Consider the following 143,435-nt stretch of genomic DNA (forward strand, 5'->3'; position numbering starts at 1 on the left):
TCGTTCGGTCCAAAACTAACGGAAAAATGTTGGAAGTGTGAAAATCGAAAGAGCTGTCTACGAGAATAAGACGAAAAATGTTGGAAGTGTGAAAATCGAACGAGGCGTCTTCGAGATATAAGAGGAAAAGCGGACGAAAACTCGGAAAATTTATTTGACTAGTTTCTCATCTAGTATGATCCAAAACTAACAGAAAAACGTTGGAAGTAAGAAAATCCAGCGAGTCTTCTAGGAGATATAAGAGGAAAAGCGGACGAAAACTCGGAAAATTTATTTGACTAGTTTCTCATCTAGTACGATCCAAAACTAACAGAAAAACGTTGGAAGTAAGAAAATCCAGCGAGTCATCTAGGAGATATAAGAGGAAAAGCGGATGAAAATATAAGTGGAAAAACAGAGGAAAACTCGGAAAATTTATTTGACTAGTTTTCCACCTGGTACGCTCCAAAATTAACAAAAACACGTTAGAAGTAAGAAAATCCATCGAGCAGTTTACGAAATATAAGAGGAAAAGCGGTGGAAAGTGAGGAAAATGTTGTTGCTAGGCCAGGGGTAAATAGTTAAACGGGGAAAGCTTTACAAGAGAAAATATCTGTGAAATCTTCAGTATATATCGGGCTGAATACTGCACCGCAAGCAAATCTGAATACTGCTCGCTAGGACTTGTTCAACTCACGTGTCCTGCATAAACCCATTTGGTTGTACGAACTCTGGGAAGTCCTCTAGATTTGATAGCAGATTAAATTTATTTGAGGTGACTGTCGAATATAATGTACTAGAAACCACTTTATTGCGTTTTAAAGATGAAATTCGAATAAATTCAGGGCATGCCTTATCATTGGATTTATGATTCCCTTNTTTTATATATATATATATAATTTTTTTCTGTTATTGATTTTTTTACATCTTTAGGTGTTGAAGATGGACAAACAGTCAGATTGCCAGTCAGCGGCAAGGAACTTTTTATCACTTTTCAAGTTGAAAAATCTGACTATTTCAGACGTGATGAAGCTGATGTACACACTGATGCTGAAATATCACTTTCCCAAGCCATTCTTGGAGGCACAATAAAAATTCAAGGAGTTTATGAAGATCATTTTATTCAAGTATGCTCTTGTTCTTGTTAGGTTATAAAAAAGTTATTTATTTGTTTATTTTCAATTTATTATTTATTTATTTATTTATTGAAAAAGAATTCGAATTCCACTCATGACACTAACTTTTTCATTTTGTCCAATAGCTTATATAAAAATGATTAATTATTTGAAAGAAGTTATTTGGTCAATCAAACCACGAAATATAATGGATTTATTTATTAAGTTTAACGAAGACAATTTGCCTTTTTACATAGTAAACATAATATACATAATGAATATAAATATCCTTTTACATAGTAGGTACAATGTTAAGAATGAAGACACAAAAATATTAATAAAACAATCATGATATGAATAAACAAATTAACCAATAATTCCAACACATGTTAATATCTCATAAAGACAAGGAATTAATATGAAATAACAATAAAGAAAACTTGCATACACAAAACAGTTAAAAATGCAGACTAGGTGTTTCTTTATTCTCTTAACTCAACATAAATGATCTCAGCCTTTGACCAAAAAATAGGTTCATATAATTGCATCTTTCATTTGCCAGGGTCTGGCTGGTCATGGGAGCAAACCTAGAATAATTAGATGTAGCAAATTTATTGTTGGTGTAGAAAATGGAGGAAAGATTACTTACAGATAAGGGAATAATTATTGTTATGTATATATTTTTTTTAGATCACACCCGGCACATCTTCACATACTAGAATTCGTCTTTCGGGCAAAGGAATTAAAAAACCAACATCAGTTGGAAGTGGAGATCACTATGTTCATATAAAAATTGCAATCCCAAAAAGGCTGTCAGAGAAACAAAAAGAATTGATACAGCACTATGCAAGCCTAGAAGAAGGGACTCCTGGTACAATTCGAGGAGTGTCCAGTAATAAATCAGATGGTAAGTCTTGAGTCTTAAGTCTTACATTAATATAATTGTAGAAAATTCAAATAAACTGATGGACAAATTTAACACACCACTCAATTTATTTAGTTGAAAATAACATTAAGTTGGTCCCAAATCCATTATCTTGCTAATAAATTACAGGTAATTAGGAGCTATAATAGTCAAAATAAACAGTAAATAATGCTTTGTTTACTTATTTATTCACTTAAGTACTGATTAATCCAGTTTGCACAAAAAATAGCATAATGCCTTTCCATTCTGCTACGCCTAAAAATCGCTTTCAGTTAATATTTTTCTTTTGTTGATTTCATTTGATATTATTCTTATTCTTAAACCTTTTTCAATGGCTCAAGTCAGGCATTTGAGTGAGTATGACAGTGTCAGAGTCATAATATTAGAAGAAGAATATAGCCACTGTGAAGTTCCAGGAAATGGGTGTAAATCACTGCAATAGGAAGGGTTCTTCGGTGCTTAAGAGAAGCAGGGCTTCACATAGAAAGCCAGGACAGGGTCAACCTAGGTCTGCAGATGAGAGAGACGATAGATTTACCCATTGTCAGGTCTACAAAACAGCAGCATTTCAGGAAATGAGATATGTAATCTGATACCATAAATCCAAAATGTTTCAATTTCCTCGAGGACTGAAAAAAGTCTAATAAAAAGCTAAATAAAAATAACCTCAGGGCCCGGTCCATTGACTGTTGGTCTCACCTATCTTCAGATGGGTGTAATTTCATATGGAGATGCTCAGTAGAAAGGTACGCTCCATTCTGTATGGTACCTCAGGTAGCATTCCACAGTAGTTCGTTGATGTGCTGGGGTGGCATTTTCTTAGATACCCGCACCAAATTGGTTATTGTGCGTCTAACTTCACAGAGGCACATAAAAGACATAATTGCAAAACATGTAGTGCCATTTGCCCCCCCCCCACATCAGTGTGAGATTCTTACTAATGCAGGATAAAGCCAAGCCCCTTAGAGCTAGTATTGTGGATGACGACCTGAATGAGGTTGGAATTGAATGTTTGGTGTGACCAGCTCGGAGACTAGATTTCAACCCAATCAACCAATTGAACACATTTGGGATCAACTTAATCGATGAGGACAATGGCAAAACTCATATCCTAACACCCTAGAAAAGTTAGAAACAATCACTTGATGATTGGGAAAGAATTCCTCAGGATTTTATCACAAATATTTTTCAAGGATGCAAAAGCGTTTAACAGACGTGATTCATGAGAGGTGGAAATAAAGGGTACAAAAAAAGATTGCTACACATTTATTTATTTATTTGTGTTCTTTACTCAATAACTTTTTTTTAGGATTAGGTAATTAACATTTTCTTTTTAAAATCTTATTTTTACAACCAAACCAATTTTGGTATGCAAAATATGAATAAACCTAGATACATTAAAATTAGAGTATAAGGGCAGTTCATTAGTTTTGTCCATCAGTGTATTTCTGAAAGTGTAATAAGAATGTTCTACCAACATATTTAAGGATGCTTTCATTGATTTCCAAATTTGTTAGACTATTGTACTGGAATGGAATTTCTACAAAATAACTACCGTCATATATTATTTTAAACATGACTGAATTTTTCGAAAGGAGGATTGGTGGAAGAGTAGGCTTAGGGGAATTAATTTTGCTGAGGCTTTCATTCATACAGAATAAAGTAGAGATAAATCTTCTATAATTAGCTTACCTTTATTTGATGGTATAATATTTTTTTTTTAATTACTTAAAAAACAACACGAATTAACATTGTAATTGTTTACATGATAAACAAGAATTTTTCAAAATTTTTATAGAGGAAAATTTTAGTGAAAAATGTCTACCCTATTTTTTAAACAATAGTAAATTTGTATTTTTATTTACAAAATACAATGCAAATTATTTATTTACAATTGATTAAAATAATAGTGCTTGAACAGGATGTACACATATAAACACCTGAAAGGGTTCGCCCCAACAAGTATTAATAATAAATAATAATAATGTTTTATCAAATTATTTGTTTGAATACAATAATAATATTTTTAAACACTTAGTATGTACTTTAGACTGTCAGGGAAGCATTAATTTCTATGTAGACTTGCTATACACCAAAAATATTAAGCAGGCAAGATAAAATAAACAATAAATTATCACTGAGATTACATGAAGAAAAGGTGGTAAATTAATATGAAAATTGGACCCCATTGGACATTTCATTTCCACAACATTTGCTTTTGTTACTGAAAAAATTACTCTTTTATTCAACATTTTCTAATAATCTTTTTTAAAGTAATTTTACACAACTTTTTATATTTGTTTTATTATTGCTGTTATATATTTTAATTCTTTTTGGAAATATGATCTTTTCCATCTACCTGCCATTGACTGTAACAAAATAAATTATCTGTTAAAGGAGAAGATAACATTTTCAAAAAGAAGAGGGGTTATTAAGTCAGTCTTATTGTTATAGCAAATAACTTGGAAATACAGACAATGGCGGGGTCAGATGAAAAGGCGAATCCAGGATTTTTAGAAAAGCTTAAAAAATCTATATTTGGCTGAAAATTAGTTGAATTTTATAAATATTCTTTTGGTGAGTATAATTGTAAAGTAATTTTATAGTAATATTATTTAGTATTTTCAACAGAAATTTTATATACTACTCAATTTTATTGTAATTTATTTTTATTTGTTTCCAGTTAAAAACAAAGGATGACAAGTATAGAAACAAAATTGTTCTCAGGGAATGTGATTAGTCTGACTTTAAATTGATGATTGTCTTAACTTTTGCGCTGGTTGAATCAAGAAAAATTCTCATTCCCAAAACAGTTGTTTGCTTTTACATTGTTGTAAAACTTAACCACATTAACATAATGTTAATATTGAAAGTCAGTACTATCTGTAATAAAATTTAAAAGATATTTTTATTTTTGTTTACAATGTGGACATTTTTGTTGAATTTGTAATTCCTATTTAAGATTATTTAGTTATCTGGAGCTAGATCAGATATTAAATTTTCTTCAAATAGTAGAAAAAGTCATTTATGTAGCATATTTACATATTACCCAATATGTCAACTTTTAGTAATAAAAAAAATGCTGTCAAGGAATTGTGTTCCCATGTTTTTTCCAGTATTGCCATTTGCAGAATGATGGTTTTTATATAATGTGTGAATTGCACTCTTTAATGGCCCCTTCTTTGTTGGCACAACAGTTAGAATGTTGACACGAGTCATCACCGTAAATCTTAGTTCAAATGTCAGTGGCCCTGAATTCTAACAAAACAACAATAGTTTTATTTCATTATTTATTCATTCAATTACTTATGTAAACAGCAGCAATTAAAGCACAATTATAAAAAATTGAAAACCTGTAGATATAATGTAATAATATAGAAATTAAAATGATTAACCTTGAAATTGAAACAGAACTAATTCAATGAGATTTTGGAGATGAATATCATAGAATAGTTAGCTGGCAGGGCTAGGACATTAATAGAAACTAGTATTATAGATAGTAAGGAGCCAATCATTAAGCAACATCACAAAAGTTAGGCTTCCCTAAATAATAATTATTTTTTCATTATCCTTTTCTCTGAAGCTGCATAGGAGTTGGTTGGGGCATTGTGTTGCTCGATCATCTGCTTCCAGAAAGGTGAGTGATCACATTAATTCCTTATTGTTTAGACACAAGTTACAATTACATCATTAGGAATTAAATTTGAATTGAGAGACAAGTTTTGACAAGAGAATAGAATGATTGACGAGCCTGAAAGCATACCTGAAATCAAAACAAGAATTGTACCATAATAAGTAATAATTACCTTGATTAATTTGTCTACAAATATCCTGTGTTATTTTTAATAGAGTTGTAGAACAGCTATGTCCTGTACAAAAACCATATTGTGGGTTTAAAAAAAAATTTAAACTACAGAAGATCATTAATAGGTCAAAATTCAGTAGTTATGTTTTGGCAAATTAATCTTTGGAATTTAAAATTGATATCTGGATGGAATCTTGCAAATACCACATTTTTTAATATTATGCCACAAGGTGGAACAAGAGTTTACACAACTTATACGTAATTGTGAGGAGGCAAATTATTTAATATCCCATATCAACACCTTACTTCATAAGAAAGTTTTCCTTCCTTTTCTCAACTTTTAAGTATACAGTTTGTGATTATGACTGCAACACAAGACATAGAATTTTTTAATATTATTTTTCTCTAAATTCTTAGTATTGGAATTATTATTTCTATTTTCTATATTTTGTAGTATGTGTTTTATGTCAATTTAGTTAACAATCATTAATTCAAGTGCCAGATTTATAAAAACAAATTTAAACTTTTACCCCAGAATAAAGTATTTTCTTCTTTCTCTTTCAAACTGAAAAATCACCTAATGAAGATACATTACGAAAACAAATAGTATGATTTGTACATTCATTTTCTACATTACATACACATTTTTTATGTTTAAATTTGGTAAAGCTAGAAGTGTCAGTTGGCTTAAATGTTAATGACACATATAGTCAATTATGTTGCGGTGTTAAGAGTTAGAATTTAAATGTACAAAACAGTTCAGTTTTTGTTTGTATAGTATTATGAAAAAATAAGTTATTATAGTGTTTTGTATATATATTTTTTTTTTGTCTTTGTATTATTTTTTAAAGAAAAGAGTTTCAACTGTATTGGGCAAGTAAAATTCTTCAAAGAAAGTTTTATTTACATCAGTTGTCGCATTATTCTAGATGGTATACAATTTTTCATTTATTATATAAATTATTTAAATATCTGCCATTATTATTAAACCTAAAAAGCTTGGGAGGGGTGAATTAAGGAAGAACTACCCTTATGAACAAACTTACCCCTTTAATAACAACCATGAGGTAACCTCCTCTTGACTAACATTTAGTAAGTTTTTTCAAACAAGTGTCTCCAGATTTCAAAATTATTATTGCATATCGTATCATGCAATGAGGCTTGTTTAGAAGCTCTTAATTTTACTAATATTTCCCTCATATTAATGTAGTGCATTTAATGACTACAATTCTCAATGACTACAATAAGAATGAGATGCTACTTACTAGCAATAAGATGTCTTCGCACAAAGTGCTGTGTTATATTCGCTTTGTTCAGTTTCATATTTCTCCTCGGAAGAATGTACCAGCTCAGGAGATATCAAATTTTCAGTTCGATGTTAAAAAAACATGAAGATGTTTCTATAAACGTTTTTACCAATCTTTCCAAGAGCAGGCATTTTACAGCTGGTATGTTCCTCCAGAACTTTGTTCCTCAGAATTTCAGTTATTGCAAATATAGATTCGGTCTTCCTAAAACTTTAGAAATAAATGAGAGTGACATCGAGTTTCCACCAGAGCTAAGGGAAGAGAGTGATTATAGAATCATATACAACATTGTGGAGCCTGCTTATAACACTACAAAGTACGACAACAATGTGACATACTGTACTCACGCTACTCCAGAGTTTTTTTATTATTTGGCCGAGATCCTTTACAGATGGGAAGGCCCAGTGAGCATTGCGACATTTGTACCGAGCACAGATGCAACTTTGATTTTATGTATATTAGACAGATTATGCTCTTGTTTGCCAGACATGGTAAGAGTATCCCTTCATTTTGTCTTTCCATCAAAATATGCACCTAAGCTTTTGTCATGCCCGCCGTCAATTGCTGACACACCAAGTTGTATTGTACCTAAGATCATTGTTAACAAAAACATTCAAACCTTCCGCTACAGTGAAGAATTGACCTACCCAGTAAATGTTGCAAGAAATGCAGCAAGAGTACAATCACTGACAAAGTATACTCTTGTTTCTGATGTTGAATTGCTTCCTAGTAGGAACCTTGTAACCAATTTCATGAAGATGGTTAATGCATTAGAGAAAAACAGCAAATTTGGATTGCAAGAATTTGTAAATAGGCTTGTGTATGTTCTACCAGTATTTGAAGTACAAAGCAATGAAATAGTTCCAGAGGTTAAGTCAAAGCTTTTGGAGCTATATTCACAAAACCAGGCCTTTTACTTTCACCGCTGGGTTTGCAGCCACTGTCAAAGATTTCCAGGTTTGCAGAGGTGGCTTCTCAAAAAGAGTAAGGTGTTGGACAACACTATTCAGGTAATGTGATCAAAAAATAAACATCAACATAAAAATGCCTGAAAACAATTTCTTACAAAATTTAATATCGCAAATTTCCCTTTGTTATTAAATTACATTAAATTATATATTTAAATTGGATTAATAAAGGGTCTTGAAATTATAACATTTTTTTAATCATAACGACAGCATTTACAATTCTAACTTTTTTTCATCCCACTCTATTATAGCCTTTCTTTGTTGTGAGAAGGGAGTTTCCTTTCCATAGATGGGAGCCAGTCTTCATTGGAACCAATTCCGAGCCATTGTATAGTGAGTTATTGACTTGGGAAGGTCAACAAGATAAGATGACGCAGGTAAAATTATTACTTTTCCTCTGGCTTATTTTCAAAATTATTAACAACTTTTTTCAGATGCATGAGATGTGCCTAATGAAATACCATTTTGTCATTCTTGACGGAGCCTTCATGGTCCACTCTCCTGGAGTCAAAAGAAAGGTTGATGTACTAAGGGACAGCTGGAGAAACTTTCAACAAAAGAAAAACAGTTTCTATTATGATCTCATTATGAAAAATATCAATGAAAAACAGAAAAAAAATTCTAGATGCAAAATTCACTGATTGGTTATTAATCTTAAGTCAGTGTAAAAGACTGAATAACTTTTCGATATAGTGATATCTCTTAAACGTATTAATTTTTTTATGCAGTACTCAGTATTATAAATTGGAGTATGCATCTCTTATATTAAATCGTTTATTATATATACGCTTAATTATAACATGCGTTTTCTGCCTTGAAATTTTATGTGATAATTTAAACAGAAAATAACAATATCTAAAAACTATTAAAATTGTAAGAATAAAGATAATACAACTTGTCCAATTAAACAATTTCATTCTAAAAGTTGTATTTGATTTTATGAGAATGAATGGGTTTATATTATAGGCCAGTTTGTTAAATGACTATTCTACAAACAATAAAGATAAGTACATATTATTGGTGTGGTTTTTGTTGCAATGAGTTCAGTTTTCTTGTTTAATCGAGAAAGTAAGCCAAGTAGTTTTTAAAGGCCAAGTTAAAAACAAAGCAAAATTAAAGGTAAGATGTGTTAATAGCAAATAAAATTCAATTTTCAAGCTTACAATGATGTGAAGTTGAAATATGCTAAAAATAAAAAAGTTAGAAGAAATTTTAAATTTCTTCCAGACTGTTGGTGGAAGTATTAATTATTAAATTCAAATATTTTTTTAAACTTTACCCCAGTGTTCTGTGATTGTTAATTATTTTAGTTTGTGTGAATAATAAGAATTTGGTTTTATTTTTGACAAATTTCAAATAAAGTACAAAAATATAAAATTAGCAGCAATGTTAATTTAATGACATCAGTGACAAGTGTGATATACTTTGTAATGTAAATTGAAATTTCTACCCTCTTCTGTTATCTTTCTGCCACTGTTGCTTTTTTAAATGCAATTAATACCTTTTTGTAATAATTACACATATTGTGAGATTTCTCGTGGTCTGTAGGGTGATGAGAGTTTAGTCTTGTCGTTAACTGTCATTTTGGATTGTAATCTCGCTAATTTCACGAAACATGACCGATTGGACCAAAATGATTGTAACGGCCAAATTAGAAATACATTATCTTCTATAATACCAATAATTTTGTAATATTCATGTTTTTAAAGTAAAATTATTTACTTAATTTTATTATAAAGTGTACATAAATAAAAGTTTTGTTAATACACCATGATTTATTATATTATTTGAAATATGCTTATTTAAACAGTAACAGTGAAATAAAAATATTGATTTCTCTAAACCAGATTATAACTGATCTAAGAATTTCATTTTTTTAATCTTTCATGAATTTATTTGTTATTAGTAGTTAAAAATAATAATTAAACTTGGGGAGGTAGTAGCCACAACATATACACAAATGTATTTTTTTAACGCAAATTAATATGCTTTTTGGGTAATTTTGATATATGTATGAAGAGATGTGTACAACCATTATTGTAACTCAAAATAACAAATTAACTCTAGTTAAACTTCTAAGAAATGAAAGTGCTATTAAAAACAATAAACACCCCAGGTAAACTTTCATTCAGGTAAAAATTTTATGAAATATCTCTCTTATCTCTTTGATTTTCAAATAATCATAATATTCATTTTTTGTAGTAATTGTTATCCTTTTTTACCATTCTGTAATATAAAGTATTGTCAACCAATAAAATTTTTAAAAATGAGATGCATTAGAACACAACTTATATTAAATTTTATAGATGCATGTATAAAGATATTGATTTGAAACATTACTCTTGTAAACAAGGTTTCATAAGCCTCAGATTAGCTAGGTTGTTTTAATCCAGTTAGAGGTCCGCCTTATTAAATTAACTATCACAAAAACTGGCAACTAAAATCTAGAGAATTTTGTCCCTTGAATGACTATTTACATTAAATAAGGATATAAGGTATGTTTTTTGTTTTAAATTTAAGATATGTTTTACGTGTATATTTATTTGGCCCTTGCCCACTATCAAGATCATTTAAACGTATATCTATAATAATAATTATGTTTTTAATGTTAGGAGGTCAGCAATGATTGAAATGGAATTAATTAAGATCATATATATCAGTGATTGTGTTCAACACTAACACTGTGCGCTTTGAAAGGAAAGTTTGAATCTTTTGTGAGCACCTATTAATGTTGGTTTGTATAACAAGTAAGAAAAACAGCACAAACGAAAAGTTGCCTAATTCAAATTCATACAGAAGTTTCATTGATAAGAATAACTTGGAGTTGAAAATGACACTAGATCAAAGAAAGGAAGAAGAAACCTTGGATACAATCTTAAGAGATGGACAGATTATGCCAAAAGAAAAACTGGAAAGATCCAAATTGGAAATACTTGACAGTCTAAGCGGAAAGGCTTCTAAGTTCCTTGAAAAAAATAAAAGCATCGCCAAACAATTTGGCAATAGACAGTCTGAAATAAAAATATACACAATAGATAAGGAAATGGCTAAGTTTAACAATACACAAATAAGTGAAGATACTTCAAATAAGTTTGAAATCTCTGGCCCACTGCAGAATATCAGGAATCAAAGCATGAGATTGAAGTCTGTCGGTTGTCAGGCAAGTCCATATCCACCTTACCGTTTATTTTTTCTTCCAGCTGATGATTGGAAGGACTCAGATTGTTGTATGGCAAGATTTTTTAGGTTTCTGCTGTGTGAAAGCACTCTTGCTTGTTTTCTCCTTGTATGGCTCATCTTAGGAGCATTAACGTTTTATTTGACTGAAAGTCCATATGAATATATTAAGGTGATCAATTTTTTTTATTTTAAACCCTAGCACTAAATAATTAATAAATAACAAATATGAATCAAATGAATGAAAAACATAAGTTTAGAAATGCTTTATTTTACCATTTTATTGTTATACCTATTATGATCATTAATGATTGTGATTTCAGATGAACGAATTTAAGATGAAAGAGAATACCATAATCATGTCATTGGCAACAGACCTGAGGAATATAAGTGATCAAGATAAAGCTGGAGCTTTAAAAGGAATAATACAAAAGTATATTCGTAAACACAAAGAGTTAATAGATGAGAGTGTGATAAATAGCTATGGAAACAATGGAATTTATTGGACTTTTGCAGGCAGCATTACTTTTTCTATTTCACTTCTGGCTACTCTAGGTCAATTAAAAATATTCATTTACATATGCATACATATGAAATTCAAATCAGTACAAAAAAGTAATATGAGTTTTATTTAGCTTGTATTCCAAAAATGGGATATAGCTATTTTAAATTAGGTAAAATATTTATTTTACCCATTACATTTCGTGGTCCGATTGACCAAAAAACTTCTTTCAATAATTAATCTTTTTATGTAAGGTATTGGTTGAAATGAAAAAGCTAGTGTCACGAGTGGGATCCGAACTCACAACCAAAAAACTTCTTTCAATTAATTAATCTTGTTTTGTAAGGTATTGGTTGAAATGAAAAAGCTAGTGTCATGAGTGGGATTCAAACCCACTTCAATTGAAGTCACGATAGCTCAAGTGGTTAGAGCAGTGGCATATTGAGCCGAAGGTTGTGGGTTCGAATCCCACTCATGACTATCTTTTTCTTTCAACCAATACCTTAATAAAAAGATTAATTAATTGAAAGTATTTAATTTACATTTTATGAATATATTATTATATGAATATATCTAGATACACACTCACCATACCCATCTCATGATCTCTAAATAAAATATTCATTACTGCTTTTCCTAATGAAAAAGAAGTGCTAATTGTCTATCACATTGTAAATTAATTATTTTTCCACACTAAATAGTAGAACTGTACACCATTGCCAAAAATTTTAAACTGTTCAACAATATAAGCAAAATATTTGTATTTTACTTGTATTTTTTAGGACTTGCAACACCTCTGCCTCTCACAACTCTGGGTAATATTGAAGCATTTATCTTCACTTTGATTGGTGTACCAATACACTTACTGCTCTTGACACATTTAGGAAGAACAATTGCTCTCAAGATACAATTTTTTTCAAAAGAGATTGAAAATAAATTTTCTCTTCTAAGAAGACGAATTGCCAATTGTGAGTTAACCATTGGATCATTCAATCATTGCAGAGATTTGACCTAAACTAGCGTATTTTTCAGTAAGAAGATTTGGAGATAACATTAAACGAGAAAAAGAATTATGGCCAGATAAAATGTTTGAAGTAGATTTTGTGCCATCAACCTGGCTTAAATTTTTCCCAATAGTTTCTACACTTTTTTACTATATTGGCGGAGCATTCTTATTTGGCCTAGCAAGAGAATTAAACTTTGCAAAGATCTTCTTCTTTCCACTTGATTTTGCACGTTGGGACCCTTCAACAAGTGGAATATCACGAGTTGGGTATGCTTGGTATTTAGAAGGGTTGGCAATTCTCACTTCAATTAATATCACCCTATGGAGAGATTCTCCATTTTCAGGTCTTACACCTGTTGGCATAAAGTATAATTTCATGACAAACTCCCTTGAGTGATATCTTTACCCTGAATCATAAATATTGTAAAAGTAATAAACAAATAAGCAAGACTGTGTATTATGATATGTTACTTATCCTATATGTTTAACTTGTATTTGCCTAAAAAGAGTTATTGGTATTATTCTCAGTCAATATGGTATGGTATGATATGGTAAAAAGGATACTAGGAAGTGGGGTTTGCACTCCCCAGGCACTGCAGCCTTCTGGCTTATTGTACCTTCCTAGTTCCTTAGTTCAGTGCAATAGACTCAATCCTTCTCCTTACAAGTATCAGGTCATTGACTGTCGCTGCTGCAATTTGATTCCCTAAGTTTTATTCCTTACGTTAGGTTAAATCTCCATTGAGCTGTTGCTTCGCATTCGGGGCTGTTTCCTCTCCTCGTTACAATGCTTTTGCCAGTCTTGGTGAGGGTTGTTTCATCATAAATTTACTATGTCTAGCACTGCTAGAGTTTATCTACTTCTCCTTTTGTTTTGTTTGGATCAATTTTGCGATGTTGGATTCTATATTTGTTTTTGTTATCCCAAGTACAGGTTCGGGGCCTATGTATGGTTTGCAGATACTCCTCTGGCCAGACTGTCTACTTTCTCGTTACCCAAAATTCCCCTGTACCCTGGCACCCAAGATATCATCAAGTTGTTGTGTTTCCCCAGGTTTTGGAGATTTTGGATGCATTCACTGACTAATTTTTATATGATTCTTTTACATGCTAATGCTTTAATGGCTGCTTGGCTATCAGATCTTATGAGGATTTTTTTGCAAGTGTAACCTCTTTTAAGATTATCCAGGGCACAAACATTGATGGCATGAATTTCTGCTTGAAAGACTGAAGTGTGCTTCCCTAATGAGTGATTGCTCATGTTTTGAGCTTGTATCCCAGCCAATAACTTCTTTGGGGGGGGGGGGGAGCTAAAAACAACTAAAAGAAAAATCAATTTTATTAATTAATTTCACATATATAATACACTTCATTTTCATTACAACATTAGGTTGAGATCTAACATAAGTAGTTCATACATGTCTATATTTCCTTTTTATTAAGTCTATGACTATAGCTGGTAAACCATGAATGGTAAGCATATTATGTGAACATATAAAAATGTATATAAAAAGTTGGAAGAAAATGTATCTAATCATCTTAAACATTGATACAAAAACACTTAGCTGTGCTGTAAACTTATCTATCTGTGAAAATTTATCAAATAAAATTATCACAAGCCTATTTTCATTAAAATAACTAATTAAATAAATACTATTAATAAAAGATGAATTACCAACATTCAGAAGACAACTTTTATTCATTTCCAACAAATGGACCAAAAAACTTAATAACTAAATAAGACTGATATTCAACTTTGGGCTAATACAAATGGTTCTAAACTTCTGTTTTGTTTTTGTTTGCAGTGGTCAATAAACACCTGAAATATAGTTTTTAAAGTTAGAAGCTTTACTAATCACCATACATCTCATTATCTATTTTGGGAAATCAACCAATATTGTTAAGGAAAACAGCTAAAATAATAATAATAATTTAGTAGTTTTACAATACTTCAGGACAATTAACTTACACAAATAGCAGGAATTCATGTATGTTAAAATATTAGAAGATAGTAACTCTGTTTATAACAATAAATAGTCAGTATGATATTTTTCTAACAAAAATTAGCAAATCGTTAAATATATCAAATGGCTGAAATTATTATTTAATTTTTCATATTAATATGTTCTAATATCAAATCAACACTTTATTTATCGTTTTGTTTTTTGGGACAGTTAACATTTACTTAACACAAATTTACTATATTTTACTTATTTGAGTGCAATTAATAATTAAAGGAAATTCTGTGTGTGACTTAAAAAATAAGTGCAAAACTCCACAAACATTGTGAAATTAAAATTAAGTAAAGTAACACTATAATTCTATTTTAATTTATTATTTTTATTTTATTTCCCATATTAAAAAAAGAAAAAATAATAACAAGTAAAATGGCGGATTTCTTAAATGGAATACAAATTTACAAATGTCCAACTTGAATTCTAATTTCTTAAACATATGTGTCAATTATATTAAAACTATAATCAGCACAATCATACTCACTGAACATTTTATTTACTTGAAATAACTTGTAAAATCTCAACTCAATATAAATAATTACATTTAATTTAGGAATACAATATATTATAAATAATTTTCAGCAAAATTATCTCCTCATGTATTATTCTAACGCAAGAGATTAATTTTGAGATTCATACTGTCACAAAATCTAATTATCCATTTTGAATTACAATTTTCAAACCAAAACAGTTTAAAGCATTTCTGAAAACATCAGTTTTATTTAACACATTTCATCAGTTTTAAATTAAGAAATGTCATCTGTGTTAAACTCATACTTTCTGTTTAACCGTTTAGGGAAAAAAAGAGCGCTATATTTAGAGTGACATTTTATAATACTTTTGAAATACAATATGAAAATCACATGATAGAATATCACAGGTGTCAAACATTCCTGCTTTTGCTAATTTAGCTTTATAAGTTGCACTGAAATTACGATTCAAATGTGTTTTTTAAAATAATAGGCAATTGAATTGCTTCGATCATACACAGGATACTATAAAATAACAGCCACAATGAAAAATTCACGATACATACCTTAAAGGACTTTTTTAAAATTAATAATGATAATAGAATCACCTATTAAAATCTTGCAATATTTGAAACATACTTTTGATTGGTCTATCACAATTTCAGATAAATTATAAATTGACAGGAAAGTCCTTATGGTAATAATTCAAAATTTTCTAAGCTCTGTTTAGGCTCAATTTGCACTATGGATCATTCTCTCCTCCCCCTTTCACTCACTCTATCTCTCTCACATTCTCTCTCTCTCTTTCTCTCCTTCCCTCCCTCTTCTATCACTCTATATTACTTTACTTTTAATGTCAGTAGAAAATATATTTATACTTCTTCATGTGCAGACTTACATATTAATTTTTGGTTATTTTTTTCCAATATTGACGCTATTTGCCAAGTATTTTTAGTTCACTTAAAAACGTTAAAAAAATAGTGTGCGCTATTATAAGAAATAAAGCTAAAAAGTGATCTACATAACTCAATTAATATTCACAATAATGATTGTAGCATTACAATAAGGAAATAAGCTAACCTTTATAGGTTACAATAAGGAGTAGTTTTTTAAATTTAAATACAGCTAATAACCACTATATTTAAAATAACTTTTAAAATCTCCATTTGCATAATGCATAAACTTTTGTTTTGCTAGAAAGCGTTTGACCATACCAGATTTCCCTCTTCATTCAATCACTTGAATTCACTTTAAACAAAAAATTTAATAATAATAATAATAAAAAATAACCAAAATATTATATGCAAAGAACCAAACCTAGAATGTTGGTTATTTTATTTTTTTAAATTTAAACATGTCATTTATTTTTCCTCGTCAGAGCTCACTATTTAGATAAATAATAATGTGGCCCGAAATGCATGAGCAATATATGCCATAAAAATAAATGGTATGTTTAGTTACAAACTATAACCAAATTCTAGATGTAAGAAATTTTTACCACCAAATTAAGTTAAAATTACTTTTAAAAAAATTGAAAAATCAAACCTTTCTAATGCACAATATTTTAACAGCCTAATTTAGTATACAGTATATCACAATAATTTAAAATGTACAATTTGCATAATTTAAAATGTAACGAATATATAAATGCAGATATGCATATTAAATGTAGAAAAATACATTTAAATGAAGGCCTGTTAAAAACATAAAAATGAATTCAAGTGAATAAATAAAACTTTTGGTATTTTAAAAATGATAAATATAAATTTATATATTATGGCATGATTTTACAAATGTCTGTTTTACTAAATTCTAATTTCCTTCAAACAGACTATAAAATTTCAAGTTACAAAGTTACAAACCAGTCTTGACAAGTGGCTCATATTGCATATTTACATCACCCTCGTCATGCTTGACATTCGCTATGTCTTCAGTGGTCTTTCCCTCCATCTCCTCCTCTCCATTGGTATCATTTCCTGTGTTCTGCTTTTTATACATGTTGTAGTAAAGGGTGTAGCACCACTTCTGTGAAGGAAAGAGCGAGCCATCCTCAAGAATCTCTTCACAATCTTCACCATGAATCTCTTGTAGACGACACTTGTATTTGTCAAGGGCTGAAGTCGGTGAATGCCCTTGTGAGAAAAGATCCATAATGGCATTTTCAACTTCTTTGCTTGGACGTCTGTGCTTTAATGACTCTGAACATGAAAGTGGGTGATTGTGGATGTGTCGCAACATAATCTCACATGGAAAGTCTTTCAGATATTTATCCTTACTCCTGAAATTAATAATGGTTGTTATTGAATTCATTATTGCAGTAAAAATTAAAAAAAGGAAGTAATTTCTGTCATGAAGAAAGGCTTAACGCATAACTACCCGCTAGATGCCCCAGACGAGGGGTCAAACCACTTAACAATATATTATTCATACTATCATCAATTAAAAAGCCCCCAAGGAACTAAGTGGTCTAAACATTTATGAATGTCACAGTAATATGTAATTAATCAACTTTATTTTTTCAAATGAGACCTAACAATTTTTGAAACAACCTCAAAACTAGAGACCAAAAACAATTAGATTGGTTGAGGATTTCTGTAGATATTTCAATTCAAAGACTGGGTTAAATATTTCATGTAATATGTAGATATTCATACTTTTAGTCATTCAAAGGTCACTGGCATCGTTACTTTACTGCTGTTCCAATATGTTTCTACCAGCTCCCAAACAGTAGCATGCTCTCAACTACCACTGCACGCTTGTTGCATCAGTGATCAGTGATCAGTGACTTGGAACAAATTCTATGGCACGCTTTGATTATTCGTTCCTTATGTTCTTGGACAGATCTGAGAGAACTGACTGTAGACCTGATTCTTGAAATATCCCCAAATAAATAGTCTAGCAGGGTTACAGCAACACCAAACATTAATTGAAAATATTTTTTGATAAAGAGTTTTGTAAATCAATCAAGGATTTTCCTCTGCCTAGGTTTGAAAATTCCACCAGTTGAGAATCCCATTATTGGTAAATGTGGTCTCATCAGTTCAAAGAGTATGATATAGTAATAGGAATTTGCTCCATTAACATTTCCATATGCTTGATAGATTAGGCAGACCAAGATGATAGGTAAATATCAATTTATAGATTCATCATTCCAGATCTCCGCAATTTCCATACATGCCAAAAAGTATTCCTTCGTTCAAAGCCAGTTTGCTGCAAGCCTTGAACAAGAAAAATCTTGCTTATGATTTAACCCATAAATTTTTAGAACTTTTTGGACACTATTTTTAGAAATCTCCAGTTCTGTCACTGTAGATATTATATAGTATATTTCTTAAAGATGAATTAGGTTTTCTTTCATAAAAATCAAGACAACTAATTCTGAAACAAAGTTCTGTTTATTGTTTGATTCAATTGGGGCCGAAAATTTTCAAAACCAGTTGTCTTGAACTTTCTTATAATACAACAAGGAAGTATTGAAATTGTCTAATCTGCCCAGGAAATTTTAGGATATACTGTCTGGAATCTTCCTGCCCCATTCTCCTGCACTCCACTACACTTCCTACATTTTCACTTTTATTGTAGAAAATTACAACATCTTAAATATTATACAAATAATTTATTTTTTTGTGAGATTCATGAGGAGTGGTCAAGACCACATCTTAAATCTTAAAAAATAATAAATCAAACTACATTTATTATGACAATAAAGAACAGTAAACAATTATATATTTATCTTTGTTTTAACAACATTGAAAGTATGAAATATGTAACCAATCTATTTGTCCTTGATGTGATTTTTTATATTAAAAATAATCCACATTTGAACAAATATAGTTGATACTCAATTATATTACTGTGAAATAAAAAAATGTTTACATGATTTATTTTAAATCTCTGGGAAAAACTACATGAAGTTACCATTTAATTTTTTTTATAACCCTTCTATTTTGAGAAAAGTGAGAGTCACATTGAAAAACAAACACTCTGAACATAGATAATTAACAATAAGAAAAATTACACTGGTTTTAATGAAACGTTAAGATCTTCTGAACATGTAAACAGTGGTAGGGATGCAAGAGATCAAAACTTACCTTTTCATGCCCTGCTGTTTGATTGTAATAGTGACTTTGGCATTACAAGCAGTATGTTTTGAATGTGGTTTCCTTGTATTGTGAGATGTAGGTCTTGTGTTGTGCAAACACCTAAATTCTTTCTGGAAATGAGAAATGTACCAAGTGCATTTAGCAGTTCCAAGAAAAATAATCTTTTACAGGAAAATACTTTGAACAGAAGCTTGGGCGTATTCTCTGGGAATGTCCTGTCGACTCGATAGTTGGTTAAACTCTTTTCGCTGAAATCTCTAAGCCAGTCATCTGCTTGAATCTTGTTCATTATGTTGAGTCTGAGTACAGCGTTAAAACCTCTTAAATACGGTTGGAAAGATATGACATGGGCTTTAAATGAGTTTGGCAGGATTTTGTAAACCTGCAAGAACAAAATAAATATATGTTAACAATATTCTAATAATAATAAAGCACAGAAAATCCTGCCAGAAGGGTAGAATAAAACAGTGCATAAGTTTGAATTATAAAATATTAAAGAGAAATCAATCAATTTAAAAAACAAAAAAGAGAGAGGGAATTTGTCAGGGTGGCAGCCAGAGAATGAGCAACTCAGCAACATCATTCGATTAAGTCTGGTATGTTTAGAAATTGTTATTTGTATTTTGTTTCTTCTAGAATGTTTTGCCGTAATAAGTCTGAAACATTGCCAAAAATAAAAACAGTCATGACCTTCTGAGTTGTTCATTATCCAATCATGCATTTGTCATCCAGTGGACAAGAAACATCAATTAAGAAAAATATTTTCTTTCAGTATGTTTCTTTCAAGCTATTATTTACAATCAGAAGTTGACAAAAGCATTAAAAAAAAGATTAAAAAGTACACTTCAAGTTGATGGTGGTTGTCAGCTTACAAGTTTGTGAATACACATTGAATTGGCGCTTGGTTACTTATTGGGTCCATCCACACCATGGGCTTTTGAATTACTCAAACATGCTTTGGCATTGAGCCATCCAGTTCCTCATGGAAGATGGTGCTATGGTAATTCAAAAACCTGTGAGTGTAAATAAGCCATGCAACAAGTACACTTAAGATTAACCCTCTATCTCTCTTTGATGAGGTTTTTGGTAGGACTAAGTTCACAATAATCATTCTTATTGAACAATAATATTTATTGATATCTTACATGAATCAAACATTTTTATTCTTTTTAAACAACATTTTGTCTTGATAGATGAACTTTATAGTTCCATTTGGGGCTGCCAACAGCAAAGGTAATGAATAGAGCGGTTCACTGTACTTGACCATTCAGTTTTCTTTCTTTATTAGTATAACAAACGATCATTCCTATAATTTCATTAGTCACAAAAAGTGAAAATGATGGTTTTTCATCTGCCCCTTCCCCCACGGTGCATTCTCTTTAGGTCCAGGCAGGTGAGTAATCACGTTAGAAGAGGTTAGTGAATATATTGAGCGTAAAGGCTTATCAGTCCAGACTGTTTCTAGTTCTTCCCTAATTCAAACTTTCTACTGTCTGTTCCTTCTCCATCAGACTTGGAGCATTCATTCTCCTCATCACAATTGAAAACATCTTCAATATCACTGTTCATAGACTTCCATCTTCCACTTCTGACACAAATTCCTCCAGGTCAGGGTCCTGACAACGAAACTCAGCTAGAATGTCAGCAGTGTGAAACTGTTATTGCTATGACATTTTGGGGTCAAAAGTACAAATAAAGTCCTTAGTAATATTAGGAATATTATTGGTGCGCTCAGGCCAGGAGCGAGAAGAACCTAGGAGCTTCTATTTCATTATTCTAGGATTCTTATTTTAAATTGAGATTTTTTTTAATACCACATGAATATTAATTACAATTAAAATTATGTATAAAATTAAGCCATATATGTTTAGCAGTCATAATTGACCATATTAATTGTTTCAATTAATTTTTTTTTAATCTAAGGTCTTGGATGAAAGGTAAAAGTCAGAGTCTCAAGCCGGATTCGAATCCACGATCTTCGGCTCAATATGCTGCTTGTGACACTAATTTTTCAACTCAGCCAAAAACCTTAGATAAAAATAATAATTAATAGGAATAATTAATATGGTCAATCATGACCACTAAGCAAATATGCGTTATTTGCTAAATTTCGTGGTAAAGTGTCAAAGATTTCTGCTATTTCAGGGGTCCCAAGGATCGCATTTGGGTCCTCTTCTTTTCTTGTTTTATTTAACGATGTTAAAACAGTTATTCATTGCTCCGAGTTTTTATTACTTGCCATTGATATTAAAATTTTCAGAATGTGAACTGCATCAGTGATTATGAACTATTACAAAAGGATTTGGATAGGTTCTCAAACTGATGTGCTATTAATAAGTTAGATCTTAATATTAAAAAACGTTGTTTTTTTTTATTTCTTTTTATAAAGATAGAAAGAGGTTTCCTTCAACCTATTTTTTAGGTGGCACTGCAGTTCACAAAGTTTCTGAAATCAACAATCATGGTGTGGTATTTGACTGTGAACTAACATTTAAGAAGCTTATTGAGAAGTGGTTTCTAAAGGAAACTGCAATATGGGCTTTATTAAAAGGAACACCTCAAACTTTACAAACTAGAAAACCGAAAATCTTTTTTGGTATTGGTAGGAATATTTTTGACCACTGCTACTCTGTTTGGTATCCTTGGAATTTGCAGATTTATTCAATCAAATTTGAAAAGGTCCAAAAAAAGATTCGTGAAAATCATGGTCTTTAAAATAGGGCTCAGATGGGAGGAAAAGGAATATGGTGTTTGGGCCCAGGAGTGCTGGGTCTTGGCCCATGAGAATCGTAGTTTGGCCCTTGGCATATGTTTTTTTATAGAAGTTGGAGAATAGGATCTATTATTGTTTGGAGTTATTAAGTAAAATAAATATCCTAGTTCCCAGTAGAAGGGTAGAAGGAGTGTTAATATGTATTATGTGTAGTGTTTAGTGACCATTAGCCAATGATTATTTGGAGATCTTTAGGTGCGGTCTGGTGTGACGTAGGTTTTAGAAAAACATTTTCTTTATCGTGCCATGTTTCAATCTTTATTGAGAACATCTTCAGGGCTTAACGTGTTTGTTTCCCATGTAGAAAGAAAACGTTTTTCTAAAACCTACGTCACACCAGACCGCACTTCACGATCTCAAAATAATAATATGTTTTATTTTGAATTTCTTTTAACTCGTTACAGACAGTGTGAGTCTCTTTTTATCGGTGGGCTTTCAATGATAATTTTGTCAGCATAGAGTTTCTAGGTTGTAAATAGGATTCCTTTAAGAAAAAATTTGTATAAACTCGTCATTTGTGGCAATAAACATTTTGTGCTTTTTCTATTAAATTTCCATTTTGTGTTATGTACCAGATTTACTTTTAACTATGCACACGGCATATGTTATACTGCTTATAGATTTTACTTGTATTTCTCACTATTCGTATATAAATGTATATATAAAATTGGGTATTTTGGGAATTTTTCCTTAATGTACTTAATAAAAACAAATAAACAACAAAGATGTCATACACCTGCCAGGTAGGGTTCCTGCCGACTTGACCACTGACAATGAATGGTCAGTTCGGAACAGGCAAAATAACCACTGGGTCTGATCTGACCCATTCCGTACTGTTTGAGGGTTAATCTACGACGGAATGAACCAAGATCCAAGATTTATATATAATATATATATATATATAAATTTTTTTTTTAAACAACAAATTTCATTGTGTTATAAATCCTAGTACGAGGAGGCCATAAATTTATTTTATTTAAAATTTATTATTTGATACCTACATTTTATAAAGATCTGAAAATATGAAATTTATTAAAAACCGAGACGAGGTGGAATTCGGGAGATTTCCCGAAACTGAATTCATTCACAATATCTCGTTTAAATGAGAAACAGAGTTCTAAAAAACTGTAAAAACACTCACGTTTGATTCGTTCCAGTCGACGTTCTCGCCCATTTTTTCTTATTGAAGGTTAAGACCGACTCGGGTTGATTTTGAGGGGCTTTTTCCAGCCGGTGGTCCTAATCCTCGGGCTTGTTTTCCTCCAAAAGACGAGACTAACACAGGGCCGATCTACTCATTTCAATTCACAACTCTAGTGGAAATTAATTCAATAACATAAACTCTCCGCTTCGCCTTCACACCGACGTCGGGCCAAGTTCGCAAGCGTACGACAGCAGACGCAGCCGAACTCACAAAAAGGCCGATTCTTCAGTCACACCAGATCAATCGCAAGGATGAAAATCATTTTCAAACGTACACACTTCCCAATCTATTATTTAGATAGTGAATCAATTATGGTGTTATTACTGAATACAGATAGAAGCTTAAATTATTGTTTACTCCCGTGATAATATAACCTTTGGTGATAACAAATTTCAAATCCTTCATATTCCATTTTTCCATTTACGTATGTTCATAAATTATACAATAACGGATAAAAATGCTAAAATTGGAAATACACTTCGGCCATTTATCAATTATCCTTTTTTTTAAACAAGGATAAAAGAAAGCAGCAAGGTTTAAAAAAAATTAGTATCTTTGAGAAAATATATCTAAAACACTACGCATAAATGGAAACAACGTTAAAATTCAAAATAATAATAGTTATGAAGGATAGATTTGTTCTTTTGAATTTTTCCACTTGACTGGGGTTTCCCTTATCATTTGATTTTTGACAGCTGTCATATCAAGGAATATCCACTATCCAGCCTTCGTCGTGTTTTCGGTTTAACTCGCTGCTCTCCCATGCCAGTTGAGACTTTGAGAGTTGCCAGTCACTTTCGAACGTGCCGTAAATCGGCCGTATTTCTGGCTGATTTTGAATTCGATCCTTCGACGTACGGCATGACTTATCGCCGACAACCCAGGACGCGATCCTCGTTGTGATTTATTGGCTTGCGAGTTTTGCCCCCTTTTTTCCTGCCGGTTTCCATCTCAATTCCTGTGAGTACGTTTCTGCCAGCATGTTCTATCACAACCAGGTGCTTATCATATTTACTACCATTGTCATTTGGCTTTACAGATTATTCGCATGCATAGATTGGAAAGGGGTTTTCTTGAACTATCGCTATTTTGTTGGATTAGGTTTAACAACTTGAAATACAGTAATCACTTAACATTCGCGTGTATTTGATTGTTTAGGCTACTTTCCTATACGAAGGAGGGTTACGTTCCATGATGCTGAAAAAACTGATATACAATCCGAAAAAAAAATCAAAATAAACGTAATAGAAGACTTAACGGTGTTTGAACATGGTTTATTGTTTTCATTGTTTGTATTTTTCGAAGTGCAAGGAAAGAAATAATTTAATTGTTTCGCCGAATAATTATTTCTTTGAGAATTTTACACAAGGATTTGAAGCGGCCTCGACATCTCTTTCACACGGAAAACAGATTTAAAGATGGGTCGAAATCCATTGCTTTTTTTTTAATGAGTTGGTCCCTCAAGATTAAAATTTTCCTGAGTTATTTTGAAGAAAAGCGTTGACCTGCATATAAAATGTAAAAATGTAGCATCTCCAAAATTTTTATTCTTTCACCAAGGGTCAGGACGGTTTTTTCCGTTTTGTGAAGAGGAGGCACTTTGCAACACAACTTCCATGAGAGAATAAAACAGATGGAGAAGAAAGTATATTGAAAACAGGCAAAAGTTTTCTGAAAACAATTAGAACCTCCAAACCATTTTTAAAGAATTATTTTCGATAGGAAATTAAATTGTTTACGCAACTGTTTTTCTTTCTGCAAATAAAGAAATCGGACTTCGGCCAATGTAAAAACTTTCCCCATTGTTTCGTCCCTTGATAGTGAAAACCGAAAATGTCAAAACCGCGTTAAGGGATTACTGTATAAAATTGAGAGCCATATTTTTCCTAATAGTTTGCAACAACTGAGGATTGGCCATACACAGACACCTACTTTTGGGCCAAAGCCTGCAAGGTGCCCCTTATGCAGAGAAAATGGCTCGATGTATCCCACATAATAGAGGTGTGTCATGCCTTAACTGCATACAGATTTAAGAATGGTTTCAAGCCCACCAGTTTCTGGGTCCTCTGTTCCGTTTTTTAAGGGACGTGGGGTTATTTTACTGTATATATTCTGTATGTTTTGTTGAATGCTTGTATTTATTAATGTGAGGGGTGATGGTGAAATATAGCGTCACCCGCCAGCAGTGTGTGTGTTTATTGACCTTATGTTTATGATCCATTGACCCTAATTTAGGGTAGATTATTAATATTGTGTGTATGTCGACAAAGGAATATCCGGTACTTCACAGATTCTTAGAATGAGTGCAATGCATGAATGTACTTTTATGTATGTATTTGTTTGTATGACTGACTTATTTTATTTTATTAAAATTAGGCTAGATTATAGTTTGCGTGCGTTTGGGGCTGAAAGGACCTATCTGTTGATTGCCCCCATTGGTAGGAAAGTGAAGATTTGGGCATCTGATCTGGCTTTAGGATACAAGGAGGAAGAACTCCCTGATGTATAGTCACTAGAGTCAGCACATCGGGGAGTGAGACAACCCTTCGGAGTGAAAGTTTAAAACAATAGTTAATTAAAGGTGATTATCTCTGATCTTATTCAGGATAGAAGAGTTTCCATTGAGGGATACATTACAGCACTTATGAAAACATTCTTCTGATTAATACTTTAAACTGAAGATTGTCAATTTTGGAATAAAAAAAGTATAATTGGGGTGAGGGTATGTCAATTCACCTTTTGTAAAGGATGGTTGGCCTTGAAGAATGCGAATGGAGGCACATACATGCAAAAAAAAAAAAATAGTGAGATGAAATAACTAACAGAGTCCCCTTGCTCGTGACGGCATGCCAGCCCTAAACATATTTCTGCTGAAGGCAGATGATGACCCCTAGCAACTACTTGCCTTTATTAATATAAATATATATATATATGTATAATAAAAGATGGTCCGTACTCAGAGGTTTATACCTCTCACACACAAGAACCATCCTTTACAAAAAGTGATACTAAAAATTACCCTGATTATTGCGACATTTACCATTTTGGCCAATTATACATAATTAAAAATAAATTACCAAGATTATATTTTTCATTAATAATATTTTATTGTTTTAGGCAATGCCTGTGCACCATAATGATGTCGGAACTAAGACAGCCATTATCTCGATATGTGTTATTTTTGCAGTTTCAATATCAGCTCTTGTTTATATATATTTTAGCTTTCCAAAATTAGACGAGTAAGTTTGAATCCACACACTTCTCACTTATAACAGTCTTAAGTGCTTTGATTTTAGGGAGGAAAAGAGATATATCAAAATTCCTTATGATATTGAAGATGCCAAGAAACTGGGAAGGGTCTTGGACCGTTATAAAGATAGATATTATTTTGAAGTACTGATTGCTGTATTTGTAACTTATATATTGTATCCTTTAAATGGCATTTTCAGAATAGCATGCTGACCTTTTTCTAAAGGTTGGGGTACGTGTAATGCAAATTGTTATATTCTTCTTTGACAATCATTTCAGTTTGCAAACTTTTGCAATTCCTGGATCGATATCGTTGTCCATCCTAGCTGGTTTTTTATTTCCTTTTCCTTTGGCTATAATCTTGGTCTGCTTCTGCTCAGCAACAGGGGCTTCACTTTGTTACCTCATCTCATTTTTTGCTGGAAGGAGACTTATATACAAGTATTTTCCTGAAAAAGCAGATAAATATTCTGCAATGGTAATTTTTCACTTTGATGTTAGAAATATAAATAAAATGTTCTGGAACTTTTATTAGTTTTTTTAAAATTTGTATGTTTATTTTATATTATTCCTTGATGCAACACGAGTATCATTGATGATGTTATTTCCAAAATTATAAACAATATTTCAAGACAGATTATTGCTGTTAATTTATGGTTTGATCGTAAAATTATATCAAAAGACTTCGTTTGAGATTAAACGTATTGAACTTAATCATTTTGAATTGCACATTCAAATAATATTGTTTGTAAAAAAAAAATGTATAATTTTGATTTTTAATAATGCTTTGAACCCCAATGTCATACACTTTTTAAACGTATCAATGGAAAGTTGTAATAGTTAACAGCAGTTAGTCAATTTTCAGGTTGAAAAACACAAAGATCATATTTTTAATTATATGATTTTTCTGAGGGTGACCCCATTCTTGCCAAATTGGTTTATCAACATAGCTGCTCCAGTAATAAATGTTCCACTGTTACCATTCTGGCTAGGAACATTCTTAGGTAAATTATAATTGTTCTCCTTTTTTTTTTTTTTTTTTTAATGTTAAATTTTTATTTCAGGTGTAGCACCACCTTCATTTGTGGCAATTCAAGCTGGTAAAACATTGAACCAGCTCTCCTCAACATCTTCTTCTTTCTCATGGACGACAGTTCTATTACTGGCTGTCTTTGCTGGCCTTTCACTGGTCCCGGTCTTCCTCAAGAACAGATTAAAGAAGAAATTTGACTAGAACGGACCCACCCTAGTGCACATCGTCAGGACTATAACCCATACTGTAATAGTCTTTATTATTGTCAACTCGTCAGCAGTGAGATTACAGCTCAAACTGCCTTCACTTGAGCAACCTGAAATACTTGTTTGACATTGTGGAATTGACACGGCTTCAATTGGATATTGACACTAGCACCTGTGTCTGGCTTACTGTACTAGGGCAAATAAATCGTTTTTCATGCACATCGAGATATGGCGTGGCAATAACTTTTAAAGAAAAATTTCTGTCTTGAGATTGTGCATTGTTAATATTTGATGCATTTTCAAATCTGTGATTTTCAGTGTGCACTTAACATGCCTTTATTAGAGATCTATACAGTCCATTGTAGTTTTCTATAAATTAATAAGGTAGTAAGTAATGAGCCAATATTCATACTGTAATCAAATAAATTTACAGATTTTTTATTTAGTTAAAAAAGTAATAATACCCCAAAAAACAAATTAAATGGAAATTACATGAATTACACTTTTTTAAATTTTCATTCAAATTCAGTGTTTTTTAAGACTGAATTGCTTGAAGAGTATTTGTACGTCATTGACAAAATATTGGAGTTCCTACATTGATAGATTAAATGCTGTGTTTAAGCCAGTATTATGTACAAAGCCATACATATATTTCACTAACCCCCCTCCCCCGTACACAAATAAGATATTTCTTTATTCGTCAGTTAACTTTTAAAAAATTTCTGTAAGTAAAATCATCTGTCCGACAGTTAATGACAGGGGAGTAATGTTTTTGTAATTGCATTTACCTCAGGATAAGTTATACTTTTTTTTTTAATTGACATATATTTCAGCAAGTGTGGACTTAGTTGCATGCAAATGTGCTTGCTTAAATAAAGTTTTTAGTACCTACATGCTAAATCAAGCTAATTTTTAATAAAGCTTGTATAACAACTTAATAACGTTTATTTTCTATTGCAAACAAAAGTACACCTAAGAAAAAATTTATAATTTGCACGACAATAATAAATTTTAATATGACTGAAGAGCTAACGTGTAAATTAGTACACCTCATTTTCACATGATTAGCACAATATTAATTGCTTTCCGAGGTGTCAGAGGTGATGCAAGCTTATCCACACACCAGTGTTTTCTGTATGAATGTAATTAATTGCTATTTTAATTTCTAAAACTTCCATAATTTTTTTTTTCTTCTTTCTAGCCTTATGTTTTAAAAGTACCATTTAGTTTTTAAATTGTGGACCTCAAACCCTGTATGACAGTGATCTTTTTCCACTTGTTATTTTTCAGAGGAGAAATCTGTCAAATGTAAATTTATAAATTTAGGCTAAATTCTACACATTGAAAACTTAACTAAAAACTTTTTCAGTCACCTTATCACTTCACTTACATTAAGTTGATATTTCTTTCAAATTGTTTCAGATTTCTAAGTGGAACCTAATTTTTCAGAGTCTGTACAGCAAGTTTAGATCTACACCTGATTCCCCAATTACTCTGTACATTAATTCTTGTTTGATGTATTTAAAACTATCAGCTCATATTCTTTTTATTAAGCTTTATTAAAATTACATTAGACTAACCAAGTCTTTATATTTACTGATGACCTTATTTGACATTCATTATTGTAAATATATTTATAAACATTGTCACTTCAATTATTAAACAGTATTATTTTTTACAGACAAGTTTACTTTTACTGCAGTTATTACTTACTTTCTGAATTTATATATATTTGTACAGATTTGATTTTCATTTTTGTAAAATAAAATACAATATTTTATTTATGATATACAAACAAATTAAAATTATGTATATTAAAACTTGTTTTCAAGGTCATGGGGCCAATATAAGTGATTGTAGGTCTGCAATTAAATGTGCCTGAATTTACAAGATTTTTCAAATATGAAGATGTTTAATGTGTTCATATCAATAAATACAAATAAAGATTTTAAAAAAAAGCAAATATACGTAACTAAATAATTTTGCTTAAAAAGTAATATTAATAATCAAAATGAATTGCAACATTTTCATAATTATTGTAAATTGGAATAGTTACACTGTAATATATAATATAAATATGTATATTTATATTATATTATGTATATATTTTATGTATATATTATGTATGTTTTATATAATAAATTACTTTTAAAATTAAGACCTGTCTTATTTTATGCTTTTACCCACTTCATCCAAGCAGGACTCTGTTTTAATAAACCTTTCTAACGCAATATAGAGTGCTAATATGGCTTTCTAATATAACGTCTCATTTTTCAAATTCTTTTCTTTAGTTCACTTAAGTCTATAAATGGTAAAAAATTGTCCATATGATCCACTTAGGGATGGAATTTCAAAAAATCCTTTCTTAGCAGCTATCCATGTAATTATGGGAATGCACTGTCAAAATTTCACTATTTAGATCCAGTGGTTTGGTCTGTGTGTTCTCTGTTAGTCATGAACTGTTTTATTTATGTAGATAGATAATTCTTTACAAGGGTACTGCAGTGGCTGAGTGGTTAAGGCGTCTGAACTGTACATAATGATGTTCCTGGGGCAAATCCCAGTCTAGACCTTGGAATTTTACAGGAGAATAAAATGTTAAAAAAGTAACATAATTTGATGGTTTCTTAAATTCCAGGTCAAATTACTCTAAATAACAAACCATGACTAGGAAAGGACCTGAATGTTCAAATGCGCTTACTTTGTAATTTTAATGAGTACTCAACTCAGAGAAGTAAGAGCCTCTTGGGGTGTAAGTGGTATTAGGTTTTAGGCGTTGACAATGCTCATCACTATAAGGTAAAGGTTCAAGGTGAGCAATGTCAACACCTAAAATCTAATACCACTGCCGGGATTCGAACCCAACATACTTTTACAAATGGGCTTTTTTTTTTTCAAGGCCACAACACTGCAAGGGTTGATATGACTGCTGGTGATGCGAACGCCCATTACTAATCCCTGCTTTGCAGTTTATGTATAATACTTTCTTTTTTTTAAATCAATCAATCTGGGAATATTCTCTAATTAGAGGTACTTTTACTTATTAGTTTTGCCTATATTTTTACTTTTTGTTACAACAAACTTAGCAGATGGTTAAGCCATTACTTTAAAAAATGTATAAATTGTATACTCAAAATAATGGTTCCTTCAGGTTTTTGAAGTTGGCATGGTGAGCCTGAAGTACAACTATAAAAGATATATTAGCTGGAAACCAATGAATTATAGAAAAACCATCCTAGGTTTCTAGAAAGTTTTGACTGAGGAATGATTAAGACAGTTAGCATTCAAAGATCTCGTCAGTGTCATAAGAAAACTTTTAAAGAGCCTATCAGATCAAGAGAAAAAGTTTCATAAGCAACTTAATTTAAAACGTGTTAAAATTAAACTCAAACAAATATGAAATATTTACCTCTAATTGTTACTTGGGTGTCTTAAACAACTGAAGTTTAAAAATTGTAGGGAAGTTTTTCGCTTACAACTTCAGTTTCTATAAAATATTTGCAACAATTATTAATTCAATAAATAGGAAATTTGTAAGGTGAAGTTTCATACCAGTATGTACATATAAATTTTAAGAAATTAATTAGGGTTGGCAAAATTTCATTAAAACTAGCTGAGGATAGCACAATCTCCCTTTTGTCAATTTTACATAATCAATAAAAAGATGAAAAAAAAAAAACTTAAAAAATTATGATTTAGTTAAACCTTAAGGGAAATTATTATTAACTAAACTTTAACCTCCCTTTTCAAGTTCAAACTCAGCATAACTGTGAAGATTTGTGTATTAAAACAACATTCATTTTTTTCATTTATTAAAACAACTAGTAAAACAAAATAGAACTGTTATATATGATGAATTTAAAAAAAAAGTTTTGATAGATACAGAATAACAAAGGAGTGTGAACAATACAAATGTAATTAATTTTTTAAAAAACTTATTCTAATTAGCACCACCAGTTTTGGATATATATATATTTTTTAATTGGCACACAATGCTTGCTGTTCATATGATGAATCATAAAACACAATTCCAATTTTAACCATTAATCTTATTTACAATGAACAATAGAAATATGCTATTGTTGCAAACAGATCAACAACAAATGAACACAAAGTATAGACTAACTTTCCTTTGGTTTTTTTTTTTTGTATGTACAGTTTTTGGAAATAAAAGACTTCTCATGATCCTCTTACTATTTATGAAATTAATGAACATTCAAAAACTTGCACATTGTTGGTGTAAACATTATTTCAACAAGCAATAAATTTCAATGCTTTTTTAAACTCTGATAATGTTATCCATTACGATTAGGTAAATGAAAGATAATTATATGAATAAGCCCAGTTAAAACAAGAGTTGCAAAATTTTAAAATTTTATTTTTACTATTTTATGAAGTATGCAGAGACTTCTCAATACAACTGCATAATTATACATATTATATACAAATAATATTTCAAAAAATCTCTTAATTTTCCAACGTCTTTTACATACACAAATAAGCAACATTTAATTGACTTAGTGAGACTAGTAAAATATTTAAGTATTAAAGTATATTTAATTTAATAAAAATTAACTCTTAAAAAAGAACTTTTATTTTATTTTATAATACACAAATATTATTTAACTACTGATAAAACTTAATTCATGAGTAAGTTGAAATAAATCAGGTATGTTCCAAAACCTCGAACAGTTGAATAAGTAACACCTATTTAATTTTTTTATGTACCTTTTTAATGAGAAACATTTCTAAAAATTACATTATTAATTTATATGAAAATATCTTTTACAGAGAGTACTAAGTTACATATGTAGAGAACAGGCAAAACAAATAAGGTCATCTATTTTCTGAAGTCATTTTACAGCCTTTTTATTGTCACATCATTGCATTCCAGTTTGTCCTTGAGACAAAATTAAATTTTTATTTATTTACCTTGTAACCCTGCTAATCTGACCTTTGAATTTTTCATGTAGGAAGAACAAATGTTCAAAAACAGCATGTACTCAATACACATAGCATAATAAAAAAGTATTGAGTTGAATATGTTTCGACATTAAGAAATAGGGCAGATAATATCACCTTAGTTATCAACACAGTCATCATAATTATTCAGTTATAAACAAGAAATGTGACCCTATATGACAATAATCTATCATGAATGTGAAAATAACGTAGAAGTCGTAGTTTCAAGTTTCATTGTAATAAATGTAGATGGATTACATTTTCATATTTTCTCAAAGAATAACATTAAAAACCTAAAATTAAATAATGTGACACATCAATGGTAATTTTCCAATTATTATGAGTGCCACCAAAAATATTTTTTACTTCTTTAACTGAATTCATTCAAAAAATTCTTAAAAAATATATACAAAACTAAGTCATGTTCATGTTACAAAGCCCAAATGTATAAAATCTTGTTCAAATGCTAACATAGATCTATACTTACATATAAAAAGCAGTTGAATAAGTATAGACAATGTGTTGCAATTGTCTTGCCTCGAAATAAATAAATAAAAATAGCATAAAGGTCTGTCATTTAACCCATTTTATTATTTTTTTAAATCAACCAATTCCTGGTCCCACCATTAGATTAGCAAGGCTTTAATTTATTTCATTTCAGTCATTTGTATATTTTTCAACAAATCTTATTCGTTAGGTGGGGATTCTCTTTCTGGAGTGGCAACTCTGATGTGTCGTCTTGCAAACGCTACAAGGCAAAAGCTAATCGAACACAGACAAAGAGAAGTAATGCCTAGCAATATATAAACAAAAGTTATCTGCCAAAAAGCAAAAAGGTAAACTGTTTTATTACAATATCTTTCCCCACTGCTGCGCTCGTAGTTAGGCTGGTACTCCTTGTACACCCAGTAAGATCCTGAAATAAAATTAAGTAGATTGACAACTAAAGTGGAAAAAGAAAACTATTAACTAAATTTTTACAGGCAAGGCTCAGATATAAGTACATAAATGGTAAGAGTAAAAATTAGAAGCATCAGTTTTAATGCCATTATTAATTGTTCCCTTACATAAAAGATCTCAAATATTTTTAAACGGTGTAATTTGACTGTTATTAACACGACCCACTTTTCCATAGGTTGTTTACACAAGGATTTGACAGTTTCATCTAGCAAAAATTTAGCCACTGTGTTTCAAAAAGTAAGTTGTCATGTGTGGTGATTAGTGACCGTATAATGTAAATGATTCATTTTATTTCATTAACAAAATTAATAATATCCACATCCCCTCACACTACTCTCTCATATCCCTAGATGTTTCATCATTGTTTACCAACATTCCCATAGACACAACACTGAACATTATTAAAGATAAATGGCCCAACATAACACCACACACAACTCTNAAAAAATATATTTTGCATTGTATAAATTCACTTTTCCACATCCTAAATGTATTTGTTAAATGTAAACAATGTTTGTAAATCCCAGGCCCTGAAGATGATCTCAATAAAGATCGAAACATTGGCACGATAAAGAAAATGTTTTTCTGAAACGTACATCACACCAGACCGCATCTCATGATTTCTGAATAAGTTGTCAATGTTATATTCAACATATTTATATTGCAGGAAAAGTCATCATGAAAAAGGATTTCCATTTTTCAGTCAAATAGGTACAAAAGAATCCATTTTAAAACATTTCCCCGAATACCCTGATAACACAAATAATGCTTTTGACCACCATTTTGAACCACCAACTGAAATTGATCTATTAACTATTCTTTTTCTTGACAATATTAACTTTTTTAACTGGGGGTATTTCAACTACAATATAACAACTATTACTTTAATGGTTTTGTAACTTTTTTTTAAATTCTTTTTTCTTCATTCTCTTTAACATTTTTTTGTTTGAACAGCTGTAGTATAAAATTATCAATATTGGATTTTGGATTTAGGCGAGTTCAACCTTTTGAAAGTAGTATAAATGGTTCTCATTTAGATTTTATTTTATTATGCAAGGTGATGTACAATTACAAAACATCAGCACCTATATAAACAGTATTGAAAATGTTTTTAAAGTACTTGATCTGTGGCCACAACTGTTAAGTCATTGTGTGACTTGTCACTGTAAGCTTCAAATTCAGGACTGTTGGATACGAACCTGACATATTTACATTTTTTTTATTTTTTTTAATAACACCGGTACCATGATTGTGTAGAGATAAACTCATAATAAAAATAAAATGTTGATCTTTCTATTTTTTTATTTTTATTTTTTTACGAGGGTTTGCAACTGCAGAGGTCATATAAACCCTCAGGGTGCCGGTGTTTTTGAAAATAAAAAAGCCCATTTGTAAGTATGTCGGGTTCGAATGCAGGGCCTCTGGATTCGAACCCAGGACCTTTACCTTACATGAGCACCCCGTGATCTTTCTATGTTTTTAATTATAATCGCAGCAGATGACGTTTTGTAATTGGTGTTGAAAGGGTTTTAGAACCTTGTACATTTTATAGTTCAATGCAAGTAAACAAATGTGCATTGTAACTGTCAATTTTCCATCAAATCACAATTATTTACGAGCAATGATAATAAATCTGTTTCATCATATGAATTTGCACATACTGAAAAAGAGCCTAGCTTGTGAATCAATCATTAGCTAGTTTTTATTGAATATAATTAAATTACTAAATTTTTCATTAAGTCTACAGGATAAAATATTTTTATTGATATATGATAATGATTACATTAAAGTAAATTGATGCTCCAAGGAATACTGAATACCATTTTGATTAAAATAATTTAAAAAAAAAACTTACCAAGAATAAACCAGGCCATTAGTGAACAGTTGAGAAGAGATTGGAGTGAAGAATTTTTTGCAAAAGCTTCATCATCTCTTGGTTGTGGGCCATATTTGAAACGGTGAAATAAATGGAAGACTGGCTTAAACAGACCAATAAGGCCTTAAAAGAATGTCTATTAATACTTTGCACACATCAATAATATACACATCCATCAAAATAAGCAGTCATCCTCTTACCTCCAATCAATAAATATAACGGAATATGTGAGTTGACAGGACAGTCATACAAATAATTGCTTCCAATAATGAACATAGCCAAAGGAATGACAATAGTGACACCGATAGCAATTGTACATCCGACTAAAAACATAAAATGTCAGTACAGAACATTTTAAAACCACTTGTTACTACTTCAACTTTTAAACAACTAAACAACTCACGGGTTCCAACCAGGAGGAGTGCCACCTTTTTAGCAAAATCAATAGTTCCTGTTGACTCTTTATGAGCTTCACGTACACGCCTGATTACAGAATCGTATGTTGGTGGAGGTGCAGCTAAAACAAAAATTAACATCAATCAACTGCTAACACAATAACTTTAACCCTCAGATGGGAGTCATTTGAGGTGAAATAAATGACACATTTGGGTCGAATCTGACCCTACCTCTTTTTGATGAGGTTTGGTTCACAATAATCATTTTTGAATAATAAAATTTACTGTCATCTTACATGAAAAAATCCTTTTTGTAGTAATAATATGTAAGCATCCAAATCAAAAATACCTATACAAAATGAAATACATTTGTAGTCTGTTGGACAAAAAAAAAAGCAAAATAATGCAAGGAGACAAAGGAATTTTTCAATGAATTAGAAAGCATGCCACATATCTATTTCTTCACCAATAAATATTATTCAATTCAAATTGTATGGGCTTAGAATTTCCCAGAAATTTTTGCAAAATTATATGAAGCAAACAAAATAGCTGAAGAAGATGAATAAATGATTTTTTTAGCTCCTTTCTTGTTTGTTTTTACCCACGATTCTTGGAAAATAATAAATTTATTTTCTAATACTAGCTTTTAAAAAACTTAATAATAATGATTATTTAGAGTCTGTGAGATGCGGTCTGGTGTGATGTAGATCTAGAAAAATATTTTCTTTATCATGCAATGTTTCAATCTTTATTGAGATCATCTTCAGGGCCTGGTATTTATAAACATTGTTAAATTATACAAATGAATGTAAGATGTGAAAATGAATTTATACAATGATGTACTCAATATAGAAATTTTATGTTTAATCAAAGTAATTGCACTCACTCAAAGTGTTTTGAGTGTGTGTTTTCTGTGTTTCTGTGTTATTGTGTCATTATTGTGTGTTGTGTTGAGATGTTAATGAGATATTAATGTTTTTTTATTTATATATGTTTGATTTTGAAGGAGTGGGGAAGGAAGTAAGGATAGAAATCCATTTTTACATGAGGAGTTGGCTTCTTTGAGGTGAAAGGGGTCGACAATAGGAAAAAAGGGGTAATGGTTTGTCATTCGGGCCTGGTTGGCTTTTCAGGATTAGTACAGACGGGATTATTAGGGAAAGGAGATACAAATTGTCGGAGAATTAAACGATGTACAAATTGTGTGATGTGTAGAGTGTAATGATTATTTTATATGTTGTATTATTTATTTTGAGTGTTATTGATATTGAATTTGATTTATGATATTAGCATAGCTGCGGCTGAGTTTACATGTGTCTGTTGTGTAATTGATGCTGTTTATCTCTGTTGATGTAGACCATTTATAAAAAGTTACGTTTATGTTTGCTTTGTTCTGTGTTTCATATTTTTGGATTGTTGAAATCAAAGTTGTATTTGTGTTCAAAATGGTGGGTAGCCAATGCCGTAGGATTTTGTTTGGGCTTTTTGCCATCATAGATATGTTGTTTTACCCTCTTATCCAGATATTGGGATGTAATTCTAATGTAAGTTGCCGGACAATTTATACAATTGATTTTTTCAATTACATCAGACTTATTTGTTACTGGTGTGTGATCTTTAATTTTAACTTTTTTATCATTTTCTCAACTTATTCTTAATTATATAATTACTCAATTAATTATACAGAATTTTTTCAAAATGAAAAATTTGTGTCACAGGCGGGATTTGAACCCATGACTTTTGGCTAAATATGCTGCTGCTCTACCACTTGAGCTACCATGAATTTGATCGCCCATGCCACAAACTTCTCATTTTGTCTCCACATTTATTCCAATTCTATATTGTGTACATCATTGCATAAATTCATTTTCACATCTTACATGTATTTGTATAATTTAAACAATGTTTATAAATCCCAGGCCCTGAAGTTGATCACAATAAAGATCGAAACGTTGGCACGATAAACAAAATGTTTTTCTAAACCTACATCACACCAAACCGCATCTCACGATCTCTAAATAATCATTAATTAACGGTCACTAAATACCACATAAAAATAATAATAGTAAAGAAAAATGAAACAAAATATGTTAGTAAGGAGAAGGCATACAGGCTGGATTAATGGCTTCTTCGTAAGTCGGAGGAGGTCCTCGTTCAGTGCCTTCCATCGTGAACTGGACCCTTTCGATCCTCGAGTCCTGGGATGCGCGGTCCAACTGAGGTGAAATTTGAGGGCAGATCCTCTGAAAGAGAAAAACAATGCCAAGTTCAGCTAGACGTGTGTCGTAGGGGATGTAAACAACAACTTGTCAGCCCGTCCGCCTGGATTGGGAAGGCGAACAAAGCCGCGTCGCCGCCTCTTACCCCGTCTTGAACATCTAGGCTGACGGCGATATCCTTGGAATACATCCCAACCCTAAAAATAGACACGCCCGTCCGATGAGCCCAATTATCGTTTATTCGGGCGAACTCGAATCTTTCATAACTGGACGTTATCAACACGAAACTAAGGAACGGAACCTCAGTGTTGACACAATTTCGACGGACCGAATCAGGAAATTTCTCTCGGGAGACGGTCGTGAATGTGGTAGACTGACAGAAACCACCTTCGATCACTCACACAAAGACAAAACAAACTGAACTTCAAACTTATACTGCAAATCTTTATTCGTCCAGACGAGAGTCAGTCGACTGGGAAGGAGAACGTTTTCTTTCTGGGCTTTCGAAACAAACGAAGGTCACGAGGGAGATCTGTCCTCACTCTGAGGTCATCCGATTAGATTTAAACATTAGAATTAGAGAAAGATAATTGAACCGTTATCCATTTTCTGGCTTAAAATGCTCTTAACTGTGTCGTTGCCAAGGCCGCTGGGCGAAATCGTCGTTCTGATCGAAATACAGAATACCAAAGCTCAAAGCGTGACAATGAAAAAATGTCCAAATAGTTTAGAAACGGTTTTGTAAAAATTTTGATCTTCGACAAATCATACATTGACGTTATAAAAATTAAGACATAGGAAGCTAACGGGATAACATTTTGTGCGTTCCTCGACGTACAGACATGTGTAAATATGCATTTAATATTTTATTTTGTATCACACTCAGCATTCAGCAATGATCTCTTAAGAAAAGGTGTTGATTAGACTGTATCCCGACGGGATGAGGAAACGTTAAGAACGAGAAAAGGTCTGAATTTATATACGAGGGAAACATACAAGGTACTAGTAATCTAGTATTAGTAGTACTCCCCCCCCCCCAGGGAATGAATTCTCAGTTCATAAAATGTCAAGAATATGCTTGTAATGAATAAGCATGTTTTTTTGAGTAATTGTATTTGTGATATAAAAAAGGTTATGTTATTCAAAATAACACCAGCTCTTACAAAGTACATTTTCCCTCTTAAAAACTGTTTAGGAAACACAATTAGACTATTGTTAAGCAGTTTGAGTGTTAGATATAGCAAGGAGGAAGTCATTAGGAGATTGAGTGTAAATCACTCAACAAATAGGAAGGGTTCATGGCCACCTGGACTTCACACTAGAAGGCCAGGACAGGGTCTCTAGGTCTACATATGAGATAGATTCATCCATCATCAGGCTCTTCAAAAACACAGCATTACAGGAAAGATAGAAATACGATAAGACAAGTCAGAATCTAAATAGATTTCCTCCAGGAGTGTAAGGAAGACGGCTCAATAAAAATAACCCCAGAACCCGGCTTGGCGACCTCTTGGCCAGGCTTCAATTCGCACAGGAATATATGAATTGGACATTGGAAGATTGACGAGAGAGGGAGGGAGAGAGGGAGGGAGAGAGGGAGGGAGAGAGAGAGAGAGAGAGAAAGAGAGAGAGAAAGAGAGAGAGAAAGAGAGANAGAGAGAGAGAGAGAGAGAGAGAGAGAGAGAGAGAGAGAGAGAGAGTGAGAGTGAGAGTGAGGAAGCGAGGATATGTACAATTCGGAGAGGATTATGGTTTTAGCCGGTGCTCCTTCCAGACCGCCGAACTTGAACCAATTGGATTTTCTTACTTTTGCCGCAGCAACACGAGCTACGTGGAAAGAATGTATGCTCCCAAGGTTCAGACATCCGTCGGTTCAACCGAGTACTTAAAATTACTTATGTATGTATATTTATTTTATTATATATTTTAGCTAAATTGATCATCGATATTTCAATAAGCTATTTTGTGATTAAAATATCGATATATTTGTTGACGCCCTATCAGGCTGATGATGTCCGAGTTCGAATTGAGTGTGACTCACTCACCCACACCCCTCGGCTCTCGTCAAAGGTCTGACGTCTGTAGACTGTACTCTGTTGTGTGTTCAGTCCTTGTCGTCGGCGCCCTAAACTTGACAACTTTTTGATTGCACTTTATCACATGACACATTGACCATAAGGTAAGTTTGAAGTTGAAACTTCAGTCAAGTTCTCAATATATTACTTAATAAAAATTTTATTGAAGATTTGGGTATTGATTACTGTAAGTTTAGACAAATCTATTTTTTAAGATAGTTCTACTTTCAGAAGTTTTAGTCAACTAGCCTGACTAAAAAACTTCTGTGAGTAGAACTATCTTTTTCAAAAACTGAATTGCCAAGCCCTCCTACTCAAATCATTGTTTAGTTTGTAATATTAATGGTCTAAATTTGGTTTATAATTTATTTGTAACTTAATTATTTTTTAAATATAATTGCACATTTACGATAAACGCAATTAATTCACAATTATTTATTTGAATTAAGAACTAATATCAAAAGTAAAAATTTGTAAAGTTTTTACCACTTAAAAATGTAAGATAAAGATTATTTGATTTTATGATAACACTTAATGGTTGGTTTTAAAATTTAAAACAATATTTTACAATTATTTATCCTTATACTTTTAAGTTAAATTATTAATTTAGTCCAAATTTAAAAAAAAGTGGTTAAACTATAGAAAGAACAATAATCAAAAGTAAACATTTGCAATGTTTTTACCACTTAAAAATGTAAGATAAAGATTATTTGATTTTATGATAACACTTAATGGTTGGTTTTAAAATTTAAAACAATATTTTACAAATATTTATCCTTATAGTTTTAAGTTAAATTACTTAATTTAGTCCAAATTAAAAAAAAAAGTTTGGTTAAACTATAGAAAGAACAACAATCACTGCCACTGCAGCTGTTCCTCATACGGGACATTTCATACTGCTAGAAAAATATTTTCAGTGGAATATTTTTACATAAAATGTGAAATAAATTGCCTTCAACTTTAAATATCGATAAAGCCTTTAGTTCCAACACAGTTTATTAGTTTATTTGGAATGTTTTTTCACTTACATTGTAAGCATTTTCAGCCTTAATCCTAATCTTATACTTACATCTTACATTATATTTCCTGTAAGGAAAATACTATAAACCAGATAATAAGAGGATGAACTCTGTTTTGTTATTCTTTTCATTAAATGTAATTATTTTATTCAATTCATTAGATGTAAAGAATAAGATAAGGATAAGGCTGATAATGCGTACAATGGTAGTGAAAAGTTGCCCAAATAAACTAATAAACAGTTAAAACTAAAGGCTTTATTGATGATTGTACCTATGATAATGGAGTTCCACCAAAAAGTATACCGAATCTAGAAAAAAATGTTAGTTTTGTCTTCTGGATTTAAATTACAAAAACTTATTCAATTCAAACTCCAAACAAATTTGAAGATGTGCAATATAAATAGATCAGTTATATTTATATTACGTGAAAAGCCCTTTTGATGACTGAAAGATTCAGTTTAATTATTCGGGTTTGATTTATTTCAGATACTGATTTGCACACATGGCTCAAGAATTGGCACATGAGATTAGTTCTCTCCAAGGAAATAATTTAAATGAGATTATACAAAAGTTTAGATTGTTGTTGATGGCAAAAAGAACGTCATTTAAGGACAATTTTAACGAACTTCTTTTATTGTTGCAAAGTGATGATAATTTACAGAAATTTTTTAGGGTCAAATTGATTGATGAATGTAATAAGCGTGATGAAGTTTTAAAATTACTAAAATGCAATGATACAGTTTTGGTTAGCCGAGCATTAAGATGTACATGGTTCTTTCAGGACCTTCAAGACCCAGAAAAATTCATAAATGAAGTCATACCATTATTGTCATTCTGTACTAGAAGAAAAGTGATAAAACTCTATTCTAAACACTTGGCCAGATCTGACGTTATAGAAAACATGTTTACCATATTGCACCAGTTGTATGATTCCAGCTTAGCATTAATCCTGTTGCCGGCCTGCAGTCAAGAGTTTGTCAACCATACGCTCCTTTCATTAAAAACTAAAGTCCCTACATCAGTTTTAAAAAAACTTTTCAACTGTTACCCTGACTCTGTCAAAAAATACTTTGAGTTTTTACTAGAAAGTATTGATAAAGAGAAAAGGGCTTTTTATTGTTTCAAAATTGATAACTATTATGTAGTACTATGTAAAGTTGCTTCTTCTGATCCAAAATATTTTATGAGGATGTATGAAAAGTATGACAATTACTTACCACATTTCTCATTGGGAAAAAAGACATCAAAAAAAGTTATTAGAGCTGACACAGATAGATTTATTACTAATTTCCACAAATATTCAAAAATTATTACCTGCAATTATGAAAATTATTTGTCAGCCAATCAGATAGAAAAGTTACAGTTACACTTATTTCCAAAGTCAATTACGCACTTTTTTTCTGATGTGGATTTTGAAATGTTTGAAGTTACAAAAAAGTTGAATAAAGGAGCAAGAGAGAGAATCCTATTAACAAATTTTAGCAAGGCATTTTCCAGGCCATTTATTTATGAAGAATTTTCAAGAGCATTGACAGTAGATATAATCCAGTATTTCCCAGAGCAAGTGAGGATGGAGTGGATTAACATGACCCTGCGCAAAACTGCAGATCCATTAGATAAAGTTGATTTGTTGTTATATCTTCCCACATCAGCTTCAATCCTCAGTCTAAAGACTATGCTAGAAAATGAGACTGAACTAAATGTCAGAATTAGCATTTTTAAAGCAATGTTGTATTCATTAGATTTTAATAATGATTTTGTAACATTACCTTCAATCTTGCGGTACTTTGTTTCAAGATTTAGAAATGAACAATTTTTAATGAGTAAGAAAGTAATAGATAGTTTGGGAAGAAATGAAAAACTGTTGTTAGAATTACAAATTGATGATTGGGACCTGATTTATGATTTGTTCAAACTTGCTAAATTAAATAATCAACATATGAAGTTAAAGCGAAGTATCACAGAAATTCAACATATACAAATTAAAAGCTTTTTTAAGAAGGGTTTTCCAATGGAAACTCATTTAAAAAAATATTTTCAATCACAAATATCATTGTTCAAAGTTTGTAACTATGAAACATGCACAAATTCTATATATGAGAAGACTTGTCTCCATTTCTTCCTGAAAGAAGTATCAAATTTAATTCATGATGAGAAGAATGTCGAGAACCATTTAAACAGCCTTGCAGTGCAGATTTGCATGTATAACCGGAGGAATAAAAAAGATCGAATTGAGATCCCAGAATGGTTGGTGGAAAAAGTGAAATCGTCATTTACTCGCAAAAAAGAATTCGATTGGAATATGTATAACTTAATGCAAAGCTGTAAAAAGGATTATGTCTTCAGGGAGAAACTTTTCCCAAAACTGTTCCCAGAAAGGATGGATACTGACATATTATTATTTATATTAAAAAAATCACCAGGTTTGATTGTACAAAATGTTGACAGTGTTTTAAAAAAAATTTTTGAAAATGCATTGAATGTCGATTCAATGAAGTTCTTTAGCCAGCTGAGAATGTATTCACCTTTTGAACTCCCTCAGAAAATTATTCATCTCTGCATCAATGCCCTTCAGAACAGTAGCGAAGATGGCGATGGCAAGGATTTTCAATACCACGCCAAACCGAATGCTATAAGGATCTTGTGCCTAATGATGCCGAGTAATTGTTTTCTTAAAATGATTGAACCATATTATCCAAAATCTATTAAAATTGAATATACAGATGAAGATGATGAGTTTTACAGAATACAACAAGAAATTGCCCAGAGTTTGAAGCTTTTGAATGACACCGCTCTGGCAGTTGTCCCAATGAAGAAATTTGCTGGAGGGGACTACCTGAAATATATTGTCGGATCAATAAATAGTATTGTATTGAAAATTCCTGAAGCGGAAATAATTCCAATGTTAAAAGAGTGGTTGGATTCCCCGGTGTCTGTAAGGAAACATTTCATTAGAGCTTTTTTGAAAATAGCGCCAAAAGCGGCAAAATGCAGTTTTGTAAAAGAACTGTTTATAAAGGAAAAAAATCTCTCCATGCGTCTTCTGCTATTTCAGCATGCCTTTCAATTCTTCTGCCAGGAACCTTGCCAAGAGACTTTCAACGCTTTCAAAGCGATTGTTGTGTGTCTTGAACCTACAGACACATCTGCTATAGAGAGAATGTTCAATGTCCAAAAAGTGGCCGATGATTTTGTTTCCACTTACATACAGATGCTGTGGGAACTAGTATCCCATAAAGAACCTGAAGTTAGAGCTACCGACCAAAACAGGGTTATTGGAATGATAGACAAAGAAATTCTACAGCTACTCAGTGAAGAATTCAGAGAAACACTTCTGCAGCAGATATTCTCCTTGGCAAATCTTGAAAATCTTCATACACTACAGTTTGTAACAAATTATATTTTATACAGTACTGACAGTGATATTCAAGCGATGAGGTTGGATAAAACAATGGTACTCTTGAAGAACCTAATCACTGTCCACTGGCATGAATACAACTTAAATAGTTATTTTGTGTTTCCTGTAAGAAAATTTGTTTCCCACTTTGTAAAAACATTGTGTGAGAGCAGTAACAAAAGAGACAAACTGTACATGGATCCCTGTTGTGTATTGAAGGATTTCAAGACACAGCTCAAAGCTATTCTGCCAGAAGAAAGTGTCATCGAAGAGTCATTGTTCATAGACTTCACTATCACTTATCACGAATATTTTGTAACCGGCGGCAAATTTTCTCCTGAATTTTTCTTTAAATTTATTAAATCCAGCCTTGAAAAATATGCTTGGATTAGTGATGCTGTGAAAATTGATATGTTGCGGAATGTACTTCCATTCAATTTATTGTCCCTAGAAGATAAACTGTTACTTTCTGAACTTTTAATCTCACAGACATCCGAACTCTGCAATTTAATAGGATTAGGCATTATACCACACCAAATAAACGATGATTCCACCATGAAATACTTTAAAAACATTATTAAACTATTAGTTGAAAACCCGAATCAAAATGTAAAAATTCAGTCTAGCTCTTTCATGTCAAAACTAGTATCGACAGTGAAGGTTTAAAGATCATTTGTTATGCTGTGTACCTCAAAAATTGTGATATGCTAGCATTATAATGGTCAAAGAAATAAAAACAAACAAAAGAAGCTGTAATATAAGAAATTTGAGCACCGGAACTGTTTAGTTACATTCATATTCTTTCTTATTTCATTTTAAAGAGCTTGCTTGCCTTTTTGAACTAGTCTTCATAAATGTATGCTTACATTCTGAATTATCTTTTCGTTTTTCTGTAGTATTTGTCTTGCACAAATGTACAAATATTGAATATTTGTATTTGATAGTAAATAGTAGTAAACATTATGTCATAGTTATCCATCGCTTGTGTCGTTAGTAATTATAGATTCTTCAATAATTCCATTTTTTTCCGGTTTGCAGTAGTTCCTTTCAATTAGTAATAAACTTGGTAATGGATTTTATTTTATTTTAACTAGTCTTATTGGTAAAACTAGTCTGTGGTAGAGGAGATATCATTTATAGTAAAATAAATCAAATATGACACTTTATTTAGTGAAGGTATTTTGGGAATTTTTTTAAATTGTGTAATTTACTTTTTTTCTTCTTGTGTATCTTCGATTTTCTCATTTCAATGTCGGCACAATCGATTATTCGAGACTTCAATTATGTCTGCTGTCTATATTCCGGAGTCCCTAGATAATAGATATCAACAGCTTTTTTTCAATGGGTAACGAGTTCACAATATTAGCTTATGACAGGGCATTTGATTTAGAATTGATCGGTTTTGAGCGTTCGCCGTTCGGTTTCAGGGGGCGAAACTGAAGATTGAAGATTGCGTTCGCGCCCACATTGGCACATGAACATCAATCCGGAAATTTTTCGTTGAAATCGTCCTCGTCAGAGGTCAACCCGTCCTAAACATTTTTAACAGGTAATTTTTACATTTTCCTTTTTTTTTCTTTCTTTCTCTTTTTATTTTTTTGCCCGTGACACTGTATACTTCGTGTCGCCACTTAGTGTAGTGTACTTTTAGCAGACGTTTCCCACAATTTGATGTCTGTTATTTACCAATTATATACAGGGTGTCTTTTTTAGATGGCCTTTCTATCAATTTCTCTTGAACCAAGACGTTATCAACTAAAAAAAAGTACGTGTTTACTACTATTTTTAGTCTTGTTTCAAATTTTACCTTTTTTGGAGAAAATTTGAAAATTTACACATGGTACCTCTGGCCTGTTCAACCTCAAAATTCAAATGTGATCCTATACAACCTGACACATCATTTTAAAGGATTTTTTTACGTCGAAAACAATGGTGTAATCGGATTTTAAATTGGTCAAAAATGACAAAGATATGGCAAAAAGTGAAAAAACGCATTTCATTTCTTTTGTTGTTAATTCCAATAATTTGCTTCTTCTATAAACATCCTTTATTGTTTACATTCTGTCATTGTTCGTTACATTCAGTATTTTTTTCAGCATTTTTCTGATCAACTGCGAGTTGATTTGTACGACTGCTTTATTGATAGTGGTGGTATTGTGCGTGTACATCCTTTATTGTTTACATTCTGTCATTGTTCGTTACATTCAGTATTTTTTTCAGCATTTTTCTGATCAACTGCGAGTTGATTTGTACGACTGCTTTATTGATAGTGGTGGTATTGTGCGTGTGCAGTCGAGTTATACTCCCAGAAATTTCCTCATCCCCCCCTAAGTAAACCACACAATTTTTATTCATGTTGCTTGCAATATTAGGAGATGCGGATCAGTTGCTGTTCCATCATCAAGAAACCGGCAGCGTAATTTCAACAAGGAGCTGAATATTTTACAGTATGTTCGTGAAAATCCAAATTCTTCTCTATGAAATGTTGGAAAGGTTTTAAGTTTTTCAAAAAATAAAATTACAGATGTACTCCAGACTTACAATTTTAAGCCGTATCATTCTCATCTTGTCCAGGGACTTCAGGACTCTGATTATGACAGGCATCTAATTCTTTGCACAAAGTCGATTTGGGAGGCTGAATAAAACATTCTTCCATATATCCTATGGACTGAAGAATCCAAGTTCACCTCTAATGGCACACTAAACCATTAGACTTTATAAACATGGGCAGAGGAAAATCCAAGAATTTCATACATTTATCATAATAATCGGGTAGTTCACAGTGTCAACATTTGGTTTGGACTTCTTGTGCCTTATTTCTACGAATATAAATTTTTTTTTTTTTTTGTGGGAGGTTTTACCAACACTATTATATGACGTTCCTCTGCAACAAAGACAAAGAATGATTCTCCAGCTTGATGGATGCCCCGCACACAATTCTTTATAGGTGAGACATTATTTGAATCGTCACTTCAGGGATAGGTGGATAGGACCTCATGGCTTGATCTTCTGTCCTCCTTGGTCACCCGATTTAACTCCAATTAACTATTTTCTGTGGGACCTTTTAAAAAAACAGTGTCTATGAAAATCATAACCCAGCAACCTCAGTTGAAGAACTGCGGCAAAGGATAGAAAATGCTTGTCAGCCTATCTCCCCTGACTAACACTCGACCGAGGTCAAATATCTAGGAATAATCTTTGATAAGAAATTAACCTGGAATCCTCACCTGGAACATATATAGCAAAAGGTAAAATATCGCTAATGACCACAAGAAGGACCTTAGGCAAATCTTGGGGATTAAAACTGAAAATGGCCTATTGGCTATACACGGCAGAAATAAGACCCAGAATAACCTATGGATCACTAATCTGGTGGAACAAAGCTCAACAAAAAGTAGCTACCCAAACATTAGGCAGCATACAAAGACTAGCAAACCTATGTATCGCAGGGGCGATGAGAACAACCCCTACAAACGCATTAGAAACTTTGCTAAACCTACCTCCGCTGGAAATATTCATACAAGGAGAGACTAGGAAAAGCTCACTTAGGCTCCAGAAACAATTAAATTGGAAAGGAACTAAACAATTCGGGCATACAACCATAATCAACAAAATCAGACACCCATTATTAGAAATGGGGACTGACCACATGATCCCGGAAACAATCTTCACAACTTCCTACAAAGTCTCAACGGACTATAAAGGAGAGGAAGAACACAGGAGAGCATCAGATACAATGATATGGTACACAGATGGCTTCAAAACAAACGAAGTAACCGGATCGGGTGTTTTCTGTACAAGCCCAAAACATGAGCAATCAAACTCATTAGGGAAGTACATTTCGGTCTTTCAATCAGAAATACATGCCATCAATACTTGTGCCATGGAAAATCTTAAAAGAGGTTACATTGACAAAAAAATCCTCATAAGATCAGATAGCCAAGCAGCTATTAAAGCGTTAGCATGTAAAAGAATCACATCAAAATTAGTCAGTGAATGCATTCAAAATCTCCAAAACCTGGGGAAACACAACAACCTGATATCTTGGGTGCCAGGGCACACGGGAATTTTGGGTAACGAGAAAGCAGACAGACTAGCCAGAGGAGGATCTGCAAGACCATACATAGGCCCCAAACCTATTCTTGGGATAACAAAAATAAATATAGAATCCTCCATTGCAGAATGGATCCAAGCAAAACAAAAGGAGAAGTGGATAAACTCTAGCAGTGCTAGACAGTAAACTTATGATGAAACTACTCTCACCTAGACTGGCAAAAACACTGCTGCAATTGGAGAGGGCCAAACTCAGATGAGTGGTAGGACTACTAACCGGTCACTGGTATCTGAGAAAACATCTACACAACATGGGTATTATACAGCGATGATCCCATTTGCAGATTATGTAATGAGGAGGAGGAAACAGCCACTCATATCATCTTCAAATGCGAAGCAACAGCTCAAGGAGGTTTAACCTAACGTATGGAAAAGACTTAGGGAATCAAATTGCAATAGCAACAGTCAAAGACCTGATACTTCTAAGAAGAAGGATTGAGTCTATTGACTGAACTAAGGAACTAGGAAGGTACAATAAGCCAGAAGGCTGCAGTGCCTGGGGAATACAAACCCCGCTTCCTAGTATCCTTTTCCACCACACCATACCAACGCTTGACCACTAGTGACCACCAAATGACTGTTTTTTTCCAAACTTTTTGCCACAATTTTGTCATTTTATGACCAATTTAACATCCGATTGCACCATTGTTTTCAACATAAAAAATTCTTTAAAATGATGTGTTAGGATGTATAGCGTCATATTTGAAATTTTGAACTGGGCCCGAGGTCCCGTGTATAATTTTTCTCCAAAAAAGATAAAAATTTGAAACTAAACTAAAAAGTATTAAACTGGTATTTTTTTGATAGTGTGATTGTTTCAAGAGAAATTAAGCTAGGCCTTCTAAAAAGGACACCCTATGTGTACAGGGTGTAACCAGAGAAGTGAAAAAAAAAAAATTGGATGATAGTTCACCCTTTTTGCAACAACTTCTAACATATTGTACCTATACTTCAGTCCCTGGCGAGTTACAATTTTTTGTTAGTTTTTCCATGAAACTTTATCTTACTTGAGAAACTACAGATTTAAACACTACTGAACTATACACCTCACAAAGTTGTGTGTTCGAATCCCACTTGTGGCCCTTGCTTTTTCATCTCAACCAAGATTAAAAGTAATTAAACTAATATGGACAATTATGGCCACTAAATACATATATGGATTTTTTCCTTTTGTACAATCCAAACCACTTCTAGCAGTTAATATTTTTATTGTATTTACTTATAAAAATGTGTTCACTTATTTTTTTTTTATTTATTTATTTATTTTTTTAAACGAGGGTTTGCAACAGCAGAGGTCATATCAACCCTCAGGGTGCTGGTGTTGTAAGTATTCGGGTTCGAATGCAGGGCCGCTGGATTCGAACCCGGGACCTTTACCTTAGAATGATGAGCGCTGTGTCAAAGACTAAACCTTGTGGCCACCGACGCCCCTCATTTAATCATATTAAAATAAGGTGAATAATAAAAAGAGTTGGTACCAATACCTTTGTCAGTATAGGCAGAACAAATAATATTGTTATTTGACGTGTTTGAATTTCTTCCATCAAATTTACTATACTCAAAAACCCTTGTCTAAACAGTTGTTCATGTCAATTCCTGGTTAATATTATTAGGATTATCTTGTGTGGCTTAAATTTATTTCTTCTTAAAATCTTCTCAAACTACTTCAATCAATTTATTTAGTTATCATTTTAATTAATACTACAAATGATGTTTACTTCTTAAATAGTTTTTGAAGGCTATTTATCCGTATTTATTTATATGTTTATTTGTTTAAGATTTTACTGTTAGTTATTTTTTATATACATTTATATTAATGGCCTTATGAACTATGCGTATTAGCCAAGGGAAATTTTTTATTTATGTTTTGTTTATAAACATTAATTCATTTAAATTGGACCAAAATTTGCATGAGGTTAAATAATTAAATGTAACATCCAGAGTGAACTGCTATTCAATGTTATTGGAGGAAATTGTTGAGAATGTTTGAAACATGTGAAACAATTAATTTACTATCAATTAAAATTATAAATAAATAAATTGGTTTTTGATAGGAGAAGTTTTTGGATTTTCGAAAAACAGTGTTTTTTAATCCTCATCCTTACCCTGTAGCAGTCTTTCTCAAAATTAGGTTGAACCAAGATCACACCCACTGTTGGGAAAATTAAGTAAAAATAAATTGTTAAATATATTAAGGATCCAACAAAATACCATGATCCTTGAAGGAAAAACAAGCTTTATTAAACATAGATAATAAAACCAAAATATAACATCTTGTACACTTATATTGTAATAAATAAAATTTAACATTAAACTAATGAATAATGACTGAAGATTGTATTTTTGTGCAGCAAAAATTTTAAAACATGCAATAAAAATCTCGAAATGCGCAAAAAAACTTTTATTTACATAACAAATTAATTCTTGTTTGTGACATTATTCATGATGTGAATTGTTTGTTTTATAATCAGCATTTTTAAAACAATAATTGAAGTTTTAAACTGTATAATGTATGCATCAAAGAATGGCTATTTAATAAATAATTTATGATACAAAAGAGAAAAGATTCTCTCTGCATCTACACTTGTTGGCATCGTATGAACACATTGTCGGCAGTCTTTGTTATCGGGTAGCCCGTAGTCTCCACTTGTGAACTTCTGTTCTAGGTAATAACTTACCAGGCATTATTCTTATTTATTTAATATTTAACGTGGATTAGCTCTGCTCCGCTACCAAAGAAATACTAAGGAATGAGAAAAAAAATGGGAAGTGAAAAATACGCCACCAGCGGAAAATAACGGATGTTAAACATAAAGCAATTTCTTGAAAAATTCTAAGCTTTGGGAGTTGAAAACATCAATAAAACACATTATAAAAAAAAGATTTTACTCACAATTCATGTATTTCCACATTGTTTTCTTGCATAAAAAAATAACTAATACAAAAACATTGGAAAAATTGCAATTTTGTACAAAATAGAATTAGCATCAAAAGAACGTCCTTTTCAAGATTTGAATTTTTGTTTTGGTTTTATTTCCTCTATGTTAAAAAATAAAAGAAGCAATTGCAGGGGAATCAGGGCTTTAGTAATGAGTAATGACTAATAGGACTTTATGTTTATTTCCATCACTCAAGGTTGTGCTTAAACTTACTTGAAATAAACTAATTGTTCATTCTCTGGCACCTTGCTTTTACCACATTCGAGTCACAGCGACCAATCTTACAGGGAGAAGGCAGAGTTGGCCTTTTAAGTTCAGACTTGGTGTCACCATGCTTGCATTTTTAAAATTCAATACCTCAGCATAAATTTAACTAACACATAGTTAAACTAAGAGACATAGATTATTATATTTAAATATTTGGGTCTGATTTACTATGTTACAGATTTGTCTTAAGCAGCCATGGAGAAGGAGTTGTTAAACGAGATACTTACCCTTCAAGGAAATAATTTGACCGATATTTTGCGAAATTTTGGATGCTTGTTGGTGAGAAAAAGAGAGATTTTAAAGAACAACTTAAATGGTGTACTCTCTCTGTTGAACAGCGATGATAATTTGCACAAGTACATAATGATAAAACTTATAAATGAATTTAAATGTCACAATGAAGTTTTAAGTGTACTGAAAAGTGGAGACAGATTTGCATTAAAACAAGTATTGAAATGTACCTGGTTCTTCGAAGACCTTCAAGATTCACAAATTCTCATGAATGACATCCTGCCTTACCTATCTTTCTGCACAAGGATGAAAGTGATTAGTCTTTATTCAAAGTATTTAAAAAAAACAGATTTGATTGAAAACTTGTTTACTGCATTGCACCAAAAATATGAATTGAGCTTGGCTTTAATCCTGTTGCCTGCTTGCAGCCAAAAATTTGTGACAGATAGACTTCCCACTTTCAAAACAAAAGTCCCGTCTTCGGTTTTTCAAGAGCTTTTGAACCATTATCCTGATTTGGCAAAGGAATACTTAGAATTTATACTTGAAAGTGTTAATAAACAAAAAAGGGCATTTCGTTATTTAAATTTTGATGATTATAATGTCCTGTTTTTAAATTTGGCATCTTCAGATCCTAAATATTTCATGAGGATATATCAACAATATAACAGACATATGCCATATTTCAATTTGGGTAGAAGGACCTCAAAAAAGATTATTAGAACAGATACAGAGGCATTTATTAACAATTTTGACAAATACTCCAAGATAATTTCTTTGGAATTTACAAGGGCTTATTTAAGTATAGATCAAATGGAAAAATTACAGTTAGCATTATTCCCTAAATCGACTACAAAATTTTTCTTAATGGGAGGAGAAAACAATTTTATAGAAGTAACCAGAAAGTTAAAAATGGAAATTAGAGCAGAAATACTTTTAAAAAATTTCAGCAAAGCTTTTTCCAGGCCATTTGTTTATGAAGAGTTCGCTCCAGCGTTATCTCAACATGTAATTGCTCACTTTCCTGAGGAAGTGAGGGTGAAATGGATTGAAGCGACTTTACCCAAAAAAGAATCTGCATATGACAAAGCTGATTTGATAGAATATCTTCCCACTTCCCGTTCAATTCCACTTCTAAAGAAATTGGCTGAAAATCAGTCTGAACTGAATGCACGCATTTATTTGTTTAATAAAATATTCAGGACTCTGAATTTCAATAATGATTTGGAGAAACTGCCTTCTATATTAGTTTATTTTGTTACAAGATTCAGAAACGAAGAGTTTCCAATGAGAGAACAAGTGTACTCTAGCTTGGTTGAGTTTAAAAGACTGTTGTTTGCATTGAAAATTGATGACTGGGAAACAGTAAATGAATTACTGAAACTTGTCAAATTAAATAAGGAACAAACACGTTTACAGCATCTCATAACTAAAACTCAACATATACAAGTTTTAAGCTACTTTAAGAAGGGTTTTCCAATGGAAACTCACTTAAAAAATTACTTTCAATCACAAATATCATTGTTCAAGGCATGTAATTATGAAATTTGCACAAATTCTATATATGAGAAGACTTGTCTGCTTTTCTTCCTGACAGAAGTATCAAATTTAACTCAGATGGATGAGAAGAGTATCGACAACCATTTAAACAGCCTTGCAGTGCAGATTTGCAAGTATAACCAGAGGAATAAAAAAGATCGAATTGAGATACCAGAATGGTTGGTGGAAAAAGTGAAATCGTCATTTACTCGCAAAAAAGAATTCGATTGGAATATGTATAACTTAATGCAAAGCTGTAAAAAGGATTATGTCTTCAGGGAGAAACTTTTCCCAAAACTGTTCCCAGAAAGGATGGATACTGACATATTATTATTTATATTAAAAAAATCACCAGGTTTGATTGTACAAAATGTTGACAGTGTTTTAAAAAATTTTTTTGAAAATGCATTGAATGTCGATTCAATGAAGTTCTTTAGCCAGCTGAGAATGTATTCACCTTTTGAACTCCCTCAGAAAATTATTCATCTCTGCATCAATGCCCTTCAGAACAGTAGCGAAGATGGCGATGGCAAGGATTTTCAATACCACGCCAAACCGAATGCTATAAGGATCTTGTGCCTAATGATGCCGAGTAATTGTTTTCTTAAAATGATTGAACCATATTATCCAAAATCTCTTAAAATTGAATATACAGATGAAGATGATGAGTTTTACAGAATACAACAAGAAATTGCCCAGAGTTTGAAGCTTTTGAATGACACCGCTCTGGCAGTTGTCCCTATGAAGAAATTTGCTGGAGGGGACTACCTGAAATATATTGTCGGATCAATAAATAGTATTGTATTGAAAATTCCTGAAGCGGAAATAATTCCAATGTTAAAAGAGTGGTTGGATTCCCCGGTGTCTGTAAGGAAACATTTCATTAGAGCTTTTTTGAAAATAGCGCNCTCTCTCTCTCTCTCTCTCTCTCTCTTTCTTTCTTTCTTTCTTTCTCTCTTTCTTTCTTTCTCTCTCTCTTTCTTTCTTTCTTTCTCTCTCTTTCTCACTCTCTCTCTCTCTCTCTCTCTCTTTCTCTCCTCTTTTTAAGTACCATATTAATGTGTAACTTAAGCATGTTCTGATACAGAACAAAATGTATGCGAAATCCGACTGGGTCTTTACTTTTTGATAATAAATCCATGTGTTGTATTTTTGCTCTCCCACCATACGATGCTGATAAGTTAAAATAATAACACATGAAGTTTAGAAGAGTAGTAATGCATGTAAGAGTGGAGAGATCCTTTCAGTGACTTTCAGGTTTCTTTCTAACCAAATTCCAGACATGGCTAGGCTAACATGGCCAAAGCAGGAAAAAAACTACCTAACTAGAGATTCATTCCCTGCAGATTCTTTGAAGAAATTACACAAATTCAAATGGGTTGACACTCTCACTACCATTTGTAGTCATTATTACTGAAACAGTATCATAGCAACATCTGTAATTATTACAAGTTTATTCTGATTCTGTGTAGAAGCTTTGCAATAGAAGGAGGGTTCAGTTAGAATAAATAATAATCGGTCTCACTTTTTAAAATATATTGGGTTAGGATTTACCCATCTGTATCAGTAGGGGTGAGCCATCTACTAAACTGTGACTGGAAATATGTGGATGTTGGATCTGAACATGGGACCTTTACCTTGAAGAGATGAACGCTATGTCAACGCCTAAACTCTTGTGGCTGTCTATACCCCTATAAACCATGTACATGGTTTTGTCAGTTCCCCTCTACCCTTGCTTCAAAATTGGATAAGTAAAATTTTGTCAAAATGAGGTAAGTGAACATAATCCAGTGTCAACTTATTTATTACAACAACTACATTGAAATGTGATCACAATAAAAAATAAAAAGATAAAAAATTTAATTTGTACAGTAGATTTAAATTTTAAAATTGCAATTCTGACTTGTACACTTCTGTCCTGAGGATGCAGAAATGTTCCTTAAACTACCATGACGTTTTTTCCAGAAAACTTCGGCCCAGGGTTCATATAACCGCATAGTTGAAATACCATTGTTTAAAATAAATAAATAAAAATAAACGTTATTTACAGTATTTTAGTTGGTCCCAATTACTAAAGTAATGATTTATAATTTTTATTTAAAGTATGGTTGAGATGAAAATTATAAATTAATTTAAATAATTAGATAAATCACTACTCATTGAGTCGCTGAGAATTGAATCTGATTATACAAAATTTGATTAAAATGCAAAAAGAGGGAACTTTAAAAAAGTTGGAGATTGAGATGATGAGTTGGTGTCGCGGAGGACCGAAGCCACAATAGCTCAAGGGGTTAGAGTGCCGGGTATAGATCCGGAAGTCATGGGTTCGAGTTTCGCTTGACATTAATTTTTTGTTTTAATTTAAATTATTAACCATCCCTAATTATTTTTGAAGTAACATATATACTTCTAATTGCTCATTGGGGGTTCCCCTTCATGATGTTTACATGGTGGGCTAAATTTGGATATCATCCTAATTACTCGGTTTTCACATGATGATGGTAAAAAAAATGGTGAAGAAAGTGTTAGTGAAGACAAGGTTGTGGTTGATTTGTATTGCCTTCCTTTTATAATATGTGATACACATTTGGGCATGGAAATAAATGCCTTTTCCAGAGTGAAAACGCAGACCAAATATGATTTATGCATTATTGGTCCATAAAAACCAAAAAAAGTACTGTTCAAGGATGGAATTGACATATTTGATCTCTCAGAGAATTTTCATGAAAGGTCATACATATTACACAGGGCGGGCGACCAGGACCCGAGGGTTTAAAAGCCAGAGTAGTCCCGTACCCCATCCCTAAAAGGTCCGGGACCTGGTCGGCTCACGAGTCCTGCATAAACCTTTTGGACCTATTCACAAACCCCAGGATTGTGGACCATTTTATCCTGGGGAGTGTTTTGGTTATGTCCTCTCCTTCGAAAGTATTAAATCTTTCCCTAGCATACCTATCGCATTCTGCGAGGTAGTGTCGGGCCGTTTCTTCTTTTGTTTCGCAGAAGCGGCAGAAGGGGTCTGGTAGAGTACCCATTATGAAGAGGTGTCTTCTCAAGGGGCAATGGCCCGTTAGGATACCTATCAGCCTCCTTATTCCCCTCCTAGAGTTAGAGAATAGCCATTTCGATTCTTTAGGTTTGATTTCCTTCAGAAACTCCTTCGATTGTCTGCATCCTGGGGACATATTCCATTCCTTTAGGAATTGTTTCATGCCCCAGCTACCTATACTCTCTTTTGCTGTGCTTAAAGAGTGGGGTAATACCGGTTGTGGTCCGACGAACTCAGTATTTGAACCTTCCTTGGCCAGGCTGTCCGCCTCCTCATTGCCATAGTGCCCCTTATGAGCAGGTATCCATACGAGGGTTACCCTATTCTCATACCTGGTGATAGTCCTATTAATGAGTTCAACGGTTTCCTCTACCAGTCTAGATGTTGATAGTTCTTTTTGTAATGATTTTAGACTGGCCTGACTGTCGGAAAAAAATTTAATATCTTTTCCCTTCTATTCATGAAAGGAGGATATTGGAATAAGTTTCATACTGGTTGGAAAGGACAGTTCTATTCACAAACTGTTTGTGACTATTCTTTGAAAATGAACCAGTGAATTGATATACTAACTCTACATCAATTTTTTCTAATAAGTTGCTGAAAAGGTACTCTACAATCCTATGAATGTTAACTGGACATTGCTCTTTATGAGTTTCATATAAATATATATTTTTACATAAAATTGAATAAATTTTATTCAAATGTAGAATAAATTTTAATAAAATATGCTGTTCTAAAAATGCATGTATCTATCCATTCTTATTCCCGACATTGAAATATAGTAAGCACGATTAAATAAGAAATAAAAAAATAAGATGCCTACCAAAAGCACCTACCTCCATATTTTTTCTAAACATATTCACGATTGTTCCTAACTAGTTACTCTAAAATTATTGTTAAAGGTAAAGAAAATTACAGGAAGACGTTTGAAAAAAAAAAAAAAAATGATCTAGACTGACAATGGAAATTTGGTTTTAAAATCATAATTCCTTCAAGTAGATTGACAGGCATGGATGAATGAGTTTTTGTTGGAGATCATATGGAAGGTGCAATTAAAACATTTACAAAATACTTACTGGCAAAGTCCTCATTGTCCAGAGATCAAAGGGCAAACTTTCCTAGGGAACGCTGGATACACCCTGCTCACCAGCCATCGACCCGCCTCTGATGATCCCAAGCTACTACCATCCCTGATCAACCAAATCAATCACACCCTCAAGAAGAATGTCTTGAATGTTGTAATTAAGTAACTAAAATAATTTTCTTGAAAATTTACTCTCGGTTTCGTAAGTCATGTATTATTAGTTGTGTTGAAAGTGTTAGTGTGTTTTCAAAAGTGGATTCAACATCATGAAGGGGGATTATTGAACACTTCATAAAATACAAATATAGACATTATTGATGAAATTGCCTGAAAAATAGCATAAATGTTGCAATGAATATCTTAAAGATGGAATAAATGTGCATACAATTAAACCAAGCATTAAAAAATCTATTGTTTTTTGAAAGATAACTGCACACATTATATATCCATTAATTAGAGGGAGGCAGCCATCTACGTGGAACTTGAAATTATTTTTCTGGTGTGCTGATTTGTGCTGAAAACATTTATTTTTCCTAAAATGTATTTCTAAATGTAACAATTAATTATTGTTTCTTACACATGGTAAATTGCAGTGGGCACAGCTAGTAGGTATGTCACAAACCGAAACATTGTCTTTATTATTATGACACCAATCTCTATAGCTAAGAATACCGCAGCAATGCATCTAAAATTTCAATTTCAGGAAAGTTAAAGGAGGATATTATAAATATAAAATCACTTACCCTATACTGCAAATTATCCCATACAAAATGGTAAGTAGAATCGTTGTAATACATAGCCAAGCTTTTATACAGATATTCTTTGGTTTGGTTTAAAATATCATTTTCTGTTGGTATCTTGAGTATTGATACGACTATATTACCCAACAATACAGCACCCACAATAGCATGCTGGAAAGAATTTTAGTTTAGTCAACTGATAAAGCTTTGACTTGTTATTTGACCTATTATTTTATTGAGCGTCTGTAACAATATTAATTGTAAAAGAATGCTAACAAATGAAAAGTTCTTAAATTTCCGTGTCACAAGCGGGATTCGAACCTATGATCTTCGTCTTGATACGCTGCTACTCTACCACTTGAGCTATCGTGACTTCGATCCCCTTGGGCACTAACTTCCCATCTCAACCCCACCTTTTGAATTTTCCCTCCTATTTGCCATTTTTATTTCAACTTAAAACCTTAATTAATTGAATGTTATTAATTGGTCAAGTGGACCACGAAAAATAGTGAATTTAAGTTCTTAAATTTATTATTCTTTTAAAAATTTAATGTTTTTTTCAACCGTAATATGTTCATAGTAAACCATTAGATGATAGTATGACTTACAAATAGCAACAAATATTTTCTTGAAGTGACTTGTAGAGTGAAAAACCCTAAGAGAGAAAATAATGTCATTGCAGCTCCATTTAACATCATGGCTGTTGAAAGCGATTGGTAGGTGTCTTTCTGAATAATGACAAATCCTTCTTCTCTTTTGTATACCAAAATCATTCCTATTAATAGAAATGATATGCTGAGGACCTGAATGGAAATAATAGTGACCATTTTGTAAATAGCAAATGCAACAAGTAGGTAATATTTAAATGAAGAATGTTTCCGGTGTTTAAAATTAGGAAAATAGATTATTTTTATTTCTATAGGTTTTACTTGCTTTTGGAAATTGTTTACAAAACCTTCAAGAACGCTGGATCAGTGTAATTACATATTAAAATTTTAAAAATATTTTTTCTATCCATTTCTTCCCCCGTGAATTAGACAAAGAGATTTTGTCAAATCACTGGTATTCAAAATGTACAATTTGACTCTTTACCCACATAAGAAAACGGTGAAGCAGAGTGCTTTTAAACTGCTGTCATAAATACATCTACTGAGTCACAAACTTGCATTATTTCACATGTCTCACTCACAGTGTTGATCCCATTCACAATTCGCAATCCATATTGCATCGATTTATAAAAATGTTCTCCTCTTATCGTCTTAAGTTCTGGAGGCTGCTTTATGTGTTCTCTTTTCATATCCATAAGTTCAGTCATTTTAACTGGAAAATTAGAAATTCAAACTTTTAGCATTTTGATAATCCTGGGTCACTCATTCTTGACTCACTTTCATCTTCTTTTCCTGATGCAGCATAATGAAAATACATTGTTTTTTCTTCTACAAACAGATTTTTATCTATTCATGTAAGTACTTGTTTTACTTTGTAAATTATTAATATATTAAAACACATGCTAATTTAATTGTTTTTCCAAATGTACTTCGAAATGTGAAAAAACCAGTTTTTGTAGTTGGAATTACTCTCTTTCTTTGCTGGTTGTATGCCAACCTCGTTCAACATTTTTGTAAGACTCGAAACAACAGATATTATTTTGTCTGAGTTTCCTTTTGATGTGTCCACTTTTATCACCACAGGATAATTGCACACTACAGTAAGGTAGATGAGAAAAGGAATCAAAATCATCTAAATATTGAATTGTTTTTCTTTAATATTAAAGTTGTATTACATTTTGAAAAAGCAGAAACATAGGAAATAGAGATACTCACGTTATTCACAATGTTCACACATGCTAAACCTGTGAAGAAACTGTTACCCTCTTTTATGTAATCTACCAACTTCTTCGAGCATCCTTGTTTGGAACATTTAAAAGATGTTGTACTTTCATTCTTTAAACAAATTATTAGTTTTATTATTTTTTAAAATTATTGATGTATTTGTATTATACTATATCAGTTTACCTTAGAGTTTCGACAGCAATGCGGAGGCAATGGTAAATTCAGAACAAGCCATTCACTGTCGTTATGTATTCCGCAGCAAAAGAACTAACATAAATGATTTTACTACAGATGGCTTTTACCATGAATGTGATGCTTTTATGTCGCTTTAAATAATGTACTATCTTTTTTAAAGGGAAAGTATGTAAGCATTTGAAATTTTGAAATTAATTTTGTATAGAATGCATTTACCACTTCGGTGAGTGTACACACACACACACACACACACACACACACACACACACACACACACACACACACACACACACAAGCTCGCACGCACGCACACACAAAACGCTATTCACTGTAAAGAGATTTGGATTTATTTAGTAGCTTTCTTATATTCATTTTATATTATATGTACATAATACAGTACATATAATATTTACATCTTTAATAAAAAAAAGTTAATAGTTATTCTTTATCTCTATGATGTCAGAATTTCAGGTACCTTTTTTTGCAATGTGTCCCATGAAACTATTGAATAATTGCTCATGGATGGACCTATAGGGATTGTCGCATTCAACCTCTCTCCTACTTTCCATTCATTTTCTATGGGTACTATAAAGACCCAGGTTAGCAACAAAGCCAGGAAAATTGCACTGAAATTGCACATCAAAAGTATCTGAAAATTTAAAACAGGACATTATTCTGGATAATTCAAGTAGTAGTAGTAGTATTATTATACTAAAAGTGTGGTTAACAAATTATACATATTTATTACTTTAATTTAATAATGATTTCACTTTGTGCTAAAATGGATTTGTACACATTGATTTTGCAATCCAGCAGATACAATGGATACCTAGCCTGATTACTTTTGATAAGCTGAATAGCAATTTTTTAATAAAAAAAAAAAAGTTTTGTAAAGTAAAGTATCTCCTCTCTGATGAACAAAACATGTTTGGATAAGTAGGGCTCTAACTGTATGTAGATAGGAATCTGTTAAACAACTGAACATGAATTTCTAAAATTGCAAATTTGTAAAAATCTGAGATGAAAAAAAAAAATACAATTAATTGAATACATGTCTTTACCACTAAACCAAATTTCTTGGCATATCGTTTATCTGAGTAGTTGATGCAAAAGAACAACATGACAGAACTAATTAGTTGTAGCAAGCCACTTATTAAGAAGAGAACACTTGGGATGATAGTCATATTATAATTACTCATTTGAAATATTGTCAGAAGAAAATACCATCTATAGCTTGTAAATACAATCCCGATCATTCCACTGCACTAAAAAAATGATAATATCTGTATGTTTAACTACGTCTATGTGTCTGTCTAAAGGTTTTAGCTTACAAATAGCATGACACAACTGGTTAATATCAAGACCTCAATCATATCCATGCATGAATCCTGTTGTCTGTATATCTGCCTCAGTATAGATGTTTTAATCAGTTGTGATAGAAATTGTTCAGATTTCACCTTTGAAGATGTCGGCCTAAAATCTTCTGTGGAATCTGTGTCCTAAAATCATTTTTACAACTGTTAATTAAGCTATCTGGAAAATAGTCAAGGATTTTGGTGAGGGTTTTTTTTTAATCAATCAACCTCAGAAAGTGCAGCTCTTTTTATTTTGTGCAACAATTGTGCAATAATCGTACAGTTGTTTTTTGTTTTATTTATTTATTTTTATTTTTGATGTTCCTTTTTATGATTAGTACTATATAATTGTAAATAATAATAAAAATAATGTTAAAACATTTCTATTTACACTTAAATTACAATTATATTATATTTGTAAATGGGATTATCATCTAATAGATCTAATTCTCATAACATTTCATTACCTGGTCTAATTGGTGGGGGAACTGGACATATAAGATGTTATAAATTAAGTTAACATAAATTTAAGAGAACAATATGTATCTGTCATCTAATATCACTTATGATTGATATCCTAAACAACTAAATAAATACTTAAATTAGGTTTAGTGTGAAAATTTAAATTGTATAGAGATTAGTTGGATATTAAAAGCTCCAAGAGAACCTACACAACTTGACAAATATAACTTTGCAAAAAGTATTAAAAAAATATTCCCTTTGCCACAAAGCAAAAGAAAAGAATATTTTTTTGAAAGAATTTATATCCATTTATTTAAAAAAAATCAACCTTAACACAAGTTTTTCTGAATTACCTAAGCGGAAAAATTGGTTTAGTTTAATTAATTTTTATTAAGTTGAAAAATAATTAAACTACATAATATTATTAATTTTAAATCATAGTTTAGAAATATATTTTCAGCTCTACTTTTTCTTTTCTTTTCTTTATAATTTGTAACCTTATCTCATTCCATTTCATCGATTTATTTACTTGTATGATTATATTACTTGTATTTCTATTTTCACATATTATAAATATCTGATAAATGTATTTAATTGAGAATGCTCAGTCCCTCAGGAGGTCAACTGACCATGAGAAAATCTTGTGATGATCTTTGTTGATGTTGTTTTGTTTTATTGCAACAATTTATGTAAAAAAAGCCGTAAATAAAAAGCTAAAATATAATAATATATGAAATTAGCAATTAAATTGTGTGATAAAAATCGTAATAATACTAACATCAAATAAATCAATATCACATTAATACAATAAAATACTTGAATATAACTTGCGATATGTGGAATATATAATATCTAATGATAGGAATATAAGGGAAGATAATGAAGGTAGCGAGTGACTAGAGTGATTTTAAAGAATTTCTGAATTGGTCAAGAAAGTTGTTAAAGAAGTTGATATTATTATTAATTTTGTTTACAAGTCTGTGTAGCCTATTGATAGGAGAATGATACAGGTAGGAAAAGAGTGAGCCAAATCGGGTTCGGTTAGTGGGGATGTGGAAATTTATTAGTTGAAGTAACTCAGGGAGTATATATTGTTGTTAAGAAGTTTATACAAGAATAGAGCCTCAAGTGTAGTTAAGTTGATATTCAAGGGAAATTAAACTTGGTTTCTGCTGCAGGATGTGAATGGGATCATCATAATAGGATATACCCATTTTGCTGCAACCTAGCCAACTAAGGAATTGGTGATAATTTAATTTATGTATTGTAGTGGGACCAGATTAAGGAGCAGTGTTATAATAGGGAACGCACAAGGGAAATGTACAGGAGGGTAGAAATGGAGGAATACTAATACAAATAATAATTTGTTTGCTCTATTGGCTCATCGGTTGATATGTTGATTAAAGAAAAGAGATTGGTCGAAGTGAATACCAAGATATTTGATCATTTTTACTCTTAATATTATTGGGCTGTCTGGAAAATAATGCAGGTTTCCATGTTTTCTTTCAATTACCCCTCTATATAGTAAACTGTTTATGTTGGATGGATTCTTTTGTAAGAATGTAAATACTTTTTATCCTCTTCCAAACAAAAATGTTGTTTTACCTCAGTAGATTATTAGTTATTTGGAAATAATTCAGTCTTTACTAATATGTCAACGCGTGATTTTCAAGTAATTTCGTTTTATGAGTATAAACTCGGTTGTAACAGTGCCCAAACGACCAGAAACATTAATGAAGTTAGGGGCGATGTGAAACGTCTTGAAGACAAAGAAGGTCGTGGAAGGATTTCTTCCCTAGATGATGATCTGCGAGCTTTGATCTTAGAAAATACCATAAATCTGTTCGAGACTTGCAGAGAATCTTTCAGTTAGCAAAACGTCGTCGCTGACCACATTAAAGGTGTAAAAGCTCGAAATTAGGGTCCTTTATACATTAAACGACCGCCAAAAAAATCATCGTTATGAAGTTTGCACACTTCTTTGCCGAAATAGAAAACGAACCTTTTCTGGATATAATTGTTACTTGTGATAAAAAGTGAAACAATAATAGTAGACGTTCTGGACAGTGGCTCGAGAAAGGAGAAGCAGCACCACATTTTCCAAAGCCGCCACTCATCAAGAAAAGATGATGACTCATTGGTGGGCATCATTTGGGCTGATTTTCTAAAATTTCTTGAATCCTGGCTAAACAATCATTGTCGAAATGTACTGCTCTCAAATTGAAGCATTGCACCAGAAATTGGCATTATCGAAGCCGTCTTTGATCAATCGGAAAAGGCCGATTCTGTTACATGACAACGCTCGGCCACATGTCTCACATGTGACAACACGAAAACTATTTAATCTTGGTCCTTGGTTATGAGGTTCTGCCTCACTCTCCTTATTATCCAGACCTCTCGCTTAGCAACTACCATTTTTCTGACACCTGGACAACGTTTTACTACATAAAAAACATTGTTGATCAAAAGACGATAGAAAATGTTTACAGAATTTGTAAATAATAAAGGCTCAAATTTATATTCAGAGGGTATAGTGAAGTTGCATCATCATTGGGAGAAGTGTGTTGAGAGTGTCAAGAGAAGAGATCATCATTAATGAAGATGTTAAATAGAAAGGGACCTAAGTGTTAAGTGACCTGGAAATTTGTTGAGCCTATAAAAGAACTTAAGTTCATTCGAAAGTATTAAAGTTAATACGATATAATCGTAAATTCAAAAGAAAAATTATTGCCAGATGCCCACATTGCTGCACTCATCTTTTTCATGTGTTTCATCTGTTTCATGTATACAGGATTGAGATTCTGTGAGAATATTGTTTAAGAAATTGCCTTCTTAAAACAGTAATATTGTCAAAGTGATAGAACGGAGTTAAATGTATATCGTATGAAAAAAAAATTCACGTACATCCGGTCATATGCTTGATTGACTACTGGTTAAATAGTTCATACATACCCTAGGAATAAACGTTTCCATTTCAACGGCAAAAGCGTAAAATTCAATTTAAATGTATTATGCGATAAAGTTAAAGACGAGCTTGCTAGAAATTAGGAAGTATATTTTAAAGACAGTTGTTCGTCAATGCCAATTGAATAGGTTCATTCAACTTTTTTTCTCACAAATGTGACGGTTGTATTGTTTATCAACTATACAAAAACCGTATAATTCCCGTACTGGGAAATCATTGATCATTTCGCGATTTCATTTTATATTTTGCCAAATCTATGTTAGAGATACTTTATTATAAACATAATTGTCTTCAGATAAAAATATATACCTATATATCTATTTTAGATGAACTACCTATGAGTAAGACAGCAGCAATTGGCGTGCGCGGGCACAAGTGTGTCTTGTGTTATTTTCTCAGGCACTCGTCGTGAGCTGTGCTCCCTTCTCTCTCTCACTCTCTCTCTCTCTCACTCTCACTCTCACTCTCACTCTCACTCTCTCTCTCACTCTCTCTCTCTCACTCTCTCTCTCTCACTCTCTCTCTCTCTCACTCTCACTCTCACTCACTCTCACTCACTCACTCTCTCACTCACTCACTCACTCACTCACTCACTCATTCTCTNTCTCTCTCTCTCTCTCTCTCTCTCTCTCTCTCTCTCTCTCTCTATCTGCGTTCAAAAACAGCAAAATGCAGAAATATTTGCAGTGAAGCAGCTTCAGCTTTTCAAGAGGGCAATTAATACTCCGAGTAATCCAGGTGATCATCTTCTTGAGTAAATGATGCGTGTTAATTAATGGCTCCTGTCAATGGTCCTTTGTCAATCATTTTCAATCTGGACCAAACCTTCCGATTGTCAATTTTGTTATAACTCAATTAAGAATCGCTCTGAACTGGACTCATGCTGAACGAGCAAGAACAGAACCTGTGGTCGATGAGCCACAAATTGGACATTTGGGTCTCGTGGATTGAACTGAGAACACCTGCCACAGCTATCAAGCAATCCTAACTCAATCCTTGCCCCATTCTGATGTAATCAATTCCAGACCTGTAGTAACCACGTTTACCAGTGCTAAAGTCCGTAGTCAAATTCGCCAGGCGAGTTTTATTCAAAAACGAATAAATCAATGATGTTAGTTTCAGTGTTTGTAACGCAGTTTACAAAACATGTATCCGGAATAATAATATCGATAATAAAACTGACCTGAAGACTTTTTTCCAAATATTGCCCTAGATCGATCGTAAGTTTTGTTAATGAAGGAAATTAAATTAATTAGAGATACACTCCGTCGTACGATTATCCGTAAACAAATGAACTTGCAAGATTTGGTTTTAAATCCCAGGTATTCTTGTGTTTTATTTTTATTGTTATCATTTTTTAATGTGTTTATTTGGAAGGTCATTGAGCCCATTTTTTTGCCTTCAGTTCATACTAAATTTCTAATTTTCACCGTTCATCATTTATTTAATGAAAGATTTTGCTTTCTAGACTGGCATTGAAACCCAAATTTTTCCCTATTAGATTGTAAGCTGTAGAAACGGGACGTAGATCTGATTGTAATTAAGAAAAGCTCCGCTATCCAATAATTATTACAATCACTGTTCATCACAAAACCCGTTTTATTGCGCCTGTTTAAACAGGTGTAAAATCTTTGAAAATAGCTTTTGAACTCACTGACTCGAAAAGCGTAATGAAGCGCCAGGAAACAAATAAATTAAATCTACCCTCGATACTTACGATTGCTCGGTGTTCCGTGGAAATGTTATTTTATTTATTGAAACACGATATCTGACGCCTCGTTGAAAATGTTAAACATAAATATTTCAGATAAGTACGAAAAATTATATGAGCAAGTACTACTTCCATAACTTTTGTCTAGTGAATTGTTTGTTTTTTACTACAAAGAAGAATTTTTCAGAAGGGTACACAACGTTAATGTGGTTTGGAAGTTGACATTAGACATGCGATCCATTACCATTTAGTGTTTGGAAACGAAAATTTATGCTAAATACGGTAGTAAATATATACATATATAATAATGTACAGCTAGAGTTTTGCCAGTTATTTATAAAATTACTGAGTATAATAAATTATTAATATAATTAGTTCAATTAATTATTCTTTTTATGCAAGGTCTTGGTTGAGATGAAAAAGTTAGTGTCATGAGCGGGATTCAATACGACGACTGAGCTATCGTGACTTCTTTTTTATCTCAACCAACCTTACATAAAACGGATAATTAATTGACATAATTAATATGGTAACATAACTAAACATAAATGGATTAATATAACTAGATTTCTGGCGGTTGGCAACTGGTGGGCACTTATCCTATTTGCTCTCAGGACTGTAGCGAATCGAGCTAATTGAAATTAATACGTTTAGTGAAGAAAAGAACACGTAGCAGTGACTTCTGATTGGATAAGAAAGAAAGGGCATGTCGCATTTTAGAGAAGGGCGTTAGAGCGGTTGCCGAGTTTGAGGTGCATGCGCTGAGGAACGTCTTCTCTTTTCGTTGGGAACACCCTCACGAGAGGCTCATTCCAGAGGTGGGCCTCCATCCGCTTGGATTGAAACAGGTGGAATAGAAAATGGACGAAGTAGAGGAGGCGAAGGAACGATTTTTGAAGATAGTCAACGAGGCGAAGAAGCTGGGTGTGGGGCGCGAAAGGTTCGCCAGGATGGTGGCGGCCCGACGTCCTCATAAACCGTCTTCGCGCATTCCGTACTTCCTCGCCTTCACTGGGATCCTCGCTTTAGTCTTCAAAGCCGAATTGTACACCACTAGTGGCATCGCAGTCGCTTGGATCTACTGGAACAAAAGGGACCCATTATCCGAAAAGGTGAACTTTCTCTTCAGTTTCGAGACTAAAACGATCCTGACAAGCGACAGAACTAGTTGACTGTTTTATTATTGTGGAGACTGAAACGACTTACACTTATAAGTTCATCAGTGGGATAATGTTTAAATTTTGGACACGGAAATTATCTTTACATAATATTGTCGTTATTAAAACATTTTCACATAGAAGAAGTTTATTTTGTAGTTTCTTAATTCGATCTTCCGCGAAAAGCGAACTTATTTCAAGAGCTCACTTTTTAATATCACCCGATTTATTAGAAGGACGAAACAAGTTGGTTAAATTTTAAACGGATTTAAACAACGTTTTGTTCGACAGATGCTTCTCTGCGGTCCGCCCTCGAATAAGCAGACGAGGATGGCCGGTGACGGTGACAATAGATGTTACGCCACTCCGTTACCTTTCTTCCAATTCAAACATAAAAATGATACATGTTATTAATTTATTCGTTCAACACCACAATCTTAAACACAAGAGGTATACAGGGTTGTCTGCTCGTCGTGATAAAAAAAATTTCGGGACAGTTCATCAAAAGTGAAGTGGAATGCCGTACACCTCATGATTTTATCACAACCCGTTCAAAAGATAGTAATTTTTAGTGTTTATTTAATAAAAACACATAAAACCTGAATTTTTCTACTCTAACTTGTTTTTTTTTGCCAACTTTTGAACCCATTTTTAGATTTTAGACCGAATTTCCTTTTAAATTAGTCCACTTTTGTTTTAAAAATTCCCAATTTACATAGAAAATTATTGCACAAACATTATGAACTTTTCGAAATGGTAATATTATGGATCAACTTCTTTTAATCGCAGCGCCCTTACATTCCTTTTTTTACGTTTTTTAAAATGTCAAATCTGCTAAAAGCTTCAACATTTTATGGGCTTTCCAACGGTCTAATCGAAACTTGGATTATTTTGATTTTTTAATGAGCAATTTCAGTTGGAAGTTGGAAAAACGTGGTCCGGGGGACCAGGACGTGTACAAGGGATTAAATGCATGGCCCAAGAGTTGATCTTGCATGTAAATTAATAATTAGCAAATGCATTCTGAAATAATTTATTAGCAAAGAAACAAACTGTACTTCAGAATAAAAATTAACACTTAAAAAAAAAAGAAAATGAATGTGACAAACATTTTAAAAAAATGTTAACCTGCTATTTTATTCGATTTTTAAAGTATCCTCTCTTTCTCAATGTCCCTGTGGTAACTTTTGTTAAAAATGTTTGCTTCACATTCTTTTTTATCAAACGTGAGAAGTTTGTTCTTTTAAAATGTGTCAACTTTATTCTGAAGAACAGTTTGTCCCAAACTATTTCAGAATGTATTTGTTACTTATTAATTTACAAGCCCGATGGGCCATGCATTTAGTGCCAGGATACGTCACTGCCCATCAAAAAATCAAACTAATTGAAGCTTCGAATAGACCATTGGAAAGTTCATAGAAGTTTGTAGCTGGTTTTACATTTTAAAAAATCATAAGAATTTGGCATATGGTTTCGGAGATAAAGCTGTACACGATTTTAGGTTTGATCCGATTGGGATAACACTCATAGGAGACCGTCTGGAATCCAACCGCAGAATCTCTGAAATTTCATAAAAATTGGTCTCGGAGTTTTGCCGGTTACAAGGAATTGACCACAGACAGACAACCAATTTGTTCAGACAGGTCTGCAACGCAAAATGAGAATGGAAATTTCGATTTTGGAGGATAACAATTTTTTCGACTTCCCGCATAAATACAAAGCCCCTACCACAGGTAGTTCGGAAGCCAAATATAAGTAAGCTTCGGTTTAAAGAAGTTGCACAAAATTACCTTTTCGAAAATTTCATATTTGTGCAGTTATTTTGTAAGTAGGCTGGCAATTTTTCCAACAATCTAAAATCTAAAAGCAAATTCGGTGCTACATTTAAAAATTGGGTCAAAAGAAGAGAAAAGTTCCGTTAAAGTAGAGAAAACGCAGGTTTTATGTAAAGAAACGTGTTAAATAAACACTAAAAAAATTATAACTTTTGAACGGATTGAGGTAAAACCAATGAACTTTACGGCATTCTACTCCATTTTAAATCTACTGTCATTGATTTTTTTGTTAACACGACGAACTGACCACCCTGTATATAATGTCGGACATTTTAAAACAATCATGATCTAGCTTAAAATAGTAGGCACATTTGTAGAACAAGAACATAATATAATGATCATTAATCATGCATATCCTTATAAATTATCTGTATGAAGAAACGACAAAAAGCGGATTTTGTATTAATTGAAAACACGTAAGGTTCTCAACAGAGGAAATACTCGCTTAATTATTAATTTACACACTGACAAAAAAGCACACAAAAATCTTAATAATACCTGAATTATTACTAACTGCAAGGTCGAATTCGAATCCTACTTAATCTTACAAAAGTATTTATGTATATTTAGTTACTTATCTTGCACCTGAAATAAGTTTCTTATTTCTTTTCTTCCTGTTTGGTCCAGTGTACTGTATGGATGCCAGATTTCATATCCAGGGCCCTCCGTCCTCCTGTCGACTGCAAGATGTGCAGGGACGTCTACGAAATCGATCGTGTCTCTAACTTAACACCGCAAGAATTCGAAGATCGGTAAGTTAAAAGTAAAAATAACTCGCCGACGTAAGAAAAAATGGTAATGACCAAAATAATACAATTTTTTTTTCTTATTGTTGGTAATTTCTAAAAAATATAGTTGATATATGATTGAAGTGGAGATAGATCGCAATATACAATTTCAAAAAACGTGATTAACTATTATGTTTGACAAACATGATACGTTTATAAAAATATTGATAAAAGATCGGCGCGTTTTTCTTCTGAGTCTTTTGTGATTTTATATATATATATATATAGTATAGTAAAAGTCTTGTAATTAAATACAGTGTATCATGTAGGGAATGAAAAATTGTAACATAAAACCACTATATTTTTCTAAACTTGAATTTCCAGTTTCAATTTTTTTTCTTTGTTTTTCCGTCGGTAGTTCCATCAGCCATGTTTTTTTCAGATGAGATAGTGGTTATGTGCAATTTATAAATCTTAAGCTTTCCTTAAACCTCTAGACCACAATTATTTAATAACTCCACTATCTCAGCGTATACTTTTGTTTTCTCTTGATATTAGTGCGTCAAAATTAAAAGGCCTCTGCAAGGCCTTATGTCCATCTACGTTTTGTAAAAATTCTCTCTATATTCTTCGTACTCCTGCAGCCAATGGGCGTTCTCTCTTACATCGCATTTTTCACAATTGGGTGTATTTCTTTTACCTATTCTGAAATGGTAGGCCCCGCAAATATAGTGACCAACCTGCTGATGGTGCTAAAGAATGCTTGCGATAGCATACCAGGAATTATTCTTCTGCACTGTTGGAAATATAAAACGATAGTGATTGCCTATTGAAGAGGACTGGTATTTTTTCTCCCATTTCTGTTGAATTTCTGTTTTAAGATTCCTTTGGATGTCGAAGGACGTCATTTTAAACCCAACAAATGGGACCCCAGGATTTAGTTTTATCTACTTTCTCGTTATCAGGGGATTCCAGCGTGCCATTTTTACCCAATACAAAGAAACTTGCTTTCCTTGAAAGGTCAAGCCATAAACCTGTTTAATTACATCCACTAAAATGTGTTCAATAGATTTGTTCATGAGCTTTAATTTGTTGAGTAATTTTCTCAAGAGTTGTTAACATCTCGGATCATGTTCATTGAAATCCAATGTATTTTTGTTTTAGTTACGCATTCAGCGGAAGACCGGTCATAATTACTGACGGAATGAGGAACTGGACAGCACCACAAGTATTCGATTTTGAGTTTTTCAAGGCTTTATATGCTGATAGCACGGCCCAGGAGAAATGCCAGTTTTTCCCTTACCAGACAGAATTCAGATCTCTGTGGCATGTTTTTCAAATGAGCGAGGAAAGGGCACGTCTGACTGACGGTACAGCGCCTTGGTACATCGGTTGGTGAGTTGTCAGAATTTAATTATTTCTCACCAAAGTGAAAGGATTAATTCTACCCTTGTACCTTGTATTACGAATTTAACTCTTCAAGTTTCCCATTTTATTTCTCACAGTACCACAATGCTAAACAAGTGGAATTTCATTTTCTCTTCCTAGGGTCTTTGTTAATTTATTTATTTCATAGGCAAAGCCTGTGAAAACTATACAGTAGTTACAAATATACTTAGGAGAGCTAATATAGATTCATTACAAAACATAAATTGTTAATTAAAGAAAAACTGTATTAGAATTACAATACAATAACAAATAATATAATGCTAACAATTTCTGCAAGCCTATTTTCGTTGTTGTTATACCGATTTGAGTATAATACAGGAGCAACTGCGATGACAAGGTGGGAAGGATTTTGAGACAGCATTATACCAGGCCGTACTTTCTTCCAGAAAACTCGGAAAACAAGAACACCGACTGGATTTTCATGGGAAGCCCAGGGTACGGGGCTCATTTGCATGTAAGTTACCTCCACTTAAATTGTTTATAATTTAACACACATTTAAATATAATAGTTGTCTAATTTCAACATTTTTTTCAAAATTGTTAATAATTGTTGAACATGAACAAGATGTTGAATGTTGGGGTTTTTGATGAATGGAAACACTCGAGGTCTTATACATTCACATTTAAGCTTCTTCAGAAAACCTGGGGTCCATTAATGTATAACAGCACAACGCTGTAGGTTGGTAGATTATCTTGTTACGGCCCAAAATTGACCGACGTAATCCCATATTTTAATAGGGACGGGGGTAGGTAAAAAAAGTTAAATACCATGGGACAAAAAGAAAGAAATAATAAAAAGAAAAAAGTTGAACCGGACAAAATAATAAATAAGAAAGAACCAAAAAATAAATTTAAAAATAAATAAATAAAATAAAAACCCCAGCAAAGGAGAAGATTGTAATAACCTAAAGATTCCAGCTTTTCCTGAACCTTAGGTGACCATATGAAAGATTTCTTCTTGATGATTTAACTTTAAAAATAAACTAACTTTTTATCTCAACCAATACTTTATATAAAGATTAATTAATTGAAAAACGATATTCGGTCAATCGGACCACGAACTCTGATGAATTTAAAAATAAATAAATAAATAAAATAAAATGTCGAATTATATTTTAAAAATAAATAAAACCTTTATTAAGAACATGGTACAAAATTGAAATATTTCCTACTGTTTAACTATATTAAATAAAACTAATGATTGTGGTTAACCAACAAAACATACCAAAAATACTACATATGATCTCTTCGCTACTTAAAATCTAAAAACAAAAATTGTATAAAAGCCTCATTCGCTTAACGGTCAACTTCAAGTGTCATGCACAAAAGTTAGTTACGGGAGGCGACCGGTACATGTTCTCAGTGTTCCTCTGGTGAATTTTCCTGAGAATCCTCTTCTTTGCCCCGACGATGAGAGAGCATCCTCCTCATGGCCGCCGCAAATCCACTTCCGGGTATCCATCTTGATCCCTCGTCTAGGATGGATTCTACCGTACCTAAGGAGGAAAATATGACGAACCGCCGACATCCTCTCCCCGTCTTCCTCCTCGGGTCTACCCTAATGAATATACCTCCTGACTCAGTTCAGATGGTGGGAAAATCGTCATCCTTGAGACAGCTACAAATCCCCTTTCGGGTGTCCATTTTGACCACTCGATCAGCCTCGGCTAAGCACGAGAAGGAAAATCTGACGAACACCGACCAATATACTCGTCATTCTTCTCGGGCCTGTCGGACTAGACCTGTTTGCAGTCGCTGTCCTTTTATTTGTCCTCTCTTTGTCTACTCATAGCTCCTCTCCGCCGGGCACGCTCCCACCTCCGCTTTAGTTATCCTATTTTCTCTTTTTTAATTCTACTGAAACAAACCAACCCTCGTCACTGTTCCGTTTATAATTTTAACAAAATCGTCGGGTTAATATTTGTTCTTGTTCTCAACAGGTCATTAAAGTTTCCATATGTTATGCAAGTAGCATTTTTGCAGGTGGACAACGTAAATAATCCTTCTTGGCAGGCTCAACTAGTCGGAAGCAAAAACTGGACATTAGAGCCGCCCCCAGAATGTCTCTACGAATGCAAATCTCACCTGGTTACTATTTACCCCGGAGAGATATGTAAGTCTTGAAATAATTATGACCTTTATACAATATCTAAAAGGCGAAATTTAATTGCGGTTCAACAAGAAACACCTCCATCTATCTGCTGAAAACAATGAGAATAGATTGGCTTTATTTTTGTTTCAGTCGTCCTGGACACCAATTCGTGGTACCACTCGACCAAGATCGTATCCGAAGGCATCAGCATTACCATAGGCGCTGAGTACGATTGAAAATGTAATAAATATATTTGTTGTACATACGTATGAGTTTTATGGTTCCTCCTAATTCTAATTCTTCATTGTTAACGACTTGAACGACCCAGATCAGGCTATATAACGTAAATTAATACAAGATTTTAAAAATATAATTACCTTTAATAACACAGTACATAATTAGTTCTTTTGTAAGCCGGTCCCAGGATTAGAATAGTTGTGGTTGTTAAAATAAGGGCAAAAAATTAGTTTAAACGACCACACAAAATCGACTATAAATCGGAAGGAGCGATCCAGGATCAACGTGACGTCCACCACCAATCTGGGAAACAAAACTCTACAATAATTAAGTAGTTCATTAGATGGGAGCGACGAGACGTTTCTAACAAACCAAGGAAACCTAGCCCTCCGATAATTACACAGTTAGTCAAATAAATAAGAAAGTTGAAGGGTGTCGTAGACCCAGTCGGAAGCAACAGGATGTTTCACACGACATTGGAAAACAAAGTTGCCATATTTGGACAACCGATCTAATAAATAACTAACATCGAGTTATTTAGTGCTGAAGGGTTGTTACAAGGTCAAAAATATGTGCGACGTGGGACATCGTAAATCGAGGTCGCGTCAAAACCAGGTGCGGGTCACTCGTCTTAGTCGGTCCACCCGTGGCGTGGGAACCCCGACTTTTGATTTTCCTTTCCACCCCTACTCCGGTATAGAAACTGGTACAAAAAGGGATATATGGAAATCAAAAGTTAGTCTAGACTAATGGCACAAACCAGTGAGTCAAGCTTAAGCTGAGTTAAGCTCCCTTAATTATATGTTTCTGTGAAGGTCTATGTTCTTGTAACTTGGACAAGAAAACCACTAGCAAGATCCTACACTAAGTAGCCGCTGGCAAAGCTGTGGAGGCTGATTAATAACCTGAAGCTGGCCAGTGAGTTATAAATAACAGGGGAGCTCAATAGGCCTTGTGGTTGCCTCTTTTATCCCTATCCCTATTCCTTAAATGCTCACACTAATCAGACTAAAGGCTTAAAACAGTTAGTCAAAGACTTACCCCAGGCAGTAAACAGTCGACTCCAAGAGTCAATCCGGAACAGATACACCCACACTCCAACTGGGACCCAACAAGGGGACTTAGCCAGTGAGCTCTAGCTTTGCGACTCATCGGATCAGGACAACGGTCGAGAAACCGAAAAGGCGCTGAAGATGCTGTGGATACATCGTGGCGAGTGTCGTTTGAGTTAAGTCCCTTTGTTAATAGACTCGTCCCAGATTTACAGATGTGTCCAACTTGTTAGATTAATTTTGATGTGATTGTGTACATAAAAAACAGAAATGTGGTAAAATAAATGTTGAAGAATATACTCCCTAGTTTATTGAATTCTAGAACCTCACCTTCCCCTGCACAAGAAAAAGTAGTGAAACGCTTACGCCACTCTATTGTCGCTTAGAGAAAAGCAAGCGAATACAGAGAGACTAGATTTTACTCACCAACTTCGGCCACGCGGAACTGTTTTAATGTACCTTTCTAATGCGACGCAGAATGCTAGTGTGGCTGTCTAATATAATGTCTCCTTTCTCAAATTCTTCTCTTATTCTGTTCACTTCGATCTACACAGGTAACAAAATTGTCCATACCCCTTAGGGATGGCATTTCAAAAAATCCTTTTGTAGCGGCTATCCATGCCATTATAGGAATGCACTGCAAAATTTCAGCCAGATAGAGCCTGAAGTTCGGTCTGTGCGTTGTCTATCAGTCAGTCTCGCAACTGTTTTTTATATATATAGACAACATACGGTTCATTTTGAACTTGACCCACGGTTGTGTTATTATTTATTGAACAATCGATACATGAGTGACAAGTACAGATAAAGGACGTACATATTATAATGAAAAGCGGAAAGACAATTATCAATCGGTTTCACTGAACCTTAGTTCGTCGGAACTATCGTATTCGCAGGCTAAATTTCTCTGTTCATTGGCCCGTATTTGAGAGGTGTTCCCATGATTTTTTTTGCAGGTAGGACAATTCGGCTGCGGATTACCGCGGCATCCGTCGTGAGGTCGTGTGACTCCCACGTAGCCGATCACGGTAACAAGTTGCTCTTGTTGAGTGTAGAACGACGGGAAACCCTGAACGTTGCTCAGATTTACGTCAAAGTCCTTGTTTGCGCTTAATACCATTTTTTCGACCTCGTCGGCATTGCAACCCGAAGCTCTGGCCGCCATCTCCGCCGCATTGTAAGCCGCCATAAACCTGAGAAATGGAAACTTATGTAAATTGACGCTACTAATTCGAATGCGGTAGAAAGCCATCTTACCTGGTCTGTTCGCTGACTTTCAAATTGTTAATTATATCCCTGTCGACCCCTCCTTCGCCCTCTTCATCGGAAGAATTGACCAACCCGGCACCTCCAGCCTTGCCGGTCAGTTCTCTTTCGAATCTGTTCAAATCGCTAACGTGCTTTACTACGTTTGGTTTTAGTGTGAACGTGAAATTTAAGGATGTGTAAGCAGAAGGGTATAAGAATTTGAAAACGCGGGTCATGAGGTTATCGTAATCGTTAAGGCGGACGACAGACTTTGCAGGCTTGCCTTTCTTGTCCAAAAGAAGCGCAATCAACGGATCTGGATCCATTGGATCGTCCTTCATGCAATTGCAATTGTTCAAGTGATTAACTTCGAGCAGGGAATATATTTTCGCCTTTTGCCTACCTGTAAATTAAGTATTTTCATTACCTGAAAATAGCACCGACTGGACTACTTACCACTGTTTGTCAGGGTGGAAACTTCCGGGCTCTTGATACTGGTGTTACAGGGGTTTTCACATTTTTTATCACGCTTCATTTTCATGCACGCGCTTTGGGCCGTGAGGTAAGCCAGTCTCCGAGTTGTTTCAGAGATTCGTCCCATAGTTTCACCATCGGTCTTCTCATCGTCATTTTCTATATCGTCGTTTTCGTTTTCACTATTCGAAATAAGCTGCGCGAGTTCATCAGAATCGGACAATTCGTCTGTGCTCCTCGTTTCTTCGGTGGTATCTCGGTTATATTTATTTTGCCCGTCCTGACAGACGTAAACCATCCCACAAGTTATGTCAACTGGCCCGTTGTGAGGTAACATCCAATTTGCCTCCGAATGCGATAAACCTTGTTTGTCGTCTTCCGTCCCAAAGTGTTTGACATTTGAATCCAACGTGAAATCATCGTTGTTCGTTGATTCGCTAGAGGATGATTCGGTATCTTCGGACAAAAAGGAAGAAGTAAATTCTGTCGAACTGTCATCAGTGTCTATTTCACGGGTGGCATCCGTGTTTTCAAAATCGTGGTAATACGAGCTGGAACTAGCCGAACATTCGAAAGACGGGCTTGGAGACGGTCTCAGAGTGACCGTCTTTGAGCTTTCGTCTTGAACGGACGATGGCGGCCTCGCTCCGACCGTTTTCACTCCCCGAATCCATGGAGGTTTATACCTGGATCTTGCGACGTACTGGCGATACGCGTCCTGGATGCGCTGGGTAGCCTGGATAGACCATGTACCGAAAAGGTCAAACTCGTTACTCGTTAATTCGTCAATGCTTGTACAACATTCCCCCGTGGCCCCGTGGTCGCTGTTTCGAGCAGGCGGCGACTGCTCAATAATTTCTTTTGTTTGGGGCGAGTTGAAAGGAAGAGGTCTTGAGTTCTGTAAGAACAAAAGTACTATAGCCACTTTTTTCAGTACATTTCACGAAATGGTTTAGATCTATATGCGGCATTAAAATAAATCGATAGATTCGGTGAACAAACGAAATTGAGAGGAAATAAGCTGTTTTCTAATTTCTAACAATTTTCATAAGTAGATAGATTGCTGATTTCACAATCGTGAATCGTTATAATTTCGCTACACGTATCGTGTTGTTTGTAGGGTGGGATAGAATTTCTTACTGTTTCGATCATACATATCTTGAATCCAGTCCTCAAATGGTCTTTTTAGGCGTGAAATCTTGGGATCGGTTGTATACCTCCTCTGAGTCGTCAATTTGAAATAAAAATAAAAATCTCTACTTACCATTATGTGAAGGCGAATCTGTATTGAAATTTCGATTAGTAGCCAAAAACATGTTTAGAGTTGTTTTAGGATTTTTTCCAGTTTGGCCGTTATCATTTGTTTTCCATTATGCACAACTGTTAATTAAACATTTACTTTTCAGTTTTCACTGTTCTCTTTTAGGATATACGAAATATATATGTAAATATTAAATATATATTTTTAATTGTAGCTCGAAAAAGTTTTTTTTTTCTTATAGGTATTTTACATCAAATTTAACCATCAAAATTAGGAGATATCTCATTGATTCGTAAAATAAAAATCAATGCCAATCACCGTGAAAATTTCAAGTACTCACTCTTGCACATGGCCATTTCATCTACGGTAAAGAAACGGTTTAAAAGATCTTAGGAGGAACATTTTCCTATTTATACCTCATTTATTTACAATTTAGTCCTCACAGTATGATTACAATTTAAAAATTATTCCCCTTCAGTTCTCTGTCTCTCAGAAAAAAAGAAGCTTATTCGTTGAATCGCGATTGCCCTTATGGCCATGGTCCATCTATTCTCGCTGTTTGCAAGCTAGCATATTTCGGCATTTCATCATCTCAACCATCTCGATCTATCTTTTAGGTTTTGGCGATGGCCAAATAAAAGAGGTTTCAATCAAATGAAACCAATTTCTAGTAATTCGCTGATTGACCGACCGACTTTTCACTACAGTTTGTTTAAACAATACGCGCGTGTTTCCTGATTCAAGGACCAATCGGTACATACAAACCATACGCAAATAAGAAAAAATATTTTATACTTTTTCCATAAAAACAGCTGTGAAATAAATAGTGTCTATAAATTATAATTAAATGAAACGTTTCCCTATTGTTAACAGCTGTTTTCATTCCATTTGAACAAATACACAATTCTCGCTATAATGACAGTATTATACGTGGTTTTTGGTTTATCATCAACCTCTAAGCACTATAACTAAAAGTCTATACATATTTAAACAACGAACTATTCGTTTGTCTTTTTTAAAAAGATTTATACAAGTGTAGTGGGTGGCTGTGTGCTTGATATAGGAACCGAAAACGTGGACAAAAGAAGAAACAGAATTGGGTAAGTGGCGGGTCGTATGGGCTGTACGTAGTCCACATTTGCGACAGGACCAACCAATTTGCCAGAGAGCCGAGTAGATCGCTTATTGTTGTCTCAGCAGAACTCGAAGTGCGGCGTTCTAGTTGCAAAGAGTACATGGACTTATTTTCTCGATTTCCGCTCAAGCCGACATCGAAGGCCGGGATGCAAGGTGTTGTGCAACCCGATGTCCTTCCTTGAACCTAGAAAAGCATACCAATAAATTCCTTAGATTAAAAGAATTGATTTAATACCTTTCTTCTGCGCCTGTGAGAATAGTGGTGAACATTTCTCTGTCGAAGGAGCCGACTTCTTCGTCTGACAAGGAGACCAAATGCTGCGTCAGATCATCCCTACGGATGGGGCCAAGTTGAATATCCTTTCCATCCACACTTTTTACAAGAGCGGTCGGGTAAACGAATTTAAACAACTTTATCATTATTGCATTGTAGTCTTTCAGCCGTATTACCCCAGGCTGAATTTTGCACTGTTCCCCCAACAGGAGCGAGATAAGGTGAATGATACCGTCCTCAGAAGTGGCGCACTGACATGTTTCTAGGTGAATCTCTTCCATGATACTCTTCAATTTGTTTTGCCTTAGACCGGCTAGAACAGATTTATAGAATTATAAATACGGACAGAAACTCCCGTGCGCGCACACACATTTCTAAATGCACTTACATTTGAGAAAACTCTCTATTCTTTGCAAATCGACCTTGCAATTAGGAATTTCGAAAGCTTCAAACTCTTGAGATTTTTTCTCGAATATACCATGATTGGAAGGAGGTACAAAAGACGTTTCAATGCATTCATTGTCTTTGATATCATTATTCTGTTCCTTTTGCAGCATGCAGTAGTTGATAATTCTGTTATCCCCGATCAATGTTTTCTTGTGTTGAAAATCATAATTCTTACAAGACTTTTGAATGGAGATTTCCGACTTCTTCTTTAGCTTGTCGAAGAATTGCGCATGAATCAAAAGGGGATGGTCCCGCGACAAGGAGGACAACGGAATAGACGGCCTCGCCTTGGCCGTGTTCTTAAAAATCACAGATCTTTGTGACATTTCCGAACTGTTCACTTGGTTGAGTAATTTTCGATATTCGGCAAAAATTCGAGGATCGTTCAACACCACCCTTGGTATGACGGATCGTCGTTCTGGGATCGGGTTTTCGAAGATTTTGCTATTCTCGCCGTTAATGATTTTCGTCTCGCTCAAAGCCTTCCTCCTGCAGCCGTGTTTTGAACCGTTAGTGACGTTGGTCCTTTTCGAGATCCTGCGGACGGCCGGATGCACAGCTAGACTCCCGTTGCTGTTCGGAGAACAGAAAGTCTCTTTTATTTCGGAAAACTCGAATTCGTTGCGTTGATTAAGCGAAACCTCATTTCTTTCCAGTAGATTTAGTACTAAACACGATACGTAGCGGTGTAAAGGGACCAGGGCTGAAATACCGTTGTCTACGTACTTGCCGTACTCGTATTTCGTGGTTTTAGCCTCTGGCAGATTGGTGTATGAAGTGTGTCGCCGAATGAAATGTTTGCCCTTAACGTTTGACGGAGTTTTACGGTATGCTACGGGAATAACGATTTTTGAGTTCTCCAGTCCGTCTTTGACAGCTTCGGAGCTCTTGTGGAGAATTCCCCTGTCGGCTCTCTTTTTTAGATCTATGATGTTGTACTTGGGGTGGATCCAGGCGACCCGGGCCTTCGAACGGTTCTCTTGCACTTTGTTGAGGAAAATGGGCCTGACCGAGGAACGCCGCTCTCCCTTAGAAATATAATTGAAGCTGTTTTTTTCGGATTTCCTATTTTTCATCCCTGTTGTAGAATCGGAATCGCATTTACTCCCATCAGCAGTAACAGGATCGAACGTTTTTTCTGTGCTGCCTGAAAAGTGTTCGTTAAAATCACATTCTCCATTTTCCCAATGAAAACATCTTTTTGATATCTCCTCGTAGATGCCTGCGCCTGGTTTGCCAGAGTCACTATTTTCACATATAAGACTGTCGTTCAAGAAAAATATGGAGTAGAGGAAATTTAAAACATTTTTTGCTGATAAGTTCAGACGGTCACATTCTTTGAAAAATGTGACCCAGTCTATGTTTCCAGGAGGCGGAGGGAATGAGTTTATGATACAAACGAGAGGGATCCCATGAGCTTGGACGACGAGATATTCAAGATTTTTTGAAATCGTGATAACAGAATCCAATTCGACGAATAGTTTTCCCCAGTCCGATTTCGTCAGTCCTACGATCCCAGTTATGCCGTGGCTTCGACAGTGCGAATATACTTCACCATTTTGGAGCAACTGTTTGATCGTTTCCGCAGAGGTTATCAGGTTGGAAATGTATATTAGATAATTACCCCAGTCGAAGCTGACCAAAGAAGATCCACGGGTACCGCAATCGGAGTAGTCAACCACTTTATAAGGGAAGAGCAAATCGGAAATCGACTTCAGAGCGTCTACGTAGTTGACGACGTTATTGACGACGTTGGCCCACAGGGTGGGCGTGAAGGGTTTGACATCGACGTGTTCCTTCGACTGTACTCGTTTCTGTTTCTCCATACATTGGAGCAACAACTTTTGTGAACTGGCTGCCGAGGAAGCGGCCTCTACTAATTCGCTTAATCCCTGCTTTTGAAATCTAGCCATTCCGGCCGATGTCAGCCAATGTTCGAACGCCTTGCTAATGCCTTTGGTCCCTATGGGAATCCTCCGAAGACGACCACGGTTTTTTTGCCTGAACGACACTCTACCAGAATGACACGTCCTTTTTCGCTTTCCTTTCGGCATCGACTGGATCGAGGGTACACATCGCAAACATTTGATTCGATACCCGCTCTGAAACAAAAAACTAACTATGCATCCATTCTCCTCGTTCATGAAAATACTTTGCAATTGTTCAATATTTTCTACACGGTAAAAAAATCCTACAATAATTAGAAATAGTCTTTCCCTCTCAATTGATAATATTACTTTGTGAGGTGAGGTGCGGAAATGCGATTTGAATTTTACAAATGTCTCAAAGACAGTCATTAATCAAGTATAAATTCAAAAAGTATAAACTATTTCTTGGATATTAGTTTTTGTCTCACGATGCTACTAACACGAATGTCAAGAAATAATCTAACAAACTTAAATATTACTTACTTCCTTACTATTTTCTGATTGCTTACTTTTGTACGAAATTTTGTTGTGTTCGGCATCCAAGTTCATTCTATTTATGTAAATACATGTATTTTCATTCCATCATTTGTTCCAGCATTTTACAGCTGATAAACATTTACTTATTTTTAATAAATAGCCGGTTGTATCCTTTAGTTAGTATGGCAATAATTAAAGTTTAAATCCATTGAAGCGGACTATTTTTATACAAATCCATGGAATCAAATTGAGAGGAAACGTTTTGAGGGTTTGTTCTCCAGCAACTTTTTTAACAACCCACAATTCTTTTAGTTGTAAATGAATTCGCAGCTGGAGTCATCAGACTTGTTTTAATTAAAACAAAATGGTGAAATTTATTGTTAAAACGATTACACTATTGAATTAGCGATGTCGTCGTTTCGAACCCTAATCTGATGCTCCGTACATCAGACAACTGCAACGCAGCGGGACATGATGGTAAAAACTCACAGTTGCAATAATGCCAATGAAGTATCAATAATGCTAAAGTCCTAAAGGAAACACTGCCTTTATTTAGACATTAGTACGGTCTTTCTCGCAAAGTCAAGGTGCGGTGGAATGGGAAGAAAGATGGAGGAAAGGGGACGGCAAAAACTCTTTAACTTCATTTTAAATTTGTGTTTCTAATCGTAGAAGAAATTCGTTTAAACGCGATTCTTGGCAAATCCCCTTGCCCGAGGTGACCCACGTTTTCAAGCAGGGATAAAATGAGAGTGTATACTGTATTATCCTTGCATTGGGCTTGGGCGGCGGGGCTTATCTTCTCCTACCAGGCTCTACGGTATTTCCGCTTCGGCGATTTTACTTAGGAAGTTACGCGTCATAAATTTTGCCTCGAACAACATCTTGAAGAAAAGTTATTATTCGTCCTTGTTTGAATGGTTACAAGTTATAATATATTTAATATTTACTAAATTTATTCCAACATATTTAATAACTAGGTTGTATCAGAAATTATTGTTAAACGTGAAGATGGCGAGAACCATCTGCCCGTTCAAGGTCGCGCACCTGGATTTAAATCGTTATTTTTATTATTCTCAAAAAAAAAAAAAAAAAAAAAACCTTGCAAACAACATGCATAATTATAATTAAAGGTGGAGAAGAAACTATTTGCAAAAAGGCCTTGATGTCCATAAGATTAAGTTTTTCAATGAAGGTGCCAGGTTTCTAGAGATAAAACCTTAGGCTTAGTTAGACCCCTTATTTCAAGTTTTCCTATAATTTTCGTTGCAAGTTGGTGTTTTTCAAATTATAAATCGTTTAATAATTAGAACTTGAGTACTGCCAGACACATTTTGGCATCTCCTCATATTCAGGAATAGTTTATTTTCATCAGTCTGAACTGAAAGTGGTGAAATACTTAAATGTGTCAGTCAGACCCACCCTTGGGGTTAGATAATTCAAAAATTGTTGGTAACAACCGCATAGCTATGTACTTGCATGAAACCATATTACTGTAATGCCTTAACCATCATACTTGAGACAGGACGTGTCGGGATGGGGTTCGTTCAGCTAGATCCCCTGCAAGTAAGTGCAAGGCTTGCACATTCGTCGAACACTCCGCCTTCTGTCATAATGAGATCAGAGTATCTGGAATTCTGGATTTTCATCTGAGACACACACAAGGTTCCTTTGTTGCACCCCCTCCATGTGCTAATCTTTCCTGTGTACAGATCGCTCTTCGAAAAGTAGTATCTTTTTTTTTATTATTCTCTCTTCACTTTTTCCGTGTAGAGTTTCAAATTGCTCCCTGATCATCCTAAATGGCTTTAATCTTTATACAGATTTATTAAAGTATGATACCCGCCAAAGGTTTCTCTATTTTGATTTATTTCATGCTCTCAGATTCGGCTTTTGTTTTGTGTTGTAGAAAGGCCAAAGCCACAGCATTCTTCCAACTTATAAAATAAATTTAATTAACAAATACAAATAATAAATAATTTTGTACATTCGATTGAGAGGCAATAGGGTGAAGGGAGGGAGACAAGGCATCCAAGCTAGCTGAATGCCTTTTCCATCCGAATGTGTCAGAGCAATTTCTACCACATCTACAACTCTGAACAGTGTGTCACCGGCCTAATGCTTGCTGGAATATTTCTTACAGGGTTATCTTCAAACAACTTTAAAATAAATCATTTTATTAACCAAAATATGTATAGATAATGCATTCATCACTTCTTAATTTAATGTTCAACAATTGAAAAACAATAAGGAAACAAATCTATACTAATTACAGAGCCATTTTGCACTAAAAGTAAAAAAAAATTGAAGGAAAATAAACAGACAAGAAAAAGCGGTAACTAAATGTGGTCTATGCTGTACAAATTTCCGTTTGTAACGATGAATTTGTGGTTAGGGGACAAAGAAATCAACATTAATTTCAATGTACTTACAAATAAATCTAAAGATACTACACTTAACTAGTCCATCTTTGCCTTAAATGCACAATGAGCCATCCACATATACAAAACAGACAGACATCAGTCAATCATTCTCTTATGATACTACTGCCTGAAATGAAGATTTACTTCATTCCTATTGGTTTATAAAGTAAATGAAGAACATGTACATTATAAAAAACACTATATACATGGCGAAGAAAGGATACATAAATATAATAAATATTAACTGAGAATAAGAAAAAGGGGGTCTATTTAATGAAAATTTGTAATGGAATCACTGTGCTGTAACAAAACACCGAACTCAGTACTCTGTTGCTCTTCACTGTCAAGAATAACAATTGTCCTACAATTTACATTTATATATTTTATATATGCACATATATTTGTATAAACATATATGTGTATATATATTTTTCAGTCAGTTTAATTCTGTTTTTCCTCCTTTTTTGGTTCTTCTTCCCTAGGTTTTTCTTGAGATGTTTCCCTTTCTGACGCCATCTGAAACAAAATAAGTTTTTAGTCTATTGGAAAACTTTTCTAGAAACTTTATTGACAAAGTGCATGTCATTACATTAATGTTTTTTGCTGCAAAGAGTATCTGTAAGCATAACTTCATAGCAATACTTACAAAATTGTTAAGAATGAATTCTAACACAGTACAAGACATTAGCAACACTAACGCACAGAATTTGTTCGATCTACATGGACGTTAATCTTGGCTTTGTATGTATATTATTTTATTTATTTATTTTAAGGGTTTTAACCTGAAGAGGGTTCGTTTTAAATTTAACTACACTGAAATGCGCTGTTCTTACATGTGTATAGAATTGTATCCCGTTTCCTAGCATGCGTTTCAAATGCTCCATATAGAAACCATTAAAAAAAAAACAAGAGGCAGGAGGTGTTCCAAACCCGCTTTTAAAAACTCTTGTAGAATAGGCATAAGACAGATTTATTTTAAATGTAAGAACTCATGTTTTTATTTACTTAGACTCATGAAATATATAAAAAAATTACATATTATGTATAACAAAATTTAACTTGATTGGAAAAAGGGAAATGGAACATTATGCTTGCTGAGATTATCTTGTTGAGTTGCATTTTAAATAAAAGTCAAGAAATTGTGATACAGAAAGCATAATGTGAGATAGAGCAACATGCCCAAATAATTACTGAGTTAAATGAAAAACTATCCTGATAGAGGGATCTCACTGACGTCGACAATGTTATTTTATTTATTAAAATAATGTGTTTATTATATGATTTACACGTCAACTCTTCAAGCAACATCTGATGTAAAATGCCGCGATTGTTTTATTGAGGCTATTTGTTAACCTGCATATAATTTGCTCTCAGACAATCTCTCAAGGATTGTCACAGGAAAAAAACACTGAAAGAGATAATAATTTGTAAGCAGATATTAAAAGTACATTTACATCGACATTTTTGTCCGAAAATATGTCGAATGTCAAACATTGAGTTTACATGCTGACAGAAATTACTAGAAATTTATATGATGGATATGTATAATGACAGTTCTCAAAATGCGAAACTTGGAATAAATATAAGACCCATTTACATACAAGATAGATTTTTGTGTACCCTTGTGTCCTGTGTACTTGTGTATCTCATTCATTCTGCAGTTGATTTTATCTTGACATGATGAAAGCCTCAAAATGCAAAATTTTGGTCTGTGTACTATTATTCTAAAGATGAAAAGGAAGAAATGTTATGTGTTGGTTCAAGAGAGGATTTCAAGATATGAAAAAGTCAGTGCCAACAATCAACTAATATAATATATTATGCTGTATTATAATATGATGCTCAGTATTGAGTATCCAGTTCAATTTACGAATTTTTGAAGAATGAAACCTGCTGATTTTGAAAAGCATGCTTGTAAAATTGGTCCCCTTATATCAAAGGAAGATACCAAATTCAGAAAAGTAGGGTAACAGAATTACTTGCTGTAACTTTGTGATCTTTAGCATCTGGTAAATTTTAGATTTAAACCACTCTGTTTTGTCTCTCACGTTTACACGACGATTACTGCAATGGCAGAAAAGTAGATGAGTGGTCAACTTTTACAACAAGTGTTGAACAAGGTTGAACTTGCATATAACCGGTATTTATATCTACTGGTATAGAAGTGTCGACACAAAATGCTAGTGATTGAAATATATATCTGACCATAAATTCTTTACTGTTCACATTAGCCACGATTTCTGTCTGATATAAATATCATACTGTCATTATGCGATCATAATACGTTTGTGATGGGATGCCACTTAACTGTTCAAACATTAATACCCCTACGGGTTCATTGTTTTTATTAGAATGAACCATTAACTATTTATATGTCCATATTTATAACAATAGGACTTTGAAAATAATCAGAAAATAATAAAAAGTTCAAATTAGAAGGAATATTCTTATTCCATATTGGGAAGTACTGATAAGATAATTCAAATGACCGTTTGTGATTTTCTTTCACCTTGTTTCAGATGTAATACTACCTCACAGTCAATACTCATGGAGAAAGGAGGCCCTTGCATCTGGATTAATATAGCACATCACATTGTTAACAACAAATTATTAAATAATCTGTGTTTAAAATAAATAAATAAATATTATAATCTTTCAATGTGCACAATATTAAGGATAGAAGATAGCACCTTAAATAATCTGCATAATATACACAATATGTATAACTCACCTTTTTGTAAGCCATTTCAAAGAGTTTCAGTGAGGACTGCTGTAGGTTTCCAACGGTTTTCCTTATCTCTTCAGGGTCTGCCTCTTCTTTCTTGCTCAAAAGATCCCTAACCTGTGCAATCTGTTCCTTCATTTTTGTCACCTAAAACATAATTACTGAGTTGAAAATTAACTGTAAAGTTTTGTTGGGAGGTGGTGAGTTAGTTGTTAAACCTCACGAACAGTTTGGTTTTAACTTACTGCCATGAAAGATGACACATTTATTACATATTTAAAAATTGTGAAAAAAAAAGGTCAAACCTCTTCAGCAGGCAGTTGATCTTTAAATTCTTCTACTTTTGATTCAGTCTCATGAATTATATTCTCAGCTTGGTTGAAGGCCTCAACCCTGTCCTTCTTCATCTTATCAGCCTGAGCAAACTGCTCAGCATTTCTGACCATGTTTTCGATCTCGTCTTTGCTAAGCCCTCCAGATGATTGGATAACAACTAAAATAATGTACATATTAAAACTCATAACGGTTAAAAAATCACACAAATTGATATGGGCAATAGAAGAAATTTAATAGTAAAAGTATTTAAAAACAAAAGAAATAAACTTGAATTTGAAATTGAAAACAGCGTACTTTGTTGTTCTTTCCCTGTTCCTTTATCCCTGGCAGACACATGGACTATCCCATTAGCATCAATGTCAAAAGAGACTTCAATCTGTGGCACACCTCTAGGTGCAGGAGGGATCCCGACAAGTGTGAACTGGCCCAACAACTTGTTGTCACCAGCCATCTCCCTCTCACCCTGGTGAACTTTAATCTCTACTTGAGTCTGCCCATCAGCTGCTGTAGAAAACACCTAAACATGGATTAGATTAATTAATTACATTTTAATTTAAATTATGAAATTGTACCAATTTAATATTAGAAATGTAGACATAATTTTTGTAATTGCCATTGTGTCAACCACAACCTGTCTATTTTGTATTCTGTTTTTATTTTCAAAAGATAATAATTAGATTTTGTATTGGCTTACTTGGCTCTTTTTTGTTGGGATAGTTGTGTTCCTGGAAATAAGCCTGGTGAATACACCTCCTAGTGTTTCGATACCAAGAGAGAGTGGAGTCACATCGAGGAGCAATACGTCAGTAACATCTCCGGCAAGAACTCCACCTTGTACAGCAGCTCCTACAGCAACAGCTTCATCTGGGTTGACTGCTTTCGATGGTTGACGACCAAAAATTTCTTGAACAGTTGACTGAACCTGCCAAATTATGAAAATCGTTGTGTAACTTTTGAGAGTAGGTGTAGAAATAAACCATTTTCAATACTTACCTTAGGCATTCTAGTCATTCCACCGACAAGTAGGACTTCACCAATGTCGGTCTTTTTGACTTCTGCATCTGTCAAAGCTTTTTGACAGGGTGCTATCGTCTTCTTGATCAATTCACCGACTAAGCTTTCAAATCTCGAGCGTGTAAGCTGGAAAATATTTTGACTATTGTATCGAAGAACAGAGTTTTGTACTGTCGCCCATAATCAACAAACTCACTTTCATGTTCATATGCTTAGGTCCAGCTGAGTCCATGGTTAGGTAGGGCAAGTTAATATCTGTTTGGAGTGAGCTACTCAGTTCAATTTTGGCCTTCTCTGCAGCTTCTTTCAATCGTTGCATAGCCATTTGGTCTTTAGTAACATCAATACCTTGCTGTTAAAATAATAAGACATATTCAACAAAAAAAATGAATAAAAATATATTAAATATCATTCCTGTCTAATAAAATAGTTTCTTATTTATATTATTGTATATATAATAATTGTTATTTATAGAAATGTGTGGTGATTAGTTATTTATAGAAACTTAATTTGTACAACGTAATACTTTTACCTCTTTTTTAAATTCCTGAACAAAGAAATTTACTAAAGTATTGTCAAAATCTTCTCCTCCAAGGAATGTATCTCCATTAGTTGATTTCACTTCAAATACACCTTTTTGAATTTCAAGGATTGAAATGTCAAATGTCCCACCACCAAGATCATAAACAGCAATTCTGTAAACAGTAGTAACGAGATGTGTTTTTGTTATAACATGTTTGAAATTGCTCACATAATCATAATTCATAACAACTCAAATTTCACAAAACAACAGTATTTTTATTATTTAATCAATGATTATCTCATATACACACTAGGATGATGAAAAAAGAAAAAAAAATCAATTCGGTACGTTAGTCAACAACTTACAAAGCACTACTTTGTGTTACATTATTCAGAAGTTGTACATACAATTTAACGCACAATTCACAATTTCCAGCATATCAATTTGAGCGTATAATCTGGTTTTTGGGGAGAGTTAAAGAGAATTCCAGAAAAAATTATGGAAGTTTTCTTCACTTAACTCACAATGCTCAGTCAACTCTTGATAAATCAAAACTCACAAGGCCACAAATACCATTGGAATTATCCAAAGAAAAAAAAGTTTATATGCATTTTTACATGTCATTACTTGAATTTTACATTATTGAAAACATTGTAAAAGTGATGAAAAAGTGGAAATAATCAACTGTGAAATTGAAATGCAGTACTAAAAAAAAATCGTGAAGAGGTTTGTGCTAATATGGTCCGGCGTCCTTTATTTAAATAATTTTTGAACATGACCAGTGCTGAGTATACACTGACAAAACACTCATACACTCACAAAACACTCAACACATCACCGACAAACTAGAGAAAATGTAGGCTGTAAGGATGTAAATTGAAAATTTAGAGGAATATTACAAAGAAAAGGTTTGAATTATTAGAAAGGGAAGTGGCTCAATTTCAATTTATAGAATGCTCTTTTCCTCTCGTTGTTTATAAAAATACACACCATTTTTTCAATTTACCTAAGTTACCTGTTGAGGAGTTCATATAATCAAGAAATTAATATTATCAAGAGTGGACTGTAATATGTTTGAACTCACTTAAATAAATCATATCATAAAATGTAACACTGAAAAATAATGTGAGCTAATACAAAGTCATTTTATCAATAGGTGGTATAAAATATCAAATGGAATTGTTATTGCAATGATACCAAAAAGGTAATTATTTTATGTCTCTGTAAACGCAAAGTTTTTAATTTTTGTCATATAGGAGGGCTTAATGTCAAACTACCCATTGTGTTGCAAACAAGTTCATACAAGTCATTAAAAAAACCATTGGCTTACCACTCTAGTGTAGCAAATAGGAGTCGGGCGCCCTAACAATAAAACCACTGCGGCCACCCAGGAAGTCTGAAGCATTTGACCGTTGTGTGTGTGTGTGTGTGTGCGCGAATGCGTGCGTGCGTGCGTGAGAGAGAGAGAGAGAGAGAGAGAGAGAGAGAGAGAGAGAGAGAGAGAGACGAAAGATAGACTGAACCCATGTGGAAGGTACTGCCGTTATATGTAATTTGAAAGAAAAAATTTAAGAAGTAAAATATGAACACAATGTTTACATTTTATCTTCAGATTTGTCCATTCCATAAGCAAGAGCTGCTGCAGTTGGCTCATTGATGACTCTGAGAACATTGAGCCCAGAAATCTGTCCAGCATCTTTTGTTGCCTATAATGAAAAACTGTTAGAATTATTTTTAATTTTAAAGCTGAAGAAATTTACCTGACGTTGTGAATCATTAAAATAAGCTGGAACTGTGATGACAGCATTTTTGACTGGAGTATTAAGATAGCCTTCAGCCGTTTCCTTCATCTTGGACAGAATGAACGCTCCAATTTGACTAGGGGAATACATTTTTCCATCACTGCCTTGAACCCAAGCATCGCCATTGGAAGCCTTTGTGATCTTATATGCTATATTCTTCCTAGAGAGAAATTTGAAAATAAAAACCAACAAAATTTAACAATTTTTTAGAACTGAAATAATTACAGACAATTATAAAAAAAATTCGAAATGTACGTATATATACTGTGTGAGGGTTTTTAAAAGAGTCTTTTATTTTTATGCAACTTACTTTATTGTAAAACTAAGTATGATAAGATCCAAAGATAATTTTTTATATAGAATCTATTGGTGCTTTATCTTTTAATCCTCTTTTTGTATAGTGGAAGTTGAAATGTTAACAATTAATGAAGCAGCTCATGAATTTAACTTGTCACATCAGGAATAACCAGTTCAACCATCTTACGTCCATAAGTTGATTAGTAAATTTATAACAACTGGGATCATAACAGATTAAAAAAAGATTGTCACTTTATTTATTGGTGATAGCTTAAAATTGACCTGTTTACTCGTAGCCCTTTGTTTTTACTTTTAGTTAATACCCTCACATTGCTTGAATAGATCCCTTTCAGTCAACAAGACAAGCTGCCCAAAAATGTAATGTCTCTCAGAAATTAGTTTGGTTGACGCTGTATAAAAACAAGCTAATTCATTCAAAATTCCAACATATCAGGCTTTTTTTAAATAAAAACACAGTATATATAATTATTACATTGACATCTTTTGTTCTAATCAGAAATTGTGCTCAGTACCCATGATCATCAATGAATCAGCGACAAAAAATAGTAAACATCATTGCACAATTGACTAGACTAAGACAACCTTCCATAAAAAATCAACATCAAGTTGAGGTGGATTTTGGTGATTAGCATTTTCCAAGTAGTGGATTGGTCTCCTGATCTGACCCCCCCCTTACACTTTTTGATTTTGAGGTAACATTAGAAATGTCATTTATAAAATAGAAGTAGGGATCTCCAAGTGCTGAAAGAACGAATTCAATTAATCTGCTATCAAATTAATAATAGGGTGTTAAATGTTTGCAACTGTGGAAATGCCATTTTACAATCAAACTCCTATGTAGGAGGGAATTTTTCACATTTAATTGATTAAAATATGAAAATTTAATGTGTTTATTTTTATAAACTTAACTTTAAACAACAAATTGAAATTGAGTTCTGTAGGAAAACTCAATATATACAGAACAAATCGATGAATGCTTGATATCATAAACTTATAAAACAATAACATAATAAAAAATTTTGGGGAAAAATATAAAAATAATAATATGAAAAATAAACTTTGGGACCATACTTAGTTTTACAATAAAATGTAAGAATAAAAAAAAAAACTTTTTCTCCTCTCTCACAGGTTATATGATAACAATGACATCTTTTGTTTTAATCAGCAATTGTGCTTAGTACCCACAATCATCAATGAATGAATCAAGTATAAAAAAATATTAAAATGAATGCAAAATTGACTGGACTAACAAATGATAACTAATAACAACCCTCTACAAAATAAATCCACATAATATTATGTAAAGTTAGGATAGATTTTTTGTCTAATTTGAAGGGGTTATTAATATATGCATATTTGTCTTACAACCATTTTCAAAAGAAGTATTATAAATAACCATTATTTACTTGATGAAATTCAAGCAAAATGTTTTATTTTCTTTTAAACATAATTACCTTGTGGTGTGAAAGAAAAAGAAGGAGAGAGGATCCTTAAAGAGAACTTTACTGGATAAAAATTGTGATGTTTTGAACCTATTTGGTTGGCTATTTATCACTTCAGTAAAACGAAGCTCAATTTGTAACAATTTTGTAAGTTGACGTAATCAAACATAATAAATAGATATACACGACTAAAAAACTTACATGTCTTTTTTTATTTCAGCATCATCAAACCGTCTTCCTATCAGCCTTTTGGTAGCATAAAATGTATTAGCCGAGTTAGTTACTGCTTGTCTCTTAGCAGGCATTCCAACAAGCCTTTCATTATCTATACATTATACAAACAAATTCTAAATTAATTATTTAACGATGAAACTACACATTTAAAATTATTTTAACACATTGACTGAGGTTGTCAATATATAGTCGACATCCCTCCTCCCCTGGTGTGAGCATCAGTGTTGACATGGCAGTTGTAATTTTAAACCATTTAAATCAATTGTAATGTATAATTACGCACACAATATTGATACAGGCTAGACAAGGCCACAGTCGACATGTTAATTAAATGTTATATACCTCCCTCTCACAGTACAAAATAAAAATGATTAGACTGTGAAAAATACATTGTCTTATTTTGACTTACCTTTTGTAAATGCGACAACTGAGGGTGTGGTTCTCGAACCTTCAGCATTTTCTATCACTTTAGCTTGTTTTCCTTCCATCACAGCTACACATGAGTTGGTAGTCCCCAAATCGATACCTATCACTGTCCCTCTGACAGTTTCTGACCTTGATTACAGATCACACACAATTAAAATGTAATTTGAAGAAATGAGAACACGTAAATCAGATTAAGAGATTTTTGAATGTGTACAGCTAGAATTATACGACATACTAAAACCCAGATATTAACATTCACCTCCTTTCAACAAGAAAAAACTAATTTTGAAAACAAGCTGTGCAATGACTACAGGCCATTTAACTCTGACTTAATACAACTTTGCTCTCTGTAATGTAAATCATTTGGTTGCTCTATACATATTAGTTTAAGATCATACAGGATTAAGTATTAAAAGTTATTACCTTAACGGTCAAAATTGGATTGAGTGGTAAACTTAAGAGAGCATCTGTATTAAAGATTCTGCTCAGTTAGAGAATTTAATAATTAATAGACTGTTATATCTTATTTTGTTATTTATATTGTTAATTTCAGCCATAGTCAACTACTGCTATCAGTTTCTCACAGAAGCAATGTCTAGAAATGATAAATTGTGGAGTGAGTATGTTGTTTAATCTTTTTAAAAAGATGAAGCAATGTTTAGTTTTTTGTACATTATATTGTAATAATGTATATTATAATATATATAAGGAAGCAATGTTCAGTTAATAGAAATGATGAAGGTGGGTTATGTTTATAATTTTTTAAAAATATAGTTCTGTGAGTAGAACTATCTTTTAAAGAGGTGAATGTTCAAGTAGGTTTTAGATTATTACAAATTTAAATTTAAATAAGCCCATGTGCAATTTTTAGTCGTTTTAAATCTCACTTTTATTTTCAAAAATGATTTGGAAAATGCATCTTGTAAAAATTGAAGATTTTTCGCTGCAAAGTGTATCAATAAATGTAACTTTCTTTTTAAATGGTGACAGATGAAATTATGCCACTAAATTCAAGTGAAGTTTTAGTTAACAGACCTGCGAAAGTTAATACAATTATTTGATAAAATTTCAAATGTGTATTCCACAATGAATATGTATATATATTCATATGCATACATAAATGTTGCAGCAACACGACACACAAGAATGACACAACTACACAGAAAACAAACACTTTGAGCCCTGAAGATGGTCTCAATAAAGATCGAAATGTTGCATGACAAAGAAAACGTTTTTCTAAAACCTGCATCACACCAGACCACACCTCACGATCTCCAAATAATCATTGGCTAACGGTCACTAACACCACACACCACTCATATAATAAGTTTCAATTAACTAATATTTTTATCTAAGATCTTGAATGAGATGAAAAAGTAAGTGTCATGAGCTGGATTTGAACCCACAACCTTGGCTCAATACACTGCTACTTGAAGTAACAAGTGGTTAGAGCAGCGGCGTATTGAGACAAAGGTTGAGGGTTCGAATCCTGCTCGTGACACTAACTTTTTCATCTCAATCAAGGCCTTAGATAAAAATAATAATTAATTGAAATAATTAGTATGGTCAATTATGATCGCTAAACATAAGCAGATTAATTTAATAAGGAAATAATAATAAACAAGTTGTAATTAATTTAATGACAAAAATACATAGTAGGTTGAAACAAACAAGAAAGAATATGAGTTTCCAGTTCTTTTGTCTTTGTACTCGACTCAAATCTGGACAGTGGGGAACTTGGTTGTATCGCACAGCGTATTGCAGTGGCATTGCGTCACATCAGGCAAATGCGCATGGGGTAATACAATCTTATAGAAAATTGGACATTGGATTAGGGGGTGTGTTCCCTGCTTTAGACTTTGCTTTATCATCATTGCTACTTTGTTAATAATAGTAACAATAATTATGCTCGTAATAACCTCTGATCCACATGTGGCACCTTACTATTACACAATACATGATTTATATTTAAGGAAAGCTTAACAAATTTAAAACAAAATCATTTTTTTGATGACTGATTTTTAAAAAGGTACAAAAAGAAAAAATTAAAAAAAAAAAAAAATGATGCAATGTTAACTATTATCGTTATCAAAGGCAAATTGGCCACTTACTTGAATCTCCTTCCCAACTGTCTCATATTTTGACATAGCACCGGTCTCTGTAAATGATAGAAAACTGTTAATATAAATTTAAGAATGTCAATGAGAAAGTACATGTAAGTTGGAAGCTTAAAGGTTAAGTAGCAATTGTAGGGTAGAACACGTTATATTGGAATGGGAGAGAAATTAACAAGGCCGATTTCCAAAAAATCATTCGTCCAAAATAAATCACAAAACATAACCAATTCAAAAAGAGAAACTGTATTATTTTGAAGACTGGAGATAAGAAAGCCGGCCTCTGAAAAACCTGAGGCCCAACCTAAAATAAAGCAGAATAGAAAACTTACGTTAAATACAAAAGAGGTAGAGACGAGCTGGGTCGCTTTCGGTGATATTTTCGCCAACTTCAGCATATTCGGTTGTTATTCTATTTTAATAAGCGGGAGTATGTGAGCTCAAAGCGGAATCGCTTTCTGGCCTGGATAAAATTCACGTGCTCTGACGAATCGGACAAAGAACGTAGTCGGGCGAATCGGCTGTCATGCGCACGAGGTTCCACTGCCTGCCATTATGATAATTTTTATTACAACAAAAAAAATTTAAAATTATGTTTCCGAGCAATCCAGTTTTGATCAGTATTGATAAAATAAAACAACGTTTTTTTTTTATTAAAATTGTACGAAGTCAGGTGATTTTTATTCATTTCATCCATTCGTGCATTTTCTATGCCTTTTAAAAGAGGCACAACTACGACAATAAAAAAAAAGTCTGTTATGGGTAAGCAGTATAGCTACTTGACAATTTGCTCATGTGCTCATAGCCAATGCGTGCTAGTGATGGGAAGAACTATTCTTTTCAGTGTATCGATTCCCAACGCTTCAATTGCTGGGATGAGTCGATTCTGCTCTAACGATTCTTCCATTCCCCCACACAAATAAATCAAGAGGTTTTTTTTTTATTTATTGGGTCCCTTCATCAAAATTTCCCACCATGCTTCAAATTAATTGTCGATTCTAATATTCAATTGCCGCAAAGAAAAATGTAATATATTGTTAATATTAAGTATATAAATTGTATCAATCAATGAATTATCAGAGAAAAAAGTAATCATTATAGTAAAAATAATGAAATTGTTTAAGGAGTGTTCTTAATTGAGGATAAATACGTAGCTCTTATATATACTTGTATAGGTCTCATAGCTTGAGTCTTAATGAACTGGGCAGAACCTGGAATTGGAACACTGAAACAAGATGTTGCCGTTCTCGACGATACGGCCGTGCCTCAGCGAACGGGAAAAAATAGCGAATGAAGAAAAGGAATAGACCTAAAGTATGAAATAATGAATAAAAAAAGGCAAAATAAAGTGCCAATAAAAAAGAAATAAGAATTTGTAATAAAAAAGGATAAATACTAACATATACATACGGTTTGGCGTGGTACTCACTAGGGAATAACTTAAGAGAAACTAAGCTTAAAAACAAATAGGTGTTATAAAATGAAATTTACTAAATTGGCTGAACACTGTTGGAAAACATAAACAGCAAGCTGTAAAGCACACAATAAATTAAATGTAGTTTACACTCAAAAGTTATTTACAAGATCATCTTTATATTAGCAAGTGGGGCAGTATCTAAACGCTCATGCTCACTAATCTGACTGGCAGCAGAGAGAGTTGATTTACCATTTGTAAATCCCTCTTGGAAAAAAAAAACAACTTAAAATCTGAGAATTGAAGAGTAGATACATAGAACAAAAGGATTTTTTTGCTGTTTAATTTTTCCAAGGGTGTTGATCCATTTCTACATTTTTACAAAGTGCTACTTAAGCAGTGCGTTTTGTTACGCGAGTGCTGAAGAGTGTGTAGTTAGCTGGATCATCAAAGGTTTTTTAAAACGAGGATTGTTGCCTTCAGAGGGGAAATTTCATTTATATAACATCCATTTGTTGTATATACCTTGTCTTCTATTCTCTGATTTTAAGTTAATGTTTTTTTTTTTTTGTTTTTTTTCAGGAGGGATTTACAAATGGTCTCTGCTGGCAGTCAGGTTAGTGAGCATGTTAGTATTAATATTTTATTATTGCCCCAGCAGCCCATATAATCCTGTTGATTTCGTACTATCTGCCTGTAATAATGAAATACAAATTTTAATACAGTTAGTATTCTAAAAATGAAACAATATCTATCTTACTGATTACAGTTTAATATTTAACTTAGAACAATTAGATGTTACAAGAAAATGTGTTTCTCCAACCCAACAAAGTTTTTATTTTTTTACCATTGACTTTAATTGGTACCAAATGTAGAAAAATATACAAAAAAGATCAATTTTTGCCAAAGAAATGGGAGAAAATCCAGATTACACGATATTATAGATATATAGATATTAACAATAATAATTTTATATAAGCCAAAGAAATGGGAGAAAATCCAGATTACACGATATTATAGATATATAGATATTAACAATAATAATTTTATATAAGCTCTTTTTTTCTTTTTCTTAAATTTATACAACTATCCTCAAATGGGTACCCAGTAACAATGAATGTGTAAAACCATTAAATAAAGAGGACTGGAGAAACTACCCATTGGCAGTACTCCTATGAGTTCTATGTTTTCTCAAATTAATTGAGGTGTTTCACTCTCACTGGAAAGGAGCTTTCTCAGCCATCTTCGTTTTAATCATCGAGGAGGGTTGTATGGAATTCATAGGATGAGAGTTTATGTCTTTGAGGAGTTATGGTGGTTGGGAGGTGTTTGGTTGAAGTAGATCTTTTTGCAGAGAGTGAAAGTTATCGGAGTGGATTTTTATAAATTAAATGTTATACTTTTTTTCCCTTTTTTACACCATGAAGTGTAAAAAAGTAGTGTGAGGTGGTCATGAAGGTTTCTCTCACTGTACGAACCGCAGTCACTTCTACTCTCCCAGATGATCTTTACTTCCTATGCCACCATCCTTTCCTCCCATAAAGACCCTGTAATTTCAACCAGGAACCTACAACGCCATCTCACATACCTTGAGCAGTGGTTCAAGCGTTGGAAGGTGACAATAAACATACAAAAATGTGAGCATGTCACATTCACCTTTTGGGTAATAGCCACTACTCCCATCTATTACACAAGTATCCTTCTCCCACCAGCTAATGTAGTCTGCTATCTCGGATACACTGACAAACAATCATTGCAACTCTCACGTGCAAATCAAAAGACAAGAGCTAAACAGACGATTCGTTTATATATCTATTTTGAGGCCCATTTCAACAGCATCAAACTTTGAGGTTCAACAAAAGTTCCAACCTCAACGTTTCCAGTCCCTACAAATTAAAAATCTTTCAAACCATCATCAATGCTCCTTTCTATGTATCTACCATTCACAATGATCTTAACATCCAATATGTCCTTGAAATAATGAAAACCCGGTATAAGAAGTTTCACAAACAATTATCCAGTCCCACAAACCCCTCATATCAGAAACTTATCCCACACCTTTCCAAATAATCTTCCCGGCTGAAGCTTCAATGGCCTTGTGACCTCCTAAGTGACTGTGAATAACAGCAAATTTGATAACTGCTAATATATAGGAATTACTACTTATGAGTATTTCCTCATTGTTCTATTTTTTGTATATTTTCATGTTCATTTTGTTTTGTTTTCGGCTGTAAAATGCTATCATAAAATAGATGCAGTTGTAAATAAATGAAGAAGAGAGCAAAAAAAAAAAAAATTACTTGGTTTTATTATATACTTGTTTACATTTGTTAAAACATTTTGAAATTATAAATGTATGTATACATTTCCTATTAAGATTCGCTATTTTTTCATGCTTCCTTTAAGGCATTCTGTAACCTCTTTACTTCCAAAGTTTGTTAGGAGGTTCTTGGTTTGTTTGTGTACAATGAGTGAGTTCCATAGTTCTCTCTTTTTCTTTTGCTTTCTCATTGCCTTCTACTCCCACATATCCTGGGACCCAGCTGAGGCTCACTTTGTTCTGCATACCTAATATGTTTAATTTGGATTCGCAGTTCAACATCATCTTTGAACTAATGGTATTTGAGTTTAGTGCTTTGATGGTTGCTTGGCTATCTGACATGATAGCTATGTTATTGTTTTTATACCCTTTATGCAGGATGAATAGAGTACATCTCTCGATTGTGTAGCCCTAAGCTTGGAAGATACTGGTTTATTTTCTCATGGGTTTTGAGTATTTGGTTCCATGACTGAAGACTCCTGCCCCCATACCTTCTTACTTTCTACATCCATCTGTGTATCAGTAAATGGTGCCATTCTTAAAGGTGTTTTTCTCTCCTAACCATTCTTTTTTTGGTACCTAAGTTTATTTGGAAATTTTGAGTAAACTCAAACATTAAAATTAAATCATTAGACTGTTGCTATCTCTCCATTTTAGTTTTATTCCTACTAGAGGTTTCTCTTTGACAATACTATTTTTATTTATTTATTATTTTTATGAATCAAAAACCCATTTCTTAAAAAAAGAAAAAATGTACAAAAATAAGGAGAAAAGTATATATATAAATAATACAATGCTTATAACTAACCCAGCATTAATAATGAATAAAACACTATACTATACATTAATGAAAAAAATAAAAAAGAACAACAAAAATAAAATCTTTATAAATAAACAACACAAAGATTTAAGTAAACACCCTGTCTTCATAATTGTAATGACTAGAATTATACAAAAAATATATATTAAATAATATAATAAAGCATTATAACTATATACATAGTACATTTTTAGCTTTATTTTACTAAATAAAATTATTATGCTTTATGTAACTAACATTTTAATGAGGAAACAGGAGTATAAGAAAATAAATCAACAGTATTGCATATGTTGTTACAATCTATCATCATGACGTGCATCGGGAAGTGTAGTGAAAAATTTGTTCCTTTATATTCAATAAAAAATATTTTCTGATTTCTGAGGTGGCAAGTAGGTACATAAAATTGGAGTTTCCAAGGATTTCTGAGGAATCTATACGATTACTAATAAATTTGAAAATAAAAAAATCTCAAAATACTCTTTTCTGCTGCTAAGAATATTGGAGTAAGATTTAATGGGAGCATGAGAAGATTTATCATTGTGACAGTTTAATTTGAAATATAATGTATGAAGGTATTTATTTTGAACAGTTTGAAGAAGTAGTATCAGTGTAGTAGTCCAGATTCCAGATGATAGAGGCATATTCAAGAATAGGTCGAACAACTGGATGTAGTATATAGATGGACATAGCAGCCAAGATCTCTAATACAAGTTGCTCTGGTTAACAAGCTGTGATTAATGGTATAAGTGTGGAAAATAGGAGATCCTATGATTTATGAAGCTCCAATCTGCACCTGCACATTCATGCATGTATGTGTTCAGAGTTGAACTTATCATTTCTCACAATCCATCAGCAACTCCAGCTTATGTTATTTACAATGAGTTACTGCAGAACCTCAGGAATCATCCACCTTCATCTTATCTGTCCAGCCGTTCAAGTTGGCTCCAGGAGCTGTTAGCCATGATAACCACAAGGTCAATGTCATCTGCATATGAGAGTGTTCTGATCTTTTATTATTTTTTAATATATAATGCTTTTAAAGTTTTGTCTGTTTTCATCTTCAGCATCATCGTTCAAGACTAGAACTGATCTTCCAGAGACACTGAAGAGGAAGCTGGTCAGAATTTATCACTACCTACGCCCAGTTAAGTCCTCCTCTTTTATTAATGGATGGTAGCAAATTTGCGCGTGTAAAATAAATCCTTTCCATTCATGAGTTTGATAGTTTTTACAACCGACAATAGAATGCGGTCCTAGGACAAGTTTATGTTCAAATTTCAATTTTTTTTTCTTTTTTTTGGGCGGCTTTTATATAATTATAATAATTGAACTAGGAATTATCATTGAGGTTTCTGGAGCTGGGTTCACAAAATACAAACACAACGGAATTTAATTTTTTTTGCAATTCTTATTAATATATTATTGCAAAATTTACCTATTCCTTTTTGTACTCTCTACTGAGGAGCTTCGATTTTTTCTTTTACGAGGTATTTTTCAGGACCATGTACGTAACAGCTACAACGGTATGGGCCGAATTGAAAAAATCGACTTGGTTTTGCCTTTTAAACAGTTTAATTAGCAATTACACTAAATACCGTCTTTTGAATAAGATGTTAGGGAACGTGAACCTCGTCTTATATCTTGCATTTGCCAATTTCGTTCCTAGTAGAATTTACCGTTTGTCCCTTTACCGACCATAGTTCTTTATGTCTAAATAGATTGATTGCCCAGCGATGAATGAGAAGGAAAACTCCTCGGCATTCGGTGAGAAATCCTTGAGCCAGTGCAGTCCCTCGGATTGGGCCACGCTATTTGGCAACAGCGCATACCATGATATAACACACCTTAGGTAAGCGCCTTCACCTAACCTGGGCTTAAATAAAAAATTTGAAACCGCCCGGCGACACGAATAGAAAAAAAAAAAAAAATCGAGATTAAAAAAGCAAACAAAAAAACTGGCCAGTTCTCGTTGAAAAAATGTGTCTGATTTTTCGTCTGAGACAGTCGCGCTGCCACTTTCGACCTGATCTTGACACTGCAGTGGAAGCGACTTGTTGCTGTTCTCGTTTAAAGTTGCGGCAAAGAGGAACGTGTTCTCGGTCGCAATATATGAAAACAAACGTCGGACGACTGTCCGTGGCTTTCGCTCTCAGAAACGAAAGTACAAAAAAAGATCCCAAATTAATTTTGTTCCAAACGTCTACCATTCTAAAAGTGGATTTAAAGGACTGTAGAACTACTGATGTAATATCATAACCGATTTTTGGCAATTTTATACTAATAAATTGAAAATGTATTAATTACAGTGGATACAATTATCACCGTTCTTTCAACTGAATTGAACAAACTTGTACACCAAAAAAATAAAATAGGGAGAGGAACTTTTAGGTCGTAGGATTTTTGCGAAATGAAAAAGATAATGTACATAAATAATAAACATAAATTCATGGTAGAAGGCAATAACTCGGGCCTCTTAAAATTAAATTTATCAATTTCATTTTAAATTGGGGGTAAAGAGTAGAAACGCAATTTATGTCGTCTGGAATAAATGTAGAAGGAATGAGGAATGATCCCTTTACGATCGCAGGCTGGGCGTTCAAAAAACTCAAATACAGAGGATGGCCGTTTTTTATTTTATGCCGGCTAGATTTTGGCTTTTTGCCTTTGGAGCGGTGCGGTGAGGGTACGCGGTTGCGGAAGCAGGGAGGCAGCGAAGCGTCGCGGGTGCCGGCCGCCACGTAGGCGGCGAACGAGGCAGCGGGGAGCGTGTCTGCCGGTGACGTGGGCGAGAGCAGAGCGGAGCGACTACCCGTTACGAGAGCGAGCGAGGTCTCAGTGATAGTGGCGGGGAGAGTGGTCCAGCCCCGTACTTTTATTGATTTTTTAGGGGGGGGTGACACTGTCAACTAACGTCGTCTTCGCGATGGAGAGAAGGGGGAAAAAATAGTCGGGCCCCCTAACAATTTCGTGATTCCGGCGAGAAAATCCGCACAAACGGAGTGTTCGATCCGAAAGAGCCAAGGTCGAGTCGTGTGTTTTGTGTGAAGCGAGTGAATCGGACGAGAGCGATGTGCCTTCTACCGGCGTCACTTTGAAAATGGCACCTATCCGACTGGCGAGCAGCGACAATTTCTCTAGGAAGAAGAAGAAAATCATTTGACATCCCATCTGGAAAAACAAGGCGCAATCACGGGAAAAAAAGGTGAGCCATTTCATTGTTCGGACCGTATGGAGAAGAGGGCCTTTTTACGAGGAGCGAGACCGGACGGGCCGAGAGAAACACGGTTACCTTTTCTGTGTTTTGTCCGAAGACCCCTCGTATGGGGGCCCGGTCTGTTTTCAACCTCCTCGGCCCTTTTCCAAGGGTTTCTCGCCCTTCTTCGTGAAAATCGCGAGAAAACACGGCGTTTCCACTCGTCTCTTCCAATCGAGAAGGGGTTTTTAGTATAAAAGGTTTGGAAGAGAGGTTCTACTGGTGTATTTCGGTTCATGGTTGTCGGAGCAGCCGCGGGGTAGGGGGGAGCGAGCGAGAATGCCAGTACTGCTTCAGTCGAAACAGCGTCGCTCGACCCTTAAAACCTCCATTATAAAATAGTCGCCGGTCCCCAAACGTAAAACCGATCGCCGTTCCATAAACTCCTACACCGGGTTTTAAATACTGTGTGGAAAACATATTTTTCAATCGTGCCGATAATAAAAACCTGTTCGCGCCGGATGCTCAATTGACTTCACGAGTGTTTACTTGCTGCCTTTCTTGAGAAGTTGATTTTATTTAGAAATGAGGTATAGTCAACCGGAGAGGGGTCGGTGTTGATTTGTCCGTGCGGGATGGACAGTGTTTGCGTTTTTTATGCTGCGAGCGCGTGTGTTCAGTGCTGTGTTGAGTGCTTCGGGAAAATGAAGCCCTGTTTGACCCGAGCGCAGGGAGAGGCTGTCTTTCAAAACATTGTCTCACGTGTTTTCGCTGTCACAAAATGAGACAAGGACGCGGAGGTCAGCGAAGCAAAAAATGTAATTTTCAAACATTTTTGAACAGAGCAAAACTTAGTTTAAGCAGAGCGGTTTCATCGCGGCGGTTTAAAGACGGTGGAAAAAAAGTATTTTCAGAATTCAGTGTTGCCAAAAATGAAGGCTTCTGTCATGAGAAATGCTGGTATTTGATCATACTTTTTTTTTCTCTTTTTTGTATTTTTCAACATTAATTTGTCATTTTTGTTTTCATTCTTAGTTTTTCTTCTTTTTCTTAAATTATACACTTTTCGGAATGAAGTGAATTGTAAAATGTCGACGAGTAAAATGTGGAGAACATTAATTTTTGAAAAAGGTGTTTGAATCCGTGATGGTGACCGCCAACGACCAGTCATAAAGACTATTCCGTTATAGTTTTCATCGGTTGGCAGACTCAGTCTGCCCCGTTTCCGATTAAATTTCCACAAGTTCCAAAGTCGGGAGAGAAAGGGCTTTGTCAAGCGCGCCTTTATTCAATTCACTCATTAATCATAAATATCTTTTATTTTTGTCCAACACCAAAAGTCAAGCCATTATTTGGCTTTTTTAAAAATAAAATTATAATGTTTTGATCTTAAGATATCCTTCAAATTCCTCTTTCGTAACATTAAATATTACCTTCACAGTTTACATATTTCATTTAAATAACGATTCTATTTATTGTTTTTATCTAGATGATAGGAGAAATAAATTATTTAGTCTGGTTTTTCCTTTATTTCGTTCGCTGCATGTTTTCATTTTCCATCAAAAATTAAATTCGCGAGTTTCTCTCTTTATTGTTTTCATATATCAGTGTTTTGGAGAAAGAGAGAAAAAGTCTTTATTACTGTAAATGTACTACAGAAACAACAAACATAAAAACATCTAAAAAAACCTTATCTGTGAATATACGTTCGATTGGCGTATTGCAATTGTAGCGTAGCAGACGTGGTGGTGGATAATTTCGTCTCGTGGATAGAAATCTCTCAAGATCTAGCAACCGTGCTAGCTAGTTTCGAGAAATCGAAACGCCAATTCTTACGAAACGTTTAATTTTTTTTTACATAGTTGTTTTAATATTTGGTACAAATCAATACATAATTCTACAATTTGTAGTACGCTTTCACATTAAAAACATAAAGTGCGTATTAAAAAAAATGGATTTTCCTCCCTGATTAAACTCTTCTATGTACAATTCTTCGTTCCGAAAAGGTTCTGATGTTCGGTTTAAAAATGATAATCAAGTGTTGAAAACCCTACAGAACTCTTGCGCTCTCGTTTCCTTAATAATTGCTAATGGGGTGAATTCCGGTTTGTCAACCCAATGCAATACCGGCGACACGTGCGAATCTATTTTTTTTATCCACCAGAGGACAATCAATGCATTGCCGGCTTAATTGTCAATTTCCGGTTCAATTTTCTGATTAAAACCAATTTCTCGGCAAACCCTGAAGGAATTTAATTCCAAATTTGCAATCTAAAGGTGTTAACAAATGAATTTTGTCGAACAAAAAATAAGTATTTTAACGAATAAATAAAGCTACAAAATCCACTGATCAGAAATGAATATGTATTGGGTACTTTCCTAATTTAAAAACATTTCTAATATTTGAAAGAAAAACGTAGCTGATATTGTTACGAATGTGATGTTACAAAGCATCCCCTTCAGCTGCAGCTGGTTATGTTAAAGTATGATTATCGCAACATGTTTGTATAGCATGCTGTAATTTGTTAATAAAACAGATTTAAACGTTTTATGCTGGAAAATCATATTGTCCCCAGAATATTTGATTAGTTTTGAAAATGTTTATTCTGAACACGACTTGTGTCCAGCACTTATACATACCGTAATAAAATTAAGTAAGGAACGTGTTTGAAGACGAAGTTTATTTATTTAAATCCATGGAATTTCTTCGAGTGGCCACCTCGTTCGCTAGACCTCACGCCTCTCGACTTCTTTTTGTCGAGCTATATCGAGTCTAAAATTTACTTCAGTATTATTGGCGTCAAAACATAAAACAATTAGCATGATATAAATGTGATGTGATGATATCACGCGAGTACAACTGAGAAATGTTCAACGGGAATTCTATTTAGCATTCATATTCTATAAAGCATCATTATGGATTTTTGCTATGTGCAGATTTAGTTTTGTTGCCCTGTCCTCCACGATGCACATGTTGGGTGGCTTGATTATTTCCTCGGCTTCCTTGGATCAGTCATCAATTTATATTGTTGAAAATAGTAAACCTGTTTTTATATGTTTGTTTTGGCGGTACCTGTTGTCACCGTTTATGAACGAAGAAATACTACTACTTGTTTAAAGGATGGTAGACGTTTATCAAAAAGGAAACAATTTTGACACTGTTTTATCTTATTCGTTAAATTTTGCTGTAAACGTTTAGTCATTTATTTTTGTTATCGTAATGTTAAAAAAATTGACCGAATAAAATGTACATTCTCTCAAAATACAATAATTGTACCTGTGCATTTTTCTCTTAAACACATTTACATTAATTTATTAAAAACTTACGATCTCTTGCTTACATAATAAATATAAACTAGATTATAAAAAATAGCTTCAATTTGCTTATATTTAAATAATAATCCCCTTATTTTGTTAAGTGTTGCATACATTAATAGCAAAGATATCAAATTATTCGATGAATAGTTCCAGTTGGAAAGCTTGAGAAAGAGTTTTAATTCCTTCGCATACAAATTCGTTTACTTCAAGCAATATTGTTGACGACACTGGATAATGCTTTGTGATGAAATTGAATGACAAACGACCGTTATCGTATGCTCAAAGTTTACCTGAGAAATCGAAGGGTGTACTTTTCACTTTCGAGTTGTTAGACTAAAACCAAATCTAGAGGAATTTGATCTGATTGGGGGTCGTCACAGTACAGGCTGTCATCGATGCTTTAGAACTCCAGTGAAAACCAAACTCTTTTTCTTTATTTTATTATTTCCTTTATTGACTTGAAGACAGAACAAAATAAGAATGATACCCATCATGTTGGTTCCAAATTCGCCCCTTAAATCAGTTGGGAATTCTTAGTAATATTATTTTTGCGTGATTGTACCAGTTTCAGCTAGTACATACATTTATACTATTTTTTGAATTAATAATCCAGGTTGAAATCTGTATATCGTTATTGACTGATTTATAAAAACTCAATTCTGCATATATTTATATTTATACACATATGTGCAGAATCGAATTATGGCTGCATGCCGCAAGATCACCAGGTCCGGTGTTTTGGTGGTCGGAGTCAGACTTCGTTTTTATGAAGTGGAATGATGGATTTCTCGACATTCTTCAATCACGTTTTACACATATAAACACAAAAACTCTTAAGTAACTAGTTTATTTGAGGATCGGTGAGGAATTCACTATTCCTTTACACATTCACTCCTACACATATATTACGAAAGAATTAACTCAAAATGCAAGTATCAAAAATATTTTATGTATTCATACAGTAATTAAATTACTATGGATAATAAAAAATGTATGCATGTATACAAAATATTCTCAGCGACCTAAATTTTCGTTGCTGGGTCGAATTGCGATAGTAAGGATTGGAGTATGAGCCGCCCCGGGTTTCACATTCTTCCGCACGTTCGTTGCCCTCCAGCTCTATGAGTCTGGGTCCCAGACAACTACTAAGTTTTTTCGAGACGCTCCAACTTAGCGGACTTTTCGCACAAAAGCACGACGAAAGTTTCCACCGATAATCTCTACTTTGGAGCCCAAAACGCACTCAGGGATTCAGTCCGTGTAATATTTTGAGGGCGTGCCAGATTTCAAGCACCACGGCCGTGCATACTGCAATGCATTAGGTCGTATATGGTTGAGAGAGGACGCCAAAGGCCTCACCTTCCATGAGGAAGACACGAAAATCGGCATACCTTCACTTAAGTTCGAGGAACTTAGCGATGTAGGAAATGCAGTGTAGTCAATCTGATCAGGGTCACCAGACTTTCTTGTATGGGTATCCTAGGACCACGTCCTCTTTAAGAGGTCCTCTTGGCCACTCTTGGGACTCGGCCCCATAGTTGAGACTCCAGTCTCCAATGTTAGGACGGTAGCACTCCCAGCTCGCAGCAAAAGCTAGCGAAGTAACTTGTCGAGCTTCGCAAGAAGTTTTATGGGCCGAGGAATAGGCCTTGCAACCATAAGTCAATTTCTTCGTGTATAGCCGCGCTTCAAATACTTTTGACGGGCTGTGATCACTGCTTCCTTAATTCCCAAAAGTGGATGCACACCGTTTTTGGCGAGGAGAATGTGAATCATTCCTCAAGAGTCCGAGTCACAGCGTTTATCGTTGACTACATCATACCACCGACCTTTCTTATATTTTTACCAGATAGAAGCAAAGGTCGTCGACAAAGAGCATTCTCTTTATCTGTGGGGGGAAGCCGTCAGCGATTCCGTTCACCGCTAGCAGAAATAGCGTCACGCTCATCACCACCGGGTCTCTGGGGGCTACAGTTCTCCTACACGTGAACAACATTAATGCGTTGTCGATTTTTTTGTTCTACATGTCCTATCACTCAGCAGATTTATTCACTGTAAATTCAGCATTATCGTCTATCACGTACTTCGAAATATGAATAAATAAGTAGGCTAAAATCAATATATACATGAAGTACAATTTAAAATCTTCAAATAAATATTTCTATAGTTGTTATCTGTGATTTAGGAATTGTACATTGCTGATAAGTAAAGTAAAAAGTAAAACGACGTGATAATTTGCCTCATTATTTATTTCTTTTTTCTCTGCGTAAATAACATTTTTGTTTTTAATTTGAATATTTAAATATGGTTTTAAAAACACAGTTGTTAAAATAATATAAAGCATACATGAAAATTAAATGAGTTAATTAATTGATAATTGTTTGTTGTTACAGGCTGTAGCCGTCGAGTCGCTCCACCTATCTCGTTACCGGCCACACTGGAAGACCCAGGGGTATCTTGGAAGGGGCCCCCTGGGGATGGTCAGGGGTTCCCGAATTCGACTCCCAATTTCTCCGGGGGTCCTCCGAACTCTTACCAAGGGCCCTCACCCTTCCAAGGACCGGGAAGCGGTAGTCCTGCTGGCTCAGGAGGTCCTTACCCCCCGCCGGGGTCTACCACCCCACAGTACACCGCTTCCCCGGCCCCGAGCGGCTCTTCGACCCCGGGGCCGCCCCAGCCCGGGGGATTCCCTCCGCCCCCGAATTCTTCGGGTGTCGCGCCTCCTTACAACGGCCCGACATTCGGATCCCCTTCGGGGGCCGGGTTCGTCGGGCGTCCGGGGTCCTCCGGGCCTCCTTTCGGACCACCCGGAGGAGGCAACCCCCATTTCGCATCTCCGGGGCAACCCTTCGGATCCCACCAGTTCGGTCTTCCCCCAGGATCACCTTTCGCCCACGGACCCATGCCAGGACCTATGCCCGGACATGGAATCATCCCTCCACAGATGCAAGCTCCCGTCGACAGGATAGACCAGGGGTAAGTTGCAGTTTATTTCGTCCATCGTCCGTCCGAACGTACTGACGCATGATGATGCTTGCGCTGTAAGCTCAATCGGACCGGACTGTGTTGTAAATAAACCAGTTGGACTTCTTGCCCCTCGAGCCGCGACTTTTTCATTTATTTATATTTTATTTTATTTGTTTTTTAAAAAATAACTTGTTTTATTATTGTACATGTTTTGAAATGAAAATATGTTTTTTAGTATAAGCAATAAGAAGTGGAACCAAATTTGTAATATACAGTTCTGCAGACAATTTTAAATAAATACACCTCGGGGGATCGGCGGTACGTTACGTTGTTAACTTGATACAAACGCGTTACCTATTTTGAAGATTTTGTACATTTCCGCGGGAATGGTTGCCCTTTGGACACTATTGACATCTGTAGGGCGCCGTAAAAACCTCGGGCAGCTTCTCCGATCATTCTTTTACTTCCCCGTACTTCCTCTTATCGTCTTCTCACCCTCTCCTATCACCCCTCTCCAGAATAACATTCTCAAATCACGACTTTCATCCCTCCCGCCAACTTTTGAACTTCCATTAGAGAAAAATGAATTATTACATTTGTTTTGTATGCCGTTTATTCACATCTTCACATTCAGATATGATTAATTATGTAAATCGGAATTACAGTAGTCACGACGAATGTGTTGATGAAAATGGAATTATCTCCGAGGCTTTCCTAAAAGTTTCATTGGTGGTTTCCCATCCATCCCCAAGTTTTCATTTCGGCTAGTTATGTGTACTACTCGTGTGTACACAGTATAACATATTGCTTCTCTCATGACACATAAATACATTATTATTTTTGTGATTTGATATCCGCTAATTTTGACTGTTTGATCTGTCAGACGCGGTTTCGTCACAAAACCACCTCTGGTGAATGTCGAAGCTGCTGACCTATGACCAGGATCAAAGACGATCAAATTACAAAAATATTAATTATAATTTTTATTTTGTAACATAGATTTTGTAAGATTTATTGTCTTTTTTATATTTATTTATTCATTTTTTAACTTTAGCATGTGGCTTTTTTAATATGAATTTACTTCTTTATTTTTGCATTCAATTTTTTATACGTTTCGAGAATCTACATCCATCATCAGGATCTTACTTTTATAAGTAACAAATTAATATACACTATAATATATATTAATTATATAGCATTAATAAATTAATATATTATGAATTCATAAAATTGAATCATGATTTGAATATAAAAATGAATAAATAAAATAATTTATTTAACAAATAAAAAAATAAGATGCTGATGTTGGTTGTAAATTCCCTAAACACTCAAAAAACGTGATGTAAAATAAAGCAGGAAATTCCTATAAAAAACCACATGGAAAATATAAAAAAACACAAATTAAAAATATTAGTGAAAATTTGTAATAAATAAAACAATGGCATGGCAAAACAAAAATTAGGCCTTTTATGAATGAAAAGTGTTCATTTCGTTTCGTTTTCGTTTATTTCTTATCTATAATTCAAAAAACAAACAAGATCCATCTTGTTTGCTAAAATAAGTAATACAATTGAATTACGTGTCTATAAGAATATATAAAACAAATGTGGGAATAAACGAAAGTGCTAAAAAGAAAATAATTTCTTTTTGTGTGTTTGTTGTGTTATGTAATGTATGTTATGAAAAAAGGCAAAATAAAAATAATACGTGCATTTAAAAAAAAAAAAATTAAGAGAGAGAGGTGAGCTTGCACGCGTGCACTTGTGAGCGTGTAAGCTCAAAAATTAATTTTTTACTAATTTATAAGCCTCTATAGTCCTTTACAGTTAGGTATTTTAAAAATACACGCTAGTAATAGGTCACCAAATTACTAGTGTCCCCCTGGTTTTCCCAAAAACTACTCAGTAAAACAGTATTTTTAAGCATAAGCTCTACTTTCAAATATTGCAGTAATAAGTGTTTCTTTTTTTTCAATTTCTTTAAATTGTTAAAGAATGAAATTTTTGTTTTCTATACTGCAACCACATTTTTGTTTGCGGATTCATCGATTCAATTTGATTTTATGACAAATTGCGAATACCATTAAAAAATCGGTTTATATATCGATATATCGTTGGATTTGTAGGGTTTTTAATTTGCCAATCAATTCCTTGAAAAAAAATTTAAAAATTAAATTTAATATGTTCATATTCAAATGGTTTCCGCCATTTTCATAAAATCTCGTTGACTTGATGAATGCACAAAAGAAAACGTAGGTTGCGACCATTATTGATTAACAAAATTTCATTTTTTAACTTTTTTTATCAATTGAAAAAAGAAAAAGTAATTACTGAATGTTTTGAAAGTAGATCTAGTAAGTAGTTTTTGAGAAAATCGGGGGGTGGCAGTATACTAACTTGACACCCCTGTATATTGACCGAGTCTGTCGTACATGTACAAAATATATGGTTGGTTATTCTGTAATCCGAACTCCGGCAGACCTTATTACCATTGACCATATTGTCACATAATTACTTCATTTAAATTCTAATTAACCTTTTATGTGTGTTTATTATACGATGTGTAGGTTGATGAAATACGTTTTTCGTTCAGTCATTTTTGGTGTTCGTACATATGAATATACAAATTTTACTTTCCAGTTGTACGCATATTAATTAATTTATTTGAAATAAACCAATTTTTTTTAGTTACCCCCGTATTAAATACAATTAGTTTAATTGTAACAGCTAATTACAATTAATTCTTTGGCTGATTTCTGTGTCCCTTAACTTCCTAGATTTAATAACGAGAATATAGGAAAAATGAAAATACGGAAAAGTGAAATTTCGAAATATAAAACCCGCATTAATTCGGGCTTTATTTAGTGTTATTATTAAATTTGGCGTATTGTCGTTTTGTTTTCTAAATTGAAATTTTGCGGCTTTATACGTGGCTCGACGTTGGTGAGGAAAGGGGGAGGGAAGGAGGGTTTCCATGTTTGCAGGCCCCGACTGTACATTACCGATCGGTGAGAGGGCGCCCCGTTTCCATGGTTACCCTGTAATTATTAGGGGTAAAAAAGAAAGAGCTACACGAGCTCTCCTCTCTCTTTGTCGTTTTATCCCTCTCTGCCTCTCTTGTGCTCATTCCCGTCCCACCTCCCCGGCGGTAGACAATCTGGAGTTACTTTAAATATATATCTATCCTACCTGCTGCCGAGAAGCCGTCAAGGTCGATACTCGAACTTGACTGGACCAAGGAAGAAAATGGTTATTGCTGATGCATTGTTTCGCCATGTCCAGTCAACTTGTATAGATGCATTACGCCCACATGTCACTAGTGGAACGTTGTTTTGCCTGGCGATGGAACTAACGGATCGAATGTACTCGTAGCATCATAATGATTGTCCGGTGTAATCATAAGTAATCATTCGTTCTCGATTCATTAATTAACCTAAGCCTCGGACAAAGCCTATTACAACCACCAGAATAGATTTTTGTATGTTTTACTACAGATAGTATTAAAAACAAAAACACGACTGCCCAGTTTTAATGTAATATATTTCTTGTATATATTTGAAATGATCACAATATTGTTAGTAAGTAGGGTAATAATTGTCAGAAATATGGATATACTTAATTTTTTAGATTTTAGGTGTGATGTAGTTTCGAATTGCTAAAATCTTTCGTATTCCTCATAGCCGTTCTCCATCTACTTTCATTTTTTACTACGTTACATCCATTAGGTGAAAAACTGATGATCTTTGTCATAAGGATGATGGTGATTAAATAATAATCGTGGTCCTAATAAACGATTGTACGCTAACGACGTAACTCCCTAGTATGCAGATCAATACCAATGTTATAATCAATGAAAGGGGGACAGAGAGATGTAGACAGAGAGAGAGAGAGAGAGAGAGTGAGTAAGTGAGTGAGTATGTGTGTGTGCGTGTGTGTGTGTATGTATGGGTGGGTGGTGTGAGCGAGCGAGCGAGAGAGAGAGAGAGAGAGAGAGAGAGAGAGAGTGTGTGTGTGTGTGTGTGTGTGTGTGTGTGTGTATGAGGAGTGTAGTAGGTGTGGTAGTGGTGAGGTTCGCGGGGTGGGAAGAAACCGGGGGTGAATACAGAGGGGCCCAGGCACCCTCTAGAATTCATTACAGCACCGGGGGTGGAGTTGGGGTCAGAAATATTTCGACACAGGGTTGGCAACTGAACGTCCGCAATCCGAGCGGAACGAGTGTCTACATTATATGTTGATGCGCGCGATGTATAGATATGGGTTAAGTTGAAATACTTATATATCCATGTACTAATATTAAAATTGTAGTAGTTACATGTAGTAAGGACAATACTTTCATTTCAATACATAAGCTTTGTGCTGGAAGATCTTAGAAAATGGTATAGAAGCCAGGATGAATATTTGGACCGTCGTATTTGGCTCGTAGTTCTTCATTCTTCGAGTTCATATCCTAATCGGCCTTGCACAAATTAAATTTGTAAATATATCGGTAAATGATTTCACTGGATTGGACTAAAAGGAAATAATTCTAGGATGGGTTTATGACTCGTGTCACCTACTTAGTTAATTCTATTCTTTCATGGGGGTCGACTTAAAATTTCATGTTTGGGAGTTCGAAATGTAAATTGTTCAATAGGGGTAAAACGACCAAGTCATTGATGCAACTAATCTAATTAATCTACTTCAGTATGTCTTAATATAACATGGAATGAATCGTTCATCCGTTATTGTTTAATGGGGGTTGGTCCCATTGACATCTTCGGAAGTTTGAGAGAGCGTCAATGAGGGGATGGGCCTTGAACCTGCCAGGTCGTAGTCCACGTGGCCCCAGGTGCTTTCAGGCCTTGAACCCTGGAAGGTACCTGCCCTGTCTCTCCGAAGCTCACTTCTAACGCCCACTCCTCCTATTCCATTTCACGCTACTTCGCATCTCCTCCTTTCTTTTATAATTTCTTTTGAGAATGTGGTGATAAAAATTGTTTGCTCTTAGTATAGTGCGGCTATGTGACAGAGTCTATTCTGAATTGACGGTCATTAAATGACTTGATGAAAAAATGAAAATAAGTAGTTAATCATCAGCGTGATCCTGCCATAGCGTTATAATATACAACTCTCAACAAATATTTAAATATCAATGTCGTTTTATTTAATTATTATATTAATCCATATATGTTAGCAGCATAATTGACCGTATTCATTATTTCAATTAATTGTACTTTTTCCTTAAGGCTTGGTTGAGATGAATTTATTGGATTTATTTAATTATAAATTTTGGTGTTCGAATCGATTAACGACGAAAATCATTACAATCGTACCAATAGGTTAAAAGATATAGTGAAAATTACATTAAAAAATTAAAAAAAAGCTCAATATCTATTGCATTTTTATTAAAAATTTACACTATTAGTTCTGTTTTCCGTACTTAGCCTTTTCTGACATATATATGTATATATATATATATATTTTTTTTTTTTTTGGTATATGTTATATATATTTTTCCCGTTTTCTCATAGTTACAGTGGAGTCCTTACACTTTCTCAAAAAATAGTGAAAATATAATACAGATTGTCCGGATAGTTTCTATTCTTACTTAGAAGACTAGAATAAACAATAATCGCCATCCTAAATAACACCCTATTCATTATAATGGATAAAAGGGGAAATTGGCTAGAGAGAGGAGAGTTGTTATGGTTGAAAAAGTCACATAAAATATTTTTAATATTAATTGGCAGACTTTGAGATGAAAGTATAGTGTGAGAGTGAGGAGAGGGAGAGAGTGAGTGGGTGAAAAAGTACAAATTTCTTCAACATTATCAGAAACAGCCTACTTTTACCTATTGTATTAGAACAGAGCGCGTTCGTCAACCTGTTGTTCTAGAAAACCGGTTTTACTCCTGTGGTTTCTTAATCATAATTTTTTACTTGCTTTTTACCCGACTCTCGACCAGTCCAATCTCTGGAGTATGCAAACAATATCTGGATTCATTATTATTCATTAACGTATTTTCTGTAGGCTCAGTTACTCTATTCTCATTTGTAGATGAGAACGAGTCTGGTTCCTCTTTTCTTGTCGAATTCCGTCAGTGATATAGTATCGTGCTCGGGGGAAAAAAGATGTTTACATTTTACTACTAATGGAATAACGTAATTTAAAAAATGTAATTTAATAAATGGATGTATTAGACACTCTTGTGCCTTAATATGTTATGTTAAATTTGGGCTTTTTCCTTATAATATGCTTGAATTTTTCGTTTTTATGTATATAGTCTATCTAGTTATCTAGTTTTAAATTTTTACCGATATTTTAAAAATATTTGTCATCCGTACGACTTTGAATGTATTGTTATTTTATGATTTTCACGTGGCATTATTGTTAACAATGACCTATTTAAAAACAAAGCGCTGCATTTTTAATAAAATTACAAGCAAATTACTTATTAAAAATAATAATAAAACTATTTTTTATGTTATCAAACATTTCCTTGTGTTTTTTTAAATAAAAAAGTAATAGATTATTTATTTGGACGTTCGGGAATTTACACCCATCATCAGAATCTTTAATTACAATTAATACAATACAAAATGGTAAGGTTGGGTGCAAATTCCTGATACGTCCAAATGAATGAAACTAAATAATGTATTTACTTTATATATATTGTTTTCTAACAAACCAAAAAAATTAAATAAAACAAATTTGCCTTAAAACAATGTTTAAAATAAAACACCTTTAATAGAAAATAATAGAAAAGGAGCTTTTAACATTCTGTGCCATAATTTGTTATTATTTGACCAATTTAAAGTCTGATTGCGCCATTGCTTTCAGTATAAAAAATGCCTGTAAAAAAGTAGGTAAAAAAGTATAGTTTCCTCTTTAAAATTTCAAAGTTGTTGAGGCTCTGAAGTATACAGACAACACATATTTTAGAAAAGCCATAAAAATTTAAAACTAGTATAATAAATTAATATGTATTTTTTTGTTTCACCTGCGACTGAATCAGTGCCGTTGTTAGACACTTTTGTGTTAACTATGTATTATATTGGTTCCTGACTCTTCCAAATAATTATCTCTTTAGCTTGTCACATTTCGTTCCCTTGATTATGAAAAGCCACGTTGACAGATGTGCGAGGGGTTGGCGCTTTGGGGGTTCTATTGAAAACAAGTAAAGAGGAACGGGTAAAAGAGAAGAGTAGAGCAATGGGAGCGGGACTGAAATCCCCTACTCCTTTCGATTGATCACATATTTACTACCGAATTGTGAATTTCAAAAGTTCTTCCAAGTCTTTTCCTCATGTCCTGTTTTAAAGACAATTCTCTCCCCATTAAATAAATTTATCGTCTCTACACCAAAAGTGTTTTATGGTGAAAATTGTTTATAATTCATTTTTTTAATATCGTTTACAAATAATAATAATATTAGTCATAGGTCTCTACAATTCTTGCTGTTGGAATTTTGACTACTGATCCAGAATCCTAAGTAGATCCTAGGTACAGAATTAGTTTTACAGTGTATTGAAAATTTGATTTTCAGAATGAAATTTTCAAAAATTTGACCGAAAATGCTGATAAACTATTAAATAATTTAATAGGAAAACATTGCAAACATTACATTCGTAATCGACCGTAGTCGTGTTATTGAGTACGATACTAGTAATGGAGAAAAATTATGAATTCTTGCTGAATAACGGAATTTCGAAAATCCCCATGATATATTTAATACTTAAGTTAAATCTATTGACGTTTTGCTGTTAATTAATTGTCAATGAATGAATCCGAATTGCACCATGTGGAATTGTGTTTCCTTGTTTTTAAACTAGGTACCTATATACTTGGATTGTAGTTTGGTCATCTCCACTCATTTTTGTCCGCCTAATATCAATCTGACCAATATTGTTTCTCATAAGACAAATTATGTTAACATTAATACTTTAATATTGCGAGATTTCCTTTTGAGGTCTGTAATTAGGTGGGCAAGATTGATTTCAGGGTGAATTCTGGCAAAGCCGATCTTTTGACTAAATTGTGACGTTAGTTCAACACCCAGCTTTTCGTCAAATTCAGTTAATCAGTTAGCGTGATAATAAGTAATGTTACGAATTTATTATTGTAGGGCCTCATCAACATCACTGTTTTTATAAATTTGACTTTATAACTCATTTGATTTCAGAAATTAACAGATAAAATTGTGACGTTTTATTTTAATACAATTATGAAAATAAGTTCGGCTACAGTTGATTCAGTGGCATCTGGATAAATAAAAAATAAAAGTTATTAAATTTCACTGAAGATAACGAAATGCCGAACTCCTCTCACAGGCGCCAAATTAGGAGTTTCGGTGACGACCAAACTAAAGAATGTAACAATACAATTAAAATGTTTGGTTTAGTTTGATTTTTTATTTTGTCGTTTGTAGGTGGTAATTCGTAAAAAAGCCGGTAATCTTATTTTGAACCATTTTTACCCGAAGAAAGCTACCTGCCGTTGATTGTCTGGTACCGTTACCGAAAAACCCCGTTAAAGATGAATCCGTGACCTGCCGCAATGGACTGCTGTTGCGTGACCCTTTGACATTTCTAGCAAGACCTCAAGCCAAAGAATTTCGATTCCACGTCCTGCAAACTCCAAGCGACCAAACAATAAAATATTAGAGTCGCGATATATAACATTATGTTAATAAAGTGCAAACTCTATTATCAGATCTCCGTTATTAGAGACGAATAGTTCTGGGGGGGATAAAATCGGCCAATTCCTTGAGTTACTACAACGTTTTGTGTGTGTGTTTGGAATACTAAACCAATTGTTTTAAATTCTAAGAATACCTCCATAGCCACAGGGGTAGATATCGACCTGTCGCAGGACCATATGCTGTCTGTTTCCCAGAACTTTCTTTCCGCTGATTTGAAGGGCGTTTTCATGAGTTCATTCTGTCTGTACATATGATCAACTTGCGCCAGCCACGGTTAAAACCGTGTTCAATGTCGTTCATAATTTGAACTTAGTTCAGAGAAGGAGCGTTGCAACATCTGTAAGGGACCACCGTTCAACTGATCCTAGTTTAACCACTAGTTGGAAGAACTAATTGTAGTTCCTACTCACAGTTAGTAGATAGATACTCAGCTAACTGTGGGTAGGAACTCTCTTTTTAAAAGGATTAACAACTCACTCCACCATTTATTATTTCTATGAACTAAATGTAATAGTCTCTTTGTTAGAGCTAGTGATAGTGTTCATTAATTGTTTACATTGTTTGTTGTACCACTTTCCGTTTATTTAGTATTTTTGTGTTTTTACTTTTTTCTTAATTTTGCTTTCCTCAGATATGTTAGAGAAATTTTTTGTCGACATTCTGAATCTATTAAAGAAACCATCATTGTCTCATTCGTGAAAATGGTCTGGTTGATTCTAAAAACCTTTCCTTTGTAGACCTACCAATTCTTCGTCGTCGATCTACATTTAATTGTAAAAATTCATCCATTACATTTCCCTTGTATCCAAATGAAATTTCGTTTACTAACGAACAGATTTTTGTTAAGGCACGTTCTTTTTAAGTTTTATTGTTCAAATTTAGTTCAACTGTTTTCAGTTGTTTTTTCTTGTAAAATAGAAAAAAACGTCAAAATTGTACCTTCAAGTTGATCCTAAAGTTTTTTGAATTTTATCGCAAGTATTATTGAACTTTTAAAATGCCAGATTTGTTACTACAAAATCTAGACGTCTGCCTTTTGCCCCGGATTACTAGGTAATGCTGGTTAGCGACTGTTGACATAAAAGTTGTTCACATTTATGATAGTAGCATTGTAATAAGTAATGAAAAATTTTGCTCTAACTTATAAAATTTTATCCTTTTCCTTCCTTTGGAATCAACGACTTATATAGTATACATATAAGAATTCAGATGGGCAATAGGAAAATTTAGTTCTATTGTCAAAGCAATGTAAATTACCTGATTGGAAAATTAAGGTTTTTGGCACGAAATTTGAATTTTTGAACCTCTCATGATCCTATTTCATGATGTCACGACTTAATGTGTGTAAATATATTTTTGCGGGATAAAATGCGTTGAGTTCTATCGTAAAAGAAATACAAATTGCCGGACTTCAATTCCTGATTAGAACAACAAAATTAAGCCAATTATGTATAACATTGTTTAACAAAGAAGAGATGATTTGATTTTAAAACTTGTAAACAAAAACAACAAAAGTTGAATCTTGAGAATACGCCTTTAACAACATACAGGTTATATTATTATGAAAATCTCTCCGTTTAACAACCCATGCGAGACGGCCGTTCAGATTTGAACCAGGATCATCGTTTGAACATGGTTCAAGACAAATTGAAAAATGGCAATTTTTGAGTTGAACTCGGCTAAATGCTGAATTGATTTTAAACCAAGTTGGTGCAAAGGGTTTTAGTTGACATTGTACACAAACTTGTAATCCCAATATTTCGATTATCCGAACACCCAACCTTATTATTTCGAATAATAAGGTTTATGGTCATTAAATACATTATAAATAAAATAAATCATTTTATTTTCATCAGGAACATTTCAGTATAAGGATTTCGTATGTGTACATATTTTTCATCTTCGTTTGGTTCTCGTGTTCAGAATTTATTTAGTAAACTCATATCTGGGATCTTTAATAGCTAAAAATCACTGGTTAGAGAAGAAAAACCTCGCGAGTTCGGGTTTTAAGTGCTCTCGAGCACGTAACCCTTATCGATGGGCACACGTGGTGGTGAGAATTTTTACTTTTTCAATCCTACATGTTGTATAAACGGTCATTGTCAAATGATCACTCTTTTAATGGAACCGAAAATGCACAATTTTCACAATACAATCTGTATGCGCACAAACTTTCCCAACTTAGGGAATGTAATCAGCCTTCTTACAGTGGTACTAACTTAATCTTACGACTATGTGCGTTTAGTTCAAAACTGCGACTCGATCTCAGTAAGCTGATATGTTTTGCGTTCGCAGCACGCCCTAGCGTCCATTGGGCGCTGAAAGGGGTGAAATTTGAAACAATGAATTCATGAGGATGATTAAAAACGTATAAAACTCGATATAAATTATTTTTTTAATGTTTTTATATGTTGTTTATTTTTTCAATGCCAGCGTTGACACGGTGCACATCACTGTAAGCGGCCCTGTAATCAAACCCGACATATTTATAAATGGCTTTTTGTCACCAAAAAAAACAACAAAAAAACACCGGCATCCCGAGGGGGTCAGTTCTTCACTCTCCTCTGCCTGTACACAAAGTCCAAGTCGTCCAAATTTGTTGAACTAACTGATTAGCTTAGCTCACACCGTTTAGAGAAATTCTTTGTGAGGCGTTTTATATGGCATTCATGTCTTTGTTAATGTGCAAATCTAGAATGCGGGGGTGGCGAGGTGATGAGGTCACAAGCCGTAAAAACTTATTTTGCGTAATTTGTAGCTAGGCGCTGCTCGATCGTAATGTCAAACCCCATGAGGGACAAGCATACGGTCTAACCACTACTTAATAGAGAAGTTTGTTTACTGGGAACAGTTTAGAGTGTCTGCACAGTTAGGGAAACAAGACATGAACTGCAGCTTTGCCTTTATTCACTCTAACCCTTCGTGGGCGGCGAAAGTTATTTACTCTATGTTCACTTAGTCTTGGACTTATAGCTAAATAGTAGTATGTTCCATTTCTGACTACACCGCTGCTTACACCATTCTCAGATATCTAGACTATACAGTTTCTATATATTAGGTTGATATATATTGATGCATGGGTTCTTAATTTATAAATAGAGCACAGTTCATTACCATTAATCCATTCTGAAGAACATTTGCCGATTGAACTCATAGTACTACCTTGAAATTATTGGCATTAGCAAATTTGTAAGTGTTAAATCTAGCTTTCAATCAATAAACAGGCCCAGTTATTTACAATAAATAATCTACGAATTTTCGTGAGTTACAGTTTTTATGATCTATTTGATCATAAGTGGGGAATGAATAGTATAACACAACTTTACCCATTCCAGCTGGCAACAGAGATACCAAACGCAAACCTAGGGACGATGTTTATTCAGAGCGGAAAAATAGTTTCCATTAAGAAGGAGGTAGCTTTAATTTAGAACTGCGTATCTTTCCCACACATTGGGGATAAATTAGTTCAATTCAAGGGCGTTAAGGGCGGCTACGCACTTGCGATTTTCAGTCGCCGCGACTGAAAAACCGCTATCGCTACGGCATTGATGCTGCACTACGACTAGAGTAGTACGAATATGGATCTCATTGATACAGGTTGTGTAGTTTTTTGTGTTTGAGTTTTGTGACAAAAAAAAGAAATCGCGTAAGAAAATATTGGGTGCATCTCCTCATTAGTCCGAGAACAACCAAAGGGCATTTTTTTTTTTAAATTCATCTTAATTTGAGGGAACATCCTGAGAAATCTTTCGGATTCTATAGAATGAGTGCTGGTAGTTTTGATCAAATACTATAGATTGCATCCAATGATTACCTATAAGAACACAAATTGGAGGCACTACATATATCACCTGAAGACCGTCTTTCTGTAATGTGACCAGTCTCTTCCTCAGGTGGGCGCAACGTCACCATTTCTGTGATTACCATTTCTACTCGTGTAGAGCCGGTTGCATCTTTTTAATCACCACGATTTTCTAGTCCTGTATGCATTGAATCTCATTAAATGCTGTGTGTTCTATTCATACGAGTAAATAATCGCGCGACTGAAAATCGCAAGTACGTATCCGCCCTAACTGGTGAGTTGTGTGATTGACTTCTAAGAAATTCGCAAGCCAATATCAGCCGTACGTTAGCATCGTCGATTGTAGAACTATATAGTTCTCCTCGTTTTTACAAATAAGGTATACTTCGAATTTCTGCAAACTGGTGGCATTTAGTATAGGGGTTTCTGAAGGAATGTTAAGTATCTTCAATGATACAGGAGACAGTCCAGGAAAATTTTGTGTTTTTAAGTACCTGTCTCAAAAGTGTTGTTTTCTTGCTCATTAAAAAATCCCCACAAGCTGATTTTTCTCATTCCAATCCAACAGAACGACGAGAAATAGCGAAGGGTGGGCCTGAAAAAAGAAAAAAAGGAAAACCCCGACATCCTGTGTTTTTTGCACGAGGTGGAAAGTCCGTTGTCAGTGGCAACGGGGCAATGAAAATAAGGGGGGTACAGTCATGGAAGGGGGCAAGTAGGGCTCCGGTATTGATTGACAGGAGACTGACAGGGTAAGCCCCTCGCAAAACAGACTGTACCGAGGAACAGGTGGCATTACACAGTACAAAGTTATTTTTGTTTTGCTCGCGCAACCTAGGATTGGAATTTACCTAGCCCTGTTGAAATTTGGGCATGAGAATAAGTTTTTATGAAAACACGCACTAATCTATGTTTTGTTGCTAAGTATCGCTGGCCGTTCTTGTCAGCGACTAATTACTGAAAAACAACATTTTCAAGATGGTAAACTAAGACAAATTTGGAATAGAGGGTAGTTAGGATCAACGACTGGATATGGGTGTCCATTATTGATACACGAGTTATCATGTTTCCCGACTTGCTTTAAACTGAAGTCTTTAAATTAGTAGTAATCCGTTTACTTCTGGGGACAATGGCTTACGTATATCGTTGCCGGTTTAATGTTGCATCCCCTCTAATTCTGGTCGCCTGCTCAAATTTTGACCTACTTGCACTTTTTCAAAGGGGCGATGTCCCAGTAAGTAGTGCAAGTGTTCTCGTACCACTCTGAAGATATGACAAGCTTATTTGCAATTTAACAATACATTTTGCCTTTTATTATTTAGTGGTCGGGAAATCGTGTTCGTTGTACGCTGTAAGATCCCGCAAGGAAAACATCCTTTATAATTTTTCTTTTAACTGTACACGTTTTTTAATTAATACATAGTATATCTCTATTTAAAGTTATCTTAGCGGAGCACATCAATCCACAAGTGAGGTTCAAGTTTAATATTCAAATTTTATTTTTATTATATACATATTCAATTTCTTATCCACCATTTTGTCGAAATGAAAAAGTTGAAGAAGAAAAATTTGTGTCATAGGCCGTTTACGTACTAAACTACTCAAAATTGAGTAGGGTTATTGCCAATTTTATAGTATTTATTTTCCCTAGCATTTTTATTTTATTTTAATTTAATTTAATTTTTATTTTATTTATTTTTATAATAAAAATGACCAAGTATATCTCTAAAGAATTAGAGAAGAGAAAGCATTTACAGTGTGCGTAATAAATTTGTCAAATCTCGTGGTTTAGGCGCACATTTGTTTTCAATAAAGCAATAGTACATCGTTATCGTCCATAAACTAACGTAATTTTAATTTTAAAAAGTGCTACTCGTTTACTGCATATTTTCTCTTGCCTCCTAAATGTAATTTCATCTAAGAAACACTAAGAAAAAAGGTGAATTACGTTTAATTCGTAGATATTATTAGTGCGATGAAATCGGCGTGTGACGCATTGTCCTATTACAGTCACTCAAGTTTACAATGCACTGTAGCAACAGGTCCTACTATTCAAAGTATGCCATTAAACGAAACATCGTCAATCTGGCTTTGACAAAAGTCGATTTGTCTTTATTCTTATGGTCGGTAAGTATCCCATCTACCTAATTTATAAAATTGCTCGATAATCATTTATGGTTAAATGGTTTTTTTTTGTCACATATTTGCAGAAGGGGAGTTCTATGTTTTGCCTGTGTTTCTATCATTGTTTGTGGGCCAAACGTTTGTTTTACTTCACCGTAGGTAACAAATTTGAGTTGAAACATTCATCACAGGCGTAAGGGGCTCCTTTACGACGATGTTAACTTCCTAAGTACCCATTTTATTGTAGATGCCATACGTAAATTTTTTTTAACTGGAAACAGAAGTAAAATTGTTCTTTCCTCAGTTTAATATGCATATGATATAAAAATCCATTCCGAATATACTTAAAGTGCCGTTTGTAAAATAAAAAAGCGTTGCTTGCTTTGGTGAATGCTGACTATCATATTTTGTACGTCGAGGTGAGCTGCCAAGGCGAGGATCAGACGGTGGTAAATTAAAAATTATGATTTACGTTAAAAAAAATCTCAGTCATCAAAATAAAATTGGTGGTCTGGGTACAAGTATGCCTTAGTTTCTCTCATGCAAAGAATTGTATGTGATCCCTTCTTCATGTTGCACAAGGGTCTTCTGTTCATATTAAAGCGTTTCCTTCCGAATAACCTCTTGTTAATCCTCTGCTCTTATCTATGAATGTGGTTCTTCCAGTCCGGCATATCGTTTTACCCCACCTACCTCTCGCATCCTTCTATGTCTATTCTATATTCATCCTTCTATGTCTATTCTATATTCATCCTTCTATGTCTATTCTATATTCATCCTTCTATGTCTATTCTATATAAGTTCTATCCTCTGACCCCGATCTTATAGTTGTTCAGTCTGTAGACAATGGAAAAATAATATAAATGAAAGCAAATGCGTCCACGTCACATTTACTCTCCGCAGCAAATATCACATAACTGTACAACGATGTTGCTATCTCAAAATTTACCAATTAATTAAGGTTTTTAGTTGAGATAAAAAAGTCATTGTCACGTGCGGGATTCGAACCCACGACCTTCGGCGAGATACGCCGCTGCTCTACCACTTGAGCTATCGTGACTGCGATCCACTCGGACACTAACTTCCCATCTCAACCCCACCATTTGGATTTTCCCTCCTTTTTGTCATTTTTCAAATGTCGTGTAATCTATTTAATTCTCGGCGACAAATGAAATGGCCACGGAGAGCTTTATTGAAGATATACTTCATTTTAACTTATGTCGACCAATTAATATCTTTCAATTAATTAAGGTTTTTAGTTGAGCTAAAAACTAAAGCTCCATTTCATTTGTCGCCGAGATTCAAATAGATTACACGACATTTGAAAAATGGCAAAAAGGAGGGAAAATTCAAAGGTGGGTTTGAGATGGGAAGTTAGTGTTCGAGTGGATCGAAGTCACGATAGCTCAAGTGGTAGAGCAGCGGTGTATCTAGCCGAAGGTCGTGAGTTCGAATCCCGCTCGTAACATTGAATTTTTTATCTCAACTAAAAACCTTAATTAATTGAATATATTAATTGGTCAAGCGGACCACGAAAACTGGTGAATCAAAATTTAACTTCATTAGTTGCCTTTGATTCCACGAATGATAAGGTGTAGAATCAAGAGACGTTTGACGAAGTTAATCAACTAACATGTTAATTTGGTGAGTCCATGGGGGTGTGTCCCTAAGCGTAGCATCGTGAAATGACGGATCATGCATACATGGACCGAATTCACCTCCGTCCGCTATCGCAATATTTGCCGGCAAACGGCTCGTTGCCACTGGTCGCAAACGACCTCGCACCACACCGACTGGGAGTCGTCTACGTCGGTGGAAACACGCTGGATATTTGTTCAGTGGATTATTCAAGATTTGACAGGTACTGTCATTAAATGTTAAAAAAATGGTTCTACCGTTGCGCGTATGGTTCATCTCGAATGAATTGAAGTCGATATTTTTTCACATTTCTTCATCTGAAACGGTTAATGGTTAGGGGTTTAGGTGAGAAATGACGGAAACCGTCACTGAATACACCCTAACCGCGGTAGGATTACGGATGGTCATCTGTCAAGTCGCATAGATAACGGTAATTGTTTCGTAGTGGTGGGTTGGGATAAGATGTGCGACTTCTACTTTCCTAGCCCATTATTTGTATTTTACCATTATTTTTTCTTGTTCTCCGTTCAAATGAGAATTGATTGTCGTTAATAGTTTAGCACAACACTATTGTGTGAGCAAGGGATTTAATTAATTGTTATAGACTCATTAAGGTAATTGATGTCGAGCCGGAAAACCAATTATAACAAGATTATGCTTACCTTTATGGTAGAATATCTTTATTGCGCTTCAAAATTATTCTAAAATTTGTAGTTTATGTCACTTTAATTAAACGTAATTTTTGCATTAACAAAATTCTTTTTTATACATACAAGGTGTCCTTTCTAGATGGTCCCGCTGGATTTCTATTGAACCAATGACGCTATCAAAAAAACAAAGATACGTGTATATATTTAAATATTTATTATATATGTATATTTTTAGTAGTTTTATTTATTTATTTTTTTAATTAATTAATTTTTTTTTTTTTGAGAAAAGGATATCTCAGGTCGAGATAACTTCAATATTTCAAATAAGACCCTATACATCCTGACACATTATTTGAAAGGATTTTTAAGGATCGTTCGTGAACAACAGTTTTCTTGTTGAATGCAATTGTCTAAAGGGTGTCCTTTTTGATAGTCCATCTGCATTTCTCTGGAACTTATAACGGTATAAAAAAATATTTAATGTAAATACACATATAAACGTGTACAAACAATACAAATTTCATATAGGAAGAACCTTCCTAAAAATCATTTTAAAGTATATTTTATTCTGAAATTAATGCCGCAATTCTATTTGAAATTGGTCAAGAAATAATGAAGTTATGGCACAAAAAAAAAAACTTATTTTGTTTGTTTCATTATTAATTAAGATAGTTTGCTTCCTAATATCTGTAGAAACGTTACATTGCATTTATAATAATTAAATTATTATATAATAATAACTGAAATATCATTGTTTCCATAACTTATACACCAAGGAAGGGATTAGAAGGACTTTTAAATCCTGGAAGTAAATAAAATAAATTTAGTCTATATAATTCAGTTTTAATCTATAAGCAATAAATCGTATGAAATTTTTATAAATATACTTACGTTTGTTTTGTGTAACATGTACCGTGTAAATTCGTATATTGTTCTCAATTAGTTACCATAATTTTAATATTGTTTTTTAATTGACACTACAAACCATAATCCACATCTTTGAATAATTGATAGTTGATTACGATTTGGGAGGATAGTGAGTTTCACTTTCATGTCTCGATTGTACTCAGCAATAGCGCTGCAAGTCACCTGTACTGTATGATCAAAAGATTTACAAATAGTCGGAGTTGGATATTGTGGAAGTAAATTAATTTTCTGTGCCCAAGGGCATCACAGTATCGATCAATGGAAGTTTTCTCTCTCTCCTCTCTCTCGCTCTCTCTCTCTCTCTCTCTCTCTCTCTCTCTCTCTCTCTCTCTCTCTCTCTCTCTCTCGCCAGGGCTGTTCCGTTTTAAAATGCAAATGCAAAACTGAATATATTAGGTTATAAGAGTAGTTGTAGAGGAGGGGTGGCCAGGACGGTGGAAGGGTTGTTCATTTTTTTTTTTTTTTTTACAAAAACCCTTCTTACTCGTGAGCGGAGGTGGTGGCGCGGCCTAGAAAGAGAGGGCGGCTCATTTACTATCTCTTTCCGTCTCTCTCGCTCTCTCTCTCTCTCTGTCTCTCTCTCTCACTTACTATTCCTCTTCCTTCTCGTCGTTCTGTCTCTTTCTTGCTCTTCTCCCAGCTCCAAGATCGATATTCAGCTAGCGGAAACCAGAATGGAAGTTTCTACTCAGTTTAGCGAAAAACGATTTTCATCACGAAAACTCGGCGCAACGTCCAGCCGGAATAATTTACAATGGATCGAAAATATTCTTAAGGATGGACATTTCTTAAAAACGGTCGGCATAGCATAAAGAACCATATTCCTTTACTTTTTGTATTGCATTAAAATGCTCAATTTAATAGAATTTTGAAAGAACACGGCTGTTCCCCTAATTTTAAACGTAGAAAACAAGACGGCTTTCCGCCGAGTCTAGATAACATAATTTGCGTTTTAGAAATTCTTGTGACCACAATCTTCCCATAACGCACAAAAACTTTTCTTCACGATTAAAATATATGCCAAAGAAAAAACTTATTTATTTTAATTATTAAGGTCGTAATTTTAGTTATGAGGGCAATACTGTATGTATATCTTGTATGGAGACGTCTTTCGTTACGTTCGTAGCTTCATTGTGAAAAGAAGCTTTGACATTCTAAAGGAAATGCAAGTTGTTTTCGCTAGACCGTAATCTTTGGCCCGTATTTGGTATTAATTTTGGATCAAAGAAAATATTTTGCCCTTTAAAGACTATAATGGGCCGAGCGATAAATTCGCCTGGTTTGAGTGGAGAAAGGGGCGGTCAACAAGGAGGCTGACGAGCTGCAACAAGTGCTCACACTCTTGGCCTACTTGTCTCCGAATAACGCTCGGTTTGCAACCAAAGGAAGTATCGGTTTGTCTGAAAGTAATATTTTGAATTTTTTTAAAAAAATTTTCTTTACACGTCCAGTCAGCTTAACGAAATCCCATTTGTTTACGAACTAATAGTAATATCGCTTTTTTGCTGTTATACGATTTCGTTTATACGTTATGATTAACTTTCATTAAGGTGGTGAATTAATTACGCCTCATAAACTGTGACACTCCAATAATTTGTTACACAATTTAATTTTTTTAATAATTACAAATTCAACATATTTAAACGAATAGTAATGTAATTTGTGGTTGTGCATTTTCCTAAAATTATCAATTTATAAAAAGTATGATGTACAGGTCAGTAATTGGTTGTTGTAATTTCTTTCTCTTTTTAACCTTACAACCTGTGTCGGTCGCCGGTTTCGTCTGTACTCAAGGGTCTTTAAGCTAATATAAACTCTAAATTAAAAGTTTATTATACATATAAAAGAGTTGGTTTTTGGTCGTGGAATGTGCTGCGTCACCATGGAAGTATAAGAACCCCATTTTTTGGCATAATTTGCCAACTGTAAATCTTACATGTATTCACTGCTTTGGTTACTTCTGTAAAAAAAGTTTCTATAGGTCGTAAATTTCGAAACTTTGACATAGAAATAAAGGCAGTTATAAACTTTCTTAAGCGGTAGTTAAATAAACATACTAACGTATTGACCTGTTTCCTACTTTTCTATCCAAATGGGATGTTAAGGTGGCGAAATAGTATTTTTTCCAGCATATATTTTATCAAATTTATGTATGGTGATTACCGGTTCCACCCCTCTTTACGATTAATTCATACTTTTTTATAATTTTAATTAATTAATCAATTAAAAAGTTTCCAAGCCTCCGTCTTGGCTCTTACATATGGTAAAATGCCTAATGTATATATGTAATAACGTTAACGTTTTTTGTTTAATTTGAAACCTTCTTATGAGGCCTGTGCGATGTGATGAATTTGTAGTTTGATTATCCTCAATTATCCTAGTCTGTCTATTATCGTTGGTGTAGTATGTCAGACGCGCTTCGGCATTTCGCCAGCTTCGGTGATGTGGGTCTGTGTGGTAGATTGCTAAACGTGTCCTTTTATAAGTCTGTAAATGTGAATAGGCGGGTGAGTGAAAGGTATGTCTCGGCGTTATCTTCGTTCTGTCTGTCGACCTTTGATGTAATAAAAGCCAGCTATTTTCCATGTTTGTCTTCCATGGTCGGTTTTTTTTTAAATTTATTAATTATTAACTCAAGTGCGGAACGTGTATATATAACAAATTTTTTTGATTTAGTTTTTCAATTTAGTTTAAAGTATTTTCTGTATATCTTTAAAATCTGCGAATACATACATATTTTCATTTTCTATCATGGTCGGTACATGACTTTTCTGTCCCTCGAATACTCTTTTATTATTCTTCTAGGCTGTCTGACGACTACTCCAAATTTGTTCCCCCCACTGAATGTTGACATCTGGGCCGTCGGTCCTGAATTCGAATTCAACATACATAAGCGGAGCTTTTCCCCCCCAAAAACACTTATCAACCCTCTCATAAGGATGGTTGGACACAAGAGCAAATTGTTTTATTGCAGAAATTTTAGCCATATCAAATTACAAATTGATACATGAAAAAAATGAACTAAAAATCGATAGATTGAAGGTTGTCTGTAAATGATGATTTGCTCATAATTTATTAACAAATTATATTTCTTACATTTGGAAATAATATTTCACAGAAAATGAAATTACATTGCAGAAAGTTTCAAAAATAATTACACATCCGCCTATGATGTTAAGTATTAAAAACTCATGAAAATTAGTCGTTCTTGGTTGTAAATTTTAAATGGTTTATTAATTATTTTTTACTACACTGATATTCATATTCATTGAATAATTAATTTTTACGTTGTCAGTTTATTCATCCCTATAAAACCTCGGCAATAAAGTACTTTGTTTCTACCACATCATCCTTCGATATATCCATTATATTTCGTGTTCCGATTGACTATATAACTTCTTTCAATTAATTAATCTTTATTTAAGGTATTGGTTGAAATGAAAACCTAATATCACGAGCGAGATTCGAACCCACGACCTTCGGCTAAATACGCCGCTGCTCTACCATTTGAGCTATCGTGACTTAGATGCACCCGGACACCAACTTCCCATCTCAACATACCCTTCGAATTTTCCTTCCTTTTTGCTATTTTTCAAATGTCGTTTAATCAGGATTCGATTCTCGGCGACAAATGAAATGGCCACAGAGAGCTTTAGTGAAGATATACTTCGTTTTACTTATTAAATCCATTATATTTCGTGGTCCGATTGACCAAATAACTTCTTTCAATTAATTAATCTTTATGTAAAGTATTGGGTGTAATATAAAGTGGTTGAAATGCTTTTATATATCATTTTACTGAACTTGTAGTTTACGGGCTATCTACGGGCTAATATCACTTTCTATTATGTTCTTCTTGAAAGTTTTTATTAAATTATTTTCTACAATTATGAACAATGTAAAGCATGATATTTACATATTATGTATTACTACGTATATATTACAGACGATTTATAAACTAGAGCATGGCTTATAGATCATTAATGGACTATTATTTCAGATAAATAATTTCGTTAATTTTCTAGTTTAAGGAATTTATTCGCCATTTGTGGTCGTAGTTGTGTTTCATTGAATGTGTCATTTTTCTGTTAGATAGGCAAGAGGTTAATGGAGATTATTTGAATAGAAATCACGTTCTCATGTTGTTTATTACCAAATTAATGTAAGGGAGCTTTTTTTAATTCATAGTCATTCTGAACCGCTCAGTTTGAAACCATTGTTTTATAACGTCGGATTCCCCAACATCTTATAAATAATCCTGTCAACACTCGAACTTCAGTTGATATTATATAGTTGATAGATAATAAAGTAAATTTTGATCTCACTTATATGGAAATTGATGATTTAACATTCCCGTTGGATTTGAATCGAAAGTAGAAAATTTATTACTAATTAAATTACTAACTTTATTAATGTATTGACCGGAATGAGATTACTTAGTTCGGATTTTTTATGTTATGCTATTTTGTAAAGCTTATGTCTTTTCTATGATTCACATCTTCATGACATAATGCATTTATATACTGACTCAAATTGCTAAGGATTTTATAATATTACAAGTTATAATAAATTGTAGAAGTTTTCAAATAGTGGTAGTTGTATTAATAAATTGTAAAAAAGAGACATACTTTGAACTTGACATTCTGAATCTTGTCGTATCCTATTATTTAAATTGTTAAATCTTGTATATTTGTATGCATATGTGAAAAAAGTTAGAATCAGTCAGTCTAATCGATGTCTTGGACAGAATCCTCAGTTGACGCACCGTTCTATGTACCTAATTTCAAATGCGTTAGGTACAGTCTTTGTAGGTCGTTGACAAACGAAAAATTTATAATCTTAACAGACTGCCATAGCAACGTTAGTAAAATACAACGAAGGCCTTTCCACTCATATGATAAATACGCACTGTCAGACAATGAAAAAATTTCTTGTAAAGGGAGGGCAAAAATAATGTATATACTGACAATTCAATTGGCCCAACTCAGAAAAAATAATAGTCAAAGAAACAGTATAAAAAACGGATAGTTCAAGAAAGAGACAAAAATATGTGACAAGAACTTCATATATTTTGGAAGAACTTAATATTAATGAAGTATACTTTCTACAGGACTCCAGGAAGTTTGGGCCATAAAGAATGGAAAAGGAACAAACCTATGTAAAAATACACTGAGAAAAACCACATCATGTTTAATTACTAATTAACGTAAGCAAATCTTTCAAGTGGAGACAAATGTTTGGAAGTAGAATTAACGGAGCACGAGGTAACTTAGCGTATAGGCCAGCGTATACATATTAAGAAAGGAAGATTTTATTGAAACGCTCAGCCGATGTCTTACGCTCCCCTTTAACTACACCTCAATGCTGGATGCATAGAATCATAAAATATTCATAGAAGTTTTTATAAAAAAAGAACTACTCTGAATCGTATATAAACAGTTAACATGGCAGAATTGTAAACAATTATTAACAACAAACTAACATAAAAGCATATCAAAGATTAGACTGTGGTTGAGATGTCTTTATACTTCTTGCCATTTTTTTGCAACAGCAGAGGTTATATCAACCCTCGGGGTGCCGGTGTTTTTTTAAAAAGCCTGTTTGTAAGTATGTCGGGTTCGAATGCAGGGCCACTGGATTTGAACCCGGAACCTTCACCTTAGATTGATGAGCGCCTAAGCCGTTGCGGCCACCGACGCCCCATCTTGCCATTGTTAATAACTATTTAATTGTCCACAATGAAGAATCTGTTTTGCTCTCGGGTATACATCAGTCGGTGAACGCAAGATTTATTATTTAGGGCCCCCACCAATTAACAGTTGCAATAATCTCTTATCTTTTTATCTTTAACGATTGTTTAATATTGTTATATAAGAGATAATCCATTTGTAAAATGTATGAGGTGTAGGCGGACCAAAGCGATAGTGACAATAATTGTTATTCCATTACCTTCTTGAGGTTTGCCGGATATTATTAACTTATAGTTTTACCCGTTACTGATTATTTTGCCTGACTATCCTCGCTTTTTCGGTCTGCGCACAAAACCCACCAGCGGAGACTGCGAAAAGCCGAAACGCGTGACGGATCTTAACGCATACATCCGAGAAGGGACAGAAGGCGTGTTGTTCAATTTCCCGAAAATAAAGGAATTTTTGTCGAATAAGGCTGATAATTAGCCTGGAACAGATCTATGAAGGAATTATTAATTTCTTAAACTTATACATCGTAAAAAAAATCCGCATGCCAGATTCTGTGCGGAAAAACAAAGGATGAGAGTCACAGGCTCGACTAATTTACTACTATTTCTTGTTCACCTTCCAGAGACGTACGTTGAAGGGGAACCGGTTTTTTTCTAAAAATAATCCACTACTTAGGATCTGGCATTGACACTGGTTGATAGTCGTTCCAAATCCAAGACATCCCGAGAGATAATACTTGAGTTTCGTATCACAGTGACATTTAACACGTGAATAAGAATATAATCGCGTCATTATTATTATGCTGTCGCCATTGACAAGCTACCTGCAATAAAAATAAATACCTTATCAGAACAGGTAACAGTTTAGGACGGTAATTCATTCATATCAATCCGATTAAAATAGGATATGTCGATACTTTTCTTCAAGGCGAAACATCCATGAAAATGGTGAACGTTTTGAGTTTTTATTAAACCCGTTAAAATTATTAGTGATAGAGAAAAAATAAAACAAAACTGGATTTTTCTAATATGTTTCAATTACCAGATAGTCAAATTTCGCAGCCTGTCAATCGTCGACACGTGTATTATCCAGATTAATCGAATGTCAATTTATTGAATGTAAATTTATACGTTTTTACATTTTAAGAAATAAATAGGAAGGAATAGAAAACTATTTTAATCCTCGTAAGTCGATTCTAATATGAAGACACAATGACACGATCTGTTTACTCTGTGGTCAAATCTATTTCTCGTCGTGGACAAAGAACGCGTATTCCTCAGAAAAGTAGGATTCGGAAGGAAAAACGTAACGGAGAAGAAAGAAAAGAGAACGTCGGTGAAACTCACTCCCCCTTGGAAACCGGTTTTTGATATATGAACGTCAACGGCAACGATACCGAGTGATATTCCTGCTACGATAAATCTACGCTGAAACGACGGAATGGATTTCTTGGCCGGCGTTCGTGTACTGTGTATCTGGCCGGATTCGAACAGTTCATTATAAGCAATTAAACCTCGCACAGTTATTTGACTTCAATTGGATTTTCTTTGCCTTCCAAACTCATACGAACCGAGGCTTGTTGTATTTTCCTAGTGGTGGTTTCTTTTACCCATATTTGCACGATAGAAAAGGAAAGAAAAAGTGTTTATTTATATTAGATGAAGTACATAGTATACACGATATACAAGAACACTTTATGCATGAACTTTTCGAATGGGTGAATATAGAAATTTATATCTCGCGTAGGAATACCACCCGTTATTAGAATTGTGTTTGGCAGCTAGTATATGGGTCGCCTGTTCCAAATCTTGGAGTAAACATGGTTGTTTTATTGTAATACTATTATTACTATTAATATTTAAGTGTCCCCTAGTTTGTGTTAAGTGTGAATGTATTTATTAGCGTGAATGCGTGTGAGTCGATTGAGGAATATAGAGTATTCCACATCCATAACTAAGTGAATGGTGTGTAAATTAAAAAAGAATGTATTTAGTAATGAGTGAGAGTGCGAGTGGGTTTGGATTTAGGAACTGATTGCGTTGGAGACTGAACTGACCTCCTAACTGTTGATAGCCCCAGGAGCCCAACCCCAGTGACTGGACGGATTAGACCGAGGTCGTACCACGGACTGCCAACACCCGAGGTGGATGATTCTCGAGGCCTGTCGGTAATTCATTGTAAATTACAAAAGCTTGAATTGCCGGTGGACTACGAGAAGTCTTGGGATCAACTCTGTGCACGTGTATATATGAAGTAACTAATTTACTTGCAGGAACTTAGTTATTTTATTTACTTTTTCTATTTACTCTCTTTTTCCATTAATAAATTTTACGTTTGCGCGAATTAGGACGTTCTATGTATCTTCATACTAATATGGTGATGTTTGAAGTGTGAGTTTGAACGATATTTGATCTTATGAGGGCAAAAAACATATGTTTTGATTGTATAGGTGACCGACCATTAGTATTGTCTATTGGAAATGTGTTTATTAAAAAAAAAGTATTATTGTCTGCGAAACACAATTCAGTTATGTGGGTCTCACACCTGTTATATACTCGGCTGACACACAAATAGATACTCGCTTTTGGGTTAAGCCCGCGCAATTCTTCCGTTCGTAGAGAAAGGATGCTTAGAGTAAAACCTGATTGTACAGTGCCATTCCTTGGCCCCTACGCAGAGCCTGTAGGCCCTGGTATAGAGGAATATTTGTCGTAAGTGAAGTATTTTTCAATTATTAGGAATTATTTTATTTAATTTATTCTAATTTAATAGGTTAGAAACTTTCTTAAGGTGACAAATTGCCTGATCTATCATGGTTGGGTCTAAAAAATAAAATAAATTAAAATGGAATGATGATCAGTTGGCTTACTTAAGCATGTTAAGATGTAAAATATTTTTTTAAATTCACCGTTAACAATTTTAACTACATATTGGCACAATTTTAAATAGTGGAATTGTAATTATGGAAATATATGTGTGTGAAGTAAGCATGTATGTGTAATTTATATATTGTTAATTAAGGGGGTGGTAGTCGGGAGTGGGGTATTGACAGGGGATGGTAGCCTCGCTCGGGACCGGAGAGTCCCGATATTGATCAAGGGTGGAAGGGTGGGGGAGGGACCCCGCAGCGAGGCTAACGAACCGGTCCAATCTGACCTCCAAACCGGGAATATATCACGTATTCCAGCAATAAAATCTAAATTCAATGGAAAAGAGCGATTTTGGTGGAAATTGGTCCGTTGAAGGCCGGCCTCGGGTGGAAAGGGCGAGCGGGGGGGGCTGCGAACGCGGGATGAAGAGCGCTAAGTCGGCTAAAAAGAGCGAAGGGAAAAAAATCAAGAGCTGCTGCATAGCGGTTGGGAGGTTGGAGGGACGAGACGAGGAAAATTTGCAAGAGGGAATTTGGGAGGTAGCGATAAAGTGTATTCGACCACGTGAGATAACCTCCCGCGCGGTTACACCACAACCAATTCTACACCTTCCTCATGTTCACCCTGAAATTTCCCACTTCAGTCTTACACGTGGAATATAATTATGTTATAAAGCGTTAAACATTTTACATCAGAGGGCTATACTCAAAAGATATTATTTATTGTGATGTTTTGAATCAAAATGTTTACCGAAAAAATATCTGCCTTGACGTTATACATATGTACATTAGTTTTGAACGACCGGTCGAAAAATTGTGTACAACTCGGATATATGATCCGATATTATAAGAATTCAATATTTCTTTACGATGGACCCTCATATATGTATTATTTTTTATTGAAATGCAGAATGCTTTCAGCACCAGCAGATTTTCTTTATTTATGGAGGACGTCTTTCACTCACCGTGTAACCATCATCAGCCTACGTTAAAACAAAATAGAATAAAAATAACATAAAAACGAACAGTTCTTTTCAAACTGTTAACATTGATTGTTTCAGGTTTGTTTTAACGTAGGCTGATGACATGATGGCTCACAAGGTGAGTGAAAGGCGTTTTCCATAAATATAGAAAATCTGCTGGAATTAAAAGCTTTTTGAATTTACGTAAACAATAATATATAAATGTATAATTTCATTGTAAAGAACGACGAATGACATTACAATTGATCTCTTTATTAATATAAAAACGGCGGACAGTGGGCCGGATCTCTATATTTCAGGTAATAGACAAAATAATAAAATCCATGGGCGCTCATCTGTTAAGGTTCCTTAAAATGTGAAAAAAAGTATACTCGTTCGCTACATTCTAACCGCCTACCTACTTACAAAATGGGCTTTGTTTCAGACACCTACACCGGTTTGATATAAACTCTTGTGTGTGGTGTTTAGTGACCGTTAATTAATGATAATTTGGAGATCGTGAGATCTGGTGTGACGTAGATGTTTAGAAAAACATTTTCTTTATCGTGCCACCGTTTCGATCTTCATTGGGATCATCTTCAGGGCCTGGGATTTATAAACAATGTTTAAATTATGTTTATAAATCCCAGGTCCTGAAGACGATCCCAATGAAGATCGAAACGTTGGCACGATAAAGAAAATGTTTTTCTAAACCTATCTACGTCACTCCAGACCGCATTTCACGATCTCCATATAATCAAAAACTTGCATTGCGAACCCCCCCCTTCTATCCTATAAGAAAATAAACTGAAAGTGTGGGCGGCGTTTAATCTTTAATTAGCAATATTGGGGCTACAAATGATTTTTTCATTATTTTAATTTCGAACCCATAATTAAACATTTTACAAAAACACATCATTATACTTTTATTTATTTATTTTATTTTTTAATTTTGTTAACGCAAAAAATTAACTTTGCTATCTCAAAAGATGATATACATTGCTCATTTAGTGTATAGTCATATTTTCAATTTGTTGTTAAATTTTTATGATTGTAATTTATTCCATTACTCAAAAGTACCACCGAGCTTTTTATCCCATCTTATAGGAAACATCTTTGTGAGATGAATATTTCAGTTTATATTTGATTGAACATTGATACGAGCTACATTATTACGAAATTTTAATTTTAAAGAAACAAGGTTTTGAGAAATAAATAGCGGAAGTGAGAAGTATGAATTGTATTGGTTTTCATTTATTTTTCCGTATCCTTATACTTTATTAAGAAATATTTCAAAAGAACATTAGTTTTCCTGATGAGTTTTAAACTTTTGTGGAGACTGCTTGCTCTCTCTCATCCAACGCCGTTCGCGTATAAAGGACATTTTGATTTACATCGCTTTGTGCTTGGAAATAGAAATATAATCTCTTCTATCTTCATTTGTTTCATCCAACAAGTGTTCCTGAAATGTATCGAATTAGCGGAGTGCACATCCCCACCGAAAGTCCTCACCGTCGACGGGCACCATCTTTTTTGTATTTATAACCCCAGTTATTAGTATTTTTAATTCTCTTGCAGGGCGACGGTCCACTCAGACGTCAATGAACCCGTCTCTACCCTGAACAAACGTACCTCCTTGTAAACTATCTGTAAAACTTCGCACATTAGTTTTAAAGGGAAAATGATCACATAGTAATTGATTTCGCTAAAGGATTGATTATTTTATAATACCGGAAATGTATATTCACGTGTATATCAAGAATGCTCGAAAGACTATTTGTTTTCAGTTAGTATAGAATAGGGTGTTATTTATTCATACTTCACTTTTATATTTTATGCTAATATAAAAGCTATAGTTACGTATGTAACATTTATTATAAACTAGGTGATAATTCAGATCTTTTATATATACGTACATATTTCAACACGTCAGATTTTTCAAAATAAAATGCGGATATGTGGTCACACACTCGATAAGCCGTGACCTAAGGAAATCAATTTAAAATGCAAGGCAGGTTTATGAACAGGAAGGTAATATCAATTGGTAAATACATTTTTTACAAGTATTTGCTGTGTTCAATTTTATCCTCTCTGTTTTGGTCAGTCAGACCACGTCACCACACTGTGTGGATTGATAGAACCGAATAAAACGAAATTCCCAGAAGTCGAAGACGGTGAAATATCAAAACTAGTCCCACACCTGGACGATCGGCAAAGATTGAACTTTTAATTTTGAAAGTTTTATTTTTTTTAAATTTCCTCTAGAGTGGTGAACAGTTTGGTCGTTTCTCATCATTTAGGCTAGGCCTCATCATTTAGATAGGTTCGCCTATCCTGGCTGTTCTAGTAAGTCAGACGCGTTTGGGACTAACTATTTTAAGCGTGTTTGTTGACCGGCAACTCCGAAAAACAGGTACAGATGGATAGTAATTGAGCTGTAAATTTCTCGGAACTGCAAAATGGAATGTTGTCCGGCGACAAGCGGAAATATTTTTCCCTCAATACAGGTACATAGGCTTCAGACGTATAGACAGGTAGTGTCACATTTTTACGATTTTGTTAGCATGGGACTTTGAAATGCTAACATTGGGGCGACTATCATAATGATGGTAATGCATATTAAATTATAAAATAATGTATATCATTGGATTTTGCAATCTATAATTTCATTTGTATTGTTTTCAATTTTTAAATCTGAAGTTTTCTTGATGTTTTTAAAGTTGGCATTCCCTATTTACAATTCACTCTTAACAGTGTTACAGAATTTAGGCTTATCTTGTATTTAAGTAATGTACACGCCGATTGAAGTGAAACAAAAGTCAGTTTATCTCCTTACCGTAGGAGAACTTGGCAGTTATCTTCATGTCGGACATATTTCTTATTTGACGTTTTGGGAGAAAAGGTGACGGGATATTTGACGAACATCAAGGTCCGAGGGTGAAAGGGAGAGTTCAAAGGAGACACGATTAGACTTTGAACCAAAACGTTTTACACGTAGACCAAAGCCGTAACAGGTGTACAATTAAGTTGGATCAAATCCAATTAGCAATAACAGCCTCTGTTGTATATCCGTGACAATTGACATCCCATTAATTAGTTTGCTCAAGGTAATTAATATTGGTCCACACGTCTTAATTTTAGGATTCTATGCATGAATGACTTATGCTTGTGTTCTTTTCTTCGACAAATCTACCTGCTTCCTTAAATTATTTATTAACTGACTACCGGTATAAATTATACTAAAAAAACACCCACGAATTATACTTTTAATTATAGTTTGATCAATACTTGACTTACTATTCCTTTATTTATTTAATACCTTTTGACAATACTTTAGTGTGGGGTTTATATAATATTAACTTCTTGTATTGTTTTTCCTGATGTTGCGATACTAACAGAAGTCTATGTAGTAGTCATCATTGAGTTGTACAAACAAAACATGTTTCCTCCGAAAATCGGTCGCAGTAAATAAACCTTCCTTAAGTTTTTTATAGTTTATTATATTTGTACAGAATACTAATTTTTACATCAGATCGCTTGTTCATCGTGCCTATTGTTAGCGATTTAAAAAAAAACGTGCTAATATATTGTGAGGTTGAATGTTACAACGCTTATGTGGAAAACAAACAGTCCCTTCGCATGCGTATTTACATTATATTGCATTATTATTATACACTGTATTATAATTAACTATTTTGATTGTAACATTTTCCCCAAAACTCGTGTTGTAGTCAGCGTATCACCGTGGGTGGTTTACCTCAATGGCGCATAAAAAATTCTCAGCGTACTGGAATTCAGTATTGATTGATTAAATTTCACGTGACCTACCAAATAAAGTAAAGCGACGTTTTTGCTCACATATAGTTTAATGACAATTTTGAAACAAATGTTCTCTTGTAAAGGGTAATTTATAATAAATCATCAGATTTATTCATATATTTTTCATTCACGGCTCTAGCTGAAATTATATAAGCTACCTTAGAAATGAGTCTGAAACGAAATGAGCCGATCGATGGGTTGATGCTGTTGATTTTGCATTCTGTACATCTCTCCCTGATTTAAACAGCAAGATCAGAATAAACACTTACACAATGCAAAGCGATTGTAACTCATTTACCGCATGAACATCCTCAGTAATTTGTCCGATCTTAGGGTTTGCATGGATCCCTCACGACTCTGTTTTCGAAACAGTGCTTATGATGATATTTTTCTAGAATAAGAAAATCAGCAAATTACTTAATTAATGCGCAAATGAACAATATACGTAATGTAAATCCTACCTGTATCACTTGTTCCTTTCATGGAGAGGAGCTTTATTTGTTAAGAAAATAATTAAAATTACTAAATTGCTAGCAAATAACTCAAGCTCATGACAACAATAATGTGCAATAATTATTACTACTTCAAATTGTCGTATTTAGAATCTGGTAGTTGGTAGTTTGGGGTAGTTTAATTTATTTAGAGTTGGTTTCTTTCGGCCTTTATATTCTCACCGTAGATTCAACTATGAGTACTTATTTTAGAATCTTAATGCGGATTTCGTTTCTGAGGTGAGTTACCGTGAGTCGTCTTCGCACGTGGAGGCTGTGTGTTTGTTTTAAGCCTGAAAATAGTCAAAAGAAATCCCGAGTCGGGACGTTCTCTCCGTCGTAGACGAAAGTAACGATGAAGACTAGAATCGTAAAAGAGTGGTGAGACCGGTTTCTAAGGACGTACGTTCGACTCGTTCGCCACGAGTTGGCAGCCGCAGCAATAACGCCCTGGAAGAGATACGAGCCAGGGAATTGACGAAAGTGGATAATCCGGCAATTTCTAATCCCAAACTTCTCTGTCCTCCGGCTTATTGTCACAGACCGGCTTTACTTCAATTTCTTTTTCTTTTGCCTTTTTTTCTATATTACCTATTTATTCTGATATATGTCGGGACTTACTTCGCCAACGTGAATAAGTAATGTGCGATGAGTGATTGGTTGATTTTTTTGATGCACGGTTCTCTAAACAGCGTTAATTTCTTTGCCACGTCCTATGAATATCTGACAGTCAATTACGAGCATTTTTTATTTAGAAAACCGGCGTCTGTTGTTATAATCAATTTAAGTCTCCACATTTAATATATTATGTCGACGTCTTCTCCACATTTGAAACAGAATGGAGTAGCATTCAATAAACTGACGTCCTGAAGCCTACTTATTTTCCCCGGCACATTATGGCTCGATTTAAAACAAAATAATGGCCTAATTTCTGTACCGTTATCCTGGGACTAGTTTCCGTTAATTTGACTCTAGCCCATCAGGGTTCACTTCTCTTTTTCCTATCTCTTCTTTTTCTGAAGAGGTCAACAAACCGGGAACAGCAAGTGCCTTCTGAAATCCTACGAAAGAAAACGTAGACACTGCAGACGATTCCGCATCTTGTAAACTAAATAATATTATAAAAAAAAAAATTCTGAATCTTATTAATAAACGAAATAATTTTGAATTTCAAAATGTATTTATTTTAGTATCTAGATTACACTGACCTATCCAGTTCCTGCTCAATCTGATTATCAAAAATCGCAGTGACATCGCGTTCGATTTTCCCTGCGGCAATGGTTTCATTATCATATTGATGTGTGGTTATAGGACATACACATATAATTTTATAAGTGAAAAATATGCTTAGAATGTGACGCATTATT

At 33.8% G+C, this 143,435-nt stretch overlaps 12 protein-coding genes and 2 long non-coding RNA genes across 39 annotated transcripts in view; 7 read left to right on the forward strand and 7 right to left on the reverse strand.

Annotated features, from left to right (window-relative positions):
- Window positions 1–912: 912 nt before the first annotated feature.
- On the forward strand, window positions 913–9,339 carry LOC106673052 (beta-1,4-glucuronyltransferase 1-like). Of its 5 annotated transcripts, none has more exons than XR_002910191.1 (5): window positions 913–1,106; window positions 1,785–2,001; window positions 4,474–4,596; window positions 4,703–5,656; window positions 8,351–8,365. XR_002910191.1 is itself a non-coding variant. In XM_014405029.2 (3 exons), exons 1-3 carry the CDS (start codon window positions 7,059–7,061, stop codon window positions 8,738–8,740), a joined length of 1,416 nt encoding a protein of 471 aa, XP_014260515.1. In that variant the 5' UTR covers window positions 6,646–7,058; the 3' UTR covers window positions 8,741–9,339. The 5 variants fall into 5 exon arrangements, 1 of the variants encoding a protein (XP_014260515.1); XR_002910190.1 differs by lacking the exon at window positions 8,351–8,365 and adding an exon at window positions 7,993–8,007; XR_002910193.1 differs by lacking the exon at window positions 8,351–8,365 and having other exon boundaries at window positions 4,417–4,596; window positions 4,703–4,943.
- LOC112126743 lies at window positions 4,702–7,172 on the reverse strand. Its single transcript, XR_002910194.1, has 2 exons — window positions 7,090–7,172; window positions 4,702–5,888 (listed from the first exon to the last, which is right to left on the reverse strand). It is a non-coding gene; the product is annotated as an uncharacterized LOC112126743 (long non-coding RNA).
- Window positions 9,340–9,905: 566 nt separating the features above from the next.
- On the forward strand, window positions 9,906–13,270 carry LOC106673081 (TWiK family of potassium channels protein 7-like). 2 transcript variants are annotated; one of them, XM_014405032.2, is made up of 6 exons: window positions 9,906–10,594; window positions 10,712–10,833; window positions 10,896–11,448; window positions 11,600–11,831; window positions 12,561–12,746; window positions 12,811–13,270. In XM_014405032.2, exons 3-6 carry the CDS (start codon window positions 10,930–10,932, stop codon window positions 13,179–13,181), a joined length of 1,308 nt encoding a protein of 435 aa, XP_014260518.1. In that variant the 5' UTR covers window positions 9,906–10,594; window positions 10,712–10,833; window positions 10,896–10,929; the 3' UTR covers window positions 13,182–13,270. The 2 variants fall into 2 exon arrangements, with proteins under 2 accessions (XP_014260518.1, XP_014260516.1); XM_014405030.2 differs by having other exon boundaries at window positions 10,712–11,448.
- Window positions 13,271–14,105: 835 nt separating this feature from the next.
- LOC106673072 lies at window positions 14,106–23,948 on the reverse strand. The gene is made up of 5 exons (XM_014405015.2): window positions 23,287–23,948; window positions 19,551–19,754; window positions 19,361–19,482; window positions 17,132–17,547; window positions 14,106–14,603 (listed from the first exon to the last, which is right to left on the reverse strand). Exons 1-5 carry the CDS (start codon window positions 23,317–23,319, stop codon window positions 14,593–14,595), a joined length of 786 nt encoding a protein of 261 aa, XP_014260501.1. The 5' UTR covers window positions 23,320–23,948; the 3' UTR covers window positions 14,106–14,592.
- A 159-nt stretch (window positions 23,949–24,107) lies between these two features.
- LOC106673073 (transmembrane protein 41B) lies at window positions 24,108–29,801 on the forward strand. Of its 5 annotated transcripts, none has more exons than XM_014405017.2 (7): window positions 24,108–24,347; window positions 26,467–26,588; window positions 26,646–26,774; window positions 26,878–27,076; window positions 27,464–27,602; window positions 27,663–27,877; window positions 29,260–29,801. In XM_014405017.2, the coding sequence occupies exons 1-6, from the start codon at window positions 24,330–24,332 to the stop codon at window positions 27,830–27,832; spliced, it is 777 nt and encodes a 258-aa protein (XP_014260503.1). In that variant the 5' UTR covers window positions 24,108–24,329; the 3' UTR covers window positions 27,833–27,877; window positions 29,260–29,801. The 5 variants fall into 5 exon arrangements, with proteins under 5 accessions (XP_014260503.1, XP_014260502.1, XP_014260506.1 ...); XM_014405020.2 differs by adding an exon at window positions 25,726–25,930 and having other exon boundaries at window positions 24,109–24,347; window positions 27,663–29,801; XM_014405021.2 differs by adding an exon at window positions 25,726–25,930 and having other exon boundaries at window positions 24,109–24,309; window positions 27,663–29,801.
- Window positions 29,802–33,357: 3,556 nt separating this feature from the next.
- On the reverse strand, window positions 33,358–38,818 carry LOC106673068. The gene is made up of 6 exons (XM_014405007.2): window positions 38,395–38,818; window positions 38,141–38,273; window positions 36,039–36,152; window positions 35,836–35,958; window positions 35,615–35,758; window positions 33,358–33,715 (listed from the first exon to the last, which is right to left on the reverse strand). Exons 1-6 carry the CDS (start codon window positions 38,437–38,439, stop codon window positions 33,486–33,488), a joined length of 789 nt encoding a protein of 262 aa, XP_014260493.1. The 5' UTR covers window positions 38,440–38,818; the 3' UTR covers window positions 33,358–33,485.
- A 1,463-nt stretch (window positions 38,819–40,281) lies between these two features.
- Window positions 40,282–54,958, forward strand: LOC106673064. The gene is made up of 5 exons (XM_024226446.1): window positions 40,282–40,428; window positions 41,830–46,085; window positions 46,168–46,289; window positions 52,238–54,732; window positions 54,917–54,958. Exons 4-5 carry the CDS (start codon window positions 52,255–52,257, stop codon window positions 54,956–54,958), a joined length of 2,520 nt encoding a protein of 839 aa, XP_024082214.1. The 5' UTR covers window positions 40,282–40,428; window positions 41,830–46,085; window positions 46,168–46,289; window positions 52,238–52,254.
- Window positions 54,959–57,844: 2,886 nt separating this feature from the next.
- On the reverse strand, window positions 57,845–65,964 carry LOC106673065 (leukocyte surface antigen CD53-like). Of its 12 annotated transcripts, none has more exons than XR_002910180.1 (13): window positions 65,499–65,964; window positions 62,061–62,228; window positions 61,791–61,994; window positions 61,205–61,378; window positions 60,718–60,801; window positions 60,526–60,645; window positions 60,088–60,442; window positions 59,892–60,043; window positions 59,311–59,505; window positions 58,706–58,873; window positions 58,540–58,647; window positions 58,348–58,476; window positions 57,852–58,289 (listed from the first exon to the last, which is right to left on the reverse strand). XR_002910180.1 is itself a non-coding variant. In XM_024226430.1 (13 exons), exons 8-13 carry the CDS (start codon window positions 60,015–60,017, stop codon window positions 58,227–58,229), a joined length of 789 nt encoding a protein of 262 aa, XP_024082198.1. In that variant the 5' UTR covers window positions 60,018–60,043; window positions 60,088–60,442; window positions 60,526–60,645; window positions 60,718–60,801; window positions 61,205–61,378; window positions 61,791–61,994; window positions 62,061–62,228; window positions 65,499–65,622; the 3' UTR covers window positions 57,863–58,226. The 12 variants fall into 12 exon arrangements, 6 of the variants coding, with proteins under 6 accessions (XP_014260490.1, XP_024082198.1, XP_014260487.1 ...); XR_002910179.1 differs by having other exon boundaries at window positions 57,853–58,289; window positions 59,311–59,477; window positions 59,892–60,022; XR_002910178.1 differs by having other exon boundaries at window positions 57,856–58,289; window positions 59,892–60,022.
- Window positions 65,965–67,769: 1,805 nt separating this feature from the next.
- On the forward strand, window positions 67,770–74,748 carry LOC106673067 (bifunctional arginine demethylase and lysyl-hydroxylase JMJD6-A). The gene is made up of 6 exons (XM_014405006.2): window positions 67,770–68,334; window positions 70,842–70,966; window positions 72,107–72,337; window positions 72,710–72,845; window positions 74,375–74,504; window positions 74,634–74,748. The coding sequence occupies exons 1-6, from the start codon at window positions 68,083–68,085 to the stop codon at window positions 74,717–74,719; spliced, it is 960 nt and encodes a 319-aa protein (XP_014260492.1). The 5' UTR covers window positions 67,770–68,082; the 3' UTR covers window positions 74,720–74,748.
- A 1,758-nt stretch (window positions 74,749–76,506) lies between these two features.
- Window positions 76,507–78,893, reverse strand: LOC106673058. 2 transcript variants are annotated; one of them, XM_014404988.2, is made up of 4 exons: window positions 78,759–78,893; window positions 77,477–78,392; window positions 77,030–77,423; window positions 76,507–76,965 (listed from the first exon to the last, which is right to left on the reverse strand). In XM_014404988.2, exons 1-4 carry the CDS (start codon window positions 78,759–78,761, stop codon window positions 76,620–76,622), a joined length of 1,659 nt encoding a protein of 552 aa, XP_014260474.1. In that variant the 5' UTR covers window positions 78,762–78,893; the 3' UTR covers window positions 76,507–76,619. The 2 variants fall into 2 exon arrangements, with proteins under 2 accessions (XP_014260474.1, XP_014260473.1); XM_014404987.1 differs by having other exon boundaries at window positions 78,635–78,885.
- Window positions 78,894–79,751: 858 nt separating this feature from the next.
- On the reverse strand, window positions 79,752–83,176 carry LOC106673055. Of its 2 annotated transcripts, none has more exons than XM_014404981.1 (4): window positions 83,051–83,176; window positions 80,555–82,715; window positions 80,128–80,479; window positions 79,752–80,076 (listed from the first exon to the last, which is right to left on the reverse strand). In XM_014404981.1, exons 1-4 carry the CDS (start codon window positions 83,078–83,080, stop codon window positions 80,016–80,018), a joined length of 2,604 nt encoding a protein of 867 aa, XP_014260467.1. In that variant the 5' UTR covers window positions 83,081–83,176; the 3' UTR covers window positions 79,752–80,015. The 2 variants fall into 2 exon arrangements, with proteins under 2 accessions (XP_014260467.1, XP_014260466.1); XM_014404980.1 differs by having other exon boundaries at window positions 83,025–83,176.
- Window positions 83,177–85,681: 2,505 nt separating this feature from the next.
- On the reverse strand, window positions 85,682–97,042 carry LOC106673056 (heat shock 70 kDa protein cognate 5). The gene is made up of 14 exons (XM_014404982.2): window positions 96,708–97,042; window positions 96,373–96,419; window positions 94,245–94,390; window positions 93,803–93,926; window positions 91,800–92,001; window positions 91,639–91,745; window positions 90,049–90,211; window positions 89,713–89,868; window positions 89,496–89,642; window positions 89,197–89,424; window positions 88,797–89,019; window positions 88,472–88,659; window positions 88,173–88,313; window positions 85,682–85,957 (listed from the first exon to the last, which is right to left on the reverse strand). Exons 1-14 carry the CDS (start codon window positions 96,771–96,773, stop codon window positions 85,883–85,885), a joined length of 2,013 nt encoding a protein of 670 aa, XP_014260468.1. The 5' UTR covers window positions 96,774–97,042; the 3' UTR covers window positions 85,682–85,882.
- Window positions 97,043–97,150: 108 nt separating this feature from the next.
- LOC112126736 lies at window positions 97,151–98,406 on the forward strand. Its single transcript, XR_002910183.1, has 3 exons — window positions 97,151–97,401; window positions 97,551–97,689; window positions 98,372–98,406. It is a non-coding gene; the product is annotated as an uncharacterized LOC112126736 (long non-coding RNA).
- A 5,757-nt stretch (window positions 98,407–104,163) lies between these two features.
- LOC106673057 (LIM domain-binding protein 2) overlaps window positions 104,164–143,435 on the forward strand; it is an 87,006-nt gene continuing 47,734 nt past the window's right edge. The window contains exons 1-2 of one of the 4 annotated variants that reach the window (XM_024226454.1): window positions 104,164–104,940; window positions 109,834–110,416. In XM_024226454.1, coding sequence (XP_024082222.1) covers window positions 104,904–104,940; window positions 109,834–110,416 — 620 coding nt within the window. In that variant the 5' untranslated portion in view covers window positions 104,164–104,903. The remainder of the gene's footprint in view (window positions 104,941–109,833; window positions 110,417–143,435) is intronic. The other 3 variants (XM_024226456.1, XM_014404985.2, XM_024226455.1) reach the window with 3 other exon arrangements.

The sequence above is a fragment of the Cimex lectularius genome, unplaced genomic scaffold, assembly GCF_000648675.2.
Source record: "Cimex lectularius strain Harlan isolate CLEC.00 unplaced genomic scaffold, Clec_2.1 scaffold99, whole genome shotgun sequence".
In the NCBI taxonomy this organism is placed as follows: Eukaryota; Metazoa; Arthropoda; class Insecta; order Hemiptera; family Cimicidae; genus Cimex; species Cimex lectularius.

Bases quoted from the DNA above. Each gene is read 5' to 3' on its own strand.
- LOC106673067 (XM_014405006.2), top strand. From the start codon at position 68,083: ATGGACGAAGTAGAGGAGGCGAAGGAACGATTTTTGAAGATAGTCAAC. The intron at 68,335-70,841 runs GTGAACTTTCTC...TGTTTGGTCCAG, and splicing joins GGGACCCATTATCCGAAAAG to TGTACTGTATGGATGCCAGA. The intron at 72,338-72,709 runs GTGAGTTGTCAG...AGTATAATACAG, and splicing joins GCGCCTTGGTACATCGGTTG to GAGCAACTGCGATGACAAGG.
- LOC106673058 (XM_014404987.1), bottom strand. The intron at 77,424-77,476 runs GTAAGTAGTCCA...CTTAATTTACAG, and splicing joins TTCCACCCTGACAAACAGTG to GTAGGCAAAAGGCGAAAATA. The intron at 76,966-77,029 runs GTAAGATGGCTT...TCCATTTCTCAG, and splicing joins AAAGTCAGCGAACAGACCAG to GTTTATGGCGGCTTACAATG.
- LOC106673056 (XM_014404982.2), bottom strand. From the start codon at position 96,773: ATGCTGAAGTTGGCGAAAATATCACCGAAAGCGACCCAGCTCGTCTCT. The intron at 91,746-91,799 runs GTAAATTTCTTC...TTTTCATTATAG, and splicing joins TTAATGATTCACAACGTCAG to GCAACAAAAGATGCTGGACA. The intron at 89,020-89,196 runs GTAAGCCAATAC...ATCCATGTTTAG, and splicing joins TCCCAACAAAAAAGAGCCAA to GTGTTTTCTACAGCAGCTGA.
- LOC106673068 (XM_014405007.2), bottom strand. From the start codon at position 38,439: ATGTATTCCAAGGATATCGCCGTCAGCCTAGATGTTCAAGACGGG. The intron at 35,759-35,835 runs GTAAGAGGATGA...CATTCTTTTAAG, and splicing joins GTTATATTTATTGATTGGAG to GCCTTATTGGTCTGTTTAAG. The intron at 33,716-35,614 runs GTAAGTTTTTTT...ATTTTATTTCAG, and splicing joins AATGGCCTGGTTTATTCTTG to GATCTTACTGGGTGTACAAG.
- LOC106673065 (XM_014405003.2), bottom strand. From the start codon at position 60,127: ATGTATTTTCATTATGCTGCATCAGGAAAAGAAGATGAAA. The intron at 58,477-58,539 runs GTAAGAAACAAT...AAATGTTTTCAG, and splicing joins CCCACTGCAATTTACCATGT to CACAAATCAGCACACCAGAA. The intron at 58,290-58,347 runs GTATGCACATTT...GCTATTTTTCAG, and splicing joins TTTTAATGCTTGGTTTAATT to GCAATTTCATCAATAATGTC.
- LOC106673073 (XM_014405016.2), top strand. The intron at 26,775-26,877 runs GTATCCTTTAAA...CAATCATTTCAG, and splicing joins GTATTTGTAACTTATATATT to TTTGCAAACTTTTGCAATTC. The intron at 27,077-27,463 runs GTAATTTTTCAC...GTCAATTTTCAG, and splicing joins CAGATAAATATTCTGCAATG to GTTGAAAAACACAAAGATCA.
- LOC106673072 (XM_014405015.2), bottom strand. From the start codon at position 23,319: ATGGGCGAGAACGTCGACTGGAACGAATCAAAC. The intron at 19,483-19,550 runs GTATTTTCCTGT...TCTCATTTCCAG, and splicing joins CGCCCAAGCTTCTGTTCAAA to AAAGAATTTAGGTGTTTGCA. The intron at 17,548-19,360 runs GTAAGTTTTGAT...TATTAATTTCAG, and splicing joins AAACAGCAGGGCATGAAAAG to GAGTAAGGATAAATATCTGA.
- LOC106673052 (XM_014405029.2), top strand. From the start codon at position 7,059: ATGACTACAATAAGAATGAGATGCTACTTACTAGCAATAAGATGTCTT. The intron at 8,142-8,350 runs GTAATGTGATCA...ACTCTATTATAG, and splicing joins TGTTGGACAACACTATTCAG to CCTTTCTTTGTTGTGAGAAG. The intron at 8,477-8,533 runs GTAAAATTATTA...AACTTTTTTCAG, and splicing joins AACAAGATAAGATGACGCAG to ATGCATGAGATGTGCCTAAT.
- LOC106673055 (XM_014404980.1), bottom strand. From the start codon at position 83,090: ATGAACTTGGATGCCGAACACAACAAAATTTCGTACAAAAGTAAGCAA. The intron at 80,480-80,554 runs GTAAGTGCATTT...AATCTGTTCTAG, and splicing joins AATAGAGAGTTTTCTCAAAT to CCGGTCTAAGGCAAAACAAA. The intron at 80,077-80,127 runs GTATTAAATCAA...ATGCTTTTCTAG, and splicing joins CTCACAGGCGCAGAAGAAAG to GTTCAAGGAAGGACATCGGG.
- LOC106673081 (XM_014405030.2), top strand. From the start codon at position 10,828: ATGTTGGTTTGTATAACAAGTAAGAAAAACAGCACAAACGAAAAGTTG. The intron at 11,449-11,599 runs GTGATCAATTTT...TTGTGATTTCAG, and splicing joins GTCCATATGAATATATTAAG to ATGAACGAATTTAAGATGAA. The intron at 11,832-12,560 runs GTCAATTAAAAA...TGTATTTTTTAG, and splicing joins TTCACTTCTGGCTACTCTAG to GACTTGCAACACCTCTGCCT.
- LOC106673064 (XM_024226446.1), top strand. From the start codon at position 52,255: ATGGAGAAGGAGTTGTTAAACGAGATACTTACCCTTCAAGGAAATAAT.